Source organism: Rhineura floridana, chromosome 22 (assembly GCF_030035675.1).
Source record: "Rhineura floridana isolate rRhiFlo1 chromosome 22, rRhiFlo1.hap2, whole genome shotgun sequence".
Taxonomy (NCBI): domain Eukaryota; kingdom Metazoa; phylum Chordata; class Lepidosauria; order Squamata; family Rhineuridae; genus Rhineura; species Rhineura floridana.
Genome location: NC_084501.1, coordinates 17,531,499 through 17,633,172, shown reverse-complemented (window position 1 = coordinate 17,633,172; position 101,674 = coordinate 17,531,499). Strand labels below are relative to the sequence as shown.

At 48.8% G+C, this 101,674-nt stretch overlaps 1 protein-coding gene and 2 pseudogenes across 8 annotated transcripts; 1 reads left to right on the top strand and 2 right to left on the bottom strand.

Moving 5' to 3' along the window:
• Nucleotides 1-4,366: 4,366 nt before the first annotated feature.
• On the top strand, nucleotides 4,367-87,189 carry KCNN3 (potassium calcium-activated channel subfamily N member 3). 8 transcript variants are annotated; one of them, XM_061606094.1, is made up of 10 exons: nucleotides 4,367-5,384; nucleotides 22,777-22,872; nucleotides 37,045-37,463; nucleotides 46,926-47,067; nucleotides 62,851-62,961; nucleotides 68,177-68,304; nucleotides 69,444-69,513; nucleotides 75,293-75,538; nucleotides 76,076-76,177; nucleotides 87,070-87,189. In XM_061606094.1, exons 1-10 carry the CDS (start codon nucleotides 4,608-4,610, stop codon nucleotides 87,085-87,087), a joined length of 2,109 nt encoding a protein of 702 aa, XP_061462078.1. In that variant the 5' UTR covers nucleotides 4,367-4,607; the 3' UTR covers nucleotides 87,088-87,189. The 8 variants fall into 8 exon arrangements, with proteins under 8 accessions (XP_061462078.1, XP_061462076.1, XP_061462075.1 ...); XM_061606092.1 differs by having other exon boundaries at nucleotides 76,076-76,240; XM_061606091.1 differs by lacking the exon at nucleotides 87,070-87,189 and adding an exon at nucleotides 79,947-81,480 and having other exon boundaries at nucleotides 75,293-75,484; nucleotides 76,076-76,240.
• Nucleotides 7,473-7,588, bottom strand: LOC133375286 (5S ribosomal RNA; annotated as a pseudogene).
• On the bottom strand, nucleotides 40,261-40,379 carry LOC133375291 (5S ribosomal RNA; annotated as a pseudogene).
• Nucleotides 87,190-101,674: the final 14,485 nt, after the last annotated feature.

Here is a 101,674-nt window from a genome sequence, read left to right as displayed (position 1 = left end):
TTTTCAAAGCCCGTCGATGAAAGAGATTCATTTCCCAAAGGGAAGGACATCAGCTGCAAGAAGAAAAAGTAGAGAAGAAGACGATGACTTGGCGTTCAGAACAAAGGCCGAAAATGCTTCCCACGAAATTGCAATGGTTGCCATTATTTCCTGGCTTCTATGGTGATTGCCTCCTGGTTGTGAAAACATTTGGGCTCTCACAGCAGATGAATGAAGAGACAGAACTGGCCGAGGGGGCACAGTGACATTTGGCTCCGTCCCCAGAGCCTTCATCTGGGGTGTGAAGGAACGTGAGACCATGGTGCAGGGCTCAGTGGTAACACGCTGCTACCGCTGGCTAAAAAGCTGAGAGCAGTCTTGGAACGACTGTGAGATCCAGGGCCTGGATCTGAGAGAGAATCACCGCATCAGAAAGGAGAGCTCAAGAGATTCGTTCCCGAGCCATAATTCAGTACTAGAGCATCTGCTTTGCACGCAGAAGAACCCACCTCAATCCTTGAGATCTCCAGATAGGACTGGGAAGCTCATCAGTCTAGTGTCCTGGAGAGACACTGCCTGTCAGTGTAGGCAGAACTAAGCTAGACAGTGGTAGAAAACAGCTATGTTCCTGTTTTTGTATTTCGATCGATAAGGACTGGAGTCTTACTTTATTATAGGGAAAAGGTAATAACTCCCTGGTAGAGTGGCTCCCTTGCATGCTAAAGGTCCCAGGTTCAATCCTCAGCATTTCCAGGTAGGCCTGGGAAAGTTTCCCTGTCTGAAACCCTGAAGAGATGCTGCCAGCCAGTGTTGACAATACTGAGCAAGATGGTTAAACTCAGCACAAGGCATCTCCTTATGTTGCACTGGTGAAGGAGAGTACCAGGAGGCACTTGCAAGTGGGTCCCTGTCGGTGTGCAAACCCCTCAGCAGATGCCTGACCATGCCGACCCCTGACGCCACCCGCTTGAGACAGCAGATTCTCGTTGTGGAGTTCATATTTGCTCTGCGTCGCAGGCCTTTTCTACAATTCTTTTTGTCTTCCACGTGTTCTGAACACCATTCCGAGATGCATCGGTCTGCCGATTTTTCCCACGAGCGCCATTCTGAAATGGCCATTTCGAGTCGGCCCCTTGCAGTTGCTTCAGGGAACGTCCAATGCCGATTTTCTCAAGGCGGGCCGCATCTCCTGCAAAGTGCAAATGCGTGGATCCCGAGCCCCTGAGAAGAGGGGAGGCTGGTCGCTCTTAGAGGTTGATGGCATTGTCTAACGGGATGTGAAATGAAAAGCAATATTTTGTGGTAATAAACCCTCCCTGCCCCCCCCCCAAGACTAGGGCAGCTGGGATGGAAGCACAGAGGTGTAAAGCGTATGGCGCCGACTGTCAAGTTCCTGCTTCTGAAAGAGCATTATCATGCTCCTCTTGATGGCTAATGCCAAGGAACGCCAGAGTGTCCTATCTATGCTCACATACCGAGTGGGAGATCAGTTTTAACAAACTGCATAGATCATAGAATCACAGAATAGTAGAGTTGGAAGGGGTCTATAAAGCCATCAAGTCCAACCCCCTGCTCAATGCATGCTCAGATGGTGGCCTGCTCAGTTTTACTCTTTGGTAGGCTAGCTGGCCAGCCTGTCTAATCTCTTTTCCTCTTGGGGGGGGGATTCCCCTGTTCCCCACCACCGCAATGGTTTAGCCTCTCTTGTTACGCAAGAGTTTTCTCCACGTAACAAGAGGGAGATGTCAGCAGGCTTGTGGGAACCCCAAAGTTTGCAAAATTACAAAAAGGGTGTGTGTGGGAACTAGAGATGGGGGGAGAAATTCGATTCCGTTCACAATGAAAGGCAAACCAAACCCGCACTTTCCGAAACAACATGTGAACCGAAAGACAGCTGTCCTTCAAAATCTGCACTTCTCTGAATTCTGTAATGGGCACAGAAATGAATATACTAGTATAAAGCGTGCATTAAAATGCCTCCATTAATGAAGATGACGGACCAAAAGCAATTATATTGGGGAAAACAGCTTTGCAAAAATTTATTAGGCAAAACCTGCATTCAAAAATGTGCATGTCAGGAGAAATTGTCACTAAAGTGCTCATGAATTTTCACAAGGACTTAAAAATATATATCGCAAACTGATGTCGAAATATGAACGGAACTGAAGAAGGAAAAAATAAGAAACCAAAACGGACGTGTTCACCCATCTCTAGCCATCCCAACTCCCATCAGCTCCAGCCTGCATGGCCAGTGTTCAGGGGATCATGGGAGTTAGATCACATATTAAATGCACTTACAGAGATGTAAAGCAGGGATAGGGAGGCCATTGCCCTCTGCATATGGACTCCAACTTCCATTGGCCCCAGCAGGCATGGCCAATAGCTAGGGGATGATGGAAGTTAGAGTCCAGCTACACCTGGAGGGCCATAGGTCCCCCACCCCTGTCATAGACATGTGTCTCAACCAATCGGGGATTACATACTAAATGCATTTACAGAGATGTAAAGCAGGGATAGGGAGGCCATGGCCCTCCGCATATGGACTCCAACTCCCATCGGCCCAAGCAGGCATGGCCAATGGCTAGGGGATGATGGGAGTTGTAGTCCAACAACATTCTGGAGGGCTATGGGTTTCCCTAGCCCTGGCTTAGCTGCTCTTCAGTTGAGTGAATGCAAACCATGGAAATGCACATAAGTGTAGTATGTTTTGCAAAGCTGAGCTACAAGATGAAAAGAGGACCTGGGCGCCCATTAGGAATCGGGAGAGAAAGGACATAAGTCTACAGCGGTCCATATCTAGCGGTGGCTGGTAGCTCCATGCCAGCGGGGCAATGGAATCCGCTCCGGTTTTTAGTCCGACCTTTCAAGGAGCTGTCCAAGGTGCACCAGAGTTGAAGCCTGGCTCAGACTAAAGTTAACCCTTGACTGCTCATAAGAACATCCGAAGAGCTCTGGCCGCTGGATCAGGCCAACGGCTCGTCTAGTCCAGAGCAACTATCCTTGCTTGTGATTCCTAGTGACTGCTATCCAGAGGCACACAAGAACGTACCCAGCGTGGCTAGTAGCCACAGATAGGCTTACCCTCCCTGAATCTGTCTCATCCTCTTTTCAAGCCGTCCAAGGTGGTGGCTATTGCTGCTTCCTGTGGGAGCAACAGCCATAGTTCACCTATGCGCTGCAGCCAGGTGAAGGCAATACAATGAAGGACTCTTTCCCCCCTCCCCCCTTTTATTGCTGCCAGGTTGAGAATCAGATCCTTGTTAATGCCTTCTCCCACAGCAACAGACATCCCTAGGAGCCAATCAGCATGAAAGGGGAGAGTGCTATTCAGAAGAGTCTTCTCAGCAGATGGCGCACCTCCTTTCACTCTGATTGGCTCCAATCAGCAGGAAAGGACTAGGAAGCATGTTAGAAGACTCTTCTCGGTAGCCAACACACTCCCCTTTTATGCTCATTGGCTCTGATGCTGGAGGTATTGGGACCCTGCTACCAAAAAAGTAAGGGGCCTAAGACTCCCCCAAGATCCTGGATAACTACACCCCTGGCTGTTTTACACCGTCCTTCAAGGTGTTCTCAAGAGGGCTAGATTTGGTTTAGATTTGGATAGACAGGTTAGGTAGATAAAGAGATGGGTTAAACAGGCGGGTTAGTCATATTAGATAGCTACAGAAAGCTAAGGCAGACAGACACAAGGGTGGAAGAAAATCAACTGGTAAAGTCCCCCCAGTCAGGTTTGCAACCAGTGGAGGCTGGTCCTTGGAGCAGATGGGGCACTGCCCGCCAAGTTCAATTCCCTAACTCCACCCGTCTGCCTTCTTATTTACAACAGCCAGTCCAGGGGCAGGCCCTGGATGTCAGCTGCCTCCTCCTTAGTGTTGCCCCTTGTAGAACTCAACAAGGAGGAGCAGGAGGATGGGGGCAAACCCGAAATTAGTTGGCTCCGCCTCTCATTGCCGCTGGCTCCACTTCTTGTTGGGCTCCCTGTTTTCCGCCCCACCAGTCCCAATGGGCCCCATCCCCCCGCGGTCTGCAGCGGTTGGCAGCTGGGAAAGCTTCACCTGTTGATTTCTCCACCTGCCGCTGCTGATTGCAAACCTGTCGTCGGACTGCTGGCTAGCCTCACTTAGCTGATCAGACTTCGGGCTAAGGGGTGGGGGTATTATGATTCTGCCCTGGGGGGGCGGGGAACCTGGCTGCCCTTTCCTCCGCCTCGCCCCTCTGTGCGCCCGGTCGAGGGAAAGGCGTGGCGGACTCCAACTCCCGTGGTGCCGCCGGGCGCGCACAGGCGCAGTGGCGGAACCCTGCCTTTGGGGAGGGGGCGGCCGGAGAAGGGAGGGGTGATGTCAGCCCGGCCGCGGCTCGCGGGCAGCCAATGAGCGGCCGCCGAGCGCCGGTGGGCTTGGCCGGCGGCGCGCGCGCGAGGTAGCGCTTGCGAGCTGCCCATTCAAGCTCCGCTCGCGGCTCGGCTGTAGCCGCCGCCGCCGCCGCCGCATTTTTCTTTTCCTCCTCCTCCTCGCCGCCACCCCGTCCCGGCAGGCAGACTGGGCATCCGAGGGGGCCGCTTGGATGCCCCTGCCCTGGGGGAGGCAGCGCGCTGAGCCGGGGCAGGGGCAAGGCAGGACCGGACGATGGAGCCGTCGGGGCCCTTCCACGACTCCGGCGTGGGCGATCTGGACGCCGAAGAGGCGCGCTGCCCTTGCCCGCCCTCGGGGGACGAGCCGCGCCCGGCCGCTGCCGCGCCCCCCAGTTTGGCTCCGGCGGCGGCGGCGGGTCCCCTGCGGGCTCCTCCCCCGGTGGCCGCCCTCCGCCCTTCTTCCCGCCAAGGCAGCCAGCCCAATGTGAGCGGCGAGCACTGGGCGGCCCCGGGGCACTCGCCTAGCTCCAGCGGAGGCGCGGGGACCGGCGGCAAGCACCGGCAGGCCAGCCCCTTGGCGCACCGGCGGGACAGCAATCCCTTCACCGAGATCGCCATGAGCTCGTGCAAGTACAGCGGCGGCGTCATGAAGCCGCTCAGCCGGCTCAGCGCCTCCCGTCGGAACCTCCTCGACGCCGACGCCGCCGAGGCGCAGCCGCTCCAACTTTTAGGCGCCGGGGCTCACCCGCCCGAGATCGTCATCTCCCGGGAGGACAACCACTCGCCGCAAGGCTTGCTCCATCCCCACCCCAACACGGCCGTCGGGCTCTCGGGAGCCGTGGCCGCGGCTCACAAGCACCCGCCCGCCGGGGGCCCGCCTTTCGCCAAAGCTCCCAAGCGCAAGAACCAAAACATCGGCTACCGCCTGGGCCACCGGCGCGCCCTCTTCGAGAAGCGGAAAAGGCTCAGCGATTACGCCCTCATCTTCGGCATGTTCGGCATCGTGGTGATGGTCATCGAGACGGAGCTCTCGTGGGGCTTGTACTCCAAGGTAGGCGCCGCCCCCGAGGGGAGGCTGGAAGGCGATCCCCCAACGGGGCGCGCTGACCTCTCCAAAAAGCGCGCAGCGGCCTCTCCAAACCAAGAAGGCGATTTCGAAATGGCGAGGTGTGGATTTAAGGAAGGGGGGGGAGGTTAGAAGGGGAACGATGTCTTTAAACGAGGGAGGTGTCTCGCAGCCTTTTGGGGGGGTCATCGTGAGGTGGAGGGGGGCTTAAACGGCTCCCCCCTCCCAGCTGCAACTGAAGTTGCGCGCATAAGTGTGTGTTCCCCATGGTAACGTGAGCGCCAGTTGAAGTTTGGCTGCCTTTTCCCCTGGGTTTTTTTTTTTTTTTTGCTGGGTGGGTGGGGGGAGGAAAGGAATGTGATGGGGGGGAGGGAAGAGGCTTCTCTCAACCCAAATTGCGCCCCTCCCCCCCAGAAAGGAGCCTGGGTGTACACCCCCCATTCTCTAAGAAGGGGGAGTCACAGGTGGCATAGGGAACAGGAAATGTGTGTGGGGGGGTGGACAGAAAGGTAGACGGGCGGGGTCATTTTGCCTTTGCGACAGCGGAATCCCAACCGGGTCTACTCAGAAGTCAGTCCCATTGAATTCAGCAGGGTTTTCTTCCTGGTAAATAGGGGTTAGGATTCCCAGCTCCATTAGAAGATGATGGAAAGATGATGGCAGAAAAGGTGGTCAGTAGGCTTCTGTTCACAGTATCCCCTTCTGCCCCCCCCATTTTCGCACATGCACCCTGCTGCTCTCTCCATGGGAGACCCCTTTCAAGGAGGGAGGGGCAGAACCTGGCATTTAAAGCTTGCAGTTATATCCTAGGACAGTCAAAAAGGGGGGAACAGGCTGTGCCTTGAGAGCTCTCACTCCCCCCTCATTTACAATCTTAAAGAAGATTATCCTCCCTGCCCCCCTTCTTGCCACAATTAAGATTTTGTAGAGAGGTGCTCTGCTGTTGATTTTCTGGGGTGTGTGTGACTTTGAGGCTGCAGTCTTATGATTTCAACTGTGTGTGTGTGAGAGAGAGAGAGAGAGAGACAAGGGGGTGGAGATGATTGGCAGGGGGGCTTCCTCGTTCCAGACAGAAGGTACCCCCTTTTCTGGGCTGTGATGCTGCCGGGTTCACCGCTCTCCCCAAGAATCTGGAATGCCCAGAGGTTCGCACTCAGTGGCAGAACGCCTGCCTTGCCTGCAGAAGGCCTGAGGTTCAATCCACGTTGGAGGTGAGATGGGCCGAGAGTTTGAATGTGGTATCGAGCAGCTTGAGTCAGGCTCCTCTCTCTCTCTCTTCCTCTCTCTCTTCCTCTCTCTCTTCCTCTCCCTCTCCCTCTCCCTCTCCCCCACCTCCAGAACATAAGAAGAGTCCAGCTGGATCAGGCCAAAGGCCTGTCTGGCCCAGTCTCCTGTTCCCAGTGGTGGGCAGCCTCTGTCTCTGTCAGGTTTATGCAGAGATTCAATGCTTTTGTTGGGGCTGGGAGGCTGAAGTAACCCTTCTTCTCAAACCTTTATTCTGGGGGCCCTCTCACCTGGCACCTCAGTTTATGGGATCAGAAGAGCCTATTTGGGGGACCCAGGAAAGAGGGTTTGTCAGCTCTGTGGAGAAGAGGGGTCTCCTAACAACTCTCAGCACCCTTCGCAAACTACACTTCCCAGGATCCTTTGGGGGAAGAATCATGACTGTTTCAAGGGTCAGTGTGGTTCAGTGGTTACAGTGCATGTGGCAGCCCCTCTCTCCTCTGGGAGATCCACCTGGCTCCTTTGGTGCTTGTATTTAGGAGGGCGGGACTTAGAGGAGACCTGTTAATGAATGGCTGATTTTGAGACCAGACTTTCAAGGAGCTGAAACCTATCGGGGTTCAGCACCTTGGATAGCTTCTAGAAAGTTTGGACTCAAACCTGGAGCGGATTCCTCTGCCCTACTTGACATGGAGCCACCACTTTGAATACTCTAATGCTAGTTCTACTTGGAGCAGACCCATTGAAATCAATGGCTATGACTAACTTGGGTCCATTAATTTCAGTGGGTCGTTGTTATATGCCTTCTAGTCGAGGTATTCAGAGGTGGTTTACCTTTGCCTCCCTCTAACCCTACAGCACCCGGTATTCCCAGGCGGTCTCCCATCCAAGGACTAACCAGGCCTGACCCTGCTTAGCTTCTGAGATCAGACGAGATAAGGCTTGGTCAGGGTAGTATAGTAGGGTAGTAGGGTCAGGGTAGTAGGGTAGCTCTGCTCACGGCCGGAGTTCGATTCCAACGGAAGGAGGAAGTTGAATCTCCGGTAAAAGGGGTCGAGGTCCACTCAGCCTTCCATCCATCCGTGGTCGGTAAAATGAGTACCTGGCATACGCTGGGGGGTAAAGAAAGGCCGGGGAAGGAACTGGCAATCCCACCCCATATATACGGTCTGCCTAGTAAAACGTCGCAAGATGTCATCCTAAGAGTCGGAAACGACTCGCACTACAAGTGCGGGGACACCTTTACCTTTAGTCCTCTTTAAAATCAGGCTTTTGAGCCCACCTAGATATTTTGATCGCTGGGAGGTCCTGTTGGTTCTTCATATTGTTTGACTGGGCTGTGTCCGGTGTTAGCCCTGCTCAGAACAGACCCATGGAAGACAGCAGGCGTGACTCATTTAGGTGAACATTCATTTTGGTGGGTCTATGATGAACACCATCTAGTTGGATGAAACTTGCTGTTTTTAGCCTACACTGCTCTAATCTCCTTAGGGAGGAAGAGAGGAATAGGAATGATTAAAAATATAAAATGGACAGCTGGCGGGCAGGACGTGAAGATGGTGGGCATTGCTTGATGTCTCTGCCCTTCCCCCCAAACGGCCAGCATTCAGTGATAGAATGCCCCTGGACATGGAGGTTTTTCTTTAACCATCCACAGAACACAAAAGGACAGACTGTGCTGCCTGAATTAATTTATCTAGAATAATTGTTACTTCCTGGTTACATATTCAACAGCAGGGGTGGGGAGCCTCAGGACGGTGGGGACTGAATGCGGCCCTCCAGCCCTCTCTGACTGGCCCTTGGGACTCTCCCAAGGCCACAGCCCCTCCCCAGCTGCGCCTCTTGTTTTCCTTAAGAAGTGGTGGCTGGACCCCCTTGGGACTGGTGGGGCGGAAGGCAGGGCGCCCAACCGTCATGGATTCAGAGCCAATAAAAGGCAGAGGCACTCCTTCATTGCTTGCGATTAAGAAGGCAGGCAGGTGGGGGCTGGCTGAGGGCTTCCTGGGGTTGGTGGGGCAGTGCCCCCACTCGCCCTAAAGGACCAGCCTCCAGCAGAGGGCAGGCCTTGGGCTAATCATTCTCCTCTGTCTCTGACCTCCCTCACAAGGATGGTGGTTGTGAGAATAGAATCCAGGGGGGACCTTGGGGCAGTCATTCTGTTTCAACATAAGCTACCTCACAGGGGTGTTGTGGTGATAAAATGGGGGTGGGAGGGGAAGCACGAACATCGCTTTGAGCTCTTTGGAGGAAGTGGCAGGCCAACGACATAATGAATAACGTAAATAATTAGACCTTCCTGTGGGGTGGTTGCTCAGCTTGTGAAGAACGGTCGCTCTGCACACGCTCAACAGACAGTCTCTTATTTACTGGGTCCTGGCATAACAAGTGAGTGACTTGGAAAGCTGCCGACCTGCCGTGTGGCCTTCTGCAAGTTGTAACGCCCCTGTTTGCGTTATGAGCCAGTGTGGAGTGATGCTTGGAGCATCGCACAGGGACCTGGGAGAGCAGGTTCCGAAACCCCGCTTGTCCATGAAGCTCACTGCTTGAACTTGGACCAATCACCAGCTCTCAGCCTAACCAGCCTCGCAGGGTTATTGTGAGGATGACATCGGGAGGGGGAGAGCCATGTTTGTACCCTGCGTTGAGCTCCGTGGAGGAAAGGTGGGATATAAATGTTAATGGACAAGTAAATAAATATCACAACAACTGTATTGCCCTGCTTTGCAGGGTTGGTGTAAGGATTCTGTGGCGTCCTTTTTTGTTTTAATGTGATGTACAAATGAGGGTTGGGGGAACCTGTGGCCGGTAGGTGCTTGGCCTGCTTGCGACTGGTAGGGCGGAAGGCAGGGAGACCCACAGTGGGTGGAGCCAGAGCTGTTGATGGGTGGAGTCAGAGCCAGTGACAGGCGGAGCCACCGAAATTCTAGATTTGGGCCCATCTCCCTGCTGAGCTCGACAAGGGGGCGACCCTGAGACTTAGGAGGGGGACAAATGCGACAGGCAGGGCCTGATTGTAAGTAAGAAGGCAGGCAGGTAGGGGGTCTGGCTGAGGCTGGCGGGGCAGAGGTTGGCAGAGCCCTCTCAGATGCTCCTGGACTCTGCTCCCATCATCTCTGGCCATTGGCTGCACTGGCTGGAGGGTCTTGGCTTCCGGAGACCAACAATGCTTGGAGTGCACCAGGTGCCCCTAGTCCCTGGCAGAAATGCTAAATGTTCCTCATCCCTGCCCCAACTCCGTCTGGTTTTTAACACCAGCATCCTGCCGCCTTCTCGGCTTGCAAATGAATCGTGGCTCTCCGTTTGTGTGAGTGTGCGCGTGTGCTGGCACGCATGCGTTTGGTAAGCTGGGGGAAGGAGGGAAGTTCTCTTTGGGTCTGTTGGCATGGGAACTCTTTCCGGGGGGGGGGGCTCTTGGAAGTGTGGCAGGGAGGCAGGGTTGCTCCTTGAGCAGGTGCCAAGGGAAATGGCGCTCCCCACCCCTCCAAAAGCTGGCACCGTGCCCCTCCCATTTGGGTTGGCGTGATCGGAGCCTGCCCCTCCTTGCGACACAATAACAGGTCTCAAGGTTGGGGGGGCGGGGAGTGTTGCTTTTTTGTCTTGCCAGTTGGTAGCTAAATATATCTCTTGTCTTTCTTTCTTCTTGCTCCCCCCCCCCCCCCCCGGGCCCTCCTTTGATTCTGCTTTCCGTCTCTGCCTAGTTTGGCCTCTGAGGCGGCTTGAATAAAAGCGGCGATGGAAATCAAGCTGGAGCTAGACTGTTTGACACCCCCCCACCTCCCGAATCCCTGCTCTGTGCAAGCTGACAGTGCCACCGTGTGCCGGGAAGTCTGTGCATGCTCAGAGGGACCCTTGTCTCCTGCCAGAGTCTTCTTCCCTGCCCTTTTTTTTTAACTTCTGAAAATCTTAGGCTGCATACGTACCACATATTTAAAGCATGTTTCTTTACCTCTTCCTCCCCCACCCAAGAAAAGAATGATGGGAACTGTAGTTTATGACGGTGCTGGGAAATGTAGCTCTGTAAAGGGTAAGCTGCAATTCCCAGGATTCTTTGTGGGAGAAAAACAGGCTTTAAACGTGTTGTGGGTGTGCAGCCGATAGTGATTTCTTTCGGTTTAATCTGTGCATTTGTTGACCTCTTAGATTTGTGCAAATGAAATAACTTTCAAGCAAAAAGCATGACACGGAAATATGGTTATCTTGATATTTAGTGTACCAAAGCATAATGAAAAGTGACCAGCTTTCCAAGCATTTATGTGCTCTCTCGCTCTTCTGAAGTATGTTATTTTAATCATTACTGTTATGTACCAAGGTTTCGGGCCCATCCGCACTATGCATTTTAAAGTGGTATGGTGCCACTTGAAACAGTCATGACTTCCCCCAAAGGATCCTGGGAACTGTTGTTTGTAAAGGTTGCAGAGATTGGTTAGGAGACCCCCCCCTTCCTCTCACAGAGCTACAGTTTCCAGAGTGGTTTAACAACCAGTCGCTCTTCCTAGGGAACTCTGGGAATTGTAGCTCTGTGAGGAGAAGGTGGTCTCCTGACAACTTTCAGCAGCCTGAACAAACTGTAGTTCCCCAGATTTTTTGGGGGAAGCCATGACTGTTTAAAGCGGTATCATACTGCTTTAATTGTACAGTGCAGATGAGGCCTTTATCAAACTATCCTGTTACTGTTGGGGAATTGCTTTTTCTGGGTCCTGCAGATTGTGTACCCCGTGCATTTTTTAAAGAGCTGGTTCGGGGCTATATTGTGTTTTTGTTTTCATTTCCCAAACCAGCAACTTTTATTCACTCTCCCCTGCTGATGTGTAAATAAATTTTGCCAGCCTGAGGTCTGCCTGGAACGTAGCTGTGATGTGCGGGGGTTTGAGTTGAAAAAGTCAGAACTGTGAAATTGGGGGGGGAGAGATATGGGGGAGCAAGATGAGATCCTGGAGGGAAATCTTAAGTGCCCTCGAAGGCTGCAATCCTCAATTTCCTACAGGATTCACTTGGGAGTAAATCCCATTGAACTTGATGGGACTTTCTTCTAGGTAAGCGGCTGTTGTTGCTTGCTTAGTGGCTGAAACTCGGCTGTGTGTAACTTCTCCAATTAATCGGATAGAACTGAAAGGCCAACATTATTATTATTATTAAGAACATAAGAGCATCAGAAGAGCCGGCTGGATCAGGCTAGCGGCCCATCTCTTCTGCCTCTGGTTCTCACAGTGGCCATCCAGATGCCCCGATGGGAAGCCCGCATGCAGGACCTGAGTGCTACAGCAACTCTCCCCCCCCCCCTGCGCTGCGGTTTCCAGCAACTGGGATTCAGAAGCCTGCTACCTCGACAGCCTAGCCATCCTGGCTAGTAGCCGTGGATAACCTCTTCCTCCTCTTTTCAAGCCATCCAAGTTGGGGGCCATCGCTGCCTCTGGTGGGAGGGAATGTCATCGTTTAGCTACGTGCCGCTATGTGAAAAAAGGCCTTTTATCTGTTGTTGCTCTTCAGCATTCTACACTGACTCTGCTGCCAGTGGATCAAATTACGATGTTTTCCACAGAAACTTTTGGGGTGCCTCAGGGCCAGGGGCGAATGCGGCCCTCTCTGGCCCTTGGGACATTCGCCTGGCCCTGCCCTTTGGCCCTCCTTGAGTGCTTTGTGCCTGGCCGGAATGCAACCTTGAATTTGGATCTTGCCCTTTGCTGGCCTGGATGGAGAATAGAGTACGTGTTGTTGTTATGTGCCTTCAAGTCAATTTCGACTTATGGCGACCCTATGAATCAGTGACCTCCAAGAGCATCTGTCATGAACCACCCTGTTCAGAACTTGTAAGTTCAGGTCTCTGGCTGCTTCCTCTATGGAATCAATCCATTCCTTGTTTGGCCTTCCTCTTTTTCTACTTCCTTCTGTTTTTCCCAGCATTACTGTCTTTTCTAGTGAATCATGTCTTCTCATGATGTGTCCAAAGTATGAGAACCTCAGTTTCATCATTTTAGCTTCTAGTGATAGTTCTGGTTTAATTTGTTCTAACACCCAATTATTTGTCTCTTTCACAGTCCATGGTATGAGGGCTTTAAATGTACCGAACAGATGTGGCCTTGTGTCCACAAGGTTCTTTATCTCTAAGGGCTTTACCTCCTTCCTTTTCTCCATGCACCGCGCGAGGCTGGTGTGGTCAGATCCACCAACTGGAACTATTTTCAGGAAGGGGGCATGGATCCTTCCCCTGTGTTGATTTGAAAGTGGGGCAGAAGAGGTTTATATTTATTCATTTATTCCATTTATATCCCACCTTTCGTCCAAGGTCCTTCCCCCACCCCGCTCCTCATTTGATCCTCACAGCAACCCTTAGAGGCAGGTGAGGCTGAGAGGCAGCGACTGGCCCGAGGTCACACCCAGGGGTGTAGCCGTGCAGGGTGTCGGGGGGCTCTTAGATCTTTACTTTTTCGAGAGCAGGGTCCCAGTGTCTCTAGCATCCTGTGAGCCAATCAGCATGAAAGAGGAGTGAATGAATGAATGAATATTGTTTATTACGGTCAAAGACCAATACAAGAGGAAAACGTACAAAAGTAAAAGACACTAGACTGGAAAATAGACTAATTCAAACATACGGCATAATTCATACAGTAAAATTCATTTAAAAGATTTAAAACAAGTAAAGCTAAAAGATTAAAAATTGCAAGTTAATGATATATTTAGTTTATCATTTGTTTTCTACAGACAATGGCCGCCACACAATATTTTGCTACTTTCTTAGTAACATCTGGTTGTTTATCAGCAAGAAGATAATCCACATAAAAAACTTCATTTCTGCCCGGTATAGATCGTAAGATAGGGGATATTACTTGCGATCTGAGATCTTGATAAAAGGGACAGTGCAAAAGAACATGTGACACCGTTTCTACCATTCCTTCCCCACATGGACACTTTCTGTCATTATGTGGGATTTTCTTAAATCTTCCTTCAAGTAAAGCTGACGGAAGGATGTTAAACCTAGCCAATGTAAATGCTTTTCGATATTTAGCTATTGTAAGGTCCGTTCGATATGGCATGGCCATATGAGGGTTTGAATTGTACATCTGCTTAGTTACAAGCATTAGATGTTGCTGATAGTCTACATCTTTAAGGCGGAGCAAAATGTTCGATTTAGCTTTTTTATAGCCCATTTCTAGTATTACTGGGATAGAGAACCCTAATTTAGTTATCTTATCTAGTAACATTCTCTTCCAGGTAGCTTGGAAGTTGTCTAATAGGATGTAGGGCGCCAGTCCTAATGGGTTAAATAGTATTTTTAACCAGGCACATATTCTATAGATCCATATTCGAAATTCGATTGAAGGCAATCCTACTTCTAATCTTAAAATGAAACTATGTATGCACGAAGGCACCGCAAGTATGGTTCTTAGGAAACTATTTTGGACAGCCTCCAGCGGAGTATAATTCTCACAAGTACTGACCTGGATCCCATATAGTAATTGGGGTACAATTTTTAGCACAAAAACTTTTATGACTGCAGGGAGGAATTGCCCACCTTTGTTAAAATAAAAAGATAAGAGGGCTTTCAGCGTTCTTTTCGCCTTTGCAACTCCCGTTTTAATATGCAATTGCCAAGCTCCAGACGCTTGGAAAATCATCCCCAAATATCGAAATGCAGACACTTGTTCAATTTGATGTTCATTGATCCGCCAGCAATGTTTTAAATGTTTTTTGGTGAAAATCAAAACTTTAGTTTTATCATAATTTATTTCTAGGTATTCCTCAGAACAGAATTTAACTAGCGCAACCAATAACCTTCTTAATCCCACCTGAGTTCTGGCCATGAAGAGGAGTGTCTTAGCCACTGAGAAGAGTCTTCTAATGTGCTTCCTTGTCCTTTCCTTCTGACTGGAGCCAATCAGAGTGAAAGGAAGTGAGTCAGCCACTGAGAAGACTCTTCTCAGTAGCTAACACTCCCACCTTTCATGATGATTGGCTCCTAGGGATGTCTGTTGTGGGAGAAGGCATTAACGAGGATCTCATTCTCAACCCCACAGCAAAAAGGGGAGAGGGGAGGGGCAATGACTAACATGTAGGGACCCTGCACTTCTGAATTTGCCGCTACACTACTGGTCACACCCAGCAAGCTTCATGGCTGAGTGGGGATTTGAATCCTGGTCCCTCAGGTCCCAGCCTGACACTTTAACCACTGCCCCGCTCTGCCAACAGAGATTCAGCAGGTGCCTTCTGTTTTAATTGTTTAAACTTCTGCTGAAAACCTTTCTGTCCCGCCACACTTATGCAGGCAATTAAGAAGATGTCTTTTTGCCATAGCTGACCGGTGGTTTGTTTGATTTTAGAACGCTTTTCTTGAACGGCTATTGTTTTTCGCATCTTGTAAACTGCTTTCACGTTTTTAACGGAATAGTGATATACAAATGTATTGGATAAATAAATAAACAAACAAATCAATGTAAATGCCCCACTTTGCTGGAGACCATTTGGCTCCAAATGGGTCCCACGCTGTCTGGCTAAAGGGGAGGGTGTTCTCCAAGGCTGAGGGTCGGGGCACGCTGTCTGCTTTGCGGTGGAGCTGGAGATCCCCGTCGGCTATAAATAATGCTCTGTAGCTGCGCCTCTTCTCTACCAAAGTGCCTATTCCTTTCCCTGCCCTTCCCCTGTCAACCCTATTGTGTTCAGGGAATGTGAGCTCAGTTGGCAGGGGCACCCTTTCCGTGGGTGGTGGGGAAGAGGGGAATTAACAGCTGTGAGCAGAGGCGGGCAGAGAATTCCCTTCCAGCGGGGCTGGGCTGGGTGGCGCCCCGCCAGACGTCGCCCTGCGGAGATGCCAGTCAGCTTAAATCGCTTCGGAGAAAATCTCCGTCTTTGGGGAAGGGCCAGGTCTCAGTGGCAGAGCACTGAGAAGATTCCCGGTTCAATCCGGCATCTCCAGGTAGAGCAAGAAAAGACTCCCCCCCCCAAACCCTGGGGAGGTGCTGCCTGTCAGTGTAGACAATACTGAGCTAGATGGTCTGAGTCAGCAGAAAGCAGCTTCCTACTTTCATATTTAAATCAGCCCTTTATTTGCAGTGATGAGGACTGGAACCTTAAGTTTATTTCTAGGGGAAGGTCTGTAGCTTCCTTCTAACAGCCTTTGTCCCTTTAACCTTTGTCAATTTTTTCTTCTGCCACTCTTGCAGCCCCCTATGAGTTGCAGACTGGGGGGGGTGCCTTTTGTGTGCTGGGAGGCCCAGAGTTTTGGTGGGCGGGTTTAGCCTGCATCCACAGGAGCTGTTTCAAGCTATTTTGCTACCCTACAAGAGGCCTGGGGAGGCTGTAGGCCTACAGGTATTCCTGAACCCCCGTCAGGCCTGGCCAGCATGACCAATGGTCAGGGATGATGGGAGGTAGGGTCCAACAGCATGTAAAGAGCTGCAGGTTCCACTCCCCTGCCGTAGGTGAAAATTAATTTTGCAAAAAAAACCCCTCACATCTTTTTATTTATTAGTTCATTTCCAAAAACCTTTTTAATGGAACATTCTATAATGTTGCAAATGTCATTACCCATTTAATAAAAACCAAAGTAATTGTTTACCCAAACCTTGTTACCTTTCACGATTTTATGTAACAACTAAAAAAACAAAGTAATATAAACTTAGACAGCGATATTGCCCAAAATAATTTATTCTTCCTGAAAATCTTAAAGGAAACCGATCTAGAAAATTCTCCTGTTTAAGCTCCAAAGTTGTTTTTCCTGCATCTTTTTTGTACACAACCGGTTGTGTTTTCTTCTTGAAAGAGTTCTCTTCCTCTTGCTTTGAATGAAGGTGCTGAAAGTAGGCACAAAAATAGGGGAAAGAATACATCTGCCTACCCCCCCCAAAGTTTCAGACCCAGGATGTGGAATAATGGTAAGGGTAATAGCACACCCCAACAACCCTGCGAGGTAGGCCCAAGAGATGGTGAGACTGGCCCAAGCTGACCTGGTGAGGTTTGTGGCTGAGTGGAGATTTGACCCTGTGCCTTCCTCATCCTAGATGGACTACTCTCGAAACACTACGCCATGTGGTTTGAGTGTCAAACTAGGACTGGTTCAAATTCCAGCTCTACCATTAAGCTCACTTTATAGGCAAGCCACTGGGCCCAGATTGCACTCTTTGCAGCAGGGATGTTGGACTCCAGCTCCCATCAGCCCCAGCTGGCATGGGCAGTGCTCAGGGCTGATGGGAGTTGTAGTCAAGCAATATCTGGCCCTTTGAGGTAACAAGGCGAGATGGACGGAGGCCTGCCCATATTCTTTTGATCCAGGTAGCATTTCACAAAGAGAGTATCAGATGTCTGTGAACTCTCTTTCATATCTTGGTGACCTCAAATCTGTAACACAGCAAGGCCAAACTCATAAGCATCCCAATATTTGTAAGTTTTCCTTGCCTGAGCACCACGGGCGAGTCTGAATCTATTCCAGGTGAGCAGCCAAGTGGTAGCTGCTGCCGCCGCCTCTTCCTCTTCTTCTCCTCATTTTCCCCATCATGATTATCATCTTGATTTCTTTGGTGTGAGAGTTTGCCTCTCAAACCTTGCAATCCAGTACGGCTGCATGCCCGCCGTCTCCACAGATCAAGGGTTTGGAGATGCTGCCTCATGAAGAAAGGTTTCAACATATATTGAAGGTTTGTTCTCCCTCTCACGTAACACCAGAACTCAGGGACATCCAGTGAAGCTGAATGTTGGAAGATTCAGGGCAGGCAAAAGGAAGGGCTTCTTTACTCAGCGCAGAGTTAAATTGGCTCCTACAGGAAGCAGTGATGGCCACCATCTTGGATGGCTTTAGAAGAAGATTAGACAAATTTGTGGAGGATCAGGCTATCAGTGGCCACAATGGCCATGCTCTCCCTCCTCTGTCAGAGGCAGGATGCTTCACAATACCAATTGCTAGAAGCTACAGGAGGGGAGTGTTCTGCTCTTGCGCTCCGCATCTGGTTGACCACTGGGAGAACGGGACGCTGGACTAGATGGGTCCGCTTTGGCCTGATCCAGCCAGGCCGTTGTATGTTCAGTGGGAAGCGGTATGCATTAGACTGCAGCCGGTGAATTTTCGGAGGACATCAGCCCTGGTGTGTGTGCGGTGGTGAGCAGTAACTTCCGCTGCTTGTTCCTTCTCTGAGCAATTTGCAAGGGATTACTTTTGGATCGCCTTGAGCCATCCGGCAAGGCTAATTGGGTTTTGTGTTGGGCTTGGATGAGAAATCTCGAACGCCTCCGGAGGGACAGAGCGTGGGGGTTGCTCTGTGGGGATGGTGCTAAATATGATGAGATTTTAATGCATTTTTGGGTAAGCAAAGGGGCTCCTTCTAACCCAGGGCTAACCGCTGTATCCTTCGGCAAAGGAAATCAATGGCCAGTAACGGAAAAGAACAGGGAGAGAATCGTTCTGAGAAAGAGCTTCAGCTTCTCCATCGCCCGGAGGAGCCGCCCGTTGAAGCTGCAAACCTACCCTCTCTGCGAGGTTGCCAACTTCTTTGCTTGGCAGGGCTTCTGTGCCTTTTTTAACAGCTGCAGAAATCCGGCAGGTGATGCTTCTTCCCCCCTCCCCCAATTGCAGCACCTGCTGGATTTCAGCCGGGGGGGGGGGTTGATCGTTGATCCCCCTTCAACGATCCTGCTGCCACCTAATGGGAAACAGATGAGCAGCAATTAAGAGGGGGTGTGGGGTATGCATAGTGCTTCTCTATGTGCACAAGGATTTTGCAAGACTGTGAATGGCCATACCCACCTTTTTAAAGGCATGCTTAACCTAGGAACATAGGAAGCTGACTTATACAGAGTCACACCCTTGGTCCATCTAGCTTAGTATTGTCTATAGCTGTAATCCAATACATGCTTCCCTGGGAGTAAGTCCCATTGAACCCAACGGAGCTTACTTCTGAGTAGCAATAGTGTAGTCACAAATTCAGAAGTGCAGGTTCCCTTCATGTTAGTCATAGCTATGCCCCTCCCCCCCTTTTTGCTGCTGGGTTGAGAATGAGATCCTTGTTCATGCCTTCTCCTACCACAGCAGACGTCCCTAGGAGCCACTCAGCATGAAAGAGGACAGTGTTAGCTGCTGAAAAGAGTCTTCTCAGTGGCTGGCTCACCTCCTTTTTCTCTGATTGGCTCCGTCAGCAGGAAGGACAAGGAAGCATATTAGAAGACTCTTCTCTGTGGCTGGTAGGATGCTGGAGACATAGGGACCCTGCTGGGGCACGTCCGCATTAATCAGTCCTATTGATTGTAACTGCATGTTTTACAGTTCTAGAGTTCAATTATTTTTTCAATCAATTGATTGAATTCTGTGCAGTGTGAATTGTGATTCAATAAATTGCAGCATAAGAAATAAAACAAGTGATGAAAAGACAATGAAAAAGCATGCACCATCGAGCACAGTGGATTACGGTGGCTACGCAGCCAGGAAACAAAAATCGTTCAGTGGTCCGCCAAGACCCTCAGCAATTTTCCAAGTGGTCCGTGGGAAAGAAAAGTTTGGGAACTGCTTATTTACGCTGATTGGCTGCTGCGCTCCAGGGTTTCAGGCGGGGGTCCCTGGAGATGCCAAGGATTGGGACCTTCAGCTTGCAAAACACTTGCTCTCCTACTGAACGATGGCCCATGGCCATTGCTGGCATGTGGCCCTGGAGGGTGTGCTTGGAGACCGTGTGGCCCTTGGGCCCACAAATGATTAGCCACGTTTGTCTCAAAGGTTTTTTGGGGGTGTGATTTTGACTGAGGGCTTCTCAGCACAGCTTGACTCCCTTCTCCTTGGACAGAGAACAGCTTTTGTTGTTGTTATATGCCTTCAAGTCAATTACGACTTATGGTGGCCCTATGAACCAGGTGCCTCCAATAGCATCTGTTGTAAACCACCCTGTTCAGATCTGGTAAGTTCAGGTCTGTGGCTGCTTCCTCTATGGAATCAATCCATCCCTTGCTTGGCCTTCCTCTTTTTCTACTCCCTTCTGTTTTTCCCAGCATGATTGTCTTTTCTAGTGAATCATGTCTTCTCATGTTGTGTCCAAAGTATGATAACCTCAGTTCGATCATTTTGGCTTCTAGTGATAGTTCTGGTTTAATTTGTTCTAATACCCAATTCTTGGTCTTTTTGTCACCCCATGGTATGTGCAAAGCTCTCCTCCAATTTCACATAAGTGACTGGGGGTCCAGTACCCCTGAGCACGTGTAAAGTGCCTTCCTCCATGAATGCCTCTCACAACAAACAGAGGAGTAGGAATGAAATGCTGAATGCGCCCCTTTTCCCCCTGCTTTGCATCTTTTTTTTAAAAAACCTTTATTTTTCACTAAAATGAAAGATCTCGGGGGGGGGTGAGGGGGAAGAACAGAGCAGCCGATCCAAGCATAATGGACACAGTTATTGCTCAAATAAAAGCCTAAGCTAATGGATGCCTGCACAAAAGGAAGTGTACCTCTCTCCCTCTCCCCCCCCCCCTGGGCGAACAAGGAAGCCGTTATTGTTAAAAAAAAATAAAATCAGTCAGTGTTGTGTGCTCCGTAAATGAGGGTCTAAATGAGAATCATGAAGGCTTTTCTTCCATGTTTAATGCTGCCCTCCATAAACGATAGGCAAAGGTTGGCATCTTTTATGACGCCCTCTGCCTGCCGCCGAAAACAACCTTTGAAATGAAATGCTTGTTAAAAGGTCCACATAGCTTTGCACTGCTTTGTGGCTTGTCAGAGGGCCCCCAAACAGATCTGCTTAGCTCACCTGATGTTAAATTCTTTGATGTAGAAACAGTCAAGGGTGGGGTGAGAGCGTTTTGCAGAGGGGTATAACCCCACTCACCCACCCCCACTTCTTCCTCATTCAAAATCTTCTCCCCATCTGAAGCTGCTCATCTGAAGCTGCTCTTAGTTAATAAGAACTGAGGCTGCAATCCTAACCCGTTTTACCTGGGATTAGGGATGGAAGGGTATGTCCATTTTGGTTCTCTCAGGCTTTCCCAAGCTGAAATTAATGTCATCACATTTTTGCAGCAATTTGCAGATATATTTTTTTTTAAATCCTCATGGAAATTCTTCCTCGTTTTACTGCAAATGTCTCCTAATAAACGCATTGCTTTATGCAGTTTTGACTAATATACACATTTTTCAAGCAATTCCTCCTAATATGATGCATTTTTGTATGTGGTTTTCGCAAATATATGACGCTACCATTTAACTCATAATAATATGTTCATTTTTATGCATACTTTCCCGTTACATGCATGTTTGTAAACATTGGTTGAAGAACTACAATGCAAAATTCGCACAAATCCCCATAATTGGCCTTTGTTTTTGTGTTTGTTGGCAAGATCTGGACTTTCAGAACTATTTTTTTCTCCAACTCTCAGCAAAGGCGTAGTGTGCAGCAGCAAGAAGCTACCAGCAATCAATGCTCATTTAAGCTCCGGCTAGAGTTTTTCCCAACCTAATGCTGTCCAGATGCTGTTGGACTCCAACTACCATCAGCCCCTTGCCAGCATGACCAATGGTCAAGGATGGCGGGTGTTAGAATCATAAAAACATCTAGTAGAGGGTACCAGGTTGGGGAAACCTATCTCTCCCTGGCCTTCTCTGATATCACTAAAATGTAGGGGCCACCCAATGAAACAGGAATTGGCAGGAGCCTCAGAAGAAGTAACAGGAAAGTACTTTGCACAACTAAATTAGCTTCCAGAATTCACTGCCTCAGTGTGTGGACAGCCTTTCAAAAACGAATGGAGGAGCAGTTGTTTTCATCAACAGCAGCTAGGCATGATAGCTGAATGGAGCCTCCATTTGTAAGTGCAGTCTAGCCCTGAATACCAGCTGCATGGGAGAGCTATTTCCTTCATTCCTGGCTTGTGGGCTTTCTGAAGGCATCTGTCTGGTTGCTCTTGCGAATGTTGGTTTAAGATGGACCTTTTTAGTCTGATCTAGCAGTGTTGCTGTTAAGCCATCTTTTAAACTTCCGTGCCCATTAGCCAAGACTAAAATCCTACGGAAAAAGGCAATTTCTTCTGTGGGCAAGGCACTAATGCTACTGTTCTGTTACACTTACTGCTGGGAGTTGGGCCATCTCGCCAGTTGTTTTCTGTGTTACGTTGCAGATGGAAGACTTTAAGGCGTGTGTGTGTGTAAAAGATAGATATTATATTTCTATTTTGATAAATGTTATGTTTGACTTAATTGATTGGAAATTCATGTTCTATCCATGCTCGTTTAAGGAAGCATGTTTTTAATGTTTGATTTTGTTGGTATAGTTTGTATTTGTTTTATGCAAGCTGCAGAGAGGTTTTTGTTGAATCAGCGGTATATAAATCTTCTTAAATAAATAAAAAGTTATATTCGCTGCTGATCCTACTTCTGCTGAAGTGAACATCAGAAGAGTGCTGCTAGATCAGGCCAGTGGCCCATCTAATCCAGCATCCTGTTTTCCCAGTGGCCAACCAGTTGCCCATGGGAAACCCAATGTTAATAGGGGTTAATAGGCATGGCAAACTTAAGTTCATTAATTTCAGTGGGTGTGGTTTAGTGGTCAGAGTGTTGGACTGCAACCTGGGAGACCAGGGTTCGAATCCCCACACAGTCATGAAGCTGAATGGGTGACCCTGGGCCAGTCACTGCCTCTCAGCCTCAGAGAGAGGCAATGGTAAACCCCCTCTGAATACCGCTTACCATGAAAACCCTATTCGTAGGGTCGCCATAAGACGGGATTGACTTGAGCCATTTCCATTTTCCATTTTCACTCTTAGTTGAAGACAACCCAAAATAAATAGATTGGGGTGCACCAGTAGATCTTTGGGTGATTTGTGGTAGATTGGCGAGGATTTCTGACTCCCAGTTGTTCAACAGTGGCAACTGTAAAAATGTGCCTCTCCCTGGCCCTGCCTCTTTAAATTAGGCTACCAAAATGCTGAGGATAGCCAGGAGTGGATTCTTATGTGAACGGCCTTCAAATATATGGTTGCATCCTTATAAGTTCTACTAACCTGCTGGGACCTGGCTCCCCAAAACGTAAGGGGTCTTAGACCCCCCTGAGACTCTGCGTCTATTATTATTATTATTAACCACCATAAAATAATTTACTGCTGCCCCCCCCCCAAGGTGCTTGCAAAAGAAAGAATGCACTAGTGGGTTGTCGCTGAATCGTTACAACTAACCTTTCATTTCTCTCTTCATCTGACAGGGTTCCATGTTTTCGCTGGCCCTCAAATGCCTTATCAGCCTCTCCACCGTAATTTTGCTGGGGCTTATCATTGCCTACCACACGCGGGAAGTTCAGGTATGTCCCCCACGGTCATGGAGTTGATGTTGGGGGGAAGTCTTTGTGCTTTATTTTATTCGAACAGCGCATGTTTAGCCCTGAGAAGAGAAGACTCAGTGGAGATATGATAGCGCTCTTCACGTACTTGAAAGGTTGCCACACAGAGGAGGGCCCCGATCTCTTCTTGATCGTCCCGGAGTGCAGGACACGGAATAATGGGCTCAAGTTGCAGGCAGCCAGATTTTGGCTGAACATCGGGAAAAACGTCCTAACTGTTAGAGCAGGACAACCATGGGACCAGTGACCTAGGGAGGTGGTGGGCTCTCCAGTGATGGAGGCATTCAAGAGGCAGCTGGCCAGCCACCTGTCGGGGATGCTTAAAGTTGGATTCCTGCATTGAGCACGGGGTTGGACTTGATGGCCTCACAGGCACCTTCCTACTCTACGATTCTATGATTTTTAAATATTACCAATTGTCTTGAAGTTTGTAAAGGTTTCAGCAGGAGAGTATGGTATAGTGGTCACAGAAGCCTTCCCTAACTGGGTGTGATGGGAGTTGTAGTCCAACAACCACTGGAGGGTGACAGGCTGGCGAAGGCAGTTGTGTGTTTATTTCCTTTTTTAATGTTTATTTATTTATTTATTTTTGGCCCAAAGGCCCCTAAAGCAGTGAACAGCATATTATAATTATGATTACACTGACCCTTTCCTCCAACGAGCTCAGGCGGTGTACAAACATGGCTCTCCCCCTCCCAGTGTTATCCTCACAACAACCCTGCGAGGTAGGTTAGGCTGAGAGAAAGTGACTGGCCGAGAATTACACCCAGTGAGCTTCTTGGCCATGTGGAGATTAGAACCCTGGCTTCCTAGGTCCCTGTCAATGCTCTAACCACTACACCTCAGCTGAATACAGTAAAATGGCCTAAATCAATCAGCAACCAAAATAGATGGCAAAATTGCATCACAAGATGGGTGGCAGAAAGCCTTCTCAAGCTGGGGAATTAAAGGGTGCTGCTGTGTCCAACCCATCATCCAACCCGTCTTAGGGGCTAGAAACCCTGAACAGGCTTTCTGATAGGCTAGTTTGTTTTGGGTTTTTGTATTTCCTCTTTATTTATTTATTTTGTTTAGTTTATATCCTGCCCTTCCTCCAGAAGGAGCCCAAGGCATTGTGTGACTACTTCTATTCCCAACTTTCCATACGCTACCTGGGATCTTTTTTGATGAATGGCAGTTAAATCTCATAAACCACGGGTGGCTAATCTCCAGATGTTGTTGGGCTCCCAACTCCTGTCATTCCTGACTGTTGGCCATGCCAGCTGGGGGGGGGAAAGCTGGGAGCAACATCTGGAGGGCCACAGATGCTCCGTCCCGAATCTAAAGAGCTCTCCTGTTCCATATGACCTTTACATCTAAAATTACCCAGATGTTGGTGGGCTACACATCTGGAGGGCCACAGATTCCCTGTCCCTAATCTAAAGAGACTCCCTGCCCCGTAAGATGTTTACATTTAAAACTAACTAACTGTTCCACTGCTCACATCAGTACTGTCTACATCAGCGGTGGGGGAACGTGTGGCCCTCCAAATGTTGCTGGATTGCAGTTGCCATCATCTCTGACCATTGGCCATTCTGGCTGGTGGGGCTGATGGGAGTTTGTGGAGTCCAGCAATATCTGGAGGGCTGCAGGCTCCACATCCTTGCTTTTCACCTCTGTCAGTGCACTTAATTTGTGATCACTGATAGGTTGGGATGTATGTCAAAGAAAGGATGGGGGAACCTGTGGCCCTCTAGATGTTGCTGGACTACAACTCCCTGACCCTGCTGGCTGGGGCTGATGGATGTCGGAGTCCCAACAACATCTGCACCTTAAAGCAACCCCAAGTCCCTCAAGGACATAAAAGGAGGGGGATCAGAAAGAGGTCTGCCACCTCCCAGCTTGGACTAGCTCAGAGGTGCAATAAGGGGGGAGGCGAGAGGGGTTCAGCTTGTCTGGGGGATTTCAGTGTTCCTCTGCAGCCCCCACCCCCATGGTGCCTACCTTGCTGGGCCAGCCACACAATAAGACCCCTGATGGAACTTGGAGACGGCTGTCCCCTGTCAGAGGCAGGATGCAGGAAGGGAGAGCGCTCTTGCACTTAGGTTCTGCTTGCAGGCTTTCCATTGGGGTATCTGGTTGGCCACTGTGATCCGGCATGGCCCTTCTTATGTTCTGGTTCCATGACAGCTTCCGTACCGCTCAACTGCCGATATTTAAATACAGTGAAAGAAGAGGTGAGCAAGGGGTACCTGTTCTTCTTCTGCTTGGCCTTTGCTTAAAAATCCACCCCGTTCCTCTCCAGCAACCCAAGCAAGGACGCCCAGCGGCACCATATGGATCCACCCGTGCTGGGGTCATCCTGACCCCACCGCTCCCTCCCCTCCCCTCCACACAGAGGGGAGGGCAGAGCGTGCCAGAAAAGCAATAGGGGAGGGACTGCTCCCTTTGGGCCTGTGGCTTGTTGCCTGCTCCAGGGACCTTCGCCAGATGGAACCGTTTCTGGGTCTGAAACGCATAAGAACATCTGCTGACTGCGGAATCAGGCCAGAGGCCCATCTAGTCCAGCCTCCTGTTCTCCCAGTGGTGAGCCAGTTGCCCCAACGGGAAGTCCGCAACCAGGACCGGAGCGCAAGAGCGACTCTCCCCTCCTGCAGTTTACGGCAACTGGGATTCAGAAGCATGCTGCCTCCCACTACGGAGACAGAGGGTAGCCATCGTGGGTAGTAACCATTCACAACCTTGTCCTCCGTGAATTTGCAGCAGAAGTGGATGCTGCGATGAATGTAAATGCTACCTCTTGTTTGTTAGGCTAGTTCACACACACATACTCAGAGAGTGAGAGTGAGAGAGAGAGAGCGCGCAAATGGCATGATTCGGGTTTAAGGCCACTTTCCAGCCAAGGCAAGAGGGCTTGCAGCTACTTCAATGTTTGTTTGTGAGTGCCTGTGGATTTTTTGTTTTTTAAAAACATCCTTGCCTATTGCTGAGGACAGTGCCAAGGCTGCACGGTCATTCTGTGTCACTGCTGGGATTGCGGTATGCTGGTCCTTGGCCGTGCTAGCCAGTGGCCTGTGCCAAGGCTGCATCCTTTTCAGGTTCTTTTAGTGTGGCAGGACCTACTCTTTGGAACTCCCTGCCTCTTGACCTCAGGCAGGCGCCTTCCCTTTATTCCTTTCGGTGCCTGCTTGAAACTTTTTTGTTTAGACAAGCCTATCCAGACACGCAGGTGTTGATCTGTTATAATTTTTTAGTAGTAGACGTCTTAATTCTTTTAAGTATGTGTTTTAACTGTGTTATGGATCATTTTAATGTGCTGGTGGTGGTGCTGTCTTCCTAAAGGTACTGCTCCCTCCTCAAAGGTCAGCTGCTTTGGCAGCCAAGCAAATACTTAGGGTCACCATTAGGTTGCCCCTCTCCCCACCCCCAAGGGTGAGGTTTTGTCCCTGTGCCTCCGAATCTCAAGTTGGGCGTGGTCTCTGGCTCCCCTCTCTCAGCTGTGAGCTTGGCACTGCACAGGTGGTTTTAGAGGACTGATCCTGCAACAGCACTGCATCTCTGTAAGCAGGTTCAAAGCCTTGTGCAACGGCAGAGATCAACTGCGTTCTGATGTCACAATAAACCATGGCTTATCATTGTGGGGATGAGCCTAACCTTCACTGTGCTCTGGCACTCCCCTGTCTGCTCTTTCATCTCTGTTTTCAAGCAATCACGATTTAATGTTGCATCCCAACACGAAGTGGTTAACGCTAGCGATGGTTTATTTGAAACTAGCCATCGTTGTGAACTATGGTTTGAAGCTGTCTTGTTTCAAACAAGCCACAGTTTGTTGGATTTGGATGACATGACAAGCAGTGGCTAGTTGAAAATGGAAGGAATGCTTATGAACTCCACCCAGCAGTGGAGGGAGGAAGAGACAGTGCATAAGCCCAGGGTGGAGTTTAGGCTCGTTCCCATTCTGATAAACCGTGGTTTATTGTTATACCCAAAAGCAGCTGCCTCTCCTCCATCTCCAGGGTTGGAAGGAGGGTGAGGGCTAATAGTGCCCTCTAGTAGAATTGTGGGCCTCTGCTTCTTTACTTATAACTGCTCCATGACAGGAAGACGTTCAACAGATGCAGAATTCCAGTGCTGCTTTTCCGTGCCACGAGAGGCTTCAGTTTTTGAATGTCTGCCTGTCATGCTAAAAATAATTTTTTTTAAAAAGAAATGTGATTAGTTTGTGGTGGGCTTGCACACTCACCTATGCTTTTTGGGTTGCTTGGAGTTAACTACAATCTTGTCTGTTTAACTCCTTTTTTGTTGCTGCAGTATTTTCTGGATGCTTGTCTTGAAGATACTTTTATTTTTGGAATGCTTTTTTACGTAAACCACTGAGTCTGGAAAAGGTAGCGTGTAACATTTTAAATGATTTTTTTTAATAAAAAACACCCACACTCCAAATTTGTATATCGAGTAAAAGTTGCACTCAATTAAACTAATTGAGTTGTTTTTACAATCTAGTATGCTGTTGGTTGTATGTGTTGTTATGTACTTTTTATTTCATAACATTTAATATTATGTTTTGTATTTGTGGTCAGTTGACTGTAAATAAAGATTTGATTTGAGTTGCACTCTGGTCTCAGTAAATAGATGCAGATTTGCTTCAGTCTGCTCCTTGGGATACATTGCTTTGCACCTTTCAGGGCCCCGGCTTCTGAAATGTCATCTGCTGCACTTTTATACACCTGTCTTTATATCTTTGAGGTCTAGAAGCATGCTTTTAAAAAAAATGGCTATTTCCAAGACTTGGAGTTGCGCATCCCGCCTGGAACTTGCATTTTAAAATTATGGGTTTGCCAGACACAGTGCAGAGTACCCGTTCTTAGGGCCGGGGTTTCAGACTCCCCCAACCTGATAACTTCTTCTGGGTGGACTGTGCCTCCCATCAGTCCCAGCCAGCATGGTTTGATGACTGGGGATCCTGGCAGCTGCAGTCCAAACAACATCTGGAGGGCACTGGTTTGGGGAAAAGCTAGATTGGCTGATGGCTTTTAGGATCCCTTCCACATCTGTTCTTCTGATAAGGACGGGCTGACTACCTCATCTCCCACCCCGTTGAATCTGCCTTGGACACATGCCTGCAATGGATTGCAGCGTTGCAAGCGATGTGTTCTGTTTGGGAGTGAGCTGTCTGTCTCAGTTTGGAGCGAGTCAGCTGGCTTGCTTCTTCTTGTTTTTAAATACATCCCCCATCAGAGTTGGTTGGGGGGAAAGGGGGGCTTGTGCGTCTATGTCAGGCGGCTATCAGCAGTCATAAGACCAGTGGAGGAGTGAAAGAATCCATGGGGGGTGGGTGATGGCAGATTTAACCTGGGGGGGGGTTGTCGCTGTGTGTGGACCATTAATTTGTTTTATTTATTTATCATTGCATTTATATCCTGCCTTTCCTCCAAGGAGCTCAAGGTGGTGTACCTAGTTCTCCTCCTCTTCGTTTTATCCTCACAACAACCCTGTGAGGTAGTTTAGGCTGAGAAGCAGTGACTGGCCCGCAGTCACCCGGCGAGCTTCGTGGCTGAGTGGGGATTTGAACCCTGGTCGCCCAGGCCCCAATCCAACACCCTGACCACCATGCCACACTGACTCAGTAGAAACCATGGCTCAGCAATAGAGCTTATTGCATACAGAAGGTCTCGGGGCCACTGTCCCCATCTCTCCAGTTAAAAGGATCGGGTAACACAGGTGTGGTGAACCTTGGGGCTCAAGGTGGCCCCCCAGGCCTCTCTCTCTGGCCCTCGGGAGTCTCTCCAGGCTGCATCCCTCACTGCCCTTCCTCCGCCCCCTCCTTGAATGTTGATTGGCCTGGCTGGAATAGGTCTCTGCTGATGGTTTTCGCTTGCCAGGATGGAGAACAGAGAAGGGGCGGTGGTGGCTGGCGCCCCTCCAGACTGGTAGGGCGCAAGGCAGGGAGCCCAACAGTAGGTGGAGCCAGAGCCAATCAGAGGCTCAGGTCAAAAGGGGCGGTGGTGTTGGTGATGGCAAATTTAACCCTTGGGGGGTCGCTGTGTATGGACTGCTTGCAAGAAGGCCATGTGAGGAATGACAGAAGCAATAAACTTAATCAAAAATCAATATGAATATTTAGTGTGGATGTGCCACAGGCCACCTGAATGAAGCTCACGGACCACTGGGGGTCTGCGGACCACAGTTTTGGCAAGGCTGACTTTAAATGGCTGTTTACATGCTGTTCTTTTGCTTCGGATGGGATTCAGCAGGGAGCCCTCGGCTGGCTGTGTGTGCCACGGCCCAGATGGCCGTCCGCTGCTGTGACAACCCCAAGCTGCTCTCGGCTGCCCTTTTGCCTTGGGTACACAGAGAAAAATCAGCTTCCTGCAACTAAGCATGAAGCCGACAGCTGTGGAGGGTGCTAATCCCACCTGACCTACCCCAGCATCTGCTTTCGTCCTCTCTTGTTGTTAACTGTTTTTAATTATGTGTTTTAAAATTGTTGTAACCCGTCCTGGGACCTTTGGCAATAAATTCTGATATTATTGTTGTTGTTGTTGATGATAATAATAATAATAATGATAATAATGATAGTGATTTGCTCATTGGTAATGGGCTGTCTTGGTTGCTTGTATCAGTTAGGCCTTAAAAAGCATCCCAAAACGTCTTGCAGTGTTCCAAATTGTGGCTCCCGTAGAAATGTAGGAAGCTGCCTTCTACTGAGTCAGACCATTGGTCAGGACTGCCCACTCTACGCTGACCGGCTACGGTTCTCCGGGGTTTCAGGCAGGGAGACTCTTTCCAGCCCTACCTGGGGATGCCAGGGATTGAACAAGGAACATTCTGCATGCAAAGCAGCTGCTCTGCCTCTGGGCTATGGCCCTCCCTGCGATACAGACAGAAAGGAAACGTAGTCAGTAGGTCAGCTGTCGGGTAGATAACTCAGGAACCTGGCGTGAGCTTCCCGGTAAGCAGAGAATCCTTAAAGCGGGTTTGTTAGCATGTAAATGAAATGAAGAAATCTGATAGGTTACTACATAATTTAAAAAAGCGAGTCTCCAGCCTAGTGGTATGGTAGCAAATTCGGACGTGTAGGGTGTCTTCATGATCGACACAGCTAAACCCCCTTATGGCCACACTCCTTCTCACATTATACAACCTAATATTATAGAATGAACCGGTCAGGTTTGGATACTGCTTTCCATTTCCCTATCTTTGTTAGTGCCTTCTCTCACAACAACAGACGTCCCTCGGAGCGATTCAACATGAAAGGGGAGTGTGTTTATTACTGAGAAGACTCCTCTCAGTGGCTGACTCACCTTCTGTCACTCTGATTGGCCCTAACCAGCAGGATAAGACAAGGAAGCAGGACCAGGACCTGGGAGATCAGGGTTTGAATCCCCGCTCAGCCAGGAAGCCTTGGGCCAGCCACTGCTTCTTAGCCTAACTTACCTCACAGGTTGATGTGGGGATTAAATGAGGAGAAGGGGAGCCATGTATGCCACCTTGAACTCCTTGGAGAAAGGTGGGCTATTTAATAATAATAATAATAATAATACCCATTTCAGTTTCTAGGTTGGGTGAGTTAGTGAAATATCTAGCCAATCTGGAACCCTGGAGCAATTTCCATCAAGTCTGAGGCAACAGATTGTTTGGCCTCATGTTCAATCTGGCCCATTTTGCTTGATGCTTTTGCTGCCTCGGCTAAGGCCTTCCATCTCCACTACCAATGTGAACTCTTCCACTCTGCTCTTCCCCTGCTGCCACGTGAGCATCATGGAAGACTAAATGGGTACCTCTGGACTTAGGATGTGGTTGCTATGGAAACCCAGTAGCAACACTAATGTGTTGTGGGGTGGGGGTGCTGGCAGGGGAGAGAGCCCATCGTGGAGAAATAGATCCTCTCCCGCCGAGGGACCCGATGTGCCGAGATCAATAGCTTTTTTCCTCTGGCTGGGTCAGCCCCCATCCCTCCCCCCTGGGCAGGAAGGGCTGCATTCTTGGCTGGCGGTTGGCCCAAGGTTCTTGGCTCCCTTTAAATAGATCCCAGCCTCTTTTGTTTAGAGAGGCATGAAAAGTTTCCAAACAGGAGCCGACGCCACTCCGTTCAGATGGGGACCCTGTGCGAGCGTGGGATTGCAGGTCCTTGCAGGTGCATTAACGTGATGGTGGGTGTGCATGTGTGAAGTGCTCAATATCATTATGTGTATTATGCATCGGGGGATCTCCACGTTTTGGCGGCTGGAATCAAATCCAGAGTGGGGGCGCTGGAGTTTAAGAGCTCTCTTAAATTGGACCGGCGCTGTTTCTGGTTCAGCACCCCGTTTCTCATGGTGACCCCGGGCAGATGTCTCCAGGAAACTGACAAGTAGGGACTGTGGGCCCAGCTCCTGGGAAAAAAATTTTTTTTTAAAGGTTCTTACTTTTTCGGCAGGGATGGTGAATCTTTTTTTTTCCCCTTTGGCCCAAGGGTCACATTCTCTTCTGGGCGACCTTCTGAGGGCCACGTGCACATAGCAGTAGTGCCCATTGAGACTGGTGGGGTGGAAGGCAGAGAGGACTGCAGTAGGCCAGTGTGGTGTAGTGGTTAAGGTGTTGGACTACGACCTGGGAGACCAGGGTTCGAACCCCACACAGCCATGAAGCTCACTGGGTGACCTTAGGCCAGTCACTGCCTCTCAGCCTCATGAAAACCCTATTTATAGGGTCGCCATAAGTCAGAATCGACTTGTACACACAGGGCGGAGCCAGTGCCAATGAGAGGCGGAGCCATCCTCCTGAGATCTACAAGGGGCCACGCTGAGATTAAGGAGGAGGAAGTTGACAGCCAGGGCCCACCCCTGGGCTGGATGTAAGTAGGAAGGCAGGCAGGTGGGGCTGGCTCAGGGCGATGGAGGTTGGTGGGGCAGTCTCCATTTGCCCAAATGAGCCAGCCACCACTGGCACATGGTGGACGGGGCCAGAGGCAGAAGTGGCTCCTCACTGAGCCACTTTAAATGGTTTCCCCCTGTATTTTTTTTGTTTGTTGCACATCTGCAAATGTTGGCATCGCCTCCAAGGTGGCTTTCACACTGCACTTTATTCCGACAATTTCTTACCTGGTAATTTGCGTATTATATTTGACCTTTCACACAACGTAAAAGCTAGTTCCGGAAATCTTTTGGGAGTTTAACGCAAATGTTCGTGATAAATAATACCAGAAATAATCCGTTGGCAAGCCTGGGAACCCAGAAGATTGTGAGAGCTTTGTGCTGGCTGCAGCTGCTCCCGTGACAGGCATCCCATCAGGCAGTGCGTTCCCGCCTGTTAGGTGTGCACCAATTGTTTTGCCAGATGAAAATTGTACCAGTATTCTGGCATAGGCACAGGTATTAGCATTCCCTTCCTCCTTTTCCCACCCACTCCCCATTCAGAAACTGGCTCGTGCAGGGAATTATGAGAGAACTACAGTGCGCATGTGCATAATGGGTGAGAGACGAAAACAAGGTGCTGTTTGTTGCAGCTGTGTGAAAGACAGTTGCGCAAAATGCCGGTAGATCGGCCAAAAAAGCTGCTGTTCCTTAACACAACAGGGACTGCCGTGTGACAGGAATTTTAGGAATTGGGACACAATTAAACTAACACAATAAGCCGCATGTCTGAATGCAGTCCCAGCTTGCTGGTAACCTCCGTCTTGTGCATGGGTGTTGCTTTCTTGGCGACATAAAAGCATCGTCACTTGCCTCTGAACATCAGAAATGGACGGAACGGTAATTCCTGCCCCTTCCAAAGCTTATTTCTGCCACCGTAGGTGTTAGAAACTTGCTCGGTTTTGTTTTTGGAAAAAAGAAGAAGAGAAAACGGGCAAACAATTCCGACAGATTAGCGTCTACAGGTTCTGCTTCCCGTCTGAACTTTTTTTGCTCGTAGAGGTGCAGGTGATTTATTTGTAAAACGAGAGGTGGAATCGAAAGGCCCCCTCAGCTCAAAGGGTGCGACGGAGAGGAGGTCTTGTAACACCTTTCCTCCATAGAAATTACGGTCGCATCTGCACCGTTCCTTTTAAACGCTATTAATGATACCACCTTAACAGTCATGACCTGTCCTGGAGAATCCTGGGAACTGTAGTTTGTTATGGGTGCTGAGAATTGCAACAACTCTCAGCATCCTGAACAAACTACAGTTTCCAGGATTCTTTCGGGGGGGAAGGAGGGAAGCCATGACTGGTTAATAAAGTGGCATGATACTGCTTTAAATGTACAGTACGGATGTATCCCGAAAGGGGTTGGCTGAGAGGCAGCGGTGGCATAGCGGTTAGAGTGTTGGACTCAGACCTGGGAGACCCCGGTTCAAACCTGACCATGAAAATTCTATAAATACATTCAAAGCAGGAGACCATCTAGGGAGACGATTGGATCCTTGGATGATAAGGGAGTCAAAGGTGTACTAAAGAACGATAAGGAGATTGCAGAGAAGCTAAATGAATTCTTTGCATCTGTCTTCACAGTGGAAGATATAGGGCAGATCCCTGAACCTGAACTAACATTTGCAGGAAGGGATTCTGAGGAACTGAGACAAATAGTGGTAACGAGAGAGGAAGTTCTAAGCTTAATGGACAATATAAAAACTGACAAATCACCAGGCCCGGATGGCATCCACCCGAGAGTTCTCAAAGAACTCAAAGGTGAAATTGCTGATCTGCTAACTAAAATATGTAACTTGTCCCTTGGGTCCTCCTCCATGCCTGAGGACTGGAAAGTGGCAAATTAACGCCAATCTTCAAAAAGGGATCCAGAGGGGATCCCGGAAATTACAGGCCAGTTAGCTTAACTTCTGTCCCTGGAAAACTGGTAGAAAGTATTATTAAAGCTAGATTAACTAAGCACATAGAAGAACAAGCCTTGCTGAAGCAGAGCCAGCATGACTTCTGCAAGGGAAAGTCCTGTCTCAGTAACCTATTAGAATTCTTTGAGAGTGTCAACAAGCATATAGATAGAGGTGATCCAGTGGACATAGTGTACTTAGACTTTCAAAAAGCGTTTGACAAGGTACCTCACCAAAGGCTTCTGAGGAAGCTTAGCAGTCATGGAATAAGAGGAGAGGTCCTCTTGTGGATAAGGAATTGGTTAAGAAGCAGAAAACAGAGAGTAGGAATAAACGGACAGTTCTCCCAATGGAGGGCTGTAGAAAGTGGAGTCCCTCAAGGATCGGTATTGGGACCTGTACTTTTCAACTTGTTCATTAATGACCTAGAATTAGGAGTGAGCAGTGAAGTGGCCAAGTTTGCTGATGACACTAAATTGTTCAGGGTTGTTAAAACAAAAAGGGATTGCGAAGAGCTCCAAAAAGATCTCTCCAAACTGAGTGAATGGGCAGAAAAATGGCAAATGCAATTCAATATAAACAAGTGTAAAATTATGCATATTGGAGCAAAAAATCTTAATTTCACATATACGCTCATGGGGTCTGAACTGGCGGTGACCGACCAGGAGAGAGACCTCGGGGTTGTAGTGGACAGCATGATGAAAATGTCGACCCAGTGTGCGGCAGCTGTGAAAAAGGCAAATTCCATGCTAGCGATAATTAGGAAAGGTATTGAAAATAAAACAGCCGATATCATAATGCCGTTGTGTAAATCTGTGGTGCGGCCACATTTGGAATACTGTGTACAGTTCTGGTCGCCTCATCTCAAAAAGGATATTATAGAGTTGGAAAAGGTTCAGAAGAGGGCAACCAGAATGATCAAGGGGATGGAGCGACTCCCTTACGAGGAAAGGTTGCAGCATTTGGGGCTTTTTAGTTTAGAGAAAAGGCGGGTCAGAGGAGACATGATAGAAGTGTATAAAATTATGCATGGCATTGAGAAAGTGGATAGAGAAAAGTTCTTCTCCCTCTCTCATAATGCTAGAACTCGTGGACATTCAAAGCTGAATGTTGGAAGATTCAGGACAGACAAAAGGAAGTACTTCTTTACTCAGCGCATAGTTAAACTATGGAATTTGCTCCCACAAGATGCAGTAATGGCCACCAGCTTGGACGGCTTTAAAAGAAGATTAGACAAATTCATGGAGGACAGGGCTATCAATGGCTACTAGCCGTGATGGCTGTGCTGTGCCACCCTAGTCAGAGGCAGCATGCTTCTGAAAACCAGTTGCCGGAAGCCTCAGGAGGGGAGAGTGTTCTTGCACTCGGGTCCTGCTTGCGGGCTTCCCCCAGGCACCTGGTTGGCCACTGTGAGAACAGGATGCTGGACTAGATGGGCCACTGGCCTGATCCAGCAGGCTCTTCTTATGTTCTTATGTTCTTATGAAGCACACGGAGTGGCCCTGAGCCAGCCACCATCTCTCGCCATGACCCACCTCATGGGGTTGGTGTGAGGAAGACAAGGACAAAACCGTGTGGGTTGTCCCTGAGCTTGGCAGAAGGGTGGGGATGAGATAAATCCCTTTCCTCTTCACCTGGGGTGAACCCCGCTGGGTTGCCATAGCTGCCGGATGCATTCTCGGCATCAAAGCTGGCCACGCTGTTGAAATTATTGTGGCTACCTGGTGCGCAGTGGGTGCCTTGGGCATTCCGCAGGGGCCTCTTCAGAGTGCTCGTTGGCCGGTGGGATTGTGGCACAGGCTGGGCCCATTGCTGAACGCGAGAGAAGCTGGGCCCATTTTTGGATCTCAAGCCCTCCAGTTCAGGCCCAATCCTGAATGTGTTCTGTTGCTGGCTAGATAATTCCTATATTAATGGATGTGCTGGTTTATTGAGGTTGCTTTACTGCATATTTTAATGATCGATATTGATATATTAATGGTCTGTTGCGGGGATGTGGACCGTTTTTTCAGCTAGAGGGCTGCGGGCCAGGTGGGCGGGGCCAGGTTCAAAAGTGGGTGGAGCAAAAAAAATCTAGATGTTCTGCTTGAAAATCTGCTTTCCGTACATACTCGCGCACCCCTCTCTATCGTGCATCTCGGCAAGCAGAGGCATCATCAGAGTTCAAGGACGCAAAACCCCCTCAGGAGCAAAGGGGGATCAGTGAGGGGTGTGTCCCAGGGAGCATTCCGAGGGCCAGATAAGAGAGGCCTGGAGGGCCGCAGTACAACCCTATGGGATTGTCTAAATGGGGTTGTTATATATTGTGTATTTTAATGACCGATGTTTATATTTTAACGTCTGTGCGTGCAAGTGGTTCTTAGGCTTCTAGGCGTGACATTAAGCGGTAAATAAATAAAAGGTTTGTGGTTGTTGTTTTTTTTAAAAAGTTGGGGTTTCACCACACATGCTCAGGTGCACTGTCCATCTCGGGGTTGTGCTGTTCAAGCGTGTGTGTGAAGTATTTTGAGTGCGGCTTTTGAAACCTACATAAACATTGAAATGAGAAGCACGAATGGAATGGTGCAATTCGACAAGGAAGGCAAGCCCCAGGGGAGTACCCCGCTCTTTAAAAAAGGCAAGGCTCCTCCCCCCTCCGCCCTCCCCTCGGGGAGAGATGCTTCTTGTTCGGCCTGTAGTGATAGCCAGAGGAGGGTGGCACCACCTCAGTTGGAACTGCCAGGCGGGCAGTTCCCTGTGCTGTTCTGTCTTTTCTGCCTGCCCACCCCAATTTAATTTTATTTAAACCAGTGGTTCGCAATCTTTTTTTCCTCCTCGGACTACTTGAAAATAGCCAAGGACCACTTAATAACTTTTCTGCCTGCTGCAGCAATTGCAATGCTCTGTGCTAGGCGCTGCACAATTTTTGAGATGTATTTTTCTTGCTGCTTTTGTTTCTTATATTGTACTTTACAGTTTTATATTTTTGTATCTTAACTATTCTGATGTTTTATTTATTTCATTTGAATGGGTCTGTGACCGTATGTTAATAAACAAACAAACAAACATATTGTATTTTACTGTTTTTGCCATTGCAGTTACAGAATGCAATTGCAATTACAAATTACAATTGCAATTTCATTCCGTAGAATTCGAATGGAAATACAATATAAGAAATCAAGGAAGCCATCAAAATACAATTAAAAATCAGTAAGAATTTTTAATGGGGACGTGCTGGGATCTCCTGAATGAAGTGGCACATGGACCACGGTTTGGGAGCCCCTGTTTAAACCAACCAATCATTCAATCTGCTTTTTTGTTGCCAGTCCTGCTTGCCCGTCCCTTCTAACTCTTGTCATTTTCTCCCCCCCCCCCAAATCCGGCCAGCTCTTCGTGATCGACAACGGCGCTGACGACTGGCGGATTGCGATGACGTACGAGCGCATCCTCTACATCAGCTTGGAGATGCTGGTGTGCGCCATTCACCCCATCCCTGGGGAGTACAAGTTTTTTTGGACGGCCCGGCTGGCCTTCTCGTATGCGCCTTCGCGGGCGGAGGCGGACGTGGACATTATCCTCTCCATCCCCATGTTCCTGCGCCTCTACTTGATCGCCCGCGTCATGCTGTTGCACAGCAAGCTCTTCACGGACGCTTCCTCTCGCAGCATCGGGGCCCTGAACAAGATCAACTTCAACACCCGTTTCGTCATGAAGACCCTCATGACCATCTGTCCCGGCACTGTCCTGCTGGTGTTCAGCATCTCCCTGTGGATCATTGCTGCCTGGACGGTGCGTGTATGTGAGAGGTGAGCTTGTGCATAGCACATAGATGCATAGGGACGTGCCATAGGAAGTTCTTGCTTGTGTGTGGCCACATCTGCACCAAGGTAATGTAAGTACATAAGAAGTACCTGCTGGGTCAGGCCAGTGGCCCATCTAGTCAAGCCTCTCGTTCTCCCAGTAGCCAGCCAGATGCCCCAATGGGAAGCCAGCAACTGGGACCTGAGCGCAACAGCAACTTTCCCCTCCTGGGGTTTCCAGCAACTGGTGTTCATGGAGGCAGAGCACAGCCATCATGGCTTGTAGCCAGTGATAGCTTTATCCTCTGTGAATTGGTCTAATCCAGAGCTTGGAAAAGTTACTTTTTTGAACCACAACTCCCATCAGCCCCAGCCAGCATGGGCACTGGATTGGGCTGATGGGAGTTGTAGTTCAAAAAAGTAACTTTTCCAAGCTCTGCCAATGGCCAGGGATGACGGTCATCGAGCAACATGTAGAGGATCAAAGGGCCCTCACAGTTGTTGAAGGAGAAGGGCCGTAGCTCCATGGTATAGCATTCTGCTTTGCTTTGCATGCAGAAGGCCCCAGGTTCAATCCACAGTGGCATCTCTCCAGGTAAGCCTGGGAGAGATGCTTCCCTGAAACCGGGAGAGCTGCTGCCAGCCTGTGTCGCCAAAACTGAGCTAGGTAGACCAAGGATCTGACTGAATATAAAGTAGATTCCTGTGCTGCTGGTTACTTGACAATGTGGTTTAGGGACTCGCAGCTCAGCAGCAGGACACCTGCTCTGCATGCAGAATGTCCTGGGTTCTGTTCTCCAGCATCTCCACATAAGGCTAGGAATGTCCACTGGAGTGCCGCTGCTAGTCAGGGCAAATCAGGGGTAACCAGCTTTGGGGTTCTCCAGCTGTCTCCGGCTACAGTTCCCATCATCCCTGACCCTTGACCCTGCCGGCTGGGGCTGATGGGCACTGGAGTCCAGTCACGTCTGGAGGGCCACAGATTTAGCCACTCCTTTCCAACAACCTCTTGAGAGCCCGTCGGTTCCCCACGTCTGATTTGAGAGAGTCTCTGTTAGCTCTTGCTGATAAGACCTGTGTCTCTCAGTATCTGCTGCCACATCCGATTGGCTGGGAGAGGCCTCCAGTGAGCTGAGCAAAGAGACAGGCGACCTCCGCCTGAACTTTTTTTTTTTGGCTAGCGAGTGTCCGCCATCAGTCCGATTCCATTGGATGGAGGGTCGGTTTTATGTGGCAATTCTAGTTTTGCTGTCCTCCTCTCACCCCATCTGCACACACACACACAAAAATCCCCCAAAAGAAACTTGTTCCCTCTGAGGAGCAAATGGGCTGCCTTCAAGTTGATCCCGACTTATGGCGACCCTATGAATAGGGATTTCATGGTAAGCGGTATTCAGAGGGGGTTTCCCATTGCCTCCCTCTGAGGCTAGTCCTCCCCAGCTGGCTAGGGCCTGCTCAGCTTGCCCCTTCCTTGTCCGCAAGTGCCAACTGGGGGGCAACTGGGCTCCTTGGGGCTATGCAGCTTGCCCATGGCTGCCCAGGTGGCAGGGCACGTAACCCCTGAGCCACTCCCTGTGGGGTGATCTTTAGCTGGCTCTTGATCCCCAGGAGACACGAGCGGGATTTGAACTCACAGACTCTGGACTCCCAGCCAGGCTCTCCTCCCCACTAAGCTACCTCCCATTGAAGAAGACGAAAATAAATAATAAATAAATAAAAAAACAAGGCATGATCATGTACCAGGGAAGATTCACTGCCGGTGGGCATTCCTGCAAAAATGATGCAAAAGGTCTGAGCAAGTCTTGCCCACCCAAATGCCCACTGCCTGCTTACTACAGGCAGGAGGGTGGAATACACCCCAGTTGCCAGGCTCTGCTGCCGCCGGACTCCCTGGGAGGCACACGGGGGAAATGCTGAGTGAATGGCTCAGCTAGCGAGGGATCCGCGCCAAGGTGCGGGAGGCTGGCAGGGCGCCAGCGGGCACCCTGTAGAACACCAGATGCCAACAATTCTCTAGCTTCAAGCTTCTCTCTCCGCCCACCCCCCTATTTTCTTTCCATTCTGAGTAATCCCGTCCACCCTAGCTCTCTCTGTGTGTTTTTAAATCCACTTTCAGGGAGCTCTCCCTGCAACAATTTGTTGAGGCGCAAAATGGCAATTCCATGGATGCGGTTCATGGGCACCGTTTTTATTTGGATGCCAGTGGAGGCATTCATTCGACTGGCAAATAAATAGCGATTTTCGCGAGGACCGGGACGCGGGTAGGAGGTGACGCTCCCTGGGTTGTGTGCAAAGCAGCGTTAAAGGGAAGGTTCCGTTAGCGCAAGGATTTCTCTTTGCGCAACGGGACATCCTCTGCCCCTCTTCCCCTCCTCTGTATCCCCTAAATCTGTTCCGGGGTTTCCCCAGCCCTCTGGAGCGGATTTGGGGATGTTGGAACACTTGTGCAGGAGAGAAATCCTGTTGCGCTACTGCTAATCCTTGCACTTGTTATATGCCATATGCTATTTATTTTTTTATTTAATTTGTATCCCACCCTCCCAGCCAGAGCCCAGGGCAGCAAACAAAGCACTAAAACACTTTAAAACATCATAAAAACAGATCTTAACATACATTAACAAAACAGCATGAAAAACATTTAAAAAAAAACAACTTTAAAAAAGGGTTAAAACATTATTAAAAACATATTAAACAATTAATATGTTATATGGCGACCCTATGAATCTTTTTTTATATATGTATATATTCATAGGGTTTTCATGGTAAGAGGTATTCAGAGGTGATTTACCTTTGCCTCCCGCTAAGCCGACGGCACCCGGTATTCCCAGGCGGTCTCCCATCCAAGGACTAACCAGGCCTGACCCTGCTTAGCTTCTGAAATCAGATGAGATCGGGCGTGTTCAGGATAGTATGGCCATAGGCAGTCCTTGCACTAGTGCCACTGTTTAGTTGCATACGCCCACCCCTGAGGTGCCAGTGCTCCCTGCCCATTTCCAAGGCTGATATTTATGTTTTCTTTTAAGACACGGCTGGGGAACCTATCCTTCCCCCCGCCCCACACAGATTTCTTGGACTCTATCTCCCATCAGCCCCAGCAAATCTGGCCAAGGATCAGGGATGATGGGAGTTGTAGTCCAATGACAACCGGAGGGCCACTGGTTCCTCCACCCCTGATTTGAGGCATAACCAGTTCATTTCATTCATGGCATCAACGTTGCATTTAAGTTTGGCACTCGGAAAGAATTCCGGGTGACCTCTCCTGGGCTTTAATTTATTTATTATTTTATTTATATCCCGCCCTTCCTCCCAGCAGGAGCGAAGTCGTAGGGAGTTGCACTAAGGGCGCTGAGCATTTTTTGGAGACTCCTGTTCTCCTCACAGAGCTCTGATTTTCAGAGTGGCTTAACAGTCGCTCCCTCTTCCCAGCGCACTGTAGCGCTGCGAGGGGTTTGGGGTCTCCAAACAACTCCTAGCACCCTGGACAAACGGCATCTCCCAGGATTCTTTGGGGGAAGCCATGACTGTTTAAAGTGGTATGATTCTGCTTTAAATGTCTGGTGCGGTTGGAGCTTTCGTTGTGTCGTTGCTGGGTATGGGAGGAAGGAGGGGGAACAGTGAAGAAAGCAAACGAGAAAGGATCTGTCCATTGCTATTCTCTCTGTTTCTTGTTTTTGCAATCATAAAACCAGTTCTCCGCATTTCTGCAACAATTCACAATTTTTTTAATCCTCATGAAAATTCTACAGCGTTTCAGTGCAGATTTCTCCTAATTAAGCATTCTTGTTGGCCGTTTTGCCTGATGGACGTATTTTTGCAAGCCATTTCTGGTCAAATAATACATTTCTGTATGTCCTTTTCACTCGTGTATGTATTTTTAGGCATACTGTCCCCTAACGCAGGCGTTTTTGTCGACCTTGTTTGACGGGCAAAGTGCATTGCAAAATTTGAACCGGTGCAGATTTTGGAGGATGGCTGTATTCTGGTTCTCATGTTGTTTTGGAAAATGCGGATTTGATAGATTTGGCTTGAAATGCAAACTGAATTGAATTTCTCGCCCATCCCTAGTGTCCACAGAGAGTAGATGACATCAGCGCTTGGCACGGGTGGCTGAATCTCCCTTCCGTTCTCTTGGCTTTGGGGGGGGGAGTCTGGTTAGAGGCCAGTGATTGCTGTCAGATGAGTTCCTCCTGTTTCCCGTGAAACCGTTTGTACTCTTGGCAGGCATGGGCGCGCACTCGCTTGCTTTCTCACTGTCAGCCTCGAACAAATGGTTCCTATCCCCTTGCTTCTCAGCATGGTGATTTTTCTGTGTTGGGGCGGGGGGGGGAGTCATGTTCCTGCACGCTGTCGTCCCAGGTGCGCACTCTCCCTCTCCGACCCCTGCACCTCACCCCAAGTTGTTTTAATTTCCAATCTTGCAAAAGAATACAGGAAGTCTAGGTACTAAAGAAACACCCTGCGTCTCTGAAAACATAATGATCGAAAGAGGTTAAAGAATTTGACCGGGAACGAGTCTGTAACCTATGGCAGAGATTCCCAAACTTGTTTTCACTCCTCACGGTTCACTTGAAAATTGCCGAGGGTCTTGATGGACCATTTTGTGTTTTTTTCTGCCTGTTGTAGCATTTGGAGCTCTGTAGACTGCAAATCGTAATGCAACATGAGGAATGAAAGAAGCCAGAAAAAAATAAAATTAAAAATCGATATGGATGTTTCCATGCGATGGAGGGGCCCAGTTTGCAATCTTTAACCACAAAGCCACAGACACACCACAAACCACCTGAATGGAGCTCACAGACCACTGTTGGACCCCCTCGCCTATGAAATATATATAAATGACCAAATGAATTTCTGTCTTCATTGTGTGGCTTCAGCGTACAGAGGTGCATCTTTGGGGCACAGCTTTTGCCGTGTGCTAAAGATGCACCTCGTTACCCTGGCCCTTCGGCAGTTCATGGCGCTTTGTTTCGTGTCGATTTTGGTTTTCTCACTTTTCTAATGTTAAATTCAGTTCTTTATTTTCTGCAACAATCTGCGAATTGTATTTTTTTTTTAAATCCTCGTGAAAATTCTCCACCGTTCGTGTGAATTTGTCCAAATAAACACATTTTTCGTAGGCAGTTTCGACAAAGGTACACATTTTTGCAAGCCATCTCTCATCACATCATGCCCTTTTGCATGTTATCTTCCCTCATGTATTCATTTTTATGCACACTTCCCCCTAATATATGCATTTTTGTAAATGTCTAATTGGCGAACTGCATCCCAAAAATGTGAATGTGAATTTTGTAGGGTGGCTGTGTTTTGATTCTCATATTGCTTCGGAAAGTGCAAATTTGATAAATCCTGCTTGAAATGCGAACTGAATCGAAATTCTCACCCATCCCTAGGCTTCACCACGCTGAAATGCAGGCACTGTGTAGTAACATCGCATCAGTATGTTCTAAAATATCCAGCTGTGCTGACTGGATGCATCTTTCAAAGGCCGACTGCAGTACAGCAATGGCAAACAATGATATGGTTTTCCCCAAACCTTGAAGATATTTGCAGCAGATGCATTTCAGAAAAAATGCCAGACGTGTTGTGACTTATCTTTTCATACCTATGTTACAGAAATACACGAGGTAGTACTGAATGTTCATCCTACTCACCCACTGAAGTTAATGGATGTGATTACCTTAGGTTCGTTAATTTCAATGGCTCTACTCTGAGTAGGAGTTAGTTGAAATGCAAGCCATTATGTTTATTTTGGTCCTTGACTTTATTCATGCTTTTGCATCTGTTAATTGGTCAGGGAATATATTCTCTAGGTTTGGTTTTTTAATTTCCAATCTTGCACCCCAGCGAGGAGGAAAAATGGGTGGGTGGGTTAAGCACCACCCCTTCCTGCCTGCTGTTTCTCTGAAAATACTGCCCCCCCTTGCAAACAGGCAGGGAGAAGGGTTAAGTTAAACAGAATCCCCTCCTGTCTGCTGTTACTCTGAAAAATCCCCCCTTGCAAACAGGTGGAGGGAAAGGGTTAAGTGAAGCACCACCCCACCCTGCTTTTCCTGTTTCTCTGAAAATTCCCCCTTTGCAAACAGGTTGGGGGGAAGGGTTAAGTGAGGCACCACCCCACCCTGCTTTTCCTGTTTCTCTGAAAATATTTTCCCCTTTGCTAACAGGTTGAGGGGGAAGGGTTAAGTCAAGTGCCACCCCTTCCTGCTTTTCCTTTTCCTCTGAAAACAGGCGGGGGTAAAGGGTTAAGTTTAAACAGTGCCCCTTCCTGCCTATGGCTTTTCCTCTTAAAAAAAAATCCCCCTTCCTTGTGCAGCCTCATTATTCAGCAGACACGAAGCTGGGAACCAGTAGCCTTTGCTTGACAGAAATATGTCATTCTATGCATGCGCACAGAACAGCCTTGTACAGGAAATGCATGAATTGGGAGGAGGGGGGCTGGGATGGCATACATGTGTGGGGGGGTGGGACTCCCTGGCAACCAGGGGAAAGAGCTGGGGGGGGGTAACCACCTACAGCACCGCTTTAATTTAGAAAACGGGAAACGGAGCTGGAGGCATGAGCAGGGTTGCGGTGGAGAGGAAAGCGAGAAAAACGGAAGCATGATCGATTCTAAACTCATTCTGCTCAAGGTTCCCTCTTCTCGGTAATTCTAGAGGGGCTGACAGTGGCCTGGCTTCAACCCTGACATTTCCCGACGGTCCCCCGGACATGTGCAGCCCCCATGTTCATTGCGCCGCTCAACCTCCCCACCACCACAAAGGGAGTGTCAGCGGGAGAATGTCTGTTTTCAATCCCCCATGGCATCTCCAAGCAGGTCTGGGAGAGACGCCCTGCCTGAAACCCTGGAGAGCCGCTGGGGGTCAGTGTGGACAGTACTGAGCTAGATGGGCCAGTGGTCTGCCTCACGGTAAGGCAGCCCTTTCAACCAGCCCTTTATTCAGACTCACACCCTCTCCCCAGGCTAGACCCCTTCCTGGCCCAGTTCCATGTTTTCCTCTGGGGGTTTTACTTGAAAGGGAGGAATATGTGAATTGTGATGATGTCTCTTCCTTGGCTGGATGGAGAGCAGCATGAGTGCGCGCACAGAAACCTCTGGCTGTTGCCTGCCTCAAATGTTTCCTCCTGTACGAAGGGAAGAACCCCATCCTTTGGTCGGGCCCACATTTTTCCTCTGGCCCTGCCTCCCCCTGGAATGTGACCCTTGGACGGTTACTGGGGAGAGAGTGTGGCCCTCAGGTGTATAAAGGTTCCCCATCCTTGCTGCCAAGTCTACTTGGTGAATTCGTGATAGAGGAAAGATTCAAACCAGGGACGTCCTGATTTTGCAGCTCACTCTTCTGTTCATTATTATTTCTATTTCTATATTTATTTATTCATATCCCACCCTTTCTCCCAGTAGGAGCCCAGTAATAACAATAATTATCATCATCATCATCAGTAACAATAATAATAATAAATAGGGTTTTTTTTACCTTCCCTTTACCACAAGGCCATTGTACAACAACATAAAAATACACCAGCTTTCCGATGTGGACTCTCGGCTCGCGTTTTTCAGCTCAGTTTCAGTGCTGTGCTGAAAGACAACCTCGCGACTGATCTTTTTTCAAGCCAGGGGCTTAGCTCTGGCGTGTGAGGAGTAGACCTTTGGCCACATTCACCTGGGCTCTTCTTATGTCGGGGTGCCCTCCCAGTGGCTGTCGCCTTCCCCTGCTCTCTGAAATCAGCTTCACTGGAGATGCCGGGGACTGAACAGATGGAGGCCACATGTCTCTGAATCCTGGTTGCTGGAATTCACAAGGGGGGGGAGGAGAGGTGCAGCTGCGCTCAGGTCCTGCTTGTGGACTTCCCAGAAGAGGCATCTGGTTGGCCACTGTGAGAACAGGATGCAGGCCTAGTTGGTCCACTGGCCTCATCCAGCACGGCCGCTCTGACGTTCTTAAGCCCCTGAGCCTTCCTTCAGCATCACACGTTTGCTTCAGTTTTCCTTCTCTCTCCCCATGGGAAGTGCAGCTTTTTCTCATTACGGTACTGAGAGCTGTTCTCCTCCTCTTCGATTTAAACCTTTCAGTACACACACACACACACACCTGCCTTCCTCTCAGTCCCCCAAGGAAGACAGCCAGAAAACTGCAGTACTCTTGTCTGCCTTCCTCGGAGAGGAGACGCTTCCTTTTATATAATGAGCATGAGGCCCTGCCGGTGTTGCCGGTACATTCAGTGGTGGCTGTTAATAGCGGCTCTGTCCCCGGTGGGGGGTTCTCTGCCTGACCTTGCTGCCTGCCTCAACATCCCAGCAGCAGAAATTATTGCAAAGCTTTAAAAGAATTCTTTAAAGGCTTGGATAAGTCATCCCTGCTGCATTTTTTCCTTTTAAATACTACGAACATTTTTATTGTCAGTTTAGGAAACATACATCCAGTAGTGTAGTGACAAATTCAAAAGGGCAGGGTCCCTTCATGTTAGTCAGAACCACACCCCCTCAACTGTTGAGTTGAGAAGGAGATCCTTGTTGATGCCTTCTCCCACAACAGACATCCCTAGGGGGCAGTAAGCACGAAAGGGGAGAGTGTTAGCTACTGAGAAGAGTCTTTTCAGTGGCCGACTCCCCTCCTTTCACTCTGATTGGCTCCAATCAGCAGGAAAGGTCAAGGAAGCATGTTATAAAACTCTTCTCAGTGGCTAAGACACTCCCCTTTCATGCTGATTGGCTCACAGGGTGCTGAAGACATTGGGACCCTGCTCTCAAAAAAGTAAAGGATCTAAGACCCCCTGAGACCCTGGACAATATGCCTTTGTGTACATCTGACAAGGATCTGTGCTGTAAACATATCTTCATGCATCCCAGAAACAGTTGATTCAGGAGACACCTTTCAGTGCTTGCTTGTTCTGCCCCTCTGTGGATAATGCACAGAAGTGGTCGTGCAATTATCAAGTTTTTCAAAGTTTTAAAAGGTTGGGGAGCGCACCATCTGGCACATACTATATTTCAGACTGGGGTAAGGTCTCTACTTAAAAGGCTTGTTGAAAGAGGAAGGTCTTCAGCAGATGCCAAAAAGGTAACAGAGATGGCGCCTGTCTAATATTTAAGAGGAGGGAATTCCAGAGGGTCAGTGCTACCACACTAAAGGTCCGCTTCCTATGTTGTGCGGAATGGACCTCCTGATAAGATGGTATCTGCAGGAGGCCCTCACTGCAGACCCCAGTGATCAACTGGGTATATAAGGGGTATCCTGGTCCCAAGCTATATAGGGCTTTGTACACCAAAACCAGAACCTTGAACGTAGCCTGGTAGCTAACAAGCAGCCAGTGCAATTCTTTCAGCAGCGGGGCAACAAGTCTTGCAATCACGCGGAAGTGTCCTTCCCTGGCAGGTGGCCCTCGGAGGTTTCTCCAGAAGGGAATGCGGTCCTCGGTTTGGAAAAGGTTCCCCACCCATGCCTTACACAGATGCCTGTACTTCCTTGATAGGTACCATGACCAACAGGACGTCACCAGCAACTTTCTGGGCGCCATGTGGCTTATCTCCATCACCTTCCTGTCTATCGGCTACGGTGACATGGTCCCGCACACGTACTGTGGCAAAGGCGTCTGCCTGCTCACGGGCATTATGGTAAGGGGGAACCTCGTGGTGCAGTCCTGGGGCAGGTGAAACACTGTGCGTCTTGGCGGGGGCAGAGATTGGAAGTGCTGTTTCAGGGCTGGTGGAACCTGGTGCTCCCAAATGCTGTTGGGCTGCAACACCCATCCGCCCCAGCCTGCATGGCCGACAGTCACAGATGATGGGAGCTGTGTAGTCCAACAACTTCCAAAGGGCTCCACAGGGTCCCCCACCCCTGATTTATAGCATGGGTGCTCCACTGGTCATCCAAACGGGCTCCCAGAGCAGCTTAAGTTACTGTACAGTCAAAGAAAACAAGCCAGGTGTAGCAATTTGAAAAAAGACACGACACAAAAGGAAAAGAGGAGGGGGAAGGAAGAGGAAAATAAGCCAAACGTGGGCTCCAGTTCTTAAAAGTTACAGAGTAGTCTTTTTTTTATGACCAGCTGGAACAGAAACAGTTCAGGGATGGAAGGAACATCGGAAGCCGCCTTATTTTGAGTCAGGCCCTTGGCCCACCTAGCTCAGTATTGTCTGCACTGATGGGCAGCAGCTCTCCTGGGTAACAGGCAGGGTTCTCTCCCAAGCGCTACCTGGAGATGCCAAGGATTGATCTTGGGACCTTCTGTGTGCAAGGCAGATGGTCGATCACTGAGTTACAGTCCTTCCCACCCGTAGGAGCTAGTCTTTCAGCGCAGCTGATGCAATGGGACCCTGCTTCCATCTCTTCCACCTAAGTCAGCCTGCTGGATCAGTCAGTTTCAGCCCAGTCCTGTTTCTGATGGCAGCCAGTCATCTGCTTCCAGGAATCTTGCAAATTATCTCCATCACCTTCCTGTCTATCGGCTCACTTGCACTGTACACTTGAAATAGCCATGACTTTCCCCAAAGAATCCTAGGAGGTGTAGTTTTTCAGGGTGCCAAGAGGCTAGCAGGAGACACCTCTTTTTCTCACAGAACTACAGTTCCCAGAATGCTCTGGGAAGAGGGATTGATTGTTAAACCTCTCTCTGGGATTTGCAGCTCTGTGAGGGGCATAGTGCGTCTCCTAGCACCTCTTAGCACCCTTCGCAGGCTACAGTTCCCAGGATTCTTTGGAGGTAGCCATGCCTGTTTAAAGAGGTGGGATACTGCTTTAAATGTGTAGGGCAGATGGGGCCCAGGACACGAAAGCAATCGCCCTGCTCTTGTCATTTGACTCCCATCCACACCAGGCATTTAAAGGACATTTAAAGTGTGTGGCTTCCCCCGAAGAATCCTGGGAACTGTAGTTTCTTCTGGGTGCTGGGAATTGTCACTCTGTCCAGACCCAACTGGGGTTTCCAGGACCCTTTGGGGAGATCCATGTGCTATAGATGTAACGGGGTGGACGTGACCGCAGTCTCCACACCATCCGGGCCTGCATCTTCTGAGCTGAACGCCTTACTGTTTTTCCTCCGCCCCCCAGCCTCTCCCCCACCCCACCCAAAAAAACTCCTGCCCTCTGACTGTTATGTTTCTCTCCTGACCATCTCCCACAGCAGTGCCCTTCCCCGTTGCTGCAGAGCTCCTTGCAAACGGTGGCAATTGCTTGCCATACCAGCAGGCCTTCGCCCCCCTGTGGGTTGCTATGGTGACCACGAAGGTCAGGGGCCTGCTGTGGGAATGAAATGGCAGATAGTGAGGTGTGGATGAGGGGAGCAAGTGAGGCAAACCTGCCAGCATATTGTTTTTCGGGGGGGCGGAATTCATACATAATATATTCACCTTGAGACTCTCCCCCCGACTCATTGCCCTTGTGTGCAGTCACCATTGTTGTCTTAAGTTATGTTTATTAAATTTCTGTCCTGCCCAGGGAGGCAAAACTATTAATGAAAAAGTAGTCAAACAATTCTATCATCTATCTATCTATCTATCTATCTATCTATCTATCTATCTATCTATCTATCTATCTATCTATCTATCTATCTATCTATCTATCTATCTACCTACCTACCTACCTATCTATCTACCTACCTACCTACCTACCTACCTACCTACCTACCCCCTGTGTGTGTGTGTGTGTGTATGTGTGTATATATATACACATACACACCTTCCTCTCTCTCTCTCTCTCTCTCTCTCTCTCTCTCTCTCTCTCTCTCTCTCTGCACCTACCTACCTACCCCCTCTTGCATGCTTATGCAGGCAATTAAGATTATGTCTTTTTGCTATAGTGACCTTTGTTTTTGCTGTATTTTCAGTGTTTTTATGGTGTGGTTGTTGTTGTTTTTTACTTGTAAACTGCTTGGATGTTTTTAACGCAATAGCGGTATACAAATGTATTTATAAATAAATACATAAAACATATTTTACAAACGATATTTCATCCATCTAAAACTATTAAGAAGCTCTAATTCTCTTTTGAAGCTGACTAGCTTAGGTCTGTTCATTTTAGTGGGTCTGCTCTGAGTAGAACTTAGCTGAATACAACCCACCCAGATTGACGGATGGGACTTCAGGTCTATTAATTTAAGTGGATCTGCTCCAAACAGAGCTCAGTTTGAATGCCGATTGGTGGCCTTTGGGAAAAGGTTGGAGCTTCCCTGCCTGGCTTCCAGAAAGTGTCCGGTTTGCCACTATCTGTATTTGTGTGTGTGTGTGTATGCGAGACAGAGAGAGAAACTGGATGCTTGATGAGTTTTCACCATACCTGGCAGGCCTCCTTATTAAACTGCGCTAGTTAAAACCATCAGAACAGCACTGGCGGATCAGGCCGGTGGCCCATCTAGTCCAGCATCCTGTTCTCTCAGCGGCCAACCAGTTAGGAATGGAGCCTCCACGTGTATTGGCAGTCTATCTCTAAGTTACCAGCTGCTGCCAGCGGCAGAAGACAAACCATAGGGAAAGGGGCCTCCCCGCGCCCTGCGGGGTATGCTTCCCCCCCTAAAAAAGCATCTGGCCGACAACCGTGAGAAACAGGATGGATCTTGTCGCCTGATCCAGTGGGGGCTTTTGTTTTGCTCGTCTCGAGCATTTTCTGCACCACTTCCAACTTCTCCAGTTTGTTCTAGATGTACTCTGGGCTTCAGGAGCCAGCTGTTGTGCAATATCCTCACTCGTCGTAGCCCACTCCATTAATCCAAGTGGCTTCCATACTAATGTCTCCCCCCCCCACTCCCCCCAAGCACCATTCCTTCTGTTTATTTATCTTTCTTTTAATTAATGAGCTAGATTGGGCTGCACACCCCAACCCCACCCTGGGGAAATATGGAGCAGCAGCTAGAAATCCTCTGCCTCCAAATGCTGCTGACGCTTTGCAACTGGACGGAGATTTCCTTGCCAGATTGCCTTCTCGGAAGCCGGATCTCCTACAGCCTGGTGAGAATCCCAAAGCTTTGTGTGTCAACAAGAGCGGTCTGGGGATACGGCCAGAACTGTGTGCACACAATTAAGCAGGAATGCAAGGAAAGAGCCTGGGCTGTGTGGCCCAGGAACTTGGCTCTGATTTGAAAATCAAGTTTCTCGGCCTCATGACTGAGAGGAAGCTCTGGACTTGCCTGCTTTTGCAGCGCAAGCCTGTACGTCTCTACTCGGAAGTAAGTCCTGTTGAGCTCAGCGGGGCTTACTCTCAGGTCAGCGGATACAGGATTTTGCAGCCTTAGGGAGCGATCCTAACTGTGGGAAGCTGGCATAAAGTATGCCAGGTCGAAGCCCCATTCAGGAGCGAGGCTACTGTTGGCTGAGCCGGCCCAAGCCTGCCGGAAGGAAAACAAGCCTTTAAAATAGAGTTTGACTTACACCTCCCTTTTTGCCAGTGTATCTTCCACAAGAAGTTCCCATGTCACATGGCCAAGCTGAACTGAACAGAGTTAAGATACAGTGTAAGTATTGCCACTCTCCCAGAACACCCCTTGCTGGGGACTGACGGCAGCTTAAATTATGACAGTTCCAGCTGAGCCGGGATGAACGAGTTACACCCAGCTGAGTCGGGATCCGGCCAGCTCATCTGGAGATCCGCCAGATCCTAATGCTTCCGTCCTGGCAGGTCTAGAGTGAGGATTGCACCCTTAATCTCAGAAGCCAGAAAAGGCCGGTGAAAAAGAGGTTTTCTTGCTGCTATCGGGTTGTTGCAAAGCGCCTTGGTCCCCCTCCCCTTAAGCAAAGTCCAGAAAGAGTTGTGTCAACTGGTAACCATTTCTGACTGCATTATGGCAGAATGAGATGAACATTGGACGCTTCCCTGCACTTATCTGATGTACGCATACAGGGTTTTAAAGCACATGTTGTTAACTTGCTTTATCCAGTTTTTATGTGGCATTTTATATGGTCTCCTGTCAGAAGTTCAAACCAGCTCGGTGCTTGCCTGCTTTCTGCTCTGTAGCCACATGTGATTCACTGGGACTGCAATGTATGCAGGGGTGAAGGATGCGGATAGCCTCGGTGCAGCGATTTAAAGATTTTATTTTATTTTTTTAATGAGGTAGAAAACAGGCACAACTCTGGATGCAGCTAAGCACAGGAATTGGTGATTTGGGTGCACTCTTCAACCTCGACACTGACTGGCAGTGTCTCTCCAGGGTTTCAGACAGGGGACATTCCCAGCTCTACTTGGAGATGCTGGCAGGGATTGAACCTGGGTCCTTCTCTGTGCAGAGCAGATGCTCTGCTGCCCTTTTAACCAGAGGGGCTGGGGGCTGACCCCGCTAACCTACAGCCCTTCCACCGCAGATTCTCTGCCAACATGTCAGTGATTGGGAGAAGGGGAGTATTTTCACAAAAAGCCCAATCGTAGCCTTTTTGCTCTTCCTTTTGTTTTGTGTCTTTCTTTTGCAAGCAAAATCTTGTTTTATTATTATTAATCTTCGGCAGGGTGCCAGCGCAGTGTTTAAAAACACCATTTGCCATGCAACACCCCAGCGATCAGTCCTCTAGGACGTGTACCAGTGTCTTGACAACGTTCCCTGTTAATTCTTCACCGTCAATCCATGAGTAAACACCATGTGGTTTCTTTGCAAGGGTCTGGCCGGCCTAGATGCTTCCCTTTGGTCTTGATTCTCTCCTCCACCCCCTGACTTGGGAGCTCTTTCAAAAAAAAAAGAAAGATCCATCATTCATCTGAGACTTGGAGGCTTCCGCTCAGTTTATGACCGCTTCTGCATGACAGGCTTTGGGGATCATCTCAGTTGCAGCTGGAGGGAGCGTGCTAATTCAGCAGCACCCAAGTAATCCCGGGGTGACCTCTCGGTGCCTCTGAGTGGGCTGTGGGAAGCTGCATGTAACTTCCATGAAAGCAGCAAAGAGCTTCCTCAAACTTTCCAGGGTTCGGCCCTTTTAAGTTTAGAGAAAAGGCAAACCAGCGGCGACACGATAGAAGTTTAGGCTGCATTAACAGAAGTATAGCTTCCAAATAGCGTGAAGTATTAGTTCCCCTCTATTCGGCACTGGTTAGGCCTCATCTTGAGTGCTGCATCCAGTTCTGGTCTCCGCACTTCAAGAAGGATGCAGACAAACTGAAACAGGTTCAGAGGAGGGCAGCAAGGATGATCAGGGGACTGGAAACAAAGCCCTAAGAGGAGAGACTGAAAGAATAATCGTAATATTAATAAATAATAATAAACTTTATTTCTACCCCGCCCTTTTTCCAATAGGACTCAGAGCGGCTTACAACTCAAAACAACACCATTAAAACATACAGAGTATATTATTAAAAAAGAATTAAACTATGAGAAAAATTAAAACCATAAAATATAGGTTAAAAACAGCGGACAATTTAAAATAATAAAATCATATACTGTAGACACCAATCCTATGACATTTAATCTTGGTCGTTCTCTATCCCAAATGCCCATTGAAATAAAACAGTCTTTACTTGTCGCCGGAAAGGCGGCAAGGAGGGAGCTGATCGTACCTCACTCGGAAGGGAGTTCCACAGCCTAGGGGCGGCCACTGAAAAGGCCCTATCTCGTGTCCGCGTCATATGTGCTTGCGAAGGTGTGGGGAACACAAGAAGGGCCTCACCTGAAGATCTCAAGTCCCGGACAGGTTCATGTAGGGAGATACGATCTGTCAAATAGTCTGGACCTGAGCCGTATAGGGCTTTGTAGGTCAAAACCAGCACTTTGAATTGTGACCGGAAACAAATTGGCAGCCAGTGGAGCTGTTGTAACAGGGGAGTTGTATGGTCCCTGTAACCAGCCCCGGTTAGCACTCTGGCTGCAGCTGTTTGTACCAATTTAAGTTTCCGAACAGTCTTCAAAGGCAGCCCCACGTAGAGCGCGTTACAGTAGTCTAAACGGGATGTAACCAAGGCATGCATCGCCCTGGTCAGATCAGGCAGGTCAAGGAATGGGCGCAGTTGGCGCACCAGTTTTAATTGGGCAAATGCGCTCCTGGATACTGCAGCAATCTGGGCCTCCAAATTCAAAGCTGAGTCCAGGAGTACACCCAAACTGCGAACCTGAGACTTCAGAGGGAGTGCGACCCCATCCAGCACCGGTTGAATCCCTATTCCCTGATCTGCCCTCCGGCTGACCAGGAGTACCTCTGTTTTGTCAGGATTTGATCTCAACTTGTTTGCCCTCATCCAGTCCATCACTGATGCCAGACAGTGGTTTAGGGCCTGTACGGCTTGTTTAGCCTGGAGAAGAGAAGACTGAGGGGAGATAGGATAGCACTCTTCAAGTACAATAGTGCCGCGCTTTTCGGTGGCCCGCTTTTCGGCGTTCCGCTGATACGGAGGTTTTCAATTAGAATAAGGCCCCACTCAGACAGTGCTTGTTCCGCTTTTATGGCGTTTTTTTGGCATCAGGAGCCATTCTATTGATGGAGTTCCGGTTTTGGGCGGATTTCGCTTTTAGGCGGGGGTCTGGAACGTAACCCGCCATATGAGTGGGGCCCTACTGTACATGAAAGGTTGCCACACAGAGGAGGGCCGGGATCTCTTCTCGATCATCCCAGAGTGCAGGACATGGAATAATGGGCTCAAGTTGCAGGAAGCCAGATTTTGACTGGACATCAGGAAAAACTCTTCTCAGTGGCTAACACCCTCCCCTTTCATGATGGTTCGCTCATAGGATGCTAGAGACGTAGGAACCCTGCTGGGACCCTGCTGCCAAAAGATAACTTTGAGCCCCTGGATAACTACACCCCTGTGTGCCAATATACCAATACTTGGTCACCACACCAAGTAAATTTGAACTTGTGGGTTGCTGTGCCTTAAAGGTTGGGTGCCACTGGTCTAGACTGCTAGAGGGGCTTAAAGAGGTGAGGAAACTCGAACCTGGGGGCCGAATGTGGCCCTCTACGTCTTCTCAGCGGCTGATTCACCTCCTTTTGCTCCGATTGCTTCCAATCAGCAGGAAAGGACAAAGGAAGAAAACTCTTCCCAGTGGCTAGCATATTCCCCTTTCATGCTGATTGCCTCATAGGACACTGCTCCCAAAAAGGTAAAGGGTCTAAGATCCCCTGAGGTCCTGGACAACTACACCCCTGCTGCTGAGCGGGTGCAAGGCTCGGTCTGGGACTCAGGCGGGAAAGGGTCTCTTTCTCCCTCTCTGAGGCGGCTTGCCGTGCCTGGTGGCTTCCTTCCGACTCACGGGCGTGCCTCTCGCTGACCCGCACCAAGTGTGGATGAGAGACTGAAGGGCTGCTTCTCTTTCTCCTGCCGCTTCTGGAAATCCTGGTCGGCGGGAGCCTCGGTTTCCCCCGCGCAGCAAGAGCGGCCATTTGGTACCCGAGGGCCCCCTTCCTCTGAGCGTGGCACCTGCTCTTGTCGATGACCCTGCGGGCGCCGTCAGCTTGCTTTTAAACACCCTTGGCTGGAAAGGATTGATTGGGCGAGTGCTTCCTTGCTCTCAGGAGCTCTCCACGCAGATCAGTTTCCCTCTCCTGATGCTCGTTAACAACCTTGATGTCCACAGCCACATTTGTGTGTGCATTTTCGCACTTGAACATCAAGCGGCTGCCTCTTACTGAGTCGGCTGAGCTTTGTCTGCTGTGAATCCGCCAAGGGTGTTTCCCCCCCCCCCTTGCTTGCTTGCGGTCTGTGATCCATTTATCTGGAGATGCCCAAGATTGAACCTGTGGCCTTCTGCATGCAGAGTGGGTGCTCTGCCACTGAGTGATGGTTCCTCCCTAGCATACCAATCTCTTTCAAGGCCATAGCTACACATGGAGCGGAATGACGGAATGGGTTGAACCACTTCAGGCTTCTGCAGGGGGGGTTGTCACCTTTTTAAAAAAAGAACCCACACAGTCCTGTACCTTAAAAAAGCCAACTCAGCTGGCCTAGAACGAGGCTAGAACCTTTCTCCTTAGGTGCATCCCCCCCCTCCCCATTTGTATTTTTTCAAACGGGTTTTACTTGCATACGCAAACAAAGAATTTGTGTATATTATCGAAATAAAAATGAAATTAGAAATACCACAACCAGCCACTTAACTTGTGGTTCTTGGGTTTAATGCAATAACTGAGCAATCTTATTTACAAAATGTATAGCTAGATCCTATTTGATGGCTGAAGGGGGCTGGCAGAATGTTTTTAAACTAACTGTGTTTTAGAATGTTGTTAAACTGTGTTTTAGTTTTTTTTTTTTCAATAATTTTTATTCAGATTTTCATAAAACATACAAGACAAAATCATAGAACATTCAAAGACAAAAAACAAAATCAAAAATAGTTAAACAAAAAGAAAAAAAGAAAAAAAAATAAAAAATAAAGAGTAAAATATTGACTTCCCATTTGTCAAAGATCAAATCAGTTATAAGTCTATAATATATAACAATCCTGTCTCTTAAGTCATATTATAAAATCACTTTCCTCCAGTAGTTATCTTACTTAATCATCAAATCTCATAAACATTACTTTATTCTTTCCACAAAAAGTCAAAGAGAGGTTTCAATTCTTTAAGAAATATATCTATCAATTTTTTTTTTCCAGATAAGCATATCGATTAATCCATCTCATTACTAATTATGATAATCTTATTGTCATAACCATAGTCAAAATAAACATTTCAATTAATCCATCACATCAGAATCTGTTAGGTTCAGTAATTTCAGTAGCCATTGTTCTATTATCCCTATTAGTTCCATTTTCCATCTTCCATCTTCAGTAGTCTTGTTAAGTCCAGTAATTTCAGTATCCAATCTTCCATTATCAGTATTCCATAATAATCTTGCTGTCAAAGCCATAGTCATATAGTAAGAGTCTGATGGGAATTACCTCTATCCCAAATATTTTCTTGCCATCCATTCTGAATAGGTTGCTGAAATACTGCTGTAAAATCATATCTCTGTTCTTTTTTTCAAAATACACTGGGTCATCTCTTGAAAGTTTTTCCATTGTCACATGGCTGCAGTTAATTCCATAGATTTTCTCTATATTGGGCTCCATCACGTCATTCCAGTCCAGAAGATTATCCATGCCATTGATAACTTTATCTCTAGAATCTTCATTAATTTCTTCAGAGATAACATTGAGTTCCAAACAATAGATTTTATTTCTAAAGTCCATAGACTCCAAATCTTGTTCCTGTTCCACGTTTGTTCCAATCTCCGGGATCTCCTCTCTCACAGGGACCCCTGTTCCAGTCTCCAGGGTCTCCTCTCTCACAGGGACCCCTGTTCCAGTCTCCAGGGTCTCCTCTCTCACAAGGACCCCTATGTCTTTAATCTCCTGTGTCTCCAAACAATAGATTTTGTTTCTAAAGTCCATAGACTCCAAATCTTTTTCCTGTTCCACGTTTGTTCCAATCTCCGGGGTCTCCTCTCTCACAGGGACCCCTTCCAGGGTCACCTCTCTCACAGGGACCCCTATATCTTTAATCTCCTGCTTCATTTTACTCAATTCAATTTTCAGCTCCTTACAACCCTGTCGCAGGTTTTGTTTCGTTATCTCAATCTCATCCATTATTTTCTGAAACATAGTTATTTCCAGCTTCTCAGCCACTTTCTTAATTGCCATTTTAAAAGAAAAATATAGGAAAACCACTTCTTATTTCAGCAACAATTGGGTTAATACTCCAAACTTGGTGACATCACAGTATAAACAGAGCAGACAGCCTTATCTCTCCATGCTTAAGTAAACAAAATGCAGTTCCCAGGATCGAAACAATTAATGGCGGTCGTCAGGAAACAGATTCGTCAAAATAAAATAGACCAAAAAGAGAGTAGTCTCAGACAATATAATATTCTTCAAAATAAAAATCTGGAATAGAAATCCCTCTTCTGTGTATATCTTTAGAATGCAAATCCAGGACAGCTTTTTGCAACAAAAACAGAGATAAGCTATTAATTAATGAGTAGCAGAGAGAAGTTATGGCTCCCCAGTGAGATGTCAAAAACCGATCAATCTGGCAAATCTCTTTTAAACAGCAACAATTTAAGTCAAGTAAAAGAAAAATATAGAAAGAAGGGTGCTTGCCTGTTAGTGCGTTCTCTCTTAGAAGATAAGATGAACGTTCGCTTTATCAGATAGAGCTTGTTGTTGAAAATCCGTCCCACCTTCGTCGGCTGGACCTCGTCCCATAAATTAATGAGATCTGGTCGTCCCAACAAAAATAGGCTTTGAGGTTAATCTCTTCGTTTCTCCCTACCCGGGAGAAGTTTAATCAGTCAAAAAAAAAAAAAATCTGACTGATATATCTGAATAAGCTTCTTTTGAGGCAGGAGCCCGTCTCAAAAGCAGGCACAGGCTAAGTCACCCTTCCCGGAAGTCCCGTTAAACTGTGTTTTAGAATGCTTTTCTTTTTGTTGCTGTTAAATTGTTTAGATACAACCCCCCTATCCGCATTTTTAAATGCACACCTATATTGTTATTATTATTATTATTATTATTATTAGAATCATAGAATAGTAGAGTTGGAAGGGGCCTACAAGGCCATCGAGTCCAACCCCCTGCTCAATGCAGGAATCCAAATCAAAGCATTCCCGACAGATGGCTGTCCATTATTATATTATGGAGCCAGTGTGGTGTAGTGGCTTAAATGCACATCTATATTATTATTATTATTATTATTATTATTATTAGGGAGCCAGTGTGGCGTAGTGGTTAGAGTGTTGGACTACGACCCGGGAGACCCGGGTTCGAATCCCCACACAGCCATGAAGCTCACTGGCTGACCTTGGGCCCGTCACTGCCTCTCAGCCTCAGAGGGAGGCAATGGGAAACCCCCTCTGAACACCGCTTACCATGAAAACCCTGTTTGTAGGGTCGCCGTAAGTCGGGATCGACTTGAAGGCAGTCTGTTTCATATCATTATTATTATTTTAAGCGTGCACATTAAAAGTAATGTGCAAAGCAACCCTTACATATATGTGTGCAAGCACAAGCATACAAAGGATGTGTTGATGATTAAATCTCAGTCTCGCCCTTCCTCCGAAAGGGAGCCCATAGTGGCAAATAAATGATAAAGCACTTAAACGCATCGTAAAAACAACACATCTTAAAAACAAAACATCTTGAAAAACCAATTCCAGTGTATATGCAGACTGGGATAAAGTGCATGCACGTACTTGCTGCCATTCAGCTTGGGAAAAGCACATTAGCTATTTTCAAGCCTGTTTGTGTGTGAGAGATTTTCCTGCAGGTTGCGGCTGGAGAGGAAGGGTTAACTCTTTCCTCCCCAGCTTCACTCTCAAGGAAGAACACCTGCCTCTCCCCCTCCCCCCCCCGGCAGCAATTAGGCTTGAAAAGTGCTGCAGGCTGGACAGAAAGGCCCCAGGGGCCGCTGGTTCCGCACCCCTAGCTTAAGGACTAGAAACGATGGGTTGTAGCTACTCACAGTAGACCTGTTGAAATGAGTGGATCTAAGCTAGTTATGCCCATTAGTTTTAATTGGTCTAACCTGAGTGGAACTAACTTTTGAAACAACCCTTTATTTTTTATAAAAGAAAGCTGAGTGTTTTAAAGGATGTCAGATTTGGCGCTCACCTGGTACGCTTGCAGGATTGCAGAATATGCACAGGGATAAATAACAGTAAGGCAGAACAGATCACGGAGACATAGCTGAGCTGTCGTTGGCAGTTTTGAGAGCTCAAGCTAAGCTAGAGAGGAAATCCCTCCAGACCTGGCAAGAGTGACCTTTCTGCGCCATTCATCCAGAAAATGAGTCTTTTAGCACCCAAGCTTTCCTCCCTGCCACGGCTGGCAGATCTCAGAGCTGCAGAGGTATAAAGTGACATCTCCTGCTAAGTGGGAACCTGCAGCTTCAGGTCTGGGAGGGAAGGAGGGAGCAGATAACGGCACAATTTCCTCCAGAGTGATAAGGGCTCTGCTGAATATTTAAAACCAAGGCTTAGCTGGTCCGTTACTTTTTATGTACACATTTGAAATAAGAATACTAATCAGTCTTAGGTGTGCGTCTCAAAAATGGCCGAGTGTGAATGCGGCAAATGGGTGGATCTCACAGGCTCGTTCCTCTGCATCGGTCTGTGGTGTTTTTATGCATTTTGGGTGCCTATCCAACAGCATCTGGAGGGCCACGGGTTCCCCACCCTTGCCCTGGACCCATAGCCCAACCAATCAGGGATCACATATTAAGTCCACATGCTGACACGTAAAGCAAGGGCGGGGAGCTTGGCCCTCCAGATGTTTGTTGGCCTCCAGCCCTGCAGCCAGCATGGCTAGTGGTCAGGGATGATGAGAGATGTAGTCCAGCACCATCTGGAAGCCCGCAGGTTCCCCATCCCTACCTTAAGGCGTCCTGGACCCCTTAAGGAACGGATGAGGAACCTGTTGCCAGATGTCTGTCCACAAGGATTATTTCCCTCTGAGTTAAGCTCAAATGGGACATCGTGTAGGATCTCTAGGAAACTGCTGGCTCATCTTTATCCACACTCTTTGGGCATCCCATCTCTCTCTTTTTGCAGTGAGAGGGTTTTGCTTTAAAAGAGAGGCAGGTTTGTCTTTCTTTTTTAAAAAAACCATTGCATGTTGAGGATCAGGGAGTGTGCATGTATTCAGAGAAAACAAAAACTCTAAACCCCACTTATGGGGATGCTCCAGAATTCAGATCGGGCCAGGCTTGTTCATTAAAGAGTCTGTTGCACCGAGATGGGCTTACTGGAGTGTCTAATCTTGCAGGGTGGGGTGGGGGGAGGGATGGAGAAAGGGAAAAACAGATTTGAGGGTTTGTTTATTTTTTACATCTGCACAACCGCATTTCAGGCTCCTGCTGTGGACATGCATGTTCATGCTGACACACACTAACTACACTTGCCCACCCCCCAGACTTCTGTCTAAATCGTATGGAGGATTGACCCCTGTCTGTGTTTAGATGAGGAAATGATGCCTTTGTCTACCGTCCTCCAACGGGTCGTAATCCCTCAGATAGAGACACTACCAGCTGTTGCTGCTCTGGGTAGGCGGTCGGGGGGGTGCAGGAAGGCAAACACTCCTCCCCCTCCCGGCTTCTTTTTGCAACCCGTTGCTGGGAGCGTCGGAAGCGCTTTGCCATTTCTGCGAGGGCTCTGCGTCTGCCGCGGTGTTGCTCCCATTTTCCTGGAAGTCGGTGCGCAAAGGATGAATGGCAGAGTTCAGGAATGGGGAGGCCTTTTCAGCCTGAGGGCCGCTTTCTCTTCTGGGCAACCTCCGGGGGGCCGCTTGATAGCGGTGGACAAGGTCAGAGGCAAAAGTGAGGCAGCGATGAGTATAAATTTTACCCTCACACTCCTCTCTGTCCTTTTTCCAGGCAAGCGAGAGGCAGTAGTGGAATTCAGGGGGCACATCCCAGCCAGGCAAGAACACTCAAGGGGTGTGTGTGAAGCAAAACTGGGGAGGCAGTGTGGCCTGGGGATAAGGCCAAGGGCCAGACTGAGAGACTTGGAGGGCCACATTCAGGCCTGAGGGTCTCCCCACCCCCGATGGACATGCATCCTCAAAAGCACATCTGTGGGAGTGGCTCTGACTGGTGGCTCCGTGTCAGAGTGGCAGTAGAATCCGCTTTGGGTTTTAGTCCAGACTTTCAAGGAGCTCGCACTTTGGACAGCTCCTTGACAAAACCCTGGAGCGGATTCCACTGTTCCATTGACATGGAGCCACCACTGGATTGGACCATGACAGCAAGGGAAGGGGAGCCCTGTGGTCCTCCATTTATTGCTGGACTACAACTCCCATCATCCCTGGCCATTGGCCATGCTGGCTGGGGCAACGTGGAAGTTGGGAGCCCAAGAACATTGTTCAGTGACAACTCCCATCACCCCTGACTGTTGGCCATGCTGGCTGTGGGGCTGATAGGAGACGGAATCCAAGCAACATACGGGGCACCAAGTTGGGGAAAGCTGTGTTTGATTGCAAGCTGCAGACAAGGCCGCCTGTGTTGGTTTACACTGCCTGGTTGTTTAGGTTGTTGTTGCTGTTGTAGTTGGCAACATGAATCACCTGAATAACAGGAATTTATCATGAATGTTATCCATAATAAGCACAATAACAAATGGCCGTGAATACAAATCTGTTATTTTAACATGGTATAACGGAAGGGAAACCTTTTTCAGCTCAAGGGCCGCATTCCCTTTTGGGCAGCCTTCCAAGGGCCACATTCCGGGGTGGGCGGGGCCAAAAGCAAAAAATGGGTGGAGCAAGTAATATAAAATTTATCCTCCATCCAATCAAAGATGAGGCGTGATCAGAGTTCAAGGATGCAGTCCAGTCAGGCAAATCCGTTCAGGGTGCAAAGTGAGAGGGTTAGGCCTGGGGAGAGTTCTAAGGGCCAGGCAGAAAAACCCAGAGGGCCACTTTTGGCTCCCCAGCCTGAGGTTCACCACCCCTACAGTAAAATGAGCAATGCCTTTGGAGCTATCCAAGACTACTGTTTCAGCACCATGGACAGTGGCTCGAATGCAGTGCAGAGACTGCCTTCTGGCCTCATTTAAAGCCTCTGTATGTATGTATGTATGTATTTAATTTGTTTAATTAATTAATTTATTTATATCCTGCCCTTCCTCCCGGTAGGAGTCCAGGGCGGCAAACAAAAGCACTAAAAACTTTAAAACATCATAAAAACAAACTTTAAAACACATTAAAACAAAACATCTTTAAAAACAGTTCTTTAAAAAAGCTGTCAAAACATTGTCTAAGATTAAAAACATTTTAGAAAAGAAGATTTCAGAACTTCTTAAAAAGCCATTCCCATACAGATGCAGACTGGGATGAGGTCTCCACTGAAAAGGCTTGTTGAAAGGGGCAGGTCTTCAATAGGCACCGAAAAGATAACAGAGATGGTGCCTGTCTAATATTTAAGGGGAGGGAATTTCACAGGGTAGGTGCCACCTTATGACACAGCTTCAGGTTTCAGGTCAGCTGTGTGTGTGGCCCTTCAGACTGTTATTTCCCCTCTCTTTCATCTTTCACCTGCCAAACTGTGGAGCTGGAAGGACTCAGAATTATGTTCTTACAGGATTAGATAAATATATGGAGGATCAGGCTATCAGTGGCTACTTGCCATGGTGGCTATGTTTACCTCCACTGTCAGAGGCAGGATGCTTCTGAATACCAGTTTCTGGAAACTGCAGGAGGGGAGAGTCACTGTTGTGCTCAGGTCCCGCTTGTGGGCTTCTCAGGGGCATCTGGTTGGCCGCTGGGAGAGCAGGAGGCTGGACTAGAGGGACCACTGGCCTTGATCCGGCAGGCTTTTCGGTTCTTACATACTTAGAATGTCATAGCAGCAAAGCTAGATGGTCCATTAGCTGGACCCAGCAGGCTCACCTTATGTTCAGGCTGCCTTAGGCTGGGTCAGTATAATATCCCTCCCTCTGAAACTGGTTTATTGGATTGGGTTGGATTTCATGACCGTTCCCTGGCTAACTCTTGGCTTTCTGTTCTCTCCCCCACCTGCCAGGGGGCCGGCTGCACCGCCCTGGTTGTGGCTGTCGTGGCACGGAAGCTGGAGCTCACCAAAGCCGAGAAACACGTCCACAACTTCATGATGGACACGCAGCTCACCAAGCGGGTAAGCGGCCTACGAGTGGGAGGCAGGGATCCTTCTTTGAGAGGCCCCTGTGGCCCGATGGTGGAGCACCTGCTTTGCACGCAGAAGGTCCCAGGTTCAACCCCCAGCATCTCCTGGTATGGCTGGAGAAAAAGACTCCCTGCCTGAAACTCTGGAGAGCCACTGCCCCTTATTCAGAACAACAAGGACTAGAATTTTGCATTCTTTTAAGGGGAAGGGCCACAGCTCAATGTGTAGAACACCTGCTTTGCATGCAGAAGGTCCCTGGTTCAACCCCCAGCATCTCCAGGTAAGACTTAGGAAAAAGACACCCTGCCTCAAACACTGAAGAGCCTCTGCCCCTTTATTCAGAACGATGAGGACTGGAACCTCGTTTTATTTTTAGGGAAATCTCAGTGCGTAGAGCACCTGCTTTGTGTCCAGAAGGTCTCAGGTTCAAACCCCAGCATCTCCAGGCAGGGCTGGGGAAACAGACTCCCTGCCTGAAACCCTGGAGAGTGTCTGTACTGTATTCAGAATGATGAGGACTGGAAACTTGGGTTTATTTTTAGGGAAAACTCAGCTTTGGATGCAGAAGGTCCCAGGTTCAATCCCTGACATTTCTGGTTCAAACAGGGCTGGGGAACCTCTGGCCCTCCAGGTGTAGCTGGACTCTCAGCTCCTCCTCACCCCCAGCCAGCATGATCAGTGATCCAGGCAGATGGAAGTTGGAGTCTGATGAGATGTTGCATTGGCGAGGGGCCCTGGTTTAATCTATGAATTACATCCCTGATATTAGACCATTATTTCTTGACAACCATATGGGTCCACCAAGATGGTAACATTGACTGCCTTGAATTTTATTTGATCTAGGAGCCTTTTGTTTTGGCTGAAGAGTGGGGTCAAGATTCTCCACACAAATTTGGGATGAGGAACCTGTGGCCCTCCAGACGTTGCTAGACTACAACTCCTATGATTTTTTGTTTTAAAACAAGTCTCTAGCCCTTTAACGGTCATGAATGCCTGGGGAAACTTCCTCTTTCAACAAGTCTTTTAAGTTGAGACCTTGTCCCAGTCTGTGTCTATGTTGGAATTGCTTTTTAAAATGTTTTTAAACCTTCTTTTAAAACCTTCTTTTAAAAAATCAGAAGAACTTGGTGTTCCCCATTCAAGGAACACCATCTCAGAACTGTATACCTTTCCTCCCTTTTTTGTTTTGGCTGTTGCTGTTGGCTCCGGCCTAGTAGCTTTCTTGTACTTCCCTTCTGGTCCCCCCACGCCCCCCCTTGCCAGTTCATTATCTAAATTGCTTTCTCCTCCGCCTCTCTTGCTTATAGAAGCCTTTTTTTTTTTTTTTAGCTGAGATGAAGAGCAGGCGCTTTAGTCTCTAGGGCAAGTTTTGCGAGTTCCCCCAGCTGCTGAGGTGGAAACGGAGTCGGGAAAAATGTCAGAGGCTCCCTTCGAGGAGGGAGAGAGAGATTGTGCGATGATTAAAAAGACCCATTTGAAAGCCCGTTTCAGAGCGGGTGTGGGCTGTGTCCCGTCAGGGCAGCAGCGGAGCAGATTAATGGTTCGGGGAGGTGTTTGTTCAAAGGCCCCAGCCTGCGTGAAGTTTGTGAAGATCTCCTGCGTCTCATGCGTGTCGGACAGGCAGGGCGGGGCAGGAGGGTGCGGTGGACAGATTGATCCGGCAAGGCAGCACCACCACGTTAATAAGCTGTCCCAGACGTCAGCCGCCTAGGCCCTTTCCTTGTTAATGTATTTTATTTATGTATTTGTTTCTTCCAGATTTTGTTTTTTTTAAAGCCCTCTTCTCAGTTGTTTTGGTCCCCAAAGTAGGATATAATTGTTTTAGCATTTAATGCAAAGTTTGTGCAACATCTCTCTCTTTTTTTGGTCAAGGTACCCATTGCCCTTGGGGATAATCTCTGGGGAGGGGCTGCGTATTGTTTTGTGGGCAGGGCCAAAGCCAGAACCAGGTGAGAGCCCAAACTGTTTGGGGCCGCCCTCTTTTTTTCTCTTTCGGACACCCTTCTGCCCCCGGTCCCCTCTTCCTCCCGGTGGAATGCTGGGCACGGAACTGGTCTTCTTTCCAGAGGTCTGAGCTGGAACATTTGCCTGCAGAAAGTTCAGATGGCCTGTGGGGAAAACAATTTGGAAACCACTGATCTAAGCAATCTGACAGGGTCTACACGGGGGCGGGTGATCCTTCAGGAAACACGGGAAGAAATTTCATTTAAGCAAAACAATACCAAATCTGCAGAAGATCAGCCTGGGGGAGAGTTCTCAGTAGGGGAAGAATGTACCCTTCTCTGCACGGCCATGTTCTTCTGCAACGTTGCAAAAGCGCTGCAGCTCTACACAGGCACAAATGTACGCTTGCTAGGTGGTCAGCCAAGCGAAGAGCCCCTCCTTGGCCGTAATTCACTGGGTACACGCACACAGGCAGAGGATTTCCTGCCCTCCTGGGCCGTTAATTGCAAAGCACCCAAATCGTGTTTTCCATTTTCTTTCTAGAGTTTCCAAAGGAGCCTTTGCGTGTAGCAGGGGTGGTTCGTGGGTGGAGCCGGCCTTCCCTGCCTCGAAGTGGCCCGGTGCCTCTTTTTAGGTCCTCGAAAAGAAAAAGACAAAACTGTGAAGGGGGAGTGGAGGAAAGGCTTGCTTTTTGCATCGCCCTGGGAATGGGGGCAGTGAGGTGTTGCTGGTGGAAAGAGATCGGCGAGAGTGCCTGCCCTACATTTCGAGAAATGAGCCTGTCTCTGGATGGGGATACGAGAGAGCAAGCTTGGGGTCAAATGACAGGGAAGGAGGGATGGAGAAAAACGACCTCTCCCCAGCTCAGGCTAGTGCAACTCCCATCCCCCTGGATTAACAGTTACTATAGTGCAGTGGCGGGGTGCCATTTTCAGCCCAAGGGCCACATTCCCTTCTTGGCTGCCTTCCAAGGGTTGCATGCCATGGGTGAGTGGGGCCAGCGGCAAGAGTGTGCAGAGCGACAAATGTCCATTTTAGCTTTGTACGGTAGGCTTTCTTCATCCAAACACCCGTCTCTATCTGCTCTCTGGGACTGGTGAGGGGTGTGGCCTAAAGAGAGTCCCAAGGGCCAGACAGAGGAGCCTGGAGGGCCACACTTGGGTTTTTGATTCCATCCCTGACATCTCCAGAGTGTTTTTTTAATGGTCAGGCATCAAGCAAAAGAAAACACGGGAAGCTGCTGTACACAGAGTTGAGACTGTTGATCCATCGAGTTCAATATTGTCTACACAGACTGGCAGCGGCTCTCCAGGGTTTCAGGCAGGGGACCTTCCCAGCCCCGACTGGAGATGCCGGGGATTGAACCTGGGACCTTCTGCACGCAAAGCAGATGCTCTGCCGCTGAGCCACAGCCCTTCCCCATTTGGGGCAGGAAGCAGCATTGCATCACTGTCAGCTTCTGTCCGCCTCACCCTATTCCACCAACGTTCTCCTCCCCAGCAAATGGCTTTATAGCCCTGTAAATTAAAAAGGTATTAGCTGCCCTGTGTAGCATCTCAAGGGTTTGGGAAATCAAATTGGAAGCTGAGTTGTTATTGGCATTAGCTAAATTACACATCATGAAGAATGTAATTGGTTTCAGAAGGAAGCTCCTTTCACGGGGGGGGGACTGCACCACTTAGTGGGTAGAGCATCTGCCTTGCACGCAAAACGTCACAGTTTCAGTCCTCGGCATCTCCAGCTAGAACAGGGGTGGGGAACCGGTGGCCCCCCAGATGTTGTTGGCCTCCTGTCAGCCCCTACCAGTATGGCTAGGGGATGATGGGAGTTGCAATGCAGGAACATTGGAGTCCCACTGGTTCCCTACCCCTGCCCCATGCACATGCCCCAACCAATCAGGGATCACATATTTAATGCACTGATAGAAGTGTAACGCAAGGAAGGGAGTTCATGGCCCTCCACTCGTTGTTGGACTCCAGCTCCCATCAGCCCCAGCCAGCATTGACTGATGGTCAGGGATGATGGGAATTGTGGTTCAGCAACATCTGGAGGGCCACCGGGTTCCCATCCCTACATTAAAAGAAGACAGAATTGTGATGGAGGTAGCTAGAGGCAGGAAAGGAAAGTTACAGTCTAGTTTATGGATAGCGACCTGGACTGCAGCTCCCATCAGCCCCAGCCAGCATGGCTGGCAGCCAGGGATTATGGGAGCTGTAATCCAGCAATGTCTAGAGGGCCACAGGTTGCCCATCCCTGTCCCACACACATGTCACAACCAATCAGGGATTAAATGACCTTATAGAGGGATGATGAAATTTGTAATCCAGCAATGTTTGGAGGACTCCGCATTGGCTATCCTTGTGGCGTGTCAGAAAAGTTGGTGGCACTTGTGAGTCTTCCCCCGTCATCTTCCTCTCCACCCCCCACAACACACCATGCGTCGAGAATGATTGGTAGGTTGGCTTGGAGCCAAGGCAGCCACAGCCAATTAATTCTGTAGCAACCGCTGAGAAAACAGCTGCTGTTTTAACCGACAGCTTTCCGAAACACGTGTCGAAGAAGCTGCGGTGCCATCTGCCGGCCAGTTACGCAGTGGGGCTTACGAAAGCATGGTGGCAAGCAGAGAACTCCTAGCCAGGGCTCAGGCCTACTAAGTTGTGTGTGTGGGGAGACCGATCAAGGGTTCCTCTGAGCACGTGCAGTATGCCATCTCCCCACTGAGTAACCACAGCCGGCCTCTGTGCCTCTTAACCTTCACAGCTCTATCTGCACTATAAATTTAAAGCTGTATCATGCCAGTTTAAATAGTCAGGTCTTTCCCCAAGGAATCCTGGGATGTGTAGTTTGTTGAGGGGGCTGAGAGTTGTTGGGAGACTCCTGTTCCCTTTGCAGAGCTATGATTCCCAGAGTGGTTTAACAATCCATCCTTCCTCCCAGGGAACTGTTCCCCACTTCCACCCCACTTAGAGCTTTTTAAAAATCAGTTTTTGTTATATGGATCTGTACTATATTTTCAGCAATGTAAGGATCGGCACGCTTCCCCTGAAAGTTGGAAGCAGAGGGAATAATGAGAGCCCTCTTCTCGGTGAATCTGTGTAATTCTTCATAGAGGAGGATGAGACCAATCCTTGGCTATTTGCTCTTTAAAGGCTGTAGCCTGTCTTCGGGGGGGGGGGACAGAGGGAAGGAGAATGTGACCCTCATCTGGGCAGATGAGCTAACCCTCGGGGGGGGGGTTGGGCTGTCTGCTTTCCTCTTGCAGATCAAAAACGCCGCCGCCAACGTCTTGCGGGAGACCTGGCTCATCTACAAACACACCAAACTGCTGAAGAAGATTGACCATGCCAAAGTCCGGAAGCACCAGAGAAAGTTCCTCCAAGCCATTCACCAGTAAGCGGGGCTCTTCCTCTTTCTGCCACGCTGGCATCTCCAATGAAAAGATCGCAGGTAGCAGAGCCTGGAAAGATCTGGGCCTGGGACATAAGGAGCGGCTGCGGCCAGGCGGAGCAGACATTTACTGTGCTGGATGGATCCAAGGGCTGTGGCTCAGTGGCCGAGCACACGTCTTGCATGCAGAACGCCCTGAGTTCAATCCCTGGCATCTCCTGGTTTGTTTTTTTTAAAGTCAGGTAGCAGTTGTAGGAAACATAGCAAGCTGCCTTATACCAAGTCAGACCATCTCAGTCAGTACTGTCTACACTGACTGGCAGCAGCAGCTGGCCAGGGTTTGAGGCAGGGGTCTTTCCCCACCCTATCTGGTGATTGAACCCGGGACCTTCTGTATGCAAAGCAGACACTCCTGTCACTGAGCTATGGTCCTCCTCTTTCTGCTTGGGACTCTGAACAGCCCCTGGCAGTCAGAGCAAAACGAACTAGAGGGATGAAGCGTCAACCCTGGAGAGTTACTGCCTGTCCGTATTCAGAGGACAGAGCCAGATGGACTGGTGGTCTGGCTTGATATAAGGCAGATTCCTGTTTCTTACAAAAACCACACACCTTCGTTATTCAGAACCACGAGGACTGGAATCTTACTTTATTTTTAAGGGAAGGACGATAACTTAGTAGTTAATGATGGGCGCTCTCGCCTTGAAGATTGGGACTACTATAGATGAATGAACCATTCATCACCGTCCTGGCTTCATAATGAGCGGCACGCTCTCCATTTAGAGAGGCTGAATAAATCGTCTATGCTAATTCCGGTCTGTTTCTCAGGTCGTGCTAGCAGCTCAGTCACCGCTTCAGGCCTGGTGGATAAGCTCTTCCAGCGTGGGTGTCACTGAGATGGCCGAAGATTTAACTGAGGCTGGTGTGGGGTGAACAGGCAGGGCTGCTCTGTGAGTCTTCCTCTGGGTCTCCAGGCAGCAGCTCAACTTGTCAAGATTCCAGTCCTCATTGAGAATCCAGCAAGGCAACCGGGCTTTACCGACCTTGGGCTGGTGGAAGGTGAAGAGGAGGCCGGACAGGACACCCCTTTTGATAGCCTGCATGCCAAAGGCCTCCATTGGTTGCTTTTTATCCCCTTTTCCCAGGTTGAGGAGCGTAAAGATGGAGCAGCGGAAGCTGAGCGACCAAGCCAACACCCTGGTCGATCTTTCCAAGGTAATCCCCTCCCTTCCTTTAAGGGCCTGGATATTTGTATTGTGGATGGGTAGAAACTAGCCTACTGTAAAACGCTGTGGTTTATGTTGGTTGCTCTGCCCACTTTTCCCTCTGGCCCCGCCCACCACTGGAATAATTATTACTATTATTGCTAGTATTATTACTACTACTACTATTACTTCTACTACTACCATTATTACTATTACTGCTGCTGTTACTACTACTACTACTATTATTATTATTACTATATCTACTGCTACTTCTATTCCTACTGCTACTACTGCCACGATTATTAATATTACTACTACTGCTATCGCTGCTGCTGCTACTACTGCTATTTACTACTAATACTACTGCTGCTATTATATTTACATTTACATTTCTATCCCACCTTTCCTGCAAGGAGCTCAAGGTGGCATACAAACATGGTTCTCCTCTCTGTCCTCACAACAACCCTGTGAGGTAGGTTAGGCTGAGAGGCAGTGACTGGCCCAAGGTCACGCAGGCAGCTTCAGGGCCAACCTGGGGGTTCCTCTCCAAAGCCCTTCCTCCCCAAAGGAGCCCCGGGCGGCAAACAGCGATAAAACGATAAAAACATCTTGAAGAACAAAACCTCTTGAAACCAAAACACCTTAAAAATATCTGTAGAAGCTGAAACATTTGAAAAACCATTCCACGGCAGATGCAGACTGAGATAAAGGTCTCTACTTAAAAGGCTTGTTGAAAGAAGGAGGGCTTCAGTAGGCACCAGAAAGATGACAGAGATGATGCGGGTATAATTTAAGACAGGAGCAAGGAACCCTTTTCAGCCCAGGGGCCGCATTCCTTCCTGGGCAACTTCCCGAGGGCCACATGCTGGTGGTGGGCGGGGCCAGAGGAAAAAGTGGGCAGAGCAACCAACATAAACCATAGCGTTTTACAGTAGGCTAGTTTCTACCCATCCCCACTCCTCTCTGTCCTCCACCCAGGCAAGCAAGAAGCATGGCCCAGAGTTCAAGGATGGCACAAACGCTCTAGGAGTGTGTCAAGCAAGGCCAGTGAAGGGCTTGGCTGAGGGAGAAAGGGGCGTGACTGGGAGAGGGGGTGTGGGATGGGAGAGTCCCAAGGGCTGGATGTAGAGGCTTGGAGGGGTTGCCTTTGGTCCCTGGCCTGGGATATGGAAATAAGATGAGGTGGTAGAGTCCTGGGGCGGTGGACTGTCTTGGACTGTACCACTGCAGACTGTTGGTTGATTGAGAAATCGCATTTATGGCCACTTGGACTTGATACAAAGATGCAAAGGATCCCCATGAGTGAGGTGTGGGTATTCCCCCCCACACACACACACAAACAGAGCAACAATATTTCTTTCAGTGGTAGCTCCTTGAAAGTTCAGGATAAAAACCTGGAGCGGATTCCCCAGCCCCACTGACATGGAGCCGCCAGCTCCCACGTTGCTTCCCTGCAAACAGTCAGAAATCTCACCCCTCCCTGAATCCTGTTCCTCCAGCCTGTTTTGATCCCTCTTTGCATGGGGATTCTGAGGCAGGGAGGGGCGGGCGGTGGTGGGAGGCTGGGAGCAAGCCGTGATCTGGCACCTTCCGTGCGGGGCTTCCCCGAGCATTTGGTTGCCAAGCAACCCCGCGGAAGGAAGCAATCACGCTCTCTTCTCTGCTGAAACCTGTGAAGGGATGGTGTGTGTGTGTGTGTGGCAGGGAGAGAGATGTGTTTACCGAATTGTGCTCGCCGCTTTCTTGCTTAAGGACATTGGGAGAGCCCTGTCGAATCGGACCAAAGGCCCATCTAGACCAGCGTCCTGTTCTCACAGCGGCCAACCAGATGCCTATTCTGGGAAGCCCACAAGCAGGACCCGAGCACATGGGCAAGTCTCTCCACTTGCGATTCCTTGCCACTGGGATTCAGAGGCATCCTGTCTCTGACAAGGGACAGCTCGGAAACCTTTGGCCCTCCAGATGTTGCTGACCTACAAGGCCCATCAGCTGCAGCAAGCATGGCCAACCACCAGGGATGATGGGAGCTATAGTTCAGCAAGATCTGGAGGGCCGTGTCTTCCCCTCCACTAATGTCGAACATGACCATCAGGGCTAGTCGCTTTTGATAGGCTGATCCTCCCTGAATTTGTCCGGTCGTCTTGCAAAACCCTCCGAGCTGGTGTGTGTCACTGCCTCTTGTGGGGGGCCGAAGGCCACGGTTTAACTGTGCGCTGTGCAAAGAAAGATGTTGCGTTGTCCACCCTGACGCTTCCTTGCTTCCCTCGAAGGGTCTGCCTTTTGCATGCAGAATGTGTGCTTGTGTGTGTGTTAAACAAACCCCAGTTAGTATACAAGACCCCACGTGGAGCTTTGAGCAAAGTCTTTTGGTCACGCGCGGTTTCCTCCAGCGCCTTGCCTCCCCTGCCCTGTGACACGGCCAGATGGGGCCCAACGCACCCCTCCCTCCAGCTCCACCACCTCCCAGCAGCTGATTTGAAGGAATCCAATGGGAAAGGGCCGTCGCTCAGTTGCAGAGCATCTGCGTCGCACGCAAGAGGTCCCAGGTTCAATCCCCGGCATCTCCAGGTACGGGCTGGGGATACCCCCTATCCGGAACCTTGCTGCCGCCAGCCAGTGTTGGCAATGCTGACCATTGGCCTGATGCGGTGTCAGGCAGCTTGCTGTTTCATTCCGCCCTTTGTTCAGGACCTTGAGGGCTAGAATCTTGTGTTCTTTTCAGGAGGAGGACCGCAGCTCAGCAACAACTTATCCCCGGCTCAGACCCCAGTGGCATCTCCAGGTAGGGGCTGAGAGGGACTCCCTGCCTAAAAACCCATGGAGAGCCGCTGGCGGTCAGTGCGGACAGTCCTGATCTGGACAGACCGATGCCCTGAGTCGGTGAAAGGCGGCTTCCTATTTTCCGAGCCGCCAGGAGATCTGATCCGTTTCTGGCTGGCAGCAGTGTAGCCTGCTGGGCTGCTGCTTAACCCTCCCCCTCCACGCAGCCGTTCCTCAGGAGCCAGTGCCATTGCTGCTATTTGGTTCTGTTCTCAGGGATCTTAACCCCCCCCCTCCGCACAAACTCAAGCTCCCTTGGCAAACACGGTAATATACACACTGTGCTTGCTCAACACCCTGCCTCTTTCCAGCCCTCTTCCAGCCTGTCTCTTACCCCCCCGCCTCCGCTTTTTGCCGTCGTCTCTCTTCATTTTTTCCTGCTGTATATCACCCCCCCCCCAAAAAGTCCCAATCTGCTCCTCCTCCTGTCGTTGGTCTCCTTTTTTAATTTTATCTTTTTGGTTTGACGGAGATCCCGCAGGCGTGAGGAAGGCTGTGCGGTAAGGCAGTCGATGGCCGGCTGCATCCTGGGAAATCATCTCGAGAAAACAGCAGGAAGGATGATTGACCGGGTCTGCGCCATCCCATAAAACAGGGGTGTGGAACCTTTTTCAAACTGGAGGGAGGGGGTGACACATGACAGCAGTGGGCGGAGCAATGAATATAAATTTTACCTTTTGTGCATGCTCCTGTCAATCCTCTGTGCAGACACGCAAGAGGCCTGATCAGAGTTCAAAGGCTCATTCCGGCCAGGCAAAAACCCTCCAGGCCATTGTTAGGTATGGCCTGGGAAGAGTTACAAGGGCCAGTTGGAGAGGGCTGGAGGACCGCATCTGGACCCCAGGCCAGAGGCTCCCTCTTCCCCCTTCCCATTGAGCTGCAGAACATCCCTCCCTCCCTGGCTAGGTACTCCCGGTAAATCAGAGCTTCCTGCCAACTGTCCTTCCTCCCAGAACAACAGACGTCCCTAGGAGGCAACCACCATGAAAGGGGAGTGGGTTAGCTACTGAGAAGAGTCTTTTCACTCCGATTGGCTCCAGTCAGCAGAGAAGGACAAGGATGCATGCGAGAAGAGTCTTCTCTGTGGCTGATTGACTTGTAGGAGACATAGGGACCTACCTGAGATCCTGCTCCCAAAAAAGTAAGGGGTCTAAGACCCCCCAGGACCATGGAGGACTATACCCCTGCTGCACTCATATCCTTCATTTCTTTCCCTTCTTATAGATTTGATTGATTGATTGATATATCCCGCCCTTCCTCCCAGCAGGTGGCAAACAAAAGCACTTTAAAATGTCATAAAAACATACTTTAAAATACATTAAAACAAAACATCTTTAAAAACGTTTCTTTAAAAGCTTTGAAGACATCTTAAACAAGAAACAAAAGGTTAAAAACATTGTTTTTTTAAAAAGGTTTAAAAAACATATTAAGAAGCAATTCGAACATAGTCCCAGAATGGGACAAGGCCTCAACTTAAAAGGCTTCTTCCTGTACTGGAGGGCAGGTCTCCTGACCATTCAATCCCTGCATGGGCCGATGCAGTACAAACTCCTTGCCTTTCCCGTCAAAATGCATCAAGCTCTTCCCCTCCACCGCGGCTTATCTCCCCATTTCGATATGATTAATTATTACATTTCTATCTCACTTTTCCTCCAAGGAGCTGTAGGTGGCATTCACGGCCCTTCCTCCCACCCACCCCATTTTAGAAGGTCCCAGGTTCGAGCCCTGGCCCCTCCAGGTAGGCTGGGAATGGAGAGCTGCTGCCAGTCAGTGAAGACAGTACTGAGGTAGATGGACCAACGATCCGACTCAGTACAAGGCAGATTCCGATGTTCCTATATGCTGCAGACCTGTACTCCTGACCATGAGGACTAGAATCGTACTTTGCTTCTAGAGAAGGGCCATGGCTCAGTGGCAGAGCGCCTGCTTTGCATGGGGAAGGCCCTGGGTTCGATCCCCAGCAAAGACCCCTTGCCTGAAACCCTAAAGAGCCGCAGCCGGTCAGTAATTCTGTAGTGGAAATGAGGCACGCGAAATTGATTTTAGAACAAGCCGGCCAGAGGCACCTTTACTGTTGCCACGAGAATACAAGCCTGCAGGGAGGGAACACTGACAGCAGGGCAGCCCCCCCCCCCGTTCCAAGCGGCCCTGCCAAACTGCAAGGTCACTGAGATGATACACTCTTTCAGCTACAGCAAGGCCAAGCTGATCTACTTCCCCTTTTCTTCGATGATGGCATGTCGCAGCATAAGCGCAGAGACGCGTCTGGCAGTTGGATCCGGTCCTTGCAGTATCAGCGGTTTTTAGCAGTTACATTTCTCGAAACTTCTGTTGTTGCGTAAATTTGTATATTTGTTAAGCAGAGAACAACAGCTGTCTGAAATGCTTGTGTGTGTGTTTACCTAAGTGGCAGGCTTTTACCCTGCATTGAGATCACTGAGACTTAAGACTTAGTAAGATAAGAAAAGCTGCTTTCTTTATAGAAATACATAGTAGATAGGAAAGGCATACCTAGTTCTAAGTAACTAAGTTGGAGGCACAACGCCCAGGCTTGGGAGTTGCCCTCATGGCTCGGGAGAGAGAGAGCAGAGACAAAGGTGTCTCCTCTCTCTCAGACAGTCGAAGAAGAGAAGAGGGGAAAGGGCGGAAGGAGGAGGGGCAGAGAAGCTTCCCTAAAGGCGTCACAGTCTAGCGACGGGAGGAAGTCAGTCAGAGCATCACAGGTAAAGGTAATCAAGCCTATCCATCTGGAGGACCCAAACTCTATCTCCCTTCTGGAACATAAACAAAAGAGCAAAACAGGAGTTGCTCTTGCCCCACTTCCAACAACTTCTTTGCCCGATTCCTCCTCCCACCTGACTTTCTGCCACGTACGCATCTTGCTAAACTAAAGTTAAGGGCCTGGTTGGGTCTGCCCCTTCAGTACCGAACTGGGTGGATCAAATCATTTCCCCCCCCCTTTCCTGCAGATGCAGAACGTTATGTACGACCTCATCACGGAGCTCAACGACCGGAGCGAGGACCTGGAGAAACAGCTCGGAGGCCTGGAGTCCAAACTGGAGCAGCTGGCCACCAGCTTCCATTCCTTGCCTTTGCTGATCACGGACACTCTGCGCCAGCAGCAGCAGCAGCTCCTCGCCACCATTGTCGAGGCCCGGGGGGTGAGCATGGGCGTGGGCGCCCCCCAGACGCCGCTCTCGGACAGCCCCCTTGGGGTCAGCTCCACCTTCTTTCCCACCCCTTACACCAGCTCCAGTAGCTGCTGAACTGCGTCGAATGGAGGGTGTGTGTGTGTGTGTGTGTGTGTGTGTGTGTGTGTGAAAAATGACAACGATGACACACGTGAGACTTTGTTATCCATGCAGGGGTCAACTTGATCCCGGCCCCAGAGGGGTGGGGGGGAGCTGACAGCCCCATCTGTGCCGTGTGGGGTCACCCGGGGGCAGGTCTGGAATAATACGGTCTCAGCTTGGTGGCGCCCCCCAGGGTGGGGCAGGACAGGTGGGGGAATGGGCGCTTTCGGCAGAGCCCCCTCGCAGCAGCTTTTGGTGGACTGTAGGAATCCACGTTCAATCTCAGGTCTTCAAAATCGAACACAAGCCAATTCCAAGGACACCGAAGTGACAGCGCAAGGTAGGGGGACCGTTCTACTGTGTTGGGCCCCAAGCCGCTGGCGATGGGGTTGTTCATCTCCCTGCTTTCCCTTCCCTGTTTTTTTAAAATTTATTCCTTATTTCCCTCCGTTTGTGAAGTGTCTCACTGAAGAAAGTCGAAAGAAGACGGGAGGCCACGAGTTGGCCGAAATGCAGGTGCCCCCATTTCCTCCCTTCCTCCTCCATCGAATCTTGGCAAAGGTATTGAGACATCATTCTAGCTTCTCCTGCACGGTCTTGGTGTTGCAAGAAACCACTGCGAAGGTATCCCGTGCAGTCTCGTTTTTTTTTTTTTAATGGTGTGGCAGGTGTCACCTTTGAGCTGAGGATAGGCTGGAGGTTGGCTTGGAGCGATCAGGACCTGCACCGTTCCACCATGAAGGCCATTTCATCTTGGGGGTGTTTGGCACCAAAGCGGCCGGCGACACTGGGTTGCAAGGAGACAGAGGACCCAAGGCATGCTCCAGGGCTGGCGAAGCCAAAGCGACGGTTTAAACGCGTCTAAGCGAATCACTGTTTGTTCTCCCGGGCAGGAAGATTGCGACTGAGGAATTGAAGTTCAGTCGGATTCCAAGCGCCCCAAGTGAGGGATCTCGGCTTTGCAAGAGAATCACCCTGAGACCTTTTTTGGCTCGCCAGCGGTGCTTTGAAAAATAATGTCCCTATGAGTCACATATTTGTGTCCGGCGGTCCTGCCTAGTATCTGCCAACTCTCCTCTCTAAATGTTGCGGTTTCTATCCTGGAGCCTGAATTATATTGTTACTGGATTCCCAAGGGCCTATTCACACTACCAACTTCTGTCTGGCTTCCCCCCACCCCCGGTGTATTGGCTTTTATTATAAGGACTTCCCCCAAAGCATCTTGGGAATTATAGGGGGGGCGTTCTTGCAGGTAAGGGCAGGTTTGGAGAATTAGACCACTGTACCTGTGCAATGTCTAGGATCCCATTGGCAGAAAGTGGTGTGAAGCTGGTTTGAATTTGCAGTGTAAACAAGCCCCGAGATTTCTCGGCACACTGCAACAAGAGCGCACAATGGATTTAAAAATTAGACGGCTGACAAAAAGAGGGAGTAATGTTTGCTTCCAGGAGCAGAGGTATAAGTTTTATACCATTTCAACTGCCCTGGCTTTCCAAAAGGAGCCCCGCTGTCCCCCACTTCCCTCAAAGAACAACCAGTTCATTGAGGCAAGGGAATGAGCCAGCTCTTGCAATTCTACCAGCTGTTACCTTGACACTTTCCCCAGCCTATCCTTTCAGCCTTAAGGACTAGAACCGTGCTTGGCTTTTGTTTGTTTTTAAAGTAGAATCTCAGATTTTCAGGCACAATCCCGCAACAATTTCTTTGCTTGGCATGGCACCGTGACAGACTAGACTTAAGGAGCATAGGAAGCTGCCTTGTATTGAGTCAGACCAGTGGTCCATCTAGCTCAATATTGTCTACACTGACTGGCAGCGGCTCTCCAGGGTTTCAGGAGATGCCACTGGGGATTGAACCCGGGACCTTCTGCATGCAACGCGGATGCTCTGATGCTGAGCTGGGGCCCTTCCCCTAAAATAGGGATGAGAACTCCAGCAACATCTGGAGGACCACAGGTTCTCTACCGCTGCCCTCAGACTGAATCAGATCATTGATTCCTCTAGCCCTGGATGCCAGAAAGGCCCTAAGTATAGAATGATGCCTTATATAGAGCCAGCTCCATATGGCCTACACGGACTGGCAGCAGCTCAGGAGGGTTTCATACAGTGAGCCTTTCCCTGCCCTCCTTGGAGATGCCGGGGTTTGAATCTGGGACCTTCTGCATTCAGAGCCTGAGCTCTTCCTACTAAGGGGTGTTTCCCGTCCCCCACCCCAATGCAGAAAAAACGAAGCGTTCCCATAATTACAGCGTTGCATAAAACGTAAGGGGCACCAGAGAATTTGTTTCCAGAAATGAGAACTCTCCCTGCGCCATACTCTTGAGACTTGCTGAAGGCCGGGACTAGTGTGTGGCGCCAAGGGCCCACACAATTTCAGCAGAACCTACAGGATGAGTCAAGGTGGGGGTCCCTCCCCACGTATGCGCCCTTGAGAGAAATGCAGTGAGATAACCTGCCACACAGGCACTCCAACTAGGCCTCACCCTGACTCTGTGGCGTACGTAGCCTTAATGCGTATGCTGGGCCTTTTTATGCATCTTGGATTTAGAGGCATTTAGAGAAAAGGGATTTCGCTTTTGGACAAACCCACCCTCCAGCCCACCTGTTTTAATGTCTCTCAATTTGTTTTTTGTTTTGTGGTTTTTTTTTAAAAAAAACCTGCTCTGTTTTGAACCTCGCCTTCCCTTTTGAGAAGCCGATCCTTGGCACCATTTCCCCCCCCCTCCTTTTATCAGATGAGCTTGTTCTCCTGGCTCTGGTCCAGAGCTCTGCATTCAGCCAGGGAGGAGGAGGAGGAGGAGGTGGCAGCCTTAGCTCAGCTTCTGAGCCCCCCCCCCCGTGAGGCTGATGCTGGCTCCTCTCAATGAGAACCGCGCAGGTGACTTTTTATGTCCCTTTGAACAGGCGAAGCAACCTTGTAATTGTTCGGCGATATTAATTACGCGCCACCCTGCAGTGCCCGGGTAATTGCGAGCAGAAAAAAAACAATTAAAGCCCCAGGTAGATCCAAAAGCTTGCAAGGTTTGGTGGGTTGGGGCGGGTTGCCTTTTGTTGAACCGTCCCTTCAGCAGCTGTGTGGCTTTCCAAACGTTACAAAAGGCAGAAAGAATTAAACAGAAGGAAAGGGGGGGGGCGTAAGGAAACCTGCCACTTAGCGACAATGGTAGGTGGCTAGCTTTCCCTGCATATTGAAGTTGCTTAGGAAACGAACAGAGCTTTAGGGCAAAATCCTTGCTACGCCCACTGATTGCTTTTCTATTTTTCCTTACGCTGGTGCCACAGTGGTGCTTGGGGCTTGTGTGTTTCTTCTCTCTCCTTGCCCGAGGCCTGGTTCAGCCACAGAATATTTGGAGGGGGATTTCACAAGGGGCGACCCATCTCCCAAGATTTCTCCGGAGAGTCACAGGAGAAAGCTGGGGTTATCTGTACCTGCCAGAGCGAGAATCCAAGGGAGGGTAACCATTTGACTCCTGTTTGTAAAGGGCATGTGTCAGTGGAGGGGGAATGAAACAGTGCTTGAAAACTGGCACTCCGGATCTTTTGGGTGAGGAGCCAGGGATTTGCCCCCTCCCCAAGCTATCCTTTCCTGAAGGTTTCTGTTGGCATAGTAGAAACCTGCCTTATACCAAGATAGAGCGTTGGTCCATCTAGCTGAGTACTACACTGACTGGTAGTGGCTGTCTGGGTTTCCGGACAAAGGGCATTCCCAGCCCTAACTGGAGGCTCCTGGGACTTTTGGCATGCAAAGCAGATTTTCTAGATTTGGCATTGGGCAGGTTTCTGTGTTCCCTTGGAAGGGCTATAGCTCAGCGTAGCTTCTCCTTTGCATGCAGAAGGTCCCAGGCTTAGTCCCCGACACCTTCAGGTAAGTCAGGAAGAGACTCCTGCCTGGTACCCTGGAGAGCTGCTGCTGGTCAGTGTAGATAGTCCCGAGTGAGATGGCCCAATGGTCTGACAAGGTGCCTGGCAGCCTCCTGTGTTCCTGCGTTCAGACATCCAAACATGTCTGTCTGCTGTAATCCTGGCACAACGACCCTGTAAAGCAGATGAGAGTATTCTTTCCTCCATGCAGCAGATGCGAAGGCCGAGAGAGAGAAGGTGGCTAATGCAAGGCCAACTAGAGGTCATGGCAGAGGAGGAATTTGAAGCAGGCTTCCCAAATTCATAGCTGCATCTTAGCCACTGTGCAACATCACAGAAAGGGGGGAGGGAAGTAGCTTGGCCAGACCTTTCTCCACAAGGTGGCATAGTCAATAGTAGCAGAGACATGCCTTGATGGTATGGAAAGATTCCCCTTCCATGTCAGCACTTAGGGAAGTGCCCTGTTTCAGCACCTGGGACAGCGCTCCATTTCAGCACCTGGGACAGCGCTCCATTTCAGCACCTGGGACAGTGCTCCATTTCCACACTGAGCTGGCTCTCCAATCCACAGGTATTGTCCAAATAAAAGCAAGGCTGCCTCTACCTCAAGATGTTTAGAAGGCAAACTCAATCCTCCCAGCCTTTCAGTTAAGAGCCATAAATGTGCGATGTGGGCGACATGTGAGAGATGCTCTGGCCATCTTTGCTTCAAAGCAGGCATGGCATGGGTGTGTGTGTGTGTGTGTGTACCCTTGAGGTGATGGGGGAAGTGTGCTGCTTTCCTGGTCAAAATCTCTCCCTTCCTTTCACCTTACAGGGCTCTTGATAGCTTCCTGGAGCTGTTTTTGATCAGGGAAACAGCATGGCGGGTAAAGGTCAAACGCCTGCTCCTTTGAGCCAATTCGGAGCCCTGACAGCTGCCTTGAAGTACAAAATGACCACTGAAAGCAATCTGATCATAGTACTCTCGGTTTGGCTGTTGGTCTGGACGAGTTACTAGCCTAACTGCCTCCCCATCCCAAATGCCTCTGCTGATCATTTGCCATATACCAATAGCTTAAAAAAAATAAGGAAAAACAACCAACTTATTCTTTAGTTTAGAAAAGTTTGCTGACTGCTCAGCTGGAGGGCTCCTTTGCTCACCTCTGGCGACCAGGCAAGTACCAATTCCCAAAGTTGCCTCGTATGCCTACTCGTCATTCTAAGAGGGATCCTGAGAGAGTAGCATCATATCCTGGTTCTTGTGACTGGCAATTTTGCTGGCAGAATCGCAACACAGGTCTCTGTCCCTCATCTCTCTGGGGCAGGCCCCTTATTTTCCTGGCGTCGGTTGCCATGCAAGCGTCTTACATCCCACTGGAAATGGGAAGGGCTCATCGAAATCTGTTGGGACTGGGAACAAAGAAGAAGAATCTGATGATGATACAGGCTATGAAGAACATTTACATGAATTCTGCAAAGGGATCGACTCCAAGGCAGCTGTTCGTCAATTAACTACAAATTGAAGTATTTTGAGCCGGGGGGGACAGTGTTTACAGACTGCAGCACCACGTTTAACGGCATCCTAGTTGCCTCTTCGTTCATCAAAGAGAGTTGTCCCTGTCAGTGGGGCATTAGAATCCGCTCCAGGTTTTAGTCTGAGTTTTCCCTGGAGAGGACCTTGGGACCACAAAGAAGGTACTGGCATTGTCAGCCCTCTTGCCATTCTGGTAGAATCTCCATGTTCTGACCCCCAAGTGTCTGCCTGCCCCCCCCAATCTGAGAGAAGCCAACACAGTAGCGGGAGCAACTGCACACCTTTACGAAACGGCAGCGTCTTGTCCAGCCCTGGCGCTTGGCACATTTCTCAGCGCTTCGATGTAGAAGCTGCACTTAAAAAGCTCATTTTCTTTTCTTTGTTTCATCTCTTTTTTTTTTTTAAATAAGATTATTAGGGGAAAGCATAACCATAGTTTTATTTTACCTATGAAATATATTGCTATATTATAAAGGATGATATTGTAACTTTCAAAGTACTTTTTTGTATCCAACAAGCGGGTTGAGTTGGGCATTGTGGGCTGAGAGGCTTGCCCTTGCTTGCCCGCATGATTGTTTCTGGGGTTACGGGTCCTTTGCAGACGGGGTGTGTGTGTGTGACGTGTTGTGCATCCACTCATGGCGATAGATTTTGAACCAGCTCCAAGTTCGAAGTCTTCCGTTTGCCCAAGGAGGCGAAGCCTGAAGCTGTGGTCCGAGAGAGAGCTCTGTTGGGAAATTCTTGGCTCCTGCACGTAATACGGCATGGCTGGAGTTCAGGGCTTTGCAGGCAGAAGGTCCCAGGTCCAAACTCTAGCGGCATCTCCAGGTAGGGCTGGGAACCCCCTGTATCTGAAGCCCTGGAGAGCTGCTGCCAGTCAGTGTAGACAATACTAAGCTAGAGGGACTCATATGATATAAAGCAGCTTTCTGCGGAATCCAACAACATCCAAAGATGAGCGTATAACATTCCTCTGCATGCCAATGGTGTGGGTTCCATTCTGGCAAAGGAAGAGGCAGGGCTCAGTGGTAAAGCCACCTGCTTTGCGGGCAGAAAGTCCTCAGGTTAAGTCCCCAATGGCATCTCCAGATCCAGCTGACCCCTGCCTGAAATCCCGGAGAGCTAATGCCAGTTGGTGTAGAGAATCCTGAGCTACATGGACCAATGGTCTGACTCAGTCTAAGGCAGTTTCCTGATTAAATCAACCATTTATCCAGAACCTTGAGGACTAGAACCCCACTTTCTTTCTAGGGGGAGAGCCATAGCTCAATGACAGAGCATCTGCTTTGCACACAGAAGGTCCCAGACTCAGTCCCCAGCGTCTCCAAAGAGGGCTGGAAGAGACCCCCATCTGAAATCACTTGGAAGCTGCTGCCAGTCAGTGTAAGCTAAATGGGTCTAGCTTGGGATAAGGCAGCTTTTTGAGGTGTGCAGAACCCCCCACACGCACCAACAGTCTGGAACTTGCACTGCAAAATAATCAGTCCTTCTCAGTTCTGTCTGGGGTGGAAATGGCAGGCAGAGACAATTGTTTTCCGTTTCTGTCTTGCAAGGAACAGAACTCTGGAAAAACTGAATTGATGGGAAGTAGATTCTGGAAAAAGCAAAGAGGCCTTTCTTTGTAGAGCTGCAGAATTGATTTTAGGGATTCGCAAGCACATCAGAAGGCCAGTGGCCCATCTAGTCCAGCATCCTGTTCTCACAGCAGCCAACCAGATGCCCCAAAGGGAAGCCCACCAGCAGGACCAGGCACAACAGCGACTCTCCCCTCCGGCGATTCCTGGCAACTGGGATTCAGAGGCATCCCAGTGGAGGGAGAACATGGCCATTGTGGCCAGTAGCCATGGATAGCCTTCCGTTCCCCGAAATTGGCGACAGCCCACTGGCTTTTAGAAAAGAAGGCCTGGCACATGGATGGAGGTGGAGTAAGAATGTGAGTTATTGATGGCCTGACAGCCGAATGGATCCCCCATGTTCGGAGGCAATCTACCTGTGAGAAGCCAGCTGCTGGGCTTGATGGATCTCTGTACTAGCCCATCATCGTGCATTCTTTCATGCCTCCCAAACAGGCAGGCTTCCAAGTTCCTATAGCACAGATGTGGGGAACCTTTAGTCCTCCGGATGTTGCTAGACTACAGCTCCCATCCTCCCATGCTGGCTGGGGCTGGGGGGAGTTCAGCAACGTCTTGAAGGTCAAAGGTTCCCCACAACTGCTGTAGCAGAAAATGTTTTCCTCGCAACAGAGGGGCAAGGAAGGGACTGGGATTCTCTCTCCCCCCTCCCACTGGTTTGCGCCACCCACTCGCCTGAAGGGCTTTGAAGGAGTGGAAGGGTTGGGCGCAGAAAATAAAATGCCACCCTGCTTTGCGAACTGAATAGAGACCTGATTAACAGCAGTGTGAACCTTTTTTGCAAGGGGGAGAGCTGCTGCAGCCACCCCGATCTTTACCAGTTCTTTGTTTTTTTTAAAAGGGCATGACTGTAGGGGGAAAATGCCGAGCGCAGCTGGACCCCTCTTTGCTGTACTCTTGCTTTAGAAAGCCCACTCCTTCCTCGGCTAATTGCCAGCTTGGCCGCCCCGCCTCATTTGACCCAGATCAACCAGTACGAAACTGGCTCTTGCTTCCTGAAGTGTGACGCAACTCAAGATTTAATTGCTGGGAAAGATTTCTTTAAACTTGCCGTCTCCTTTTCTCTCTTACGCATGCACCTGTACGCCCTTTTCCTCCTTTTCCGATCCGTGTGCTCTGGCCTTACATCCACACCGTATGTTTAAAGCAGTTTCATGGCACTTTATTAAGCAGCCGTGGCTTCCCCCCTCAAAGAATCCTGGGAAGTGAAGTTTGTTAAGGGTGCTAACAGTTGTTAGGAAACCCCTATTCCCCTCGCGCACCCTTAACAAACTACAATTCCCAGCGTTCTTTGGGGGAAGCTATGACTGTTTAAAGTGGCGTGATAATGCTTTAAATGCATAATGCAGATGGGGCCTCTCTTGTCTGTCTGACACACACAAACCCTGATTGTCCGTAGCAGAGGAGAATACGCGGTGTTGGGCTCCCAACTTTTCATCGGCCCCAGTAGGCAGCATGGCCAGTGGTCAGGGGTGATGGTCAACAGCATTTGGAAGGCCACAGGGGCCCCACTCCTGTGCCGCTTGAGCCTTTCCAAGCAGAGATGCCTGGGAGGGGCCCTTCTGCATGCCAAGCAGCTGCTCTTCTCACTGAACATCACTTCCACCTCTGGAACATGGGAAGCTGACTTATGGGTGTGCCAGGTAAGGCTCTTTGTCAAGCTTGCTCAGTGCTGTGGGCTCTGATTGGCAGCAGCACTCCAGGATTTCAGGCCGAGAAGGGATCCTGAGAATCTTGTACTGGAGAGCCATGTGCTCTTTGTCACTGGTCTTGCAGCCTATCCCTTTATTTATTTATTTATTTATTTATTTATTTTTGAGGGGTAGGAATACCTCTTGAACGGAGGCTGCAACTGGCCTCCCTGCCTTGTCTCTCGCTGTTTGGATTTGGATGGCTTGTTAACATTTTCAGCTTGTTATCAGGAGCGAGATTACATGGGTGAGAGAGGCCAATGTAGGGTTGCCAACTGACTGGGGGAGGGTTCTGTTGCCTGCCACTGTGCCTTGAAGAGCGGCTTAACCGCGCAGAAAACTGGTGGGGTACCAGTGAGCTTTGTCGCTTTCCACCATCCACAGAGAAAGCGGCTACCGAAAGGCAGAGGAGCAGGGGGCCACTGGAAAAGCTGGCAACCCTAGTGTTAGTGTAGCTTGGGCACTGGAATGCTTTGGGTCATTTAAACAAACAAAAAAAGACCTTTCACAGTGTGCTTCATTCAATGTGGTAACCCACATACTATATTTTGAGCTGTTCCTGGAAGGGCCTCTAGAGAAACTCAAGAGGGACAAAATAAATATAACACCAGCAAGGCAGCCTCGTGCATGGATGGGTAACCTGATGCCCTCCAGACATTTTGCTGGATTCCAGTTCGCATCAGCCCCTACAGCTAGCACAGCCAATGGTCAGGGGTGTTGTAGTCCAACAACAACTTCTGGAGGACGACAGGTTCCCCCCTCCCTGCGGTAGATGATCCCACCCTGTCTCAGCAGAAGGTAGTCTCCTGCATTCTGATTTAACACTCCTTTCCGTTCAGCACCATGAGGTCTGGAACCTTGTATTTCTACACCATACATTTAAAGCACTCTTCTACCGCTTGAACAGTCATTACCATTTGTCGCCTTCCAGATCTCTGTCTCTCGGCAATGTGTTAAATATAAGGGAAAGCAACTGAAAAACAGTCAACGGTTAGTAACAAAAGAAGGATTTTTTTAAAAAAAACCAAGATGGACAGCCATGGTGGCAACCTCTTCCTCCAGCGAGGAAAACTGGTCAGAACAAAAACGTCTTTAGCTGGCTCCGGAGAAAAGTGCAGATCGTGGATGCCTGTTGTATCTTGGCAGGACTGCTTCTCCCAAAGAATCCTGGGAACGGTAGCTTGTTGAGGATGCTGGGAACTGTCGCTCTGAGGGCAGTGCCCTTAACAAACTACACTTCCCAGGATGCTTTGGGGGAAGCCAGGGCTGTTAAAAGGGGCATAGGAGTGCTTTGAACATATGATGTGGGTGTGTTTTAGGGGAAAAGGCCGTCGCTCGCTGCTAGAGCCGTCGCTCTGTGTGACTCTAGTTCCCACCAGACCTAGTCAGCTGAGGCAGCAGTGAGGGGAGTTATAGGCCAACAACAGCAGGAGGATTTCATGTTCCTCATCTGTGGCCTAGCGACTGCTTTCACTCTTTGCACGGACAACAGCATTGATGAAAAAGGCCAGATGGGGTTCAAGGGCTGTCAAGTTGCAGGCCTTGGATTTTCGCTTGAGGGTGAATGAAGTTAGGTGGCCAACTGACCCAACAAAAACCCTTCTTGGCCCCGCTCCTGTGCCTTTTCAGACCAATGTGGCCGGCAGGCACAGCTTTTCCCACAGCAGGTTTGCAGGCCATGCTGCTGCTTTGAGGCAGAGGAGCTGGGGCAGGTGAAAAAGTTGGCAACCACACTTTGTTTCAGGGCTCAGGCTTTCTCACGTCCCGAGCTGGGAAAGTGGGGGTGGGGCAGTCTTTAGGGTTGTCTCCAAATAAGTCTTGGTCAGAGCAAACCCACTGAAGTTAATAGATCTAAGTTAGTCGCAGCCATGAATCTCAGTGTGGGTGTCCTCTGAAATAGGGCTGACATTGGATACAACCTTTAGTCTTTAAAGTGTAACCAGAGAGGTAGGCAAGGGCACCGGGGTGGGGGGAGGAAGAGGAGATGGTCTGGCCAATTTGCATATACAGCGGGCATGGTTTTTTTTAAGTCCGCTCTGTACCCAGAAACAATCATGTCTGAATCCAAACTAATGGCTTTAACCTGTTCACTGTAAAGAAACGAAAATGTAAAACAAAACAAAAAAAGTGCCTTGGACTTTAATCTCAAGAGGTCGGTCTATATGTCTTTGCCTATGCGGGTATGTTAAGTAATGTAGCTACCTACATAGAAAGACATGCACACAAAATATATGTGATAGACAGCCCTGATATAAAAGGCTTTGAAACCCTTGTGTTCACTCTCTCTCTTTCTATCTCTCGCTCTCTCGCTCTCTCATTCTTTGTCCTCTGTGCTTTCATTCCTTTCCCCGGATCAGAAGGTACTGGCCCATGCACTTCTTTTTAATTTTTATGAAGTCTTTCCTAAATCCATGTCACATTTGCAATTTCAATCCGGGCTTTCCGGTAATCTTTTAACAGCCCTTGCTGAGCTCATGGGGAGATGTGTCAAATTAAATTGCAGGGCGCACACATTTGCAACAAAGCACAGCCCAAGAGCGCTTTTGCCAATTTACCTGAAAAATCAGAGAAGCCCAATACAATGGGCTGTCAAAGGGCAGGCTGCGTCATTTGAATTCTGCACAACTGTAGAATATGAGAGCTTTGCCTTCAGCTGATGGAAAAAAGCCTGCAATAGCTTCAGTTATTGAGGGGTTATGGAGCGTTCATAAACATTCCAATTGCTCAAAAGGTTTAAACAACTCTTCTGTTTCAGTATCAACCCTGCCATTGAATGATCCTGCAGGATTATCAAGAGATGAAGGAGGTATCGACATTACAGAACACCTAAATTTCCAATACCAATGCTATGACAATAATTTTGGAAAGTGTTACAGAAATCAAATAAGCCAAACAAAAGAAGTCATTAAAAAAAACCAACCCTTGAGTCAAAGGCAAGGTGCAGTTTTTGAAACCTCCATAGCTTTTGGCTGTAAGAGCTCTGCCTTGAGCTGACTGAAATGAGCCTACCTTAGCTGTTCCCTTGATTGTGGAGGAGTCAAGGAATGTTGATGAACATTCCAACTGCTGAAGTGTTGCAGAAATTATGAAGCGGGCCTAGATGTTGGGTAGACATGTCGAACCCCTGCCCCCTTAACTGAGTTATTGTTTGTCTGACCTGGGTTAATAGCTTTGGAATGGTTCTCATGAAGTATTTCAAATGGAGCCCCATTTCCTCCCCCCCCCCAATTCAGTCTTGAATATCTCCAAGAATCGGCTTGGCAAAAACCTCCCTGAAGATCCTGATTCTGCAGATGAAAAAAAAGAGTTTCCCAGACTGCAAATAATGGCTGGCATGTGTGAGATGGGGGGGGGGGAAGGGAGTAATGGCCTCCCGCGAGACTCAGAAATAACCACCGCCTGTTCCTCCTTGAGGCCTGAACTGCGCTGACTTTGCAGAGCAAAACATTTGCTAGTCTCTTTGTGCTCAAGCGCTGCTTAAATTTTCACAAGCTGAGAATTCCTTGACTGGTAAGAGTTGGAGGCAGCCTCAGGGGCCTAGAGGTAGGGAAAACCAGGACTGGGAGCCTAATGCGGCCCTCTAGGCTTCTCTGTCAGGCCCTCAGGATTCTTCCCCAGGCCACACCCCTCCCTAGGCTTGCTTAGGGACTCTTCTTGAGTGTTTTTCCTGCCTGAATTTTTTCCCCTTGAACTGTGATCATGCCACTTGATTGCCTAGGTAGAGAAAGTGTGTGGGTGTGTTGTAGAACCTCTAGCTTTTGCATAACTGGAATGTCGCCTGCTCTACAAAGGTAAGACTTTCAACTGTTGCTGGGCCTGCCTTTTACCTCTGGCCCAGCTCACTATTGTTATGTGGCCTCTGGAAAATTGCCCAGGGGGGAATGTGGCCCTTGGGTTGAAAATAGTTCCCCACCCTGCAGTGTAGGCCCCCTTGGTCCAGCCCCCTGCTCAGGAAAGCCAAAACATCCTTAACAGATGTTAACGTCCTTAACAACATGCTGGAGAGGGTGTCAAGCATGGGAATGGTACACATAGATGATTATTAATTATGTTTATTATTCGCTTTCCTTGCAAAGCCACCCAAAAGTGCCTTGCAACTATAAACATTAAAATCAGTTACAACAGACTTGTTAAAAACGACAAACCCAGCCCAACATAGACGTGGTGGTCCTGTACCAAGGTGGCAAAATTTGGGGGGGGGGTATCCTATTGAGTGAAAAGAGTAAAATAAGAGGTAAAAAAAGGTTAAGACATCACAGCTGGCATTGTTAAACCTCTTGCACTTGTTTATTACATTTATATCCTACCTTTCCTCCAAGGAGCTCAAGGCAGTGTACACACATATCTCCTGATTTTATCCTCACAACAACCCTGTGAGGTAGGTTAGGCTGAGGGACTGACTGGCCCAAGGTCATTCAATGAGCTTCATGGCTGAATGGGGATTCGGACCCAGGTCTCCCAGATCATCGTGCCAACCATTACCCCACACAACACTTCAAAACCCTTGATAGGACATACCTTGGTGGCTGCAAGAATGGCAGTGGATCACTTTTGGAAGGATTTATGGGAAGCAAACTTAGAAAAGAAGTGTGCCTGAGTGTGGTAACTGGCTGTATTGGAAAAACATACTCAAAAACCTTGGATACTGAAGTGGAGGAAACATGCACCTTTGCAACAGATTGGTATCAATTTATTGTACGCACAAGTGAATTGAACAAGGAACAGGTGAGTGTCTGCAAGTGAACAGGGGAACATCAGCAAGGAGGAACGCTAGATTTTATTTTTGTTTATTATTACAGTTTTAGCCCATTTTTCCTCCAAGGAAAGCTGAAGGTGTGCAAACATGGTTTTCCCCCCCTCCTGATTTCATCCTTCTCACACCAATCCTGTGAGATAGGTTAAACTGAGAGGCAGTGACTGGCCCAAGGTCACCCAGTGAGCTTCATGGCCAAATGGGGATTTGAACCCTGGTCTCCCAGTCCGACACTCTAACCACTACGCCACTGAGTATTCACTCTGATTCATTGGCAAGCAGGTTAGACAATGTTGCATCAGACCTCCCCATTGACTTGGATTGGGCAATCTGAATTTGCTGGTATGAATCCCACCTGAAAACAGCGCCAGTCTGTAAGCGCCCTCTGTCTCTCCAAAAGCAAAGGTATGTTTCTGCTTGGGAGAACTGGGTTTAATATTAAATCAGGTGGCAGGCGGGGAGGTAGAGGAAGGCAAAAGAAAGAGAACAGACTCTGTAATAAATTTAGAACTAGGATATTACCACCAGAGTGAGTCAATGTGCCTGAGAAGCTGAATGGAGATGTTGGATTATGGGAGGCTCATTCATCTCGCTCATTCACCCTCACAGGGACCTCTGCAGCAGGGATGGCAATCAAAAGGAGGTGCTGACCTGCTTTCCGCAGCACTGATCTCTCTCTCTCACACACACACACGCAAAATGTGTTATGTGGTTGCAAAATCTGTGAGATTAAGCTTTCCCCAGTATCTTTGTTGGTTAAGAGTGCGGTGGAGGTTTTTTCATTCGGTTTTAAAAAAAAACTGTTTACAAATATCCAGAAATAGAAACAAGGAAAAAATAGTCAGTAGTCATATGCAAGATCAATATGCAAAGCAAAAACAATCATTATTTATATATAGTAACAGTTAACAAAGTAGATGCGTTCCTGTACATACTTCTTTAACAGAAATTTTGGTCCCAGAGGTAAGAATAACATGGAAAGAATCGGGATAGGTTCCTATGCCCGGTTGTGGATGGTGGGGGCAGCTTCAATGGGGCTTTAAAGGGTGCCTAAGTGGCACCCACCCGCTCTCCCTCCTCTTCTCTTAAACATATTGGATCCTTCACACACACCCAGCCCTGGGAGGAAACAAGAGATTTCTTTAATGCAAAGCCAACATAATCGCTTGTCAGTTTCACCCTAGCAAAACAAAGGCACAGACTTGTCAGTTTATTGATAGCAAAGTAAAGGCACTAGGCTGGTCAGTTTCACCTTAAAGCAAAGGCACAGGCTGGAAAGTTTATGCACACTTCCCCCTACTATATGCATTTTTGTGCTTTGCTGAACCACTGCTTTGCAAAATTTGGAGAAGGGCAAATTTTGACTGAAGGCTTGCACTTCAGTTCCCGTTTTCTTTTTGGGAAGATCGAATCAAATTTCTCCCCCATCCTGTGGCTGCAGGTGATTCCCCATGTCAGTGGTGCAGTGGAATCCACTCTGAGTTTTAGTCTGAACTTTCAAGGAGCTGTCCAAGGTGCTTGAACTTGGACACCTTGAAAGTTCAGACTAAAACCCCGAGCGGATTCCACTGGCATGGAGCCATCAGCCCCGACTGACTCCGTCCCCACTTCAGAGAGACAGCGGCCCTGTCCGGTGTGGGACATGTTGCTCCCTGCCAAAAGAGACGGAGTCCTAGCTGGGCCACACCACATAGCACATACAAAGTGAAAACACTGGAAAAACACAAGCTTGAAGGAAGCAACCAGGCAGCGCTGAGTATTTGAGAAGCCACTGCCTAGATCCTGCTTCAGGCAAAGCATGATCAAAAGCAGGCACCATTTGCTCCTCCGGGGCTGTCTGAAGTCAGCTAATGGTTCTGGAGAAGAGCGGCAGCTTTAGACTTCTTTTGAACCTTGGCAGGGGGTTGTGGGTAAGAATGAGCTCAGCCTGATCTGCAGAGGAAAGGCTGCTCTTAACTATCAAGAGAGCTCGGGTGCCAAGGATGTTGCGTTTATATCAACTGCAGATCAAAGAATACACACATGATCTTTTACTTGCAATGAACAGGCTTACTCTTTAAAAATGCAACACACGTTTGGAAGCTGATCCTGTTTGCAGGCCGACAAGATCCAGCGTCTCCGCTGTCTCGGCTGTCACTTTCCAAAAGCAAGATTCTAGCTCTCATGGAGGTTGAAAAGAAGAAGAAGCAAGCCTGAAGTGCAGGAACTTTGTCAAGGGGCTCCCCCAAGTTTTCTGAATCCCGGTTGCTGCAGGAGGGGAGAGTGCTCTTGCGCTCAGGTCCTGCTTGCAGGCTTCCTTTGGACATCTGGTTGGCCAAGGTGAGAACAGGATGCTGGATTAGAGGGGCCACTGGCCTGATCCAGCAGGCTTTTCTTTTCTTTTTATGGGGCTGGGGTGAAGTGCATGACCAATTTGAGCCTCAGTTTTCCCTTTCTTGTAATGGGTGTGCATCCCTGGGTCCCCTTGTAAAGCATTTATTATTACATAGATATCCTGCCTTTCCTGCAAGGAGCTTAAGGTGGTGTACCAACATGGTTTTGCTCCTCCCAATTTTATCCTCACAACAAGCCTGTGAGGTAGGTTAGGCTGAGACATTGACTGGCCCCCAAGGTTACCCAGTGAGCTTCATGACTGAGCAGGGATTTGAACCCTGGTCTCCCAAGTCTCAGTCGGACACTCTAACCACTACACATCCTCTCTGCACTTGGGCCTGCACAGACTGAATATGTCAAAGGCTGAAAGGAGGGTGGCTACTTTTTTTTTTTAAGTGGCAAAGCTCCAGTGCTCTTAACTACTGCCTGACCGGGTCGAAAGTCAACTCATTCAGTGATATTTGCTCACTGCCTCTTTTCCTAGCTGTGCTATTGAATTCCTGCCTGCCGCTTGCCTGAAAAAGGCTTTTAATCCCTGCCCAAACCAAATGGAGCATGTCTCAGTGCTCATGCAGAAGAGATTGCCTCTGGGCATGCACAGACTGCATGTGAACAGGAATGAGAAAGAGCAGGGCTTCCAAATTACCCAGACAGACAGAAGCCCCAGGACACCCTCTTTGAGAAATGAACCACTGGTTCCAGCCAACTCTCACTCTGTTCCCACTCCTATTTCTTTCTAGCTGACTCACGAGATCATAAAATGTTTCATTTTGTTTGCACAGAAGATTTAAGGCATAATAAATGCGGGCTTATGACATCTTTCAGTTACATAGTGAAGGTACTTGTTCAAATGCTAGTTCCTGTGTGAGTTAAAGGCAAGGGGGGGGGAGAGAGCACATAGATGGAATCCTCCTTAAAAATATTTTTATTGCTTTCCATTCATCACACAATTACAACTGAAAACCCATTCACAGAAACTAACAGAACACACATGAATGGATCTTGCCATGATGAGGTTTTAAATTAATTTGACACGTACTTCAACCATTGCACCTCTTTCAATTGCAGAGTCCCCAGTTTGATCCCCGTGATCTTTGGTTTAAAATATGAAATAAGGCTCCGGGAACAGAGGCTGGGAAAAGCAGACTCTGCCCAAGACCTTCGAGAGCCACTGCCTGTCTCAGCAGACAACACTGAGCTAGATCAGAACTGCATATGTTCTGTCATTGTCATCATTTGTTTGTATGCTGCCTTTCCCATAGTTAACCATTCTCAAGGCAGCACATGTACATAATTCACTCTGGCTGGGCCATTGTGCAAAGCCCTGAACCGCTTAGGGCCAGGGTACTTTAAGGACCCTCCTTAGCCTGCATGTCCCGAGCTGATCACTGAGATAATCTGGGGAAGCAGATCCCTCATGGACCAGACTCATGCCAACAAAGAGTTGCACCTTCAGTGGAGCAGGTCCAATTTTATGGCTCTCCCTCCCAGCAGAAGTCAGGCAGTCATCATCCCTTCCAAAGTGTCAGGCACCAGGTTAAAACTGTTCTGTTCCACCAGGATGCTGCACTGACGCTTCAGCCCTCAGATGTTAAGGTTATATTTTTAAGTGTTGGGTGTTATGGCTGTGCATGTGCCATACATTTAAATCACATGGCTTCCCCCAAAGAAACCTGGGAACTGTGGTCTACCCCTCGCAGCACATCTCACTCTCCCAGCCCTGGCCGGGCCAGGAGTTTCTGCAAACCCTTTCCCTGTGATTTCCAGGAGAGGAGCAAGGCTGAAGGTCAGGGACAGTGGAGGGTCATCCCTCTGGGCAAGTGGGATGCTGCCCCACCATCCTCGATCTGCCCTCAGCAAGCCCCACCTGCCTGCCTTCTTACTTGCATCCTGTCCAGGTTTAAAGCCCTGCCTGTGATCTTCCTTCTCTTTGGTCTCAGAACTAGAATGAGTTGGCCCTGCCTCTCAAGAGCTCTGGCTCCGCCTATCACTGGCTCCAGCTCTGCCTGCTGTTTGGGCTTCCTGCCTTCTGCCCCACCAGTCCTGATGGACACAAACCATCACTGGTCAGGGCCGAAGGGACTTTGAGTCCAAAAGTCTCTGCAGGGCCGCACTCTGCCCACCCCTGGTTTAGGGCTTTAAACAGAGCCCCAGAACAAACAGGTGAGCGCTGAAGCTGGGATAAGATCTGTAACTATATGCTCAGATAGAGGCTACTGTAAGGACAGAATATGGAGAAACCGATTGGTTCCCCACCGGAAAGGGTGTGAGACAGGGGTGTATTTTATCGCCCTATTTATTTAATCTGTATGCAGAACATATATTTGGAAAACGGGATTGGACCAAGATGAAGGTGGTGTAAAAATTGGAGGGAGAAATATCAATAATGTAAGATATGCAGACAATACCATACACCTAGCAGAAACCAGTAATGATCTGAAATGAATACTGATGAAAGTTAAAGAGGAAAGCACAAAAGCAGGACTACAGCTGAATGTCACGAAGACTAAAGTAGTGACAACAGAAGATTTATGTAACTTTAAAGTCAACAATGAGGACATTGAACTCTTCAAGGATTATCAATACCTCAGCACAGTCATTAACCAAAATGGAGACAATAGTCAAGAAATCAGAAGAAGGCTAGGACTGGGGAGGGCAGCTATGAGAGAACTAGAAAAGTTCCTAAAATCAAAGATGTATCACTGAACACCAAAGTCAGGATCTTTCAGACCATGGTATTCCTGATCTCTATGTATGAATGTGAGAGTTGAACAGTGAAAAAAGCGGATAAGATCAACTCGTTTGCAATGTGGTGTTGGAGGAGCACTTTGCGCATACCATGGACCGTGGAAAAAAACAAATAAGTGGGTGTTTGAACTGATTAAACCAGAACGATCATTAGAAGCTAAAATGATGAATCTGAGGTTATAATACTTTGGACACATCATGAGAAGACATGATTCACTAGAAAAGACAATCATGCTGGGGAAAACAGCAGGGAGTAGAAAAAGAGGAAGGCCAAACAAGAGATGGATTGATTCCATAAAGGAAGCCACAGACCTGAATTTACCAGATCTGAACAGGGTGGTTCGGGACAGATGCTCTTGGAGGTTGCTGATTCATAGGACTGCTGTAAGTCATAATCGACTTGAAGGCACATAATGCACACAGGGCTCCTTCCTCTCCACTCCCTGGTCATCAAGGCCTGTCAGATGCTGCCATCTGATGGCCACAGGAGGCATGTGCAGCTCTGGGCTTGAAGAAGGACCAGGCAACCCTGTCGTAGGACCCTAGGGAGCTGATTAATACTGAATCAAGCTGTTGGTCTGTCTAGCTTGGTGTTGTCTGCATTGACTGGCAGTGGCCTGAGGCAGGAGCCTCTCCCAGCCCTACCTGGAGCCACGAGAGACTGAACTTGGGACCTTCCGCGTGCCAGACAGATGCTCTACCCACTCTGAGCTACAAGTTTCCCCCCACATGGGAAGCTATCTTATACTGAGTCTCGTGGGGGGGGGGGGAGAGGAATGCGCTAGTGGTGGGCGGGGCCAGAGGCAAAAGTGGGAGGAGCAAAGGATATAAAGTTTACTGTTCTACAGCAGGCTAGTTTTGAAACACACTGCTTGCCCTCCATCCAGAGAAACGAGAGGAAGGATCTGCGTTGAAAGGCAACATTCCAGCCCGGCGAAAACATGTAAGGAGGGTACGAAATTGAATTGAATTGAAACTTTATTTTTATCCCACCCTTTTTCCAAACTGGAACTCAGGGCGGCTTACAAATAGAACTACATGTAGTTAAAAACATAGAAAAACATACAATTAAAATACAATTAAACTATGCACCAGCCTTAAAACCGTGAAAGCAGGACCAGTGGAAGGGTGTGGCCCAGGCAGTGGGGTGTGTAGCCTGGGGAGAGTTCCAAGGGCCAGCAAGAGAGACAGGGAGAGGCTCATTCGGCCCCCCTGGCTTGAAGTCTTGTACTGGATCAGGGATGGGGAACCTCAAGCCTGGAGTTTAAATGCAGCCCTCCAGGGCCCTCTACATGGCCCTAGAAACTCTCCATGGGCCACACCTTCTCTCCCCAAGCCACACCTCTCACTGATCCTGCTTTACAACTTCCTGGAGCGTTTTTGCCATCCTTGGATTCTGATCCTGCCTCTGGCTTGCCTGGTTGGAGGACAAAGAAGGGTGTATGAGCATGTGTAGAAACTCGCCTAATGTACAAAGGTAAAATTCAAATTTGTTGCTCTGCCCACTTTTGCCTCTGGCCCTGCCCACTGCTGGCACGTGGGCCCTGGAAGGTTGCCCAGACGGGAATACGGCCCTTGGGCAGAAAAAGATTCTCCAGCCTTGCATTGGACGGACAAATAGTCTGACCCAGGTTGGCAAACGCCGTGCATTTCAAGCACATTTCAAGCACATGGCTTCCCCCAAAGAATCCTGGGAACTGTGGTTTATCCCTCACAGAGCTACAATTCCCAGCGCCCTTAACAAACAACCGTTCCCAGGACTCTTTGGGGAAAGTCATGTGCTTTAAAGGTACGGTGAGTATGCAGTCTTGTATGAGGCAGCATCCTACAGTCCTAAACGGTTGTTTTTAACTTTTTAATTATATGTTTTTCAATAGTTGTAACCCACCCTGGGACCTTTCGGTGAAGGGTGGAAAACAACAACAACAACAATAAAACAAGTAGACAAGTGGGGGGAGGGGAAGCAGCTCAGAGACCCTGAAGAGGAGCAGCCCCAGATTTCACTTAAAAAGGAGGAAAAGATGAGTTGCCTGTCCTTTAAATTAGTTGGTGAGGTCTCACTATGTTTTGTTCACCCTGGTCCTTTTGTTGTTCAGTGATTGCTTTTTTCTTTAACTGTGGTCTAAACCGCCAAGGGTTGCAGGCGAAGGTGGAGTACCTATAAAGTTGCACTCAAAGAAAAGAAAGGGGTTCCAAGATGGGGAGCTGGCAATATCTCCCTTTTGGATCTGTCGATCAGATATATTAACCAGCATCCCTCCAATCCCAGGCCCAAAGAATGAATGCTGACGCTGTTGATGCTTTGCAGCGCCAGGAGGATGTTAAAAGTTCTGTGGTGGTTGCTTGTTAAATGAAACAGAGAGCGGCGAGGATGGCTCTGGGCCATGTGCCATTTGCTTCTTATTGACGGGCGCTTGGGAACGGTCGGGGTTTTCCATAAATCAGGACACTAGCAAGCTGGCCTTGATTACTTTGTTCTCCACAACAGGGAGAATCGTATGCCCTGCAATGAAATACAAGCTTATCAAGCCCCTTACAAATAATTCTGGAGAGATATACTGTTCCGGCAGGAAGAGCCTCTCGGGAGCAGCAACAAAAATGAATAACCAGCTCAAGGTGGTGTTTGCCCAATCATAAGCAGCAATCAGAAGGGCAAAGAGCAGTTTCCAACAGGTGAAATACGTGTATATGTACTTCTAGGGGGTCTCTGCATATGTCTCTGCATGATATTACTGTAGTATATTGCCTGCTTTGAAACGTTGCTTCTTTGCTTGGTGCGCATTTGGACACCTCTTACAAGATTGTCACCAAATTGTGCGTAACAGTTCCTGATATCAAGGAGCTCCTCTGTGTTTGGATACAACTGGATGCCATTTTGAATCAAGATGGCAGATGGAATGTTTCCAAGCGGCACTGATTTTAACCACCGATTTTGTAATTGCACTGGTTTTGGGGGTCCCTTCGAATTCCTGAGCAACACCAGGTACGACAAGTACACTATTTGTTTCTTTGTTAGGGGATTTAGACCCTGCCCTTCAACAACTTCCCAGAGTGCCTCAAAAGAAAAGACAGGATTTAGAATCATAACACGTGACGGCAAAAGCCCTTTAAAAAGCACGCACACACATCAGGAACCGCTGTGTAAAAGCAGTCAGCAGCAATAAAATAAATGCAAAGCATTGTAAGAGAGATCAGGAGGGATCAAACAGGTCGTTATTGAAAAGCCTGAGGAAACAAATAGGTCTTTGTCAGAGGCTGAAATAACCTCGAGGAGTCTGGTGAAGGCTGCCTAGCTTGGTTCTTATTTAAGTTGGCCCTATATCCGGAACCATGAGGACTGGAATCCCTCTTTATTTGTAGGGGAAGGGCCACAGCTCAACGATAGTCCCCCTGCTTTGCATACAGAAGGCCCCAGGTTCAAGCCCTGGCATCTCCAGGTAGGGCAGGGAGAGACTCCCAGTGTGAAACCCTTGAGAGCCGCTGCCAGTCAGTGTAGACAATACTGAGCTAGGTGGACCAATGATCTGACTCAAGATAAAGCAGCTTCCTATGATCCTATACCTATATAAAGAGGGGGTTAGGGCATCTCTCCTATGCTGCATCGTTCTCCAGCATCTCAAGGGCAGAACTATGAGGACTAGAGTCTTACTTTTATTTTGAGCGGAAGGGCCGTAATTGAGTGAGAGGGCACATGCTTTACATGCAGGAGGACGCTTGCACAGTTCCCAGCATCTTCAGGTAGGGCTGGGAACATCCCCTGCCAGAGACCCTAAAGAGCCGCTGCCCATCAGTCTGGACAATGCTGAGCTACATGGATCAATGGTCTGACTCAGTGTACGGCAGCTTCCTATGTCTTCCTGGGGATAGCATTCAGGGTGCCACCACCGAAAAGGCCCTTTCAGCTGTAGTCACCTGCCACACCTCCAATGGCGGGGGCAGCAGGAGAACCTTGGCTGATAATCTCGAATGTCTGAGGAGGCAGACGCGCACAGAGATAAGCGGCTCCAGTTTTTGTCTGTCTGCCTGTGTTTCAGGAACCCCTTTGCTGCTGAGGATGGAAAAAGCTGGGCCAGAAAGCTGAAATTGCGGCTCCCATCTGTGTATTCCCCTCCCCAGTGAGGTCCGCCTAGCACCTTTGCTGACGTCTTTTCGGCAGCAGGTAAAAACTTGCCTTTCCCCCCCAGGCATTTGATAGACTGAGATGATGTTATTTTTGTTATTAGTGTGCTGCCAACACTTCCTGTGGCTCTGTGTGTGTGTGGAGTTTACATTTACCTTTGTTTTTAACAAAGTAATGTTGTTTGGGTAAAACCTGAAAGTAAGGAGATTGCTAATCCAATATCCCTTTCACCTTAGGGGGAATATTGCCGCTTTGTGGAGCTGTCAGCCTCTTCGTTACCGCATCAGCTTTTACTTTGCTCTCTTCTGTCTTCTCAGACCCATCTGCATGTCTAGCAACCAACTGGGACCCGTGCAAAGGAAGTGAGCAACAGATACAAGAAAAAATGTAGGCAAATGGTGTTCACCTGTAAAGGGCACAGCTACTCCAAAGACACTGGCATCTAGGTGAGCATTCCACTAGTGACTGATTGTAAAGCCAGGATGGGGAATCTTTGGCCTTCCAAATGTCGCTGAAGTACAACTCGCACCAGCCCAAGCCAGCGTGGCCACTGGCCGGGAATGATGGGAGTTGTAGTTCAGCAACATCTGGAGGGCAAAGAATTCCCCACACCTGTTGTAAAGGCTTTTGCATCCTAGCCCAGAAGCTCAAAAGAAGCTTTTTTCAACAATATCTCTTTTGTTGTTGTTAGGAAGAGGACAGTCAGAGAAAGGAGAATTGTAACCCAGACTAGAAAACAGGTGGAGAAAGGTTCAGGGAGTCTCGAATGTGGCCCTCTGTGCCTCTCTATCTCGCCCTTGTGACCAGGGCTGTGGAGTCGGAGTCGTGGAGTCGGAAGCAATTTTGGGTGGTCGGAGTTGGTAGAAATGTACCGACTCCAACTCCGGCTTCAAAATAAATTTTGATTGACAAATTTTTTAAAATATAAATTCAAAATGTCAAAGAAGCTTCCCATGACGTCAGCTGTAGTTGAGCATTTCACCATAACTCAAGAAGGAAAACATTTTGTGTGTCAGTGTATGACACAGGACCCGGATGAAGACAAATGCTGTGATGCCAAGATCAGCGCATATTCAGGCAGCGATAAAAATGCTCCTCTGAGACCTTCCAATCTAAAAAGACATTTACAGCCCTTTCCAGGGCTGTGGAGTCGGAAGCAATTTTGGGCGGAGTCGGAGTCGGACAGTAGAAAAATAGAGGAGTCGACTCCACAGCCCTGCTTGTGACTCTCCCCAGGCTGTGCCCCAATTCAGCACACGTGGCTCACTGATCCTGCTCCATGCTGCCCTCATGTGTTTTTGCCTGGGTAGAATGTGCCCTTGAACTGTCACTGTGTCCATTGCTTGCCTGGATGAATGAAAAGAGACACGTGCGCATGTCGAACCCTCTGACTTTTGCGTGGTTGAAACGTAGCCTCCTGTGGAAAGGTAAGCTTTGCATCCGTTGCTCCACCTACTTTCCCCTGGCTCTGCCCACCATTGGAATGTGCTCCCCCCCGTCTCTGTTGCCTTTTTGGCACCTGCTGAAGACCCTCCTCTCTCAACAAGCCTTTTAAGTAGAGAGGGTTATCCCAGTCTGCGTCTCTTTTGGGATTATTAAGACTTTTTAAAGATGTTTTGTTTTTAAGATGTTTCTCTTGTTTTATCGCTTGTTGTTTGCTGCCCTCGGCTCCTTTGGGTGGAAGGGTGGGTTTATTATTATTTTGTTTTATGGTATGGTATATTTATTTTAGTTTTTAACAGTGTGAGTCATTTGGAGAACTTTGGATAACAAGCGACTAATACATCTAAATAATAATAAAAGGAAGCCTTTCTCCTTGCACTGCTTGCCACGTGTCAAAAACTAGCACACTGTACCAAAGGATCTGGTTCCTCCTGCAAGCAGCAGGCTGCCTAAATGTATTTTTGATCACTTTGCCAGATGGTAAATTACACATCCTTAGTTAAGGGGGGGGGAGTAGTAGAACAGCTGACAAGCTCAATCTGTTTAGTGCCAGTAGTTTTTCTCTCGTATCAAATTAAGAGGGATTCTACGTTGGAGGAGGGAGAGACCAACCCACCGACAGACAGAAAGGTGAATCCAATTCCAAAGGAAATGAAGTCCTTTCTGTTTTCTCCCCACCACCACCACCACTCAACCTTACATTTTAGAATCAAAATAGATGGATCCACCTCCACATTCCTGGAAAGCAACACAAGGAGAATTTAAATCAACCAAGAGCCGGAATAAACACCAGCTCATCTCAAGATTGGAAACTCATAAAGAAATTAAGGTGATGCATTTGCCAGGCCCTTGGGCAAAACCAGCAACTTCACAGGAAGCTGCTGAGTGAGACCACTGGTCCATCCAGCTCTGTATTGTCTACACTGACTGGCAGCGGCTCTCCAGCCCATCTTTTTTCTCTCTCTAATTACTTCTGATTTGTATTTAATATGGGTTTATTAGATTAATCTTACTTTTGTTGTATGTTTAAACTGTTGATTTGATGATTAGGTGCTTTTAAATTGAATGTAAATATATATTTTTATTTGATGTACACCGCCCAGAGAGCCGTGCTATGTGTGGTATAAAAATTGAATTAAATAAATAAATAAATAATAAATATCAGGCACAGGACATTCCCAACCCTACCTGGAGATACCAGGGATTGAATATGGGACCTTCTACTCGCTCTACCAACTGAGCTATAGTCCTTCCTTGAAGGACACGCAGGCCAGATTAGATTTGTCCCCATCCTCCTTCTCTTCCTTCCTGCTGACTTCTACAAGGGCAACACTGAGATTAAGGAAAAGGAACCTGACAGGCAGGGTCACCCCACTGGACTCAGGGGCAGCTAGTGGCTCCATGTCAGTGGGGCAGTGGAATCCAGTAACTGATTGATTACTTATTTTACTTACAATATTTATTATTGATTATTATTATTCTTTAGAACTGTCCGAGGGCTCTTACATCACAGCGGAACGCCTCTCCCGATATGAACCTACCCGTTCACTACGTTCAACATCAAAGGCCCTCCTCCGAGTTCCGACTCACAGAGATGCTCGGAGGGTTGTAACGAGATCTAGGGCCTTTTCAGTGGTGGCCCCCGAACTATGGAATAGTCTCCCCGACGAGGTTCGCCTGGCGCCTACACTTTTATCTTTTCGGCGCCAGGTTAAAACCTTTTTATTTTCCCAGGCTTTAAAAAAATTTTTTTTACATTTTATTGTTGTTATACAGACCAGGCTGTTAATTGTTTAAAATATATGCTCAGTGTTACTATTGTCATTTTAATGTATTTTTATTGTATTGTATTTATTGTGCACCGCCCAGAGAGCCTCTGGCTTCGGGCGGTATAAAAATTGAACAAAATAAAATAAATTATAT

Bases quoted from the DNA above. Each gene is read 5' to 3' on its own strand.
- KCNN3 (XM_061606090.1), top strand. From the start codon at position 4,608: ATGGAGCCGTCGGGGCCCTTCCACGACTCCGGCGTGGGCGATCTGGAC. The intron at 47,068-62,850 runs GTAAGGGGGAAC...CCCACCTGCCAG, and splicing joins GCCTGCTCACGGGCATTATG to GGGGCCGGCTGCACCGCCCT. The intron at 68,305-69,443 runs GTAAGCGGGGCT...CCCTTTTCCCAG, and splicing joins TTCCTCCAAGCCATTCACCA to GTTGAGGAGCGTAAAGATGG.